This window comes from Mesoplodon densirostris, chromosome 1 (genome assembly GCF_025265405.1).
Source record: "Mesoplodon densirostris isolate mMesDen1 chromosome 1, mMesDen1 primary haplotype, whole genome shotgun sequence".
Lineage (NCBI taxonomy): Eukaryota > Metazoa > Chordata > Mammalia > Artiodactyla > Ziphiidae > Mesoplodon > Mesoplodon densirostris.
Window position 1 is genome coordinate 20,582,158 of NC_082661.1, and position 144,179 is coordinate 20,726,336.

Below are 144,179 nucleotides of genomic sequence, written 5' to 3' on the forward strand. Positions count from 1 at the left end.
TTATTTGAGAAATTTTTAAACAGCTGTAAAGTTTACTTTATATTCATGGAAGATCCTCCTGGCATTAGTTCTTAAAATACACAATTGAACTAAGAGTTGTCAAATACTACATTGTGTTTTTAATAGATTTCTACTATATTAAAGAAAAGTACATCCTCTCTGGTTTATCTTCCCTCTTAATTCTAGCTACACACTGCTGCCCTCTGCAGCATTTTCCATTCTTGTAAGCAGACTGCCACTCTTAATCATCACAAACCCACCTTAGAGGAGGGCTTTCTTAAGGGTCTAGCTACAGACCCCAATCCTCCAGGGAACGTTCTTTCCTGGCATTCACATAGCCTCTTCATGTCTCAGGCCTTTATCTTTTTTTTTTTTTTTCTGATTCAGGCACTTTCAAGATCATAGTTTATTTATTACTTCAGATAAAAAGATAGTATACATATTAGGGAATCCCTTAAAATTCAACTCTAGAGTTATACACCATCTAGTACTTCTGAATTGAACATTACCAAAAAAGTCTCTAAACACCTGAAAGCCCCACTAGTAACATGAACTATGGTAATAAAAAATTTGACATTTAATTTGTTCAATATATAGTATTTACATTATGAAACCAATGGTGATACGATAAACAATGATAAAGAAATAGTAAAAATAAACTCTAAAAAGCAAAGGTTTATATTCTTACAATGTGCTAATTATCATAATTGTATATAAAAATTTAAACATAGCAGAGCTTTCTGTTACAAAACTCTTAATCATCTGAGTTGTAGTCGTTACTTGCTAACGATTTACATGCAACATTTGCTAGTGCTGACACTTGATTTTTTCCCCCCAAGAAAGTGTGAGTAGATATTTATTTAAGAGCAGACATTAATTTACTTGTGGACAGAAAAAGATAAAACTGTACTCAAGATTAGTACTGGTCACAAGCCTCTTCTCTACAGAAATGATAAAAATAATAAGACTGAAAAAAATTCCAGAAAGGAGATGCATAGGCAAAGAGTACCATGAATGGCACAGCTCAAAAAATCTTGGGACCAATCAGACACACGTTTTCTCTCTCCTTCAATGATGAGAGGTCTATTTTGCCATCAAATTACAATGACTGTAGCAAGTAAGGGGCACCAGGTGTACAACTAATTAAACCCTGCAAAATACTAAGATGGGCAGTGGTGGCCAGAAGAAGGAACAACTTCTATATAATTCAAACTATATACAGCATAACTGGAATGCAGCTCATCCCAAACTGGCTGTGTGAAACAATTGGACCTTTATGATTTAATAGTTAAAATTATGACAAGTGTAATAATACAATAGATTTACATGGAAAGCAAGATCCAAGGGGCACTTTATATTATTTACTGTGTATTTCAATTTAAAAATAATTTTGCTAAGTATACATCTCAACTGAGGTCTATGTATAAAATGTCCTAATAGATAGATATTTACCTTTGGTGAGTTAAAGGCCTTTTTGTGACTTCTGTCTGAATTGCAGGCAGAATGCGAGATGTACATGCACATGTGGGAGAAACTCAACCTGAGGTAATCCAAAAGATGTGCGTGAGGAACCTGGAGGTACTCTGACGGTCAAGGCACACCAGAACCCAAACGGGCAACAGTGAGGATGGCAACGAGCAATGGAATGCCAGAATGGCGGTGAAACTTTTTTCACAACAGAAAGAGGAAGGCCTCTCGTACCAGCAGAATCCTGCATACATACACAAAAGAAAAAGCCATTTCATAGAACAAAAGCCAATTATATTGTGGGAAGTACAAACTGCAGAAAACCAGGAGTCCCTGGAAGAAAAACGACTGGTTCCCGCGAGAGAAAGGAGGACGCTCGGTTCTGCGCAGGGTCACTTGGTGAAGGCGGCCACCACCGCCCACAGCACCTCGTTGGTGCTGGCCTTCAGACACTCCACCTCAGGGTCTAAGTCCAGGAGCTGCCGCACCCGCTTGGTGGCTAGATCGTACTGCTCGTCCAGGAAGGGCGCGAACGCGTTCTCCAGGACGTCCGAGGCGTGGGCCAGGTAGATGAGGGCCAGCAGGCGCTTGTCCATGCGGTGAGGGTCGTTCACCCATTTGTCGAGAACGGCTTCCTGCACCTTCTTGATGAGGCGCTGCTTTATGTTGTTGTTGGTGAGGGGATGTGTCGTCATGTCAAAAAGAAGGAAGTTCTGTTTCTCGGTTGTCAACACGCCCTTTTCTACCAGGTTTTTAGCTAATCGTTCCCGCACGTTTCTTAACTGATAATGCAATTTTAACGGATTCCACGTCTCACCACTAAGTAATTCAATCCAGTTCTGGACCGTTTCTGGAGGCTGAGTCTCCTTAACGTGCTTTAGAGCTTCATCAAGAAGAACATCCCCTGTTGGAGCATCTGACTTACAAATCGACTTTCTTGTTAACAGACTTTTACGTCTCATTCCACAAGCCTCTAGCTGTAACCTTCCTCTCAACGCTAATTCAATTAACATACAGCCACGTAATCCAGATGATATACAGTCATTCCAAAAAGATGTGTAACCCTCTCGGTCCTTGAGGCCCAGAAGGAGCACCTCCTCCATCAGGGTCAGCCGCGTTTCCTTTGAGTCACCCTTGTCATCTTCGTCCTGCTTGTCGGCGGCGTTGCGGGAGGCCTCGGTGCGCCGCTGCATCAGCCCCGAGCTGCGCAGGGTCAGCGAGGTCATGGCTCCGGCCGAGGCACCGCGCCGGGCCGAGAGGGACGCGGGACTTGCCGGATTTCCCTCTTCCTCCCCCCGCGGCCCCCGACCGTGTTAAACCCGGGCGCTGGGGCGACGTCCGTCGGTAGCGGGGCCGGGTGCAGTCATGGGGAGACAGGCCGGGCGTCGGGGCGGGCGAGGGGCTCCTTCCTTCCTGCGGTCGCAGCCCAGGGGCTGCCGGAGCTCCGAGGCGGAGGCGGTGAAGGAGGAGGAAGCCTATCTTTTTTTTAACTAGTTTTTTTTTTAATTGTAAAAAATTATATACGTATGGTTAAAAGAAAGGATCAAAAGGATTATTAGTGAAAACATGTAGCTTCCACTCCAAATCTCCACATAGATTCGTGCATCCGTCCATAAATGGTATATATTATTACAAACATACACACAACACGCATTTCTTTTTAAACATAAGTGGACGTATTCACACCACTGCTTATCATTCAAGATTGTAACTTGGAGATTGTCCCCTTTCAGGAGGCAGTAACCTATATAACTTAATTAAAACCAGTAAGTGCTAACAAAATAGGTTTTTCTTTTTTTTTTTAACTGTACGCATGGCCTTTATTGTTTGCTACAGGAAGTGGAAGAGGCAGGGATGCGACAGCTCCGGCTCCTGGGGCGACTCCACAGATTGGGTCACCACCCTCGAAAAGTCCAATTAGGTTTTAAATAAACCAATCTACTCTCGAACAGGTTCTGCCACAATCTAATCAGCTTTTGGTTGCCACTAAGACTTTTATTATTCTGTGAAGCGGTGGTTCTCAAACTTGACCGACATTGGTATCACCTAGAAGGCTTGTTGCAACAGGTTGCTGAGGCCATCCTCAGAGTTTCTGACTCAAAGGTATGAGGTGGGTGTTGAGAAACCGTATTTATAGTAAATTATTTTTGCAATAAATTACAAATTACTGTAAAAAAAATAAATACCACGCAAGGCTGATGCTACTCAGAGAACCAACCGGTACTATGAATGCTGTATTAAACCCCGTTCCTCCCACCACCCAGCACCCTGGGAACCTCAAGAAGGGCCCAACAGCACACAGCCCTGAAGTAACTACCCAACTGACACCCACTCCGAGCCGGAACTAAGATAAAACGAACCTACCTTCGGCGCCTGGCGCATACCAGTACGTCATTTCCTTCCTACGAAACCCCGCCCACTTCACTTCCCTAACGTGATTAACGGCCGGCGGCCTAGAGGGAGCTGGGAATCACGTGAGTCGAGCGACGTCTTGCGAGGATTTTTTTAACCTCTCGCGAGACTTCACCCGCCTCCTCTATTCCTCCTTCCAGTGCCCGGCGTTAGTCCTCTCCCGCTCGCCGTTGAGTGAGGTATTCTTTTCCAGACCGAGTCGCCTAGTTGTCGCCGCGGAGCTTTTGCTTGCTGCTGCCGCTGTCGCAACCACCACTGGGCTGCTTTGCCGCGACCCCGTCCCGCCGCCACGCCCCCAGCCCCACACAAGGTAACAAACGCGATGAGGGAGAGAGTAAGGCCTCGCCGGGCTTCGGCCTCCCCCTAGTTGAAGCGGAGGCCTGAGGCCGAGGAGCGGGCCGCGCTGGAGAGGCCCGGGTGCCGGCCGAAGTGTCAGGAGCGCCGGCCTCCTCTTCCACCCAGAGTTGAGCCCTGAGCGGCCTCGGACGGGGTTGGGCTAGCCGCGGAAACCCAGCGGGTGGGGTTGGCATTTTAAGGACGCTCCGGGCCCTTCCGAGCCTGTTTGCGGGTGGGGCTCCGGGGGCCTCCGCTGGGTTCGTGTTTTCGGTTTCCTTGGAAGCTGAATTTCGAGGTCTGAAATGGTCGAGCAAGTTGTGGCGGGCTTTGAGGTGTTGGGTGACCGAGGGGGAGCAACCTGGCTTGCTCTAACCCTTTTGGAGTCCTTCCAGGCTGTGGTTGGACGGGGATGGTAAAACAGACGGGTCCTCGGAAACCCCGTATGTTTGCTAATAAAGCGAGAAAGAATTCTCTCCTGTCTTATTTTCTGGAGAAGAATGAGCCAGATTTGGTGAAAGCCACGTTCCTTAGATTGCCTAAATAGGGGAGTATCTGTGCTGTTTCTTTCATTGCCGAAAATGCATCGTCAGTATTTAAGTGACTGGGTTTTTGCTCTGGATAAGAGTTTCTAAACACATTCATACTAATTGAATAGCTCTTGTGGAGAGTTATTTGTGTAGTTAATCCAAAATCAGTTGGAATTGGTTTTGGAAGTATTTTTTAGTGCTTAAAAATCAGAAGCCTCAACTCTTTAAACAGTTTAGTGCCTTTTTGTGTGTGTGTGTGACAGTATAACAATCCTGTTAATTGAGCCTAACACAGTGCCTTCCCTGTTACAGGACTTTAAAGAAAATCAGAAGTTCTTCTTTTTTCTCTTACCTCTTGTTTTCTGTTCCTATATGGAAATTGTCTGACATGTTTATAATCATCAGAATACTTGAAGTTTGTGTTTGGCTCACAGCTTTTCTCTGAATTGAAAGTAAAGGTAGCAGTGATAAACTACGCTGCAGTGAATTATAATAATGAGTTGGGAGCAAAATTGGTTAGGGTTGATTCAGGCAGACAGGGAAAATTATTTTTTATGGTTTTTTTTTGTTGTTGTTGTTCCATTTTCATGGCCTTACTCTTTTTATTTTCTCCAGATGTCGGAGGATCTAGCAAAGCAACTGGCAAGCTACAAAGCTCAACTCCAGCAAGTTGAAGCTGCGCTGTCTGGAAATGGAGAAAACGAAGATTTGCTAAAATTAAAGAAAGATTTGCAAGTAAGTATGAGGGGACACTTACAGTTACATTGCTTGAAAAGAATGTTTCTGTGTTTTACAAATGATCTATTGTGAAGAATCTGTGGGTATCCAGAACACCGTTTGGAGGGAGTGTTTCATCCCTTTACACTCCTTGTGTGTACAAGTGTGTACGCACATAGGCATACATGGCTTCTAGGAGTAGGGTTGCTTCCTCAGTTTGTGTACATCAAAATGATTGAAGCATTGTTCTTTGTTAACATCAACCTTGTATGCTCATATAATTTTTAAAAATAAGAGTTAACGTTAGAAGTCATTGTCAAACTTTCTAGAGAAAGAGGTACATACAACTTTACAAGGAATCGCACTTCTGGGTTTTATATATATATATATATAAATATAAATTATTTATTTATTTATTTATTTATGGCTGTGTTGGGTCTTCGTTTCTGTGTGAGGGCTTTCTCTAGTTGCGGCAAGCGGGGGCCACTCTTCATCGCGGTGCGCGGGCCTTTCACTATCGCGGCCTCTCTTGTTGCGGAGCACAGGCTCCAGACGCGCAGGCTCAGTAGTTGTGGCTCACGGGCCCAGTTGCTCCGCAGCATGTGGGATCTTCCCAGACCAGGGCTCGAACCCGTATCCCCTGCATTGGCAGGCAGATGCTCAACCACTGCGCCATCAGGGAAGCCCCGCACTTCTGTTTTTAAAGACCTGGAAAAGGAATTTTAGTTCAAAGGGTAACTAAAATTAAAGGAGGAAAATATAACCTGATTAAGATTCTTTTTAATGCCAAAATATTCTTTGAAAATGAAATAGAGCGCGCATGCCAGAGATCCTGTGTGTAACAGAGCTAGCTCTAGTGCCTTGTGTTGAAAACACGTTATAAAAGTACCTAAAGAGATGCTTGTTTTCTGCATAAATGTTATATAATGTTTGAACTTAAGGCTAGGTTTTACATGTAGTTTTTGACACTTGTTAGCAACTTAAAATTAAACCAAATCTATGTGAGAAGGAGATCTTAATTTGTTCTTTTTGTTGTGGAAGGGCAGTAAGTATGAAACCTGCTTTTTAAAACTTGCTCTGGGGTTTCGAGACAAACATAAAAGCATGATAGTAAATATCTGTTATTTCTCAGAACAACAGGTTGATTAATAAAAATACCATATATAATACTTGTAAATATGTATGAGTTTTCATCTTAACAAATTTGTGAACTTAAAATTCTGAACCTGAGTTTTTGGAAAGTTTTAAAAGATGTTTTGATTAGATGGTCTATGTTCACTGATTCAAAACAAAATTTGAATCATCTTCATCCTATCTAAGTAATCCTTCCCCTCCCTTTATATCATTCTTTTGCCCATTAAAATTATTAAATTTTAGGGATATTAGAACTGCAAACAAATGAAACTTATGTGAAATGGGGTCCAGATTCAGGATTCTGAAAGCGCTTACCTGGGCATAATTAAGATGAGTTAAATATTTTGGGGTTCAAATTCTGGATTTAGGATAGACTTTCATGAAGTTGCAATAGTATGTTTTTTTTCTAAAAACACAGAAACCAGGGCCCCTCTTCAATACGTAGAAATCAGGCCAGTGGATTTCAAGGAGCCAGTCAATAAGAAAAAGATGTTTTGGGAGCAGTTTCTCCCACTCTCAGGCCAACTTTCTTCTTGCCTCAAGGAGAGAGCCTGGCATGCCCCATCTCTCTGTCTCTCTGTCTCTCTGTCTCTCTGTCTCTCTCTCTCTCTCTTTTTCTTAAACCCAACTTAAACGCAGTGCTTCATTTCTTTGAAGAAAATAAAACGTCATATGCTAATGTTGTATACATTGCTTCCTGGGGAGTAGGAGGGAGGGGTATATGTGGAACTGGTGGAGGGGGGAGTTGGGAGTGAAGACTGAGAACATTATTATGAGGTCTTTTTAGTACTTACAGAGTAAATTGTCAGAGCCTGGGCAGAATTGTCTTATTAGGACATGATCCATAGTGGAAATACTATTGGGAGACAGACCATTGTGGTAGGCATTGTAGTAACCAGGTAAGTGGCTTACTTAGGGTTCGGTTAATAATGACCTGGGGGCCATTTATCTGTAAAATGTCCTGTTTTCTGTAACCGTTGTTTTTTTTTTTTTTTTTTTTTTTTGCGGTACGCGGGCCTCTCACTGTTGTGGCCTCTCCCGTTGCGGAGCACAGGCTCCGGATGCGCAGGCTCAGCGGCCATGGCTCACGGGCCCAGCCGCTCCGTGGCATGTGGGATCTTCCTGGACCGGGGCACGAACCCGTGTCCCCTGCATCGGCAGGCGGACTCTCAACCACTGCGCCACCAGGGAAGCCCTCTGTAACCATTTTGAAAAGCATTGTCCAATAGAAGTTTCTGTGGTGATGGAGATGTTCTATATCTCCTGTGTAATAATATAGCCACTACCCACATGTGGCTGTCGAATATTTGGAATAAGACTAGGATGGCCGAAGAGCTGAATTTTTAATTTTTTTTAAGTAGCTATATGTGGCTACCATATCAGATGGCACAGATTTAGAAGCATAAGTTCTAACACTTGAGTTAGAAATAATAGAGAATGTTTTTCCTGACCAGTCTTGACTTTGGATTCTTTTCCTCTTATTCTGTCATGGAAAAAAAAATCATTTTGGTGACTAGAAATAGGTCTGTTCTGAATTGAAAACTACTCAAAGGTGGAAGGCATCATTTAGGATTACATAAAATTCTGGAAAGTTTTTTGCTATCTGCTTCCATCTAGTAATTGTTATCTCCATTGACTACAGCTACAGCTTCTATTTTGTCATAGGTTTTTTTGTGTGTGTTTGTTTGTTTTTTTTAATCCTTTTCCTTCTCTGCATTCTGGGATATACCTTGTGCCATTGATATTTAATCCTGCCTTTTATATTTGCTGAAGAATCTGTTCAGACTGATGACTTGAGTTTGTGGCCTCCTTTATTTTCTTGTGTTTCTTTTATGGAATATCCTTACTCTGGTTAAAACTTTGTTTGCCCTTTCATTTATGCAAAATGTTCTTTCAGCATGTTTTTCAGTGACCCTCATTTTGCTAGTAAGGCTTCTATGTTTATTTCTTTATGTACTATCTTTCATATAAAGTTACTCAACAGGCAGCAGATTAATTTACTAAAGTCCTAATTGCCTTTCTTTTTTCACTTAAAAGAAGTGGGTTTAGTAAAATCCAGGCTAGCTAGTTGGCTAGCTCCCCAGGCAGTCTCTGATAATCACAAAAAATAGTCAATTTATTAGGCTGTTTGCTGAATACACTGGTTCTAAAGGAGGCAGGGGTCAAGTCACTTGTCTCATATGTTACAGTGGCTCTGCATCCCCGAAACGCCTTCCTTCAGTAAGCAGAGTGCTTGAGTGCACACCCTTTGACCTGCTGATATGTAGATCACAACATCTGATGCTTCCTGGGATTGCCGATTACTGTAACTGCTGCCCATCTGTCAATGAAGGAGCAGTTTCAGAACTCAGACTTGGGGGAGGAAAAGTAATTAATGGTATGTACCTTTAAGAACTCCCTCATACATAAAATAGTTTCTCTAATACTTTGGTCCATATACACATGTGAAGAAAAAAAGAAGAAACATTTAGAAGGGTCTTCATAGTTGTTGGAAGGGGTATGTAAAACATGGCAAAGTAAAGAGACAACTAGAGATAAATGCTCCAGATTTTTTAAAGTGTCATTTCAGTGCAGGACTCTGGAAATTATAACATGCACAGCTTTTCAGGACCCTTTTCTTTGGTGAAAATGTATTTCCTTATGAAAATATAGTGGGGAGATGTTTTATCCCAAGACAAGTAGAGTTCTAAATCTTGAGACCTACAAACACAGACTTCATGTTTGTGCTTTAGTAGTTAAATGATCCCTAGTTAAATGGAATTATTTAATGATAGGGATTGTATGGGCTCTTGAGTCAGGCTTATTGGATTATATTCTTGGCCCTAAAAGTGGTTAATTAAAAACAAGACTGGATAATTTACTCTCCTTCTTTGTGTAGTACATGATCTATTTATTTAGAAGTTCTTTGTATTTGCAAAAGATTGTCTTATTAAAAAGTATTTGAGTGGATATTTGGCACCTAATAAAACTTTCATTAAAGATGTTAATCTACTGAATTTTTAACTTAAATCTGAGTCTTCTAGTTTTTTCATTCATAAAATTTTTTAATTAATAAAACTGATCTTTTTCCAAGGGCTTTAATAATCCTTTTTTTTTTCTAAGGCTCAAATATAAGTTTTTAAGAAATAGCCAGGAAGATTTAAAATCTTTAGGAGAGAAGTAACATTAAACTTTCTTGGCTATTGAACCAGAACTACTATTATAAAACCTCAATGGGAACCAGAAGAAACTCAATACAGAGTATTACTTTGCTCATTTTTCTCCCAGAACATACAATGTGATGTTTAAGGTATTTTATTTGCAACAGCAGAGGAACAGGTATGCAAGTTCTTAAAATAAATCAGATAAGGTGATGCATAATATGAGTCTTCATCAGAGTAAAAATATAGCAGATTGGTAGCAGAATCTATCAATTTGTACTATTTCTTAAGTTTTTTAACCAACCCTACTAAACACCTTTAAAGTCAGTAAGTGTAAGCCTGAGTTGGAAAATATATTTGCCACACAGAAAGGTTTTGCCTACCTGTGTGTGTTACATTTATTTTGTTTTTTTCTTTTAAACGGAGCTGTGCTAATGTGCTTAACATTAAGGTATTGGGATATTTTAAATCTGACTTGGTAATTTGCTTACCCAGATGGGATAGGTTTTATAATAAATGAATAGAGAAACTACTGTTTTTAAAAATATATCTACAGTACTTTGGTAGAAATATGTATGAGCAGGAACATTTTTATTACTAATAAGGCTGCTTCAGGTGTTTGGGGGTTTTTGAGGGGGAGCTCACCTGTTGGCAGGCAGTTAATACGACTGTCAAGCAGTGCCCTGTAAAAAGTGCAGTTGCGCGACGTACACGTGACAGTGATGTGAGAGAAAAGTGATCTTGAATCTAGGTCAGTGCCTTACAGTTGACTGTTTCTCATCTTTAGAGAGATCTATTCAGCTAAAATAGGTGCTTAAAAATAATGTACAGTGTAAATTCAAGTCTACCCTATTTCTGTTAGTATTTGAGGTTAATTAAATTGGAAGGCAACTGCCTGGGTTTAAATCCCAGCACCAGTGTATAAAATACTGTATCTCAGTTTCTACATGGGGATAATCACAGTATCTACATCATAGTATTGTTATGAACTGCAAATAAATATGTGTAGCGTACTTAATGAGTGCTATGTGGTATGAGAGCTGTTATCAAAAACAGAAAGAACTTGCTTGTTGAAAGTAGTTGACAATGTGAATTATAAAAATAATGTTAATGGTTTTTGTTTTTCCTTTTTAGGAAGTTATAGAACTAACCAAAGACCTTCTGTCAACTCAGCCTTCTGAAACGCTGGCAAGTTCAGACAATTTTGCTTCTACTCAGCCCACTCATTCATGGAAAGTAGGAGACAAGTGTATGGCAATCTGGAGTGAAGATGGACAGTAAGTGTAGAAAAAACTGTAACTATAACATGAAATAGTAAAGTACAATGGTAAGGTGATTTTATTCAGCTTGAACTACCCTATTTTAATCTTTGTATAATAGCCAGTATGACTTATAGAACGAATTTGATTCTTGGGTGGTTACCATTAATACAGTTGAATTTTTAGCTTTAGGTTAAGTTTTAGGGCAGAAGAATGGCTTGGATCCTAGAGGAAATAAACATGAAAGTAGAGGAAAATGAATGGATATTTTAAAAAAAATAGTCTAAATTCTTTTTTCCTTGAATTGAAAATTGAGTAATGGTTGGTTATCTTAGACTTTTGTGAAGCACAATACTGAAATTATTCCTATAAGAAGTATCTTTTCTCAAAAGAGATTGACTAAAGCACATATAGTAGACATGTAAGAGACTTCCTTGGCAATATTTTGGTTAGGACTTCCTTTTTTAAAAGCAGATGGCTAACTCGAGCCACTATTATCTTTGCCAAAGGGACATTTGATTACAGGAGTTTCATTTTAGACAAATTCAGTAGTTGAATCACTGCAGTATAAGTCTTGTAGGCTGAGTGCTAAACCTTTACTCACCTGCTTACAGCCATGATATCTTTACAGGTGTTATGAAGCGGAGATCGAGGAGATAGATGAAGAAAACGGCACCGCTGCAATCACTTTTGCTGGCTATGGCAATGCTGAAGTGACTCCACTGTTGAACCTCAAGCCTGTAGAAGAAGGAAGGAAGGCAAAGGAGGACAGTGGCAACAAACCCATGTCAAAGTAAGTGACTTAGCATTTTAAATGTAATCTTCCCCATTTGGGTACTTGAGGTGTCTGCAGAACCTATGCAGGCTAGACTAGAGTAAGAAACTTATAATACTGTTTACCATTTTTTTGAAGATTAGCAGTGTATGGTCAACATTGTCTGTATATGTATGCCTAGGTAAAGTGAAGACATTTTGGTTCCCACTTAGGCATTTAATGAATAATTATTAAGAGGATTCTATATATTGATACTTCTCACTAAACCAGGTTCTGGGTTCCATCACAGCAAAGAAGAACAAATTAGGCCTTGTCCTGACTGAGTTTATAGTCTAAAGAACAAACACATAATTAAAGAAGAACTTTAATAATAAAGTGTAAAAGTAATGGAGGGAACATAATGGGTACTTTTAGGGAACAAAGAAAAGGTACCTAAACTGCATTTTAGTCATCAGGGCAAACTTCTTTGAGGAAATGATGTGTAAACAGAGATTTGAAAAGAACAGGTGTTAGCCAGTTAATGAACTAGAAGGTACGATCTTGGGCAAGCTGCTGAACTTCTGTTTCCTCATCTGTGAAACAGGGACAATAGTATATCCGTTATGGGGTTGTAAGGATTAAATGACAGCATGAGTAAAACATGTAGCACAGTTCTTGACATGTAGTAAGATCTCACTCAGTAAATGTTTACATTTAAAGAAGAAAACAAGGTGGGAACATAGAGGTAACAGAAAGAAATTCCTTTGGTAAAAACTTGGGACTCAAGGGTGGGTGGTTTGACAAGAGGAGGTTAGAGAGGCAGAGGCCAGATCATAAAAAGCTTGAAAGCCATGAATGCATTTCAAGTAGAGAGGATCTGATGTGTTCAGATTGGAGCTTTTGAATGATTACTGGCAGCAGAGAGAAGGCAGCTACTGCTGTCATCCAGGTGTAAGATGATTGTGGACCTGAACCCAGGGAGTAGCAGTTAAGGATGGACCCGTGTATAGTTTGAGAGGTATTTAAGAGATAGAATGAACAATTTTCAGTTCTGCATATTTGCCAGAACTTGCTATCTTTTGGATTTGTCAGGAGTTTTCAAAACTTAAGTTGCTACATAAATATATTTGAAATTGGGAAAATTATATCATCTATTAAAATAAATTTGGTTTAAGCATCCCAATAAGAAAGATTGTAGAATAACATGACATTTCTATTTTTAGTCTTTGATATTTGTGTAAAAACCACACTTCATAGTAGTGATTATATGATACAGAGGAGTCTAGATCATATAGCCTTGTTTTTAAAGACCTTTCTTCGTCCTTCTTTTGGTGAGAAGTCAGTGTTAACAGACTGAGCAGAAATTATTGAGAGGGCTTTAGGCTCTGATTGGAAAACCCTAGTTGTTTTTGTTTTAAGAATTGTTAGCTATGATTTCCCTTTGTACTGCTGTGCTCTTCCAATCTACATGAAATAGTTTTATCTGCATTGAATCTCTTCATACAGTTTTTCCAAATGCAGCATGTCACACTTGCTAACTGCCCATTTAACAATTGATACAGGTTTAGATAGCTTTTAATATTGAAACTCATCCTATTCCTAAAACACAACTGGCAAAAGCCATGTAAACGGCAAATTAAAAGTCATAGTTGAAATGTTTGATTAAATGGGTAATAGATTACTACACTTGCGTTCAAAAGCTTCCAAGGATACTGTATATTTCAAATAACATTTATTTCTTAGTAGTCCTGAGTTATCGGTATTGATGTTAGCTTTTATTTGTGGGGTGAAGAATGTGTAAGTTCATTAGGTTTGGGGGTTTTTTTGGGGGGGTGGGGGCAGTGGTTGCACTGCTAAGTATCTCTAAGGAAGTCATCTTGTAAATCTTAAGAGTTGACAGTTACCTGTTCTGTCCACACAGAAAAGAAATGATTGCCCAGCAGCGTGAATATAAAAAGAAGAAAGCTTTGAAAAAAGCACAGAGAATAAAAGAACTTGAACAAGAAAGAGAGGACCAGAAGGTGAAATGGCAGCAGTTCAACAACAGAGCCTATTCTAAAAACAAAAAAGGCCAGGTTAGTAAATCCTTTCATCATACTTTGTGAATTTGCAAAGTGCAACTGTCATTAAAATAAAGCGAGCACAAAATAACTTGAAAATGAAAAAGGAGGTTCATAGATTTAACGAAATAGTAACGGGATCTTGAATTCAGAATCCTCTTTAATCTTCATTTTGACTTACTGAAAAATATCTCCATTAGCCACTGTCTCTGCAGTGGAAGCACTATGAATGAGTTTATACCAGGAATTATAAAAGATCTAGGTTATTTCCTTTTATTAAAGAAAATTTTTTTTTTAATAAATGTATTTATTTTATTTATTTTTGGATGTGTTGAGTCTTCATCGCTGCGCATGGGCTTTCTCTAGTTGCAGTGAATGGGAGCTACTCTTTGTTGTGGCAGGCAGGCTTCTCATTGCAGTGGCTTCTCTTCTTGCAGAGCACGGGCTCTAGGCGCATGGGCTTCAGTAGTTGTGGCACGTGGGCTCAGTAGTTGTGGCTCGCAGGCTCTAGAGCGTGGGCTCAGTAGTTGTGGCGCGTGGGCTTAGTTGCTCCGCGGCATGTGGGATCCTCCCGGACCAGGGCATGAACCCGTGTCCCCTGCATTGGCAGGCGGATTCCCAGCCACTGCGCCACCAGGGAAATCCCTGATTTCCTTTTATAAACTAAAATTTGAAAAATTATTTGCTATCTTACATACTGCTTAGAGTGTATTGAACCCTACCTGATTTGTTAACATGCCTTATGTTGGGTATCACTAGTGAGTTTTATGAGCACTCAGGTTCCCTTGAGGTACTTTTCCTTATAGGTGTGTTTTGGAATTTTAATTTTTTCCAAAACTAATTAAGAATTGTTTGTTTCATTTCTCCTAGGTAAAGAGGAGTATTTTTGCTTCACCTGAGAGTGTAACTGGCAAAGTTGGAGTAGGAACTTGTGGAATTGCTGATAAACCTATGACACAGTATCAAGATACCTCTAAATACAATGTTAGGCATTTGATGCCTCAATAATCAGAAAAACTGTTGGATTTCATCTCTGCAGGGCTTTACATTTACCTTTTTATCCTTATATTTTTCTAAAGGTAAATTATTTGTTAGAGGAGTAAGGAAGATACCATTGTCGTCATTGTTTGACTTCAGTAGAATGAAACTTGAAGAAATTGTATTTGATAACTGCTATTCATTTAAACTTTTTTCATTACTACTACCAGTTTCCTCAAAGTTTGTTGGATAAAGCAACTTTTCTAGATAGATGCTGAGTAAATACAGCGCTTAGATGAATCATTGATCTTCCTAGTATCAGGCCCCCACTTAATGGATGGCATATACGTTTTGTAAGGTTCTAACTGGGAAGTTTCAGATGCTTTGAACTTAACACATATTCTAGCAATTCACTGGAACATCAAGGCAAAATACCAACCTGCTAAAGAGCTTCTCTTCATTTTTTTTTTTATCTTCAGCTTAAACCTAGCTGTTGCCCAGTTAACCTAAAAGTAGGTTAATTTGTAAATGGCAGAGTTTTTTCTGAGGTTTTTCTCAACTCGTTTCCTAAGCCTATTAGGCCATCTCTAAAATTGATCCAGCTCTGTATTATTTTCATTGAATTTTAGTTTTATGTAAGAAACCATGTTTAGGACCAGCTACCTTTTCTAATGTTTTTTTTTTTTTTTGGTTTTTTGTACGTTTGCTTTCCTCCTGTGTTGATTTTCACTTATGGTAGTGGTACCATTTTTTGGATGTGTAATGTTTATATGAGAAAACAAAAAGCTGATGTATAGCCCTGTATACAATGTAGATACTATTTTTGTAAAAAACCAAGGCTAAATTAATGAACAAGAGTACCGAATGTTTCATCATTAAAAAGTTACTGTATTTCTTGTGCATTAATCTGACCATAATTTCCCTGTATATTATGTTCACGTAGCTGAGTTTGTAATTTTTGTTAACTAGATCAAGTTATCAGCATTTGTTGGTAAGTGAACATCACAGTTATCCTGAGTTGAGTTTAAGCCAAATGTATGCGTAGAAAAGGGTCTTCCTATTAATGGAAGATGGTGATTTTTAAGATGTGTAATAATTTCAGTTTTTGTATGTTTAACTTTTATTAAATAAAGTGTTTTTAAAATCTCCAGGGTGTGTTAACAGAAAGGTGAAGTTAGCTGCCAGCATTGATATAGTGATTAAGCATACATCATTTCCACAGGGAAGAATATTGAGTGTGTAATAAATGTTCTGATAAATCCTATGTGCTCCTTATATTGGACATAAGAAATTGGAAAGGACAGACTAGTTTTATTTTAAGGGTTGTGCTTGCATAGGGGTGTTTGTAAGTTTTTGGTAGAAAGGGAAAATAAAAATTTTTATTTCATTAAGAAAAAAAAATTTTTATTGCATGAATTTTAATTTTTTTGGTAAATTGAAGCTTTTTAAAGAAGTTTTTGGCCACGCAGCACAGCATGTGGGATCTTAGTTCCTGGACCAGGGATCAAACCCGTGCCCCCTGCAGTGGAAGCTCGGAGTCTTAACCACTGGACCGCCAGGGAAGTCTGGTAAATTGAAACTTTCAGGAGGACAGTGATGAGAGAGAATTCCTCATGTCTCCATCTCCCTCCCAACCCAGGAGATCACTGTTGTTTTGTTTTTTTGTTTCTCTCCCTGTAATTTATGGCCAAAGGGTAGAGCACATAGGACAGAATGAAAGGTGAAGTAGTTTTTCAATACAAGGCACAAAGTACAGTAGAAAAGGAGCTACTTAGCCCGAAGAACTTCTAAATATACTAATGGTCTTGTTACCAGTATAACAAACTTTAAATCAATGGTATCCTTAAAGTGTTGCAAGGGAACCCTAGTAATTAAAAAGCACTGGAAAGAAATTTGGTATAACTCTGTGGCCATACAAAGTGGTTTTTGGTGAGATTATCTTGGTATGTTTGCTGGAGTAATAGTTCACTTGGTGTTTGTGTAGGCAAGACTTGTGTTGAGACTTGTGCCTCCTTTGACTCTATGGGCCTTCCTTTCCGCACATTAATTTTCCTGGCGGGCTTTGCAGTAGGAGGAGAGAAAAAGGGGGAAAAAAAGTGACTGTGTTGTAGAAAACATTTTTTAACAAATAGGCATATAGCATGAAGAGCCTGTGTGTCAAAGACCTAGATGTGGTCCTTTGTAAAGTCCTGTTGTCAGGATGATGATAGTGTCTCTGGACTAAACTTAAAAATTAGGAATCCTGGGGGGACCTGTCTCGTAGTGGATGCTGAAGTTGAGAAATGCTTAATGACGAGCAAGATACCAATGGTATTTTACAAATGCAGGTGGTTAAGCTCTCAATATTCTAAAATCAGATATGATGCTTGGTCTGTGAAGGTTTGTTATAAAATTTAGAGGTTACCCTCTTGTCAAGAAAGGAGACGTGAAGCTCTGAAACGGGCAGACCCAACCATACTTGGCCCCCACGTGGCTGTGGTTGCATTTGTCTTTTCTCAAAACTTGACATTTGACTGTTATTGACTCTTTCAAGGAAAGTACAGTCCTAACACCCCCAAAACAAACAATTTTAAATTTTAATATTAATCACAGATAACAGTGTTTTAATTAACATGTAGAAGAGTCATATTGGAAGAGCGAGGACTCTGGAGCCAGACTGCTGTGTTTGAATCCTGGCTCCCTCATTTATTACTTGTATGCATAATTCTCTGCCTCAGTTTTCTCAGCTGTAGAATTAAATTAATACGTTTCATTAGGTTGTAAGGATGAGTGAGTTAATATGTGTGAAGAGTTTAGTAGAGTACCTGGTATGTTGTAAGCACTATAGATAGAAGTGTTTGCTACTACTGTGCAGAGCTAATGGTGACTATCTGATCTTTTTCCCTTAACTTGAATAACAATTCACATTATAATGGAAATAATACTATTGCTTATAAATGTGTTACTGAAATGTTACCAAATTACCAAAGTTCTAAGACATTAAGTAATCCTGGTAGAGGTTTAAATTTTTGTATTAGAATATTTTAGGGTTTGTTTCTTAGTGGGAAGGGGGTTACACTCCTAATAAAAAAATCACTTTTTTTTAAAATTTAATTTTTATTTTTGGCTGCGTTGGGCCTTGGTTGCTGCACGCGGGCTTTCTCTAGTTGCGGCAAGCGGGGGCTACTCTTCGTTGCGGTGCGCGGGCTTATTGCGGTGGCTTCTCTTGTGGAGCACGGGCTCTAGGCGTGTGGGCTTCAGTAGTTGTGACACGTGGGCTCAGTAGTTGTGGCTCGCGGGCTCTAGAGTGCAGGCTCAGTAGTCGTGGCGCATGGGCTTTGCTGCTCCGCGGCACGTGGGATCTGCCTGGACCAGGGATCGAACCCATGTCCCCTGCACTGGCAGGTGGATTCTCAACCACTGTGCCACCAGGGAAGCCCCACTCGTAATTCTTCATTAAAATTAACGAGGGATTCTTGGATCTGGGTCCTACCCCAGGCCCATCCAGGCCAAGGCATGTCTTGTTTTTTGACAGACACCACACAGGTGATTCTGATGTGCATCGCTGGCTGAGCACCATGTGTTGGGTTAAATGTGAAAACGGATATTTGAAATGAAGGCAAAAATTTATAAGTGGCAATTTTCTGAGCCCAATTATGAAGACTTAGGCATCAAACCAAAGTGAAAATGCATCCATTTAATGTAACAACTCATTTTTTTAAATACTTGTTTTTTCATAACAAAGGATGTGCATGTGCATGCACGTGTGTGTTTCCATTACAATGCAGTTTTAATGCTGTGTCTGCCTTTAAAATAGCAAGGGAAAACCATGAGGTGACAAAGGAAACTCAGTTTTGTAAGTTGTGTGGTGTCTGTAGATTGTGATTATATAAGGTGAAAAATACCACTTGCAAATTAAGCGAAATATTAGAGTTTTGATTTGGCTTTTTGCCTCAACTGGGTATTAACTGAGATATAAAAGAAGGAAGAAAATGTATTAAACCCAACAAGGTTTTGTATTGGTTAAAATATTTAGAGAGTTCAATAAACATGTGCTGAATTGTATTAAGTATTTGTATTAAACTATGAAACAGGCAGTTAGTATAAATGGTAATTTACAAGTTCAACAGTAAATGTAAACATTCTTTATATCTAGGATTTTTGAGTTGCAAGTTAAACTGAATTTTTACTGCAGTGGAGAGGAAAAGCACAGCAGGTAAAATAACAGGTAATGCCATAGTTTAAACAAAACCAAAGCTATTGATTCCCCTTATACTATGATTTTTTAAAAAAGCGTACCTGTATAGATGGGTATAGATGTATTCTTAGAAACATCTCAAGAGGTTCAGAAACCAATAATATTGACATTCTAAGAATTTGTTTTGGCCTAGCCAAAAGTAGTACAACAAAAACAGGTGGTATTATTCTGTGAGGGTCGTCACTTGCCTTTTCTGCCATTCAGCTTAAGTATATAAAGGTTCTTTTGTGGCCTTGAGTGGGGAAAAGCAGATCTGAGAATAATGCTGGGCTTGGGTTAGCTGACAGCTGAACTAACTAAAAATATCAAATTATGGCTACCTGTCATCTTCTAGTTCCCAGAAATAAAAACTGGCAATTTACTTCCACCAAGCACCTTACCAGTTCATTTTTACAAAACCAGTACGGACTTGTTACTGGAATTATTAAAATTGTAACTTGTTTCCCCAGTTAGTTTTTTTTAAGAGCACAGCTAAAGAAGCTATGGTTATTCTCATTGGGAGAAAAGGTTTGTTTTTTGTGTGAAGAGCTACTTCACACAAAAATCATGGTTATTATTTTGCTGGCTCATGATTTGCCTTTTTTGGTGAAACTGATGTGCTTTTGTTTTTTCTCCTTTCAAGCCCTGTACTCACTTTATTAGCAAGATGCAGTGAATTTCTGACCAGAGAAACAAAGAATTCAGGCTTGGAGGAAACACTTGACTCTACATCCTGGGAAAACTAGAGTTGAAGGCTGAGATCCGTAGCTAGGCTAGTCTTTAATAGATGGTAATTGTCCCAATTGTTAATTGCTCAGAAGTATGCAGGAAGGAGGAGTAAGTATCCCTTTGGTTCTTTTGCTCAGAATTCTTCCCTCCAAAAGCCCTGTCAGGTTTAGTTGACCTAGCTTTCAGAGTGAGTGTGATGAAGCTGCTAATTTAGAAACAACTGACTTCTTAAATTTGTATTTCTTACATACATTTTAGAGATATTTTATGGCTTTTATGTTTTTACAATGCTATTCTGTGCCCTGGTGTGAAAATCTAAAATATCCCAATTATTGTCCTACTAGTAAAGAGTTAAAAGCATTTTTCCATAGCTAAGAGCTTGAAAAAATAGAAAATATTCCAAAATTATAGGAAGTTGGCAGTACTTTAGAAGAGCTTCATTTAAGCCATTTCCCCTAATAATTACTATATAGAAAAGTAAAACAAACAACTGTCAGCTGTCAGCCAGTACATCTATTTTGACTACACTTATTATTTACAAGAATCAGATGTATTCCAAAAGAAAACTAGTTTCCTGTTGGATCTGGTACCTAGGCCAATAAGATTTTTCTTCATGGTGAGGCCAGCACTAAAATATTAACTAGGACACTCAATTTATTATGCAGTGGTTACTATCAGTGTATAACATACTCAAGCTCAGGTCCTTTCCTTTTTTTAGGAAGACCAGGTAATCACTAAAACCAATGATACATAAATCTTATAAAGCCTTTATTTAAAAATTTATATAGGATGTCAAAATTTACTTCTTACAATGTATAACCTGCCACAGAATTTTGTGAAAATGAACCATTTTATTAATAGTTTTATTCTGCAGGACCCAGAGTCAGAATAACTAAAATTCAAGATTAAGGATGAAGAGATTAAAAGGCTGCATTCATCAGAGGAAGTAGAGAAGTATAACACCTGTTAATTTCCTTCTGGCGCTACATGCTCCTGGGCTGTGGGGGTGGCATGGATCCACATGTGTCCACTTTTGTAATTTTTTTTTTCTTTTTTTATTCAAACAGAAAATCAAAAATTATAATCATCCTCATCAGTTCACTCAGTCTACATATATCAGTTTTAATCCTTAACAATCTTTCAAAATAGAGGTAATATTTCTATCAACTTTCCAGGAGAAAACAAGTCTCCATGAAATTTAGTATCTTGCCCAGGGTCCTTAGCGAATGTTAGAACTGCTGTTTAAATGTAACCGAAACCCTTGTTCTTCCCCTATTATGCTCTTTTTGGAAGGGAGTGTGGAATTTTTGAGGTGGAAGGATAATAAAAGAAAAAGGGCAGCTAGTTGCTTCTTCAAGTGGAAGAAAACAAACCCTCAAAAACCCTTCCCCGAAAGGGTAGACCATTTCCTTGTGAGAAATGACCCAGGATGCAGTGTGGCTTTAGGTTAGGAGCCTTGCCTGAACAATCCTCACTGTCTTTTAAAATCCCTTCATAATGCTAAAAACTCATTATTACGGCCCTAGAAAAGGCATTTCTGCTGGAGTTTCTCATACCTATTCTAATCAGAAACTAGAGTCTCAATGACTTCATCACAATCTTTGGTAATAATATTCACAGAAATAGGATTTACCTGTACCTATTAATATGTCACTCAGACATTTTACATAGCGGGCAGTGTTAACTCAGGTTAGTAAGGACTAAATGGGAACTTCCACATTGGTTTTCAATTTGAATAATAGTAGAGTCAAAGGGATTCCCTAAAAAGTTATTTGGAGAACAGATAATTAGAATGACAAATGGCTTTGTGTCCTACCTGAAGAAATTAAGATTGGGTACATTAAACCATCTGCAGTTAGGTTATGTGGAATTATCAGTCAAGAAGGCACCTGTTGTAAATTACTGAACAGGAAATGGCAATGATTTAAACTGCCATTAATTCAGACCACTGAAGTGGTATAAACATACACATTTAAGGAGATAGTTGCCTCTCAAGATATGGATGCTCATTCATATTTTTTCCTTCATAGAGAAGGGCGGTACAAAAAGCACTCGTGTGTTCTTCATTCACAATTTTTATTTCTTGCAGTTAACTTTTTGTATCTTCAAAGTCCATTTGTCTTAAAAAAAATTAATACTTATTCATCATACAATCCATCCCCCTCCCCCAAGGAAAACAAATTCAGGGAAGGAGTAATTTAGGGGGCAGTTGAAATAGGTACTATAGGTTCGTGACAAAGGCTTCCCAGCCCACCATCCTGTACATATACAACAAAATTGCAGCACCTCAAGTTCACCTAAATGAAGTCCGAAATTCCAGCCCTCTGGCAAGTGATGCAAGTGAATGCCATGGGAGTTAACAAAATGGAAGCTCTGTCACTGGCTTCCATTTATTTTCCATGGTAGTTGGCAGAGTCGCCAAACTGTCTCCCTTGGGAAAGTCAAAAATAAGCAAACATATAGAGCAACATTTTGACCTGGACAGGAGTAATTATGAATGAAACCAGAAATAATTTACCTGGGCCACAGAAATGAATTTCTTTTATCATGTTTTTCATTAAGTCCCCAGCACCTGAAGTAGCAAGTTCTAATAATGGGCTTCTAAAGGCATGCAGTTTTTCACACATCTACTTCAAAGAATTTCTTCCACTCAAACATACCACAGTCAAGGACAAAATATTTTTGGAGGCACGGGAAGAGCACAAGAACAAGTATATGATGAGGCCTTGTGTATGACCAAGATGGTTCACTTCATATATAGAAGCAGTGAGAGCTGTTAAAAGTGCTACTTACAAAGGATGGCCTAACATTACACACACAACTCAACTGCACTGCTAAATATGGTTGTCTTTATTTTCTTTTTCCTTGCCCAGCCCTATCTAAACAAAATAAAACTACAGGACTGAAATTAACCCATTAAAATCAGCAATAAGTTATGAAAATCATAAAGCTTTTTTTTTTCTTTTCTAAGTAATTAAGGGTAGTTAAATTATTTAAAGTATACAAAGTCCAAAGAGCCAGAGTAAGGTCTCCCAAGGCTTCCTGGGGTAAGGGAGAGGGCCAGGGGAGAACCTGGGAGTTTGAAAGACAAAAAGGGAACACATGACATCAAAGTGCAGGCTAGAATTTCACTTAAAATAACATTTCTGAAAATAGTGACAAGAGCAATAGCACCTGCACAATGGGATTGTGAGGGAGAGAGACTGCCTGTAGGAAAACAGAAGCAAATCCTTACGTTAAAATGAGACAAGTGCCGAACTTAACTATGTTAACTATGATAGTATGTCTACTATAGATATCAGATGGTTAAAAGATGGTAAAAGGTAATGATCTAAAAGAAAACAAAAACAGCACTGACCTTTTTTCTACTTAGCCCAGACCTCATTCATTTTGTGCACTATAAAGAGTGAGGTGTGAGGTGTTTTATCATTATCAAATGCTGCATCAAAATAGATGATTTTTTCCCATGTGTTTTTCACTATAAAAGACGTCTATGTTTTTTATGGACAAGCTTTAAAAAGATGTCATTTTGGTTTTCAACACATACAAACAGTTATCAAAATCTGAAATAAAAATGCTGCCATGGCTCAGACCTTGGCCTGCTAATCTGTGTGCACAACTCTTCTGGCCCCACACGCAGACACAGAGACGCATGGAGCTGTTTCCTTCTGGCCCCTCAATCCGAACTCAGGCCCTGTGTGGTAGAGGGTGTCATGCACACAGACCCAAGGGCCTAAGGGCAGCTGACTGTAGAGCTGGCGGTTGGGTGCCCTAGTGCTAACAATGCTGGATAAGGTTAGCTTGCTTAGCATGGAATCCAACAGAAAGCTGAGCTGCATGATGATCCCTTCCAAAAGGCTTCATGGGAGTCTCTCCTTTTGCAGAGCATGAAATGAGCTTTTTTTTTTTTTTTTTTTTTTTAAAGAATTGATCATCCACAGGCTTCGTGATAAGCTGTCCCAGGCTTGAGTTTTAATAGTTCTTTAGCTATCCAAGATTAATGCCTGATTATCTTGTCTTGTCATTACTATAGATTTGATTTTTGTTTTTAGGACCAAAAAGCTCAGGAAGGGTTCATAATCCCATCTTTAAATGTGTCTACTCAATCAATGGAGTATGAGCAAACTTGAAAAGAAAAAGAGGATGGAATCTCCAACGTCCTCTTTCAAATTAACTAAATCAAATCGAGAAAATTTCACACACGTTTTCTGCTGCCATTAGTAACTGATTTTCAGATATGAATATTAGAATATTTGTTCTGCTGAGGAGCCGCTGCTCCACTTTTTGCTAAGTATTTGCTTAAACAGAGGTCTCCTGACCCTTCCATTCAAGTATAGTTTTGTTTAGCTTTAAAGAGGAGACTGCATCATGAACCCAATTTAAGAGATTGTTTGGATTGAACTGGCCCAGTGAATATTTTGCCCTGCACTGTTATGTCATGCTGGGTTCTAGGAAGTGAATGAAAGTTTGACACTGGCACTGGAGTAACCCTCGTCACTCCCAATACTCTGCAGGCTGCTGTGGTCATCAATGTCACTGATGCTGGTGGTACTGATATTGTCCACTTCTCCATGGGAGAACTCTGTGCTTTCAACATCCACTTCAATCTCCTCTGCCAAAGGGAAAAAAGGAAGAATGTTAGTAATCTAGTATACGTGTGCCTTCAAGAACAGGGGGGCATGAGGAAAAGAAATTACTTTTTTGTAGTATAAACTGTTATACAAACTATTATCAGTGATCTCTGAAGAACAGAAGAACCCAAAGATTAAGAGACACAGGGATATATTTTGCAAGGGAAATGTCTGGTATACAGTGGTGGTCTCAATTTAAGCAGCAAGTTTACTAAAGCCTTTGACACCAGTCCGTCTAGACCTTCCACCAAAAGCACTTGACCTATTTGGGAATTAGTGCTTAATATTAAAAGATCCCAACCCCAAGTGGTTTAACAACATTTGTTTTGCATTAAACTAGAAACTAATTCTCAGTGATCTTTATTAAGCAGAGTTCCCTTAAAGGGGGAAAAAAAGCATAAACTGAATACAGGTGAACTAGAAAATGTATCCATCTGGGCCTTTAGTGGTATTATTTTACAGATAGTTCTATAGACTTCCAGGATTCATCATAAAGATCTCTGACTATTCAGTAACCAAATTAGCCAGTCATTATAAAGTGGACTCCGAGAGATTTGTCTTCAATTAAATTCTCTTCCATCAAATATAGCTTGAAATGAGGGCATGAGGCTTAAAAGTCTCTGGATTGTAGTGAGATCTATAGTAAAGATTACAGTAAAGGCATTTTATTTTAATACTGGTGGTATTTAACTTTACTTCAAAAGCCAAACATGATAAAAAAAATCTAAATACATATACGACCCAGCTATGTATAGATATTTTAATTGTTAAATACTACATATACAATCACCAATAATATATAAAAAGCAATACACATTTTTTTAAAGGCAGTTGAAAGACCATTTTCTCCCATAACAGGATGAACTCAATAATCTTCAATTCTCTTAAAACAAACTCAAAGCCTGATTTGGCACTGATTTTAGCTATTCACACTGATCATACAATCACTTTAGGAAATACAGATTCTAGCTGAGCGCAAGAAGACAGAGTAAGTTATTTTAAAGAGCATAATTTTCAAAAGGGCTTGTTGCTTCAAAAAGTTTTAGCAATCTGTTTTTAAAATGCAGGCAGTTGTCCAAACAAGCTGTACAAATAATCCTATGAATTCATTACTATTTGTTTCATATCCATAATGCTTCACAGGCTATTTAGTGTTTCCCAGTATCACAGAACACTCATCCAACCTACATTTGGGAAACAAAATCAAGACACCCTATCCAACAGAGCATGCTGAACTCAATTAAAACAAAATAAAATGACAGACTGTTCTAGCCAAATGGACTAGAGATGTTACTAAAAAAGTCCCTGTAACTCTGGGAAAGAGAGCTGCCAGAGAAGAACAAGAATGGTACTTGGTAAGGTACTTGAACTTTGGGAATACTAAAAAAATGAGAACTATAATAATGAAAACATACCCTCTCTCTGCAATTTGGAGGTGGGGTGGGTACAAGGAGGTACCCACTTTTTGGTTATTTGAAGGTAACCAAAAAAGTTGATGAGGAAATGTTCTTCTTTAAAGAATAAAAAGTTAATAAACACAACAAGAATGATAGAATTAGAAAATCACTATTTTGTAACACCTAATGAAATAGTGATTGAGCAACAATCATCAATGACTGTTAAAACTATTAAGTGAAAGGTTGATACATCTGCATAAAAGATGACATCACCTGAACCCACTGACCAATGTTATCACTATCATGGGACAATAAGAAATAACACTGATGCAACAGGAAGTACACAGCACCACCCATGAAGTATTCTTGCCTCAAAAAAGAACATGAATTTAATCATGCCCCTAGATCTACCAACCAGTTTACAAGAAATAATGAGGGACAGAACATGTTAAATGACACCATGAGGATTCATTCAGCCAAATCTAGAATGTGGGAAACTCTATAAGAAAAATGGCACAGTTTCCCAGGTTCTACAAGAAATAATCGGCATTGAAAAAAAAAAGTGGGAAAGGGAAAACTATTATAGATTAGAAGTACAGTTGACCCTTGAACAACTCAGGGGGTTAGGGATGCCAACTCTCCACACAGTCAAAAATCTGAGTCTAGCGTTACAGTCAGCCCTCCCTATCTGCAGATTCAACCAATCATGTATCATGTAAGTGCTATAGCACATATTTATTGAAATATATCCACACATAAGTGCACCTGTGTAGTTCAAACTTGTGTTGTTCAAGGGCCAACTGTACCTTAAAAGGTACAAACAAATGTAATGTAGACTTTGTTTGGGTTCTAATTCAAACATACCAGGGCTTCCCTGGTGGCGCAGTGGTTGAGAGTACGCCTGCCGATGCAGGGGACATGGGTTCGTGCCCCGGTCCGGGAAGATCCCACATGCCGTGGAGCGGCTGGGCCCGTGAGCCATGGCCACTGAGCCTGCATGTCTGGAGCCTGTGCTCCGCAACGGGAGAGGCCACAACAGTGAGAGGCCCGCGTACCGCAAAAAAAAAAAAAAAAAAAAAAAAAAACAATGCCATTTTTGAGAAAGGCTATCAGAGACTGGGCATTAGATGACACTAAATAGGATTATCTGATTTTATTAATTTTGTGGGATATTATAATAGTATTATATATATATTTAAAGTCCTATTGATTAAAGATACATATTGAAGTATTTAGGAACAAAATGATAATGTTCCCTGAAATTTGATTTTAAAAAACTCCAGAAAAAATGGTGAGGGAGTAAGGGTAGTAGAGAACAGGTGAAAGAAGAATGACAAAATGTTGACAGCTGTTCAAGCTGGATGACAGGTACATGAGAGTTCATGACTCGATTTACTTTTGTGTATGTTTAAAAATTTCCATAATACAAAGTCAAAAGAAATTTTACAAAAGTTTCTTTTTTTGTTTTGAATCCTCAAAATCTTGTGAGCTCTAGTTAAAGTTCACCTCTGGGACCTTTTATTGTGGTGTGAGGCCTGATGTAGTGGGAGCTACAGATGAGCAGATCAGTAAGATTCAAACAATTTCTTTTCTGGTTATTTTTTGTTCTTTAATTCTGCCAAAGACAAATGTTCTGGGGCAGATGTAAAGAGAAATGAAGGGCATGGTACTTTAAAATATAGATATAAAAATTAACATCACCAGTAATAAAACATATCAACATAATGTATCTTCCTGATACAATGAATTGAGAAGGGCACAACATCACTTCTGTGATATTTCTTCCCCCAAATGTATAATACCTCCATCTAATGAAAAAACATCCGACAAACCCAAATTGAGGAACACTGCATAAAATAACTGACCAATATTCTTCAAATGTGTCATGGTCATGAAAGGAAGACTGAAGAAATATCTAATGCAATGTAGGATACTGCACTGGATCCTGGATCAGACAAAGGACATTATTGGGGAAAGTGGTGAAATTTGAATAAGGTTTATAATTAATAGTATTGCATGAATGTTAATTTCCTGGTTTCAATAACTGTATTATGGTTACATAAGATATTAACATTAGGGGAACCTGGGTGAAGGGGCTATGAGAACTCAACAATTTTCTTCAGCAAACTTACAACTTTTAAGTCTAAAATTGTTTCAAAGTGGAAAATTTTCAATATACATATAATCAAGAAAAAAAAATCCTATAATTCATACAGGCATTGCTAGACAGTGTTGTGACTACATAAAATCTAGAATGCTACATTCAGTGTTGGCAAAAAAGGAAGCAAACACAACGCCCCCCAACCTCCCTCTCTAACTTCAGATACAGGGATGCTAGTGTTTCATTAGCGAAGAAGCTCACTGCCTACCTCGCTCTGAATCAGAACGATCTGAAGAAATAGTTGATCCAATGCTGTCCATTCGTATTCGTTCCATCTCTTGAGGACTCTGCAGCTGTTCCAGTCGCCGCTTTAAAAATCTCTGTTCTCGTTCCAAATTCTCTAGCTGGTGCTGGCTCTTCCTTTCAGCTTCTTCAAGTTTCTAAAATGATAAAGTGATATTTAAGTTTGTGTGAGGTACAGTACAAACAGTAAAACTGATTCCTACCTAACATCTCTAAAGATTTCTTCTTTGACAGAGAAAACATGAATGACTATACATGTGTGTATACATAAAAACATACATAAGTATATATTTTTTAAACATGAAAAATAGTTATTTCTTCACTTTGTGTGTGTGTGTGTGTGTGTGTAATGAATGCTACATTACTAGAACAGTATAGAATTCTCAGTCTGTCAAGTTACCACCACAAAAGAGAAACTTGCTCTGCAGTATAGTTTGATGGAAAATTACTGAGAGACACAGCCAAATGAAGTCATCTCCACCAGAGGGCACAACTGCCTTCCTTCAGGGTATCAGCAGAGTAATTGTTATTTTCCTAGTATTCTCAGCTCTTCAAATGACCACGCTGTCAAAACAATTTAATGTAATCAGGTTATGTTGCTCCCATCAGATTAGCTGATAAGTTTTCAGAAAATTTCTCTTGAGGTCAGTTATTAAAGGAGGGCACTGTGCTAGCTGATATATATGAATAGGAATCATTGCTAAAAAGAGAGCAGGACTGAGAATCATGTGAAAATATGACAAAAAACTCCTACCTTGATGTGTGCTTTGGCTTTGTTGAGCAAACCAAGTGTTGTGTGCCTGGTGCAATCTGGTCCTAGTGGAATCAGAACTTTTAAGCGTTCTAAACACAGGCGAAGATGAGCTCGTCTAAGAAAGACAAAAAAGTCCAATCAGTACAGCCTGAATATTCCACTAAAAACATCCTAAAGCCTATTTTAAGACAAATAAGAATTTGCACATTATTCAGTCTATAACCATGTTACGCCCCTAATTCTTCAGTTTCAACAAAGTATCTGCATGCAAGTGCAGGTGTGCCTACTGGTTTTCAGTTTCTGACATTTCTGTTGTACTCTGAAGACATTGGTCACTTCAGATTATTATCCCCAATGGTTATCTCTGTCAGAGGTGATTTAATTTTAACCTGCCCCATAAACTGTCTCAACTGTATTAATGTGGAAGTAGGAAAACATATTTGGGCAACTGTATTTGATTTTGAATGTGTAAAACCACAGGCTACAGTAGAGGTTTTCGGCTTCAGAGCACCCCAAAATGCTCACAAATTTCCATTTCTTCCCTTCCACCTTTCATTCACACACACACAACACACACCCCTCTCCACAACTGTAGCCATCCTAGTGTTTATGTTATTATGTATTAGGTTGAACTATACAAAATTTCTGATATTCAACCATTTCTCACTATAAAAATGGCAACTTCATATGATCCAACACAATAGAAACAGCAAAATTCTGTGGCCAGTGAGGATAGGGTTAGGCAAAATATATGGCCCTGAGATCAATTCTAGCCACTGAAACAACAACCCATAAAACAGTCCCCTGCTTCCTAATATCTAAGTGTACCAGCTATCATTAGCTTTTCATTTTTATTTCTGTCTCCCTCTTCCCTCTCTCTTACTACCCCTTACCCACCTCCAATTTTCTACACATGGAAAAAAGCCATGACAGAATTCTTCACTAAAAGTCACTGTATTCTTTAATACACCCATCCTGTGGGCAAGTTAGGGAAAATTTCTCCTGTAAATGCTAGTAGAGAGCCTCATGAATTTATATTCCCTATACCCTACAGGAACTATGATTACCATGATGAGAGTTCTGGGTACATATTTTCACCCTGAAACAATACTAGTTCCTATATCTGGTCCTGTGCTTCATAAAGTATAACATAATTCATCAGTTAATAATATATCTGAGAAGAAAATCCACACATGTGTTCATAGATTAGCTCTATTCCATAAATAGCCATAATTGAACATTTAGCAACTGTTTCAACTGCCCCACGAACAGAACACATCCTCCATTTTTTCCTCAAAGAGGGCCCAAACGGTCTACTGGCTCAGCCACCGAACTATGCTTTCTTTGCCTTAATACATAAGAAATAAGGTCAAGAGACATTCTCAAATGCTAGCAATTTCAAAGAGGGATAGGAGAAGGCAGCCAATTATGTCATTGACAAGTAAGGATGATTAAGGGTAGTGAGGTCAGAGATGTGGCAGATGAATTGTCAAGATTCTTCCAGTACCCACTAGCCCAGCTAGTCAAAGGTCTGCTAGCATTTCCATTCCAAATCTCTTTATTGAGTTCAACAACTAAAATCTAGTAATTGGCTCCAGGCTGAAACCTAACATACCTAATGTGGACAAGGAAAAATTTTTTTGAAACTTGCCCTAAATTAAAGGATTATCAATGGATTCCCCTTAATGAGATTTAACAATTTTAAAGTCACTCTCCTCCCCTGCTATGCTACCCAAAATCATAGAACCTTTAGTAGAATTTTCATTTTTAACTGGAAAATCTCTTAGGTGAGGACTCTCACATGATCACAGAGTGCTCTTGCTGAACAGGCTAAAACTAAACAAAATAAACTCCACATTAAAAAGTGCCTTTGAGATTGGTTCAAGATGGCAGAGCAGAAGGACGTGCTCTCACTCCCTCTTCCGAGAGCACTGGAATCACAACTAACTGCTGAACAATCATCGACAGGAAGACACTGGAACTCACCAAAAGAGATACCCCACATCCAAAGATGAAGGAGAAGCCACAATGAGATGGCAGGAGGGGCGCAATCTCAATAAAATCAAATCCCATAACTGCTGGGTGGGTGACTCACAAACTGGAGAACACTTACACCACAGAAGTCCACCCACTGGAGTGAAGGCTCTGAGCCCCACGTCAGGCTTTCCAGCCTGGGGGTCCGGCAATGGGAGGAGGAATTCCTAGAGAATCAGACTTTGAAGGCTAGTGGGATTCAATTGCAGGACTTTGACAGGACTGGGGGAAACAGAGACTCCACTCTTGGAGGGCACACACAAAGTAGCGTGTGCATCGGGACCCAGGGGAAGGAGCAGTGACCCCATAGGAGACTGAACCAGACCTACCTGCTAGTGTTGGAGGGTCTCCTGTAGAGGCACAGGGTGGCTGTGTCTCACCATGAGGACAAGAACACTGGCAGCAGAAGTTTGGGGAAGTACTCCTTGGCATGAGCCCTCCCAGAGTCTGCCATTAGCCCCACCAAAGAGCCCAGGTAGGCTCCAGTGTTGGCTCGCCTCAGGCCAAAGAACCAACAGGAAGGGAACCCAGCCCAACCCATCAGCAGAAAAGTGGATTAAAGTTTTACTGAGTTCTACCCACCAAAGCAACAGCCAGCTCTACCCACCACCAGTCCCTCCCATCAGGAAACTTGCTCAAGCCTCTTAGATGGCCTCATCCACCAGACGGCAGACAGCAGAAGCAAGAAAAACTAAAATCCTGCAGCCTGTGGAACAAAAACCACATTCACAGAAAGACAAGATGAAAAGGCAGAGGATTATGTACCAGATGAAGGAACAAGATAAAACCCCTGAAAAACAACTAAATGAAGTGGAGATAGGAATCCTCCAGAAAAAGAATTCAGAATAATGATAGTGAAGATGATACAGGACCTCAGAAAAAGAATGGAGGCAAAGATCGAGAAGATACAAGAAATGTTTAACAAAGACCTAGAAGAATTAAAGAACAAACAAACAGAGATGAACAATACAATAACTGAAATGAAAAATACACTAGAAGGAATCAATAGCAGAATAACTGAGGCAGAACAACGGATAAATGACCTGGAAGACAGAATAGTGGAATTCACTGCTGAGGAACAGAATAAAGAAAAAAGAATGAAAAGAAATGAAGACAGCCTAAGAGACCTCTGGGACAACATGAAGATAACAATATTCGCATTACAGTGGTCCCAGAAGGAGAAGAGAGAGAGAGAAAGGACCAGAGAAAATATTTGAAGAGATTATAGTCAAAAACATGCCTAACATGGGAAATAGCCACCCAAGTCCAGGAAGTGTAGAGAGTCCCATACAGGATAAACCCAAGGAGAAACATGCCAAGACACACAGTAATCAAACTGGCAAAAATTAAAGACAAAGAAAAATTATTGAAAGCAGCAAGGGAAAAATGACAAATAACATAAAAGGGAATTCCCATAAGGTTAACAGCTGATTTCTCAGCAGAAACTCTACGAGCCAGAAGGGAGTGGCATGACATATTTAAAGTGATGAAAGGAAAGAACTTACAACCAAGATTACTCTACCCTGCAAGGATCTCATTCAGATTTGATGGAGAAATCAAAAGCTTTACAGACAAGCAAAAGCTAAGAGAATTCAGCACCACCAAATCAGCTTTACAACAAATGCTAAAGGAACTTCTCTAAGTGGGACACAAAAGAGAAGAAAAGGACCTACAAAAACAAACCCAAAACAATTATGAAAATGGTAACAGGAACATACATATCAATAATTACCTTAAACGTGAATGGATTAAATGCTCCAACCAAAAGACACAGGCTCGAAGAATGGATACAAAAACAAGACCTGTATATATGCTGTCTACAAGAGACCCACTTCAGACCTAGGGATACATACAGACTGAAAGTGAGGGGATGGAAAGAGATATTCCATGCAAATGGAAATCAAAAGAAAGCTGGTGTAGCAGTACTCATATCAGATAAAATAGATTTTAAAATAAAGAACGTTACAAGAGACAAAGAAGGACACTACATAATGATCAAGGGATCAATCCAAGAGGAAGATATAACAACTATAAATATATGCTCCCAACATAGGAACACCTCAATACATAAGGCAACTGCTAACAGCTATAAAAGAGGAGATCGACAGAAACACAATAATAGTGGGGGACTTTAACACCTCACTTACACCAACGGACAGATCATCCAAACAGAAAATTACTAAGGAAACACAAGCTTTAAATGACACAACAGACCACATAGATTTAATTGATATTTATAGGACATTCCATCCAAAAACAGCAGATAACACTTTCTTCTCAAGTGTGCATGGAACATTCTCCAGGATAGATCACATCATGGGTCACAAATCAAGCCTCAGTAAATTTAAGAAAACTGAAATCATATCAGGAATCTTTTCTGACCATAATGCTATGAGATTAGAAATCAATTACATGGAAAAAATGGAAAAAAAACCCCAAAAAATACATGGAGGCTAAACAATACGTTACTAAATAACAAAGAGATCACTGAAGAAATCAAAGAGGAAATCAGAAAACACCTAGAAACAAATTAACAATGAAAACACAATGATCCAAAACCAATGGGATGCAGTAAAAGCAGTTCTAAGAGGGAAGTTTACACCAATACAAGCCAATGTCAAGAAACAAGAAAGATCTCAAATAAACAATCTAACCTCACACTTAAAGGAACTAGAGAAAGAAGAACAAACAAAACCCACAGTTAGTAGAAGGAAAGAAATCATAAAGATCAGAACAGAAATAAATGAAATAGAAACAAAGGAAATAACAGCAAAGATCAATAAAATTAAAAGCTGGTTCTTTGAGAAGATGAACAAACTTGATAAACCATTAGCCAGGCTCATCAAGAAAAGGAGGGAGAGGACTCAAATCAATAAAATTAGAAATGAAAAAGGAGAAGTTGCCACAGACACCACAGAAATACAAAGCATCCTAAGAGACTACTACAAGCAACTCTATGCCAATAAAATGGACGACCTGGAAGAAATGAACAAATTCTTAGAAAGGTATAAGCTTCCAAGACTGAACCGGGAAGAAATAGAAAATATGAACAGACCAATCACAAGTAATGAAATTAAAACTGTGATTAAAAATCTTCCAACACACAAAAGTCCAGAAGCAGATGGCTTCACAGGTGAATTCTATCAAACATTTAGAGAAGAGCTAACGCCCATGCTTCTCAAACTCTTCCAAAAAATTGCAGAGGAAGGAACACTCCCCAACTCATTCTATGAGGCCACCATCTCCCTGATACCAAACCTAGACAAAGATACTACAAAAAAAGAACATTACAGACCAATATTACTGATGAATATAGATGCAAAAATTGTCAACAAAATACTAGCAAACAGAATCCAACAACACATTAAAAGGATCATACACCATGATCAAGTGGGATTTATCCCAGGGATGCAAGGATTCTTCAATATACGCAAATCAATCAATGTGATACACCATATTAACAAATTGAAGAAGAAAAACCCTATGATCATCTCAATAGATGCAGAAAAAGCTTTTGTCAAAATTCAACACGATTTATGATAAAAACTCTCCAGAAAGGGGGCATAGAAGGAGCCTACCTCAACATAATAAAGGCCACATACGACAAACGCACAGCAAACATCATTCTCAGTGGTGAAAAACTGAAAGCATTTCCTCTAAGATCAGTAACAAGACAAGGATGTCCACTCTCACCACTATTATTCAACATAGTTTTGGAAGTCCTAGCCACGGCAATCAGAGAAGAAAAAGAAATAAAAGGAGGGCTTCCCTGGTGGCACAGTGGTTGAGAGTCCGCCTGCCAATGCAGGGGACATGGGTTCGTGCCCCAGTCCGCAAGGATCCCACATGCCGCGGAGCGGCTGGGCCCGTGGGCCATGGCCGCTGAGCCTGCGCATCCGGAGCCTGTGCTCCGCAACGGGAGAGGCCACAACAGTCAGAGGCCCGTGTACCGCAAAAAAAAGAAAAAAAAAGAAAGAAATAAAAGGAATACAAATCGGAAAAGAAGTAAAACTGTCACTGTTTGCAGATGACATGATACTATACAGAGAATCCTAAAGATGCCACCAGAAAACTACTAGAGCTAATCAATGACTTTTGTAAAGTTGTAGGATACAAAATTAATGCACAGAAATCTCTTGCATTCCTATACACTAATGATGAAAAATCTGAAAGAGAAATTAAAGAAACACTCTCATTTACCACTGCAACAAAAGGAATAAAATACCTAGGAATAAATCTACCTATGGAGACAAAAGACCTGTATGCAGAAAACGCTAAGACACTGATGAAAGAAATTAAAGATGATACAAATAGATGGAGAGATATACCATGTTCTTAGATTGGAAGAATCAATATTGTGAAAATGACTATACTACCCAAAGCAATCCACAGATTCAATGCAATCCCTATCAAATTACCAATGGCATTTTTTTACAGAACTAGAACAAAAAAAATCTTAAAATTTGTATGGAGACACAAAAGACCCCGAACAACCAAAGCAGTCTTGAGGGAAAAAAACGGAGCTGGAGGAATCAGACTTCCTGACTTCAGACTATACTACAAAGCTACAGTAATCAAGACAACATGGTACTGGCACAAAAACAGAGATATAGATAAATGGATCAGGCTAGAAAGCCCAGAGATAAACCCATGCACCTATGGTCAACTAATCTATGACAAAGGAGGCAAGGATATACAATGGAGAAAAAACAGTCTCTTCAATAAGTGGTGCTGGAAAAACTGGACAGCTACATCAAAGAATGAAATTAGAACACTCCCTAACACCGTACACAAAAATAAACTCAAAATGGATTAGAGACCTAAATGTAAGACTGGACACTATAAAACTCTTAGAGGAAAGCACAGGAAGAACACTCTTTGACATAAATCACAGCAAGATCTTTTCTGATCCACCTCCTAGAGTAATGGAAATAAAAACAAAAATAAACAAACGGCATCTAATGAAACTTAAAAGCTTTTGCAAAGCAAAGGAAACTACAAGCAAGACGAAAAGGCAACCCTCAGAACGGGAGAAAATATTTGCAAATGAATCAATGGACAAAGGGTTAATCTCCAAAATATATAAACAGCTCATGCATCTCAATATTAAAAAAACAAACAACCCAATCCAAAAATGGGCAGAAGACCTAAATAGACATTTCTCCAAGGAAGACATACAGATGGCCAAGAAGCACATGAAAACCTGCTCAACATCACTAATTATTAGAGAAATGCAAATCGAAACCACAATGAGGTATCACCTCACACAAGTTAGAATGGGCATCATCAGAAAATCTAAAACAACAAATGCTGGAGAGGGTGTGGAGAAAAGGGAACCCTCTTGCACTGTTGGTGGGAATGGAAATTGATACAGCCACTATGGAGAACAGTATGGAGGTTCCTTAAAAAACTAAAAATAGAATTACAATATGACCCAGCAATCCCACTACTGGGCATATACCCAGAGAAAACCATAATTCAAAAAGACACATTCACCCCAATGTTCACTGCAACAGTATTTACAGTAGGCAGGTCAAGGAAGCAACCTAAATGCCCATCGACAGACAAATGGATAAAGAACATGTGGTACATATATACAATGGAATATTACTCAGCCATAAGAAGGAACGAAATAGGGTCATTTGTAGAGACGTGGATGAATCTAGGGACTGTCATACCTAGTGAAGTAAGTCAGAAAGAGAAAAACAAATATCGTATATTAACGCATATATGTGGAACCTAGAAAAATGGCACAGATGAACCGGTTTTCAGGGCAGAAATTGAGACACAGATGTAAAGAACAAATGAATGGACACCAAGGGCGGTAAGTGGCGGGGGTGATGGTGGTGTGATGTATTGGGACTGACATATATACACTAATAGGTATAAAATGGATAACTAATAAGAACTTGCTGTATAAAAAAATAAATAAAATTCAAAAAATAAAAATAAAAATAAATAAAAAGTGCCTTTGAACTCTTCAATAGGATTATTATAGCATATGCCTAACAACTGAACTCATGTGAGATGACTGGAGGGTGGAGAGAGACTGGTGGTTCTCTTGCAATAATTAGAGGCTCCCAAGGGAGCTCTGAATTCAGTCATCTAAAAAAGTTAGCAAAGCAACTAACTAGTAAAGTTAACAAGTATTTTGCCACAGAAACAACTTGTCGATTTTGTTTAAATTATTTAACCCCAGAAATTCAGTGCATATATAGGAACTTTTACTTTTAGCTTAAGAAACTTCAAAGTGACTCCTTACTATAGTTTCATATCAAGAAAAAAATGGGTGGGTCAGTTTTATGTTTTGTGAGATCTAAGTTAAAGTCATATTAACATCTAAGCAGAATTTGCAGCAACATGGATGCAACTAGAGATTATCATACTAAGTGAAGTAAGTCAGACAGAGAAAGACAAATATCATATGATATCACTTATGTGTGGAATCTAAAATATGGCACAAATGAACATATCTACAAAACAGAAACAGACTCACAGACACAGAGGTCAGACTTGTGATTGCCAAGGGGGAGGTGGGAAGGAAGAGGGATGGACTGACAGTTTGGGGTTGGTAGATGCAAACTATTACATTTAGAATGGATAAACAAGGTCCTACTGTATAGCACAGGGAACTATATCCAATTTCCTGCGATAAACCATAATGGAAAAGAATATAAAAAAAGGAGTGTGTGTGTGTGTGTGTGTGTGTATGCACACACATACATATATATATGGATAACTGAGTCACTTTGCTGTACAGCAGAGACTGGCACAACATTGTAAATCAACTATACTCCAATAAAAAAAGATGAAAAAAATAAAACTATGCTTTAATGTGAAAAAAAATACAATCTAGGCAGAAATCAATTAACAAGAGACTTCCCTGATGGCGCAGTGGTTAAGGGTCCACCTGCCAATGCAGGGGACACGGGTTTGATCCCTGGTCCAGGAAGGTCCCACGTGCTGTGGAGCAACTAGGCCCTAGTGCCACAACTGCTGAGCCTGTGCTCTAGAGCCTGCAAGCCATGACTGCTGAGCCCACGTGCCACAACTACTGAAGCCCGTGCACTGCAACTGCTGAGCCTGCGTGCTGCAACTGCTGAGGTCTGTGTGCCGCAACTGCTGAAGCCTGCACGCCTAGAGTCTGTGCTCCGCAACAAGAAGCCACCGCAATGAGAATCCACTGCAATGAGAAGCCCATGCACTGCAAAAAATAGTAGTCCCCGCTTGCCTCAACTAGAGAGAGCCCGTGCACAGCAATGAAGACCACCCCCCTCCCAAAAAAAAGCAGCCAAAAAAAAAGGGAAGAAATCAACTAACAATATTAAAATGTCTGTTTTCTCTTTTTTAAAAATCATTCAGTTGTATATTACATGACTCTTGTGTACTCAGCAATGATGTTCCAGACACTTGTTTGAGTGGGAGAAGTAAAAAAACAAACGTATATTTTAAGAGTTTATAATCTAGACTACAAAATGAAATATTTTGTTTCATTTGGTTCACAATGAAATGAGTCATACAGGTATCAAGGGCAACAGAATCTGAATAAAAGGAGAGATTGTAATTGGAGAAGGCAGCCTTATAAAAGAGGTTGAAACTTGACTTTGAACTTGAGGGATGCTGAATTTGTTTATGAAAAAAGCAAGGATTTTCAAGGTAATTAAAAGAGTAAAGGATTCAAAGTTCACATATTGGGACCAAGTTTAAACCAAAAATTAAAAATAGTTTTTTTCATTCAAGAGAAAACAACTGAATTGGAATTCTATAAGGAAATAGCAGCCAAGTTCAGCAGTCTGGTGATCTACAACAGCACTGTCAAATCAGGAGCTACCCATGTGAAAGGAGTCAAGGTGTAAGTAATGCCTAAATGAACAGGGAAGGCAGACTGCTCCTCTACAATATTTTTTTTTATTAGCCACTATTGAACATTTCTTCAGTCAAGTCAATTTTTTTAACCATTTTTAAAAATTGAAGTATAGTTAATTTACAATGTTGTGTTAGTTTCAGGTGTACAACAAAGTGATTTGGTTATACATACATTTTTTTTCAGATTCTTTTCCATTACAGGCTATTACAAGATATTAACTATAATTCCCTGTGCTATACCATAGGTCCTTGTTGTTTATTTTATATATAGTAGTGTGTATATGTTAATCCCAAACTCCTAATTTATCTCCCCCACCCCTACCCTGCTATTCCCTTTGGTAAGCATAAGTTTGTTTTCTATGTCTCTGAGTCTACTTCCGTTTTCTAAATAAGTTCATTTGTATCATTTTTTTTTAGATCCCACATATAAGTGATATCATATGATAGCTGTCTTTCTCTGTCTGACTTAACTTCACTTAATATGATAATCTCTAGGTCCATCCATGTTGTTGCAAATGGCATTATTTCATTCTTTTTTTATGGCTGAGTAATATTCCATTGTGTATATATATACCACATCTTCTTTATCCATTCATCTGTTTTTTTTAACATATTTATTGGAGTATAATTGCTTTACAATGGTGTGTTAGTTTCTGCTTTTATAACAAAGTGAATCAGTTATACATATACATATGTTCCCATATCTCTTCCCTCTTGCATCTCCCTCCCTCCCACCCTCCCTATCCCACCCCTCTACGTGGTCACAAACCACCTAGCTGATCTCCCTGTGCTATGTGGCTGCTTCCCACTAGCTATCTATTTTATGTTTGGTAGTGTACATATGTCCATGCCACTCTCTCACTTTGTCACAGCTTACCCTTCCCCCTCCCCATATCCTCAAGTCCATGCTCTAGTAGGTCTGTGTCTTTATTCCCGTCTTACAGGAATAAGTTCTTCATGACATTTTTTTTCTTAGATTCCATATATATGTATTAGCATATGGTATTTATTTTTCTCCTTCTGACTTACTTCACTCTGTATGACAGACTCTAGGTCTATCCACCTCACTACAAATAACTCAATTTCGTTTTTTTCTATGGCTGAGTAATATTCCATTGTATATATGTGCCACATCTTCTTTATCAATTCATCTGTTGATGGACACTTAGGTTGCTTCCATGTCCTGGCTATTGTAAACAGAGCTGCAATGAACATTTTGGTACATGACTTTTTGAATTATGGTTTTCTCAAGGTATATGACCAGTAGTGGGACTGCTGGGTCATATGGTAGTTCTATTTGTAGTTTTTTAAGGAACGTCCATACTGTTCTCCATAGTGGCTGTATCAATTTACATTCCCACCAACAGTGCAAGAGGGTTCCCTTGTCTCCACACCCTCTCCAGCATTTATTGTTTGTAGATTTTTTGATGATGGCCATTCTGACTGGTGTGAGATGATATCTCATTGTAGTTTTGATTTGCATTTCTCTAATGATTAATGATGTTGAGCATTCTTTCATGTGTTTGTTGGCAATCTGTATATCTTCTTTGGAGAAATGTCTATTTAGGTCTTCTGCCTATTTTTGGATTGGGTTGTTTGTTTTTTTGTTATTGAGCTGCATGAGCTGCTTGTAAATTTTGGAGATGAATCCTTTGTCAGTTGCTTCATTTCCAAATATTTTCTCCCATTCTGCGGGTTGTCTTTTGGTCTTGTTTATGGTTTCCTGTGCAAAAGCTTTTAAATCTCATTAGGTCCCATTTGATTATTTTTGTTTTTATTTCCATTTTCCTAGGAGGTGGGTCAAAAAGGATCTTGCTGTGATTTATGTCATAGAGTGTTCTGCCTATGTTTTCCTCTAAGAGTTTGATAGTGTCTGGTCTTATATTTAGGTCTTTAATCCATTTTGAGTTTATTTTTGTGTATGGTGTTAGGGAGTGTTCTAATTTTATACTTTTACATGTCCCTGTCCAGTTTTCCTAGCACCACTTATTGAAGAGGCTGTCTTTTCTCCACTGTATATTCTTGCCTCCTTTATCAAAGATAAGGTGACCAAATGTGCGTTGGTTTATCTCTGGGCTTTCTATCTTGTTCCATTGATCTATATTTCTGTTTTTGTGCCAGTACCATACTGTCTTGATTACTGTAGCTTTGTAGTATAGTCTGAAGTCAGGGAGCCTGTTTCCTCCAGCTCCATTTTTCGTTCCCAAGATTGCTTTGGCTATTCGGGGTCTCTTGTGTTTCCATACAAATTGTGAAATTTTTTGTTCTAGTTCTGTGAAAAATGCCAGTGGTAGTTTGACAGGGATTGCATTGAATCTGTAGATTGCTTTGGGTAGTAGAGTCATTTGCACAGTTGATTCTTCCAATCCAAGAACATGGTATATCTCTCCATCTATTTGTGTCATCTTTAATTTCTTTCATCAGTGTCTTATAATTTTCTGCATACAGGTCTTTTGTCTCCTTAGGTAGGTTTATTCCTAGATATTTTATTCTTTTTGTTGCAATGGTAAATGGGAATGTTTTCTTAATTTCTCTTTCAGATTTTTCATCATTAGTGTATAGGAATGCAAGAGATTTCTGTGCATTAATTTTGTATCCTGCTACTTTACCAAATTCATTGATTAGCTGTAGTAGTTTTAGTGGCATCTTTAGGATTCTCTGTGTTGATGGACATTTAGGTTGCTTCCAGGTCTTGACTATTGTAAATAGTGCTGCAATGAACATTGGGGTGCATGTATTTTTTTGAATTTTAATTGAGTTATAATTTACATACTATATAATTCACTTGCTTTACTTGTACAATTCAATGATTTTTGGGTATATTTAGAGAGTTGTGTAACCATCACCACAGGCATGGAGTTTATTTATTTATTTTTTGGCCACACTGCCTATGGGATCGAACCTGCGCCCTCAGCATTGGAAGCATGAAGTCTTACCCGCTGGACCACCAGGTACATCCCGCTTGTATCTTTTTGAATTAGAGTTTTCTCTGGATATATGCCCAAGAGTGGGATTGCAGGATCATATGGTAACTCTGTTTTTAGTTTATTAAGGAACATCTATACTGTTCTCCATAATGCCTGCACCAATTTACATGCCCACCAACAGTGTAGGAGGGTTCCACTACTGAACATTTCTTCAGTCAAGTAATTTTAAATGTGCTCCAAGATGCAGTTTATACTAAGAAAACATACCCTGAGATAACATGTCTCACAAAGGCCAGTGATGCCATTTTCCATGTTTTGTAAATAGGGTCCTTGAAAACAGATTTTATGAAGGATGAGTGGTGAATGATGTCCTCTGCTCTTCTGTGGGGACAAGTGTATGTGTGGGAGCCAAATGTCATTTCCTCCAGTTTTTGTACTTGTAAGTGAATCAGGCATTTGGAGAATAGAATAACAAAGGGTTAATGGAAGTTGAACGGTAGTAGCTGACCAAGGCGGAGCCACACTTTTCAAAGTTGCCATTTAAATACTGCACACAGTTTTTCACATGTGCTTATATGCCACTTTTAAGTAAATGCAATGGACTCTCTGTGACTGTAAACTGGAAAGTTCAATCAGAAAATCCATTCTCTTCCATGTGTAAGTTTTTTCTCTCCAGCAAATTATGAAATGAACTGTATGGCAAAACTCTTCTTCCCTTACAATGGTGCTGTGCTGCTCTCCACCCTTTCCTCCATAGTCTCCCTGCTGGTAACCAGATTGCAAGCTTAACCACCAATGACCTAGAAAGGCACGTCTTTTGATGCCATCTGGTCCTTTCTTTTCTTGCCTTCATTCTCATGTGACTGGTGGCTCAGGAGTCTCCTGCACAGAGCTGCCAAATCATGAACTGTAAGACAATGGGGGAAAAAGAGGAAAAGAGACAGAGAAGAAAAAAAGCTTGGTTTGATTTGAAAATTATTATGTACTGAGAAAAAATTGGCAACTATCATGAGATGATGTTTTTCAAGTCTTCAAGGAGTGGAAGAACTGACATAAAGAAGGATTCATGAAAGGCATGGTTCTGTACCTTTAGTCAAAGTAGGGTAAGAAGGTTGGGGAAAGTTAAGGCTGCTGTTCTGAATATTCTGGGGAACATTAGACTAACAATCAATAGGAAAAGATCTCACATTGTAAAATTAACGTAATCAGACTTGATGGAAAAAAATGTAGCACCCTGGTTAGCAGTTACTTAACTTTTCACAACACATCAATAGCTCAATGAAAACTATACAACTAAAATCTTTCCTAATTTAGCGTGAGTGACTGTAAAGCAAAGATTAGACACTGCAGCAGGAGGTGCCTTGTGAGAAAACTGGAGTCTTGCAGAGAAGGAGGGGCAAGACAATGGAGAGATGGCAAAGTACTTTTATTTTCAAAGACACTTTGAGGTCTGTTTTAAAATGAGATTTAAAAGTGGGTTTTACCCAGGGGAAGAGGCAATTCCCAGTGACTAACCCTGTTAGAGAGAAGGTCCTATCAGAATTACCTACACCTTCAAAAAGGGCAAGCCCCTTGTGGGAGAAGGAACAATTAGAGTCTGTTTGGCTTTTATTTTGGTAGATTGGGATCATTTTTCCCTGAAAGAACCAGTGCTGCTTTTGATTTCAAACCTTGTAAACTCTACTGCCAAAGTGAAATATCACAGAACATGAGGGGAAATGATTTTGCCATAAAATGGCCCCTGCTAGTAGGTGTGATATTTTAATGCATAGGTATATCAACCAGGAGAAGCACACTGTTGAGGGAGGAGAGAGGAAAGAATTCCCTTTCAGAAAAAAATTGCAAGCATCTATCACACGATGATGTTTTTCAAGTCGTCTCTTGAAACTCTAATCCCTCTGCCCAACAACAATAAGAAATTTAACGCCTGCCCAGCCTCACAAACCATCCATTGGCTGATACCCTTGGAGGCACAGTCCTTCACTGGAACTTACTTGTCTTTCATTCCTCCACTACGGGATACCAAGACTTTGCCAAGTAACGAAATAAAAATGGAAAACAAGTCAAGCGATAGGGACAGTACTGTATTTTCCTCTGTTGAATGTTATGCAATGGGCTGTGAGTCCTCCCTTGAGCCACTTTCTTCAAAGCTGCAGTGGCTTGTGGCCAGGTTTCCCAACTCCCTACACAACACTTTTGCACATGACAGCAACTAGCTGTTTTTCCTACACATTTTATACTCCAGCATTTCTCTAAATGTAACATGCTGAGAATTTTCTGAAAATCTAGTTACCAAAAAAAACCCAAACAAACAAAAAACTGCCTGCCTCCTTTTCTTATAAAAAAAAATGACATTAAAGATGGATCCAGATATCAAGCACAATCATGCTACACATGAACTTTATTTACAAAAACAAATATGATCATATTCTGCTGCTGTTCAGCTTACTCTGTTTGTGAAATAAGCTTTAGACAAGCTATTCCCATAAAACGGCACATGATAATTATATGCTTCATTTACAACTTATATATTATCTACTTCATAAAAAATAGACTATTAACTCCCAGTGAGTAACTTAGTAAGTGGCATTTCCTTAGCGTCAGAATTGACTGTGGTGTCATGGGGCTTAAGGACAATAAAATTAAAACTTAGGAGAATAGCTAGGACCCTCTTCTCACTTTTCAGAAAAAAACTGCTTTCATTAATATTCCTCTTAATTCAACTGGTATCTTGTAAAATAACAGATAGGAATATTAACAAGTGTTACAATGAAGTTATAAATTATATAAAGTATATAATATTATGATAATATAAATTATTCTACAGTCACATTTATCCACCTCAGCACTTAAAGGGCTCATCTATATACAAGAAAATCAGTAAGGCTGAGATACATGTTACTCATTCTTTGAAAACTTTAAAAAATCACTTTCTCCCAGTAAAATCAAAGTAGTTCTTAGGGTAGGGAGCCAGAGAGGTTTTTTTTTTTTAAAGTTATTCTATTTTTAAAAAATAAATTTATTTATTTATTGATTTAAACATTTTTGGCTGCATTGTGTCTTCGCCGCTGTGCACGGGCTTTCTCCAGTTGCGGCGAGTGGGGGCTACTCTTCGTTGTGGTGTGCGGGCTTCTCATTGTGGTAGCTTCTCTTGTTGCGGAGCACAGGCTCTAGGCACATGGGCTTCAGCAGCTGTGGCACACGGGCTTCACTAGCTGTGCGTCGCAGGCTCTAGAGCGTAGGCTCAGTAGCTGTGGTGCACAGGCTTAGTTGCTCCGTGGCATGTGGGATCTTCCCGGACCAGGGCTCGAACCTGTATCTCCTGCATTGGCAGGCAGATTCTTAACCACTGCGCCACCAGGGAAGTCACCAGAGAGTATTTAAAGCCAGAAAGCTAAATATAGTATGCCTTCCAGAAGTCATAATTTTCCTCAAAGTTTTGGAAAAAGAACACTATTTTATATAAAAACAAGAACTGATAATATAAATAGTGTTTATATAAAATAGTGTTCTTCTTCATATGAAGAAGACTTCAAATAAATCTCAACATTATTTCACAGTACAACCCAGGACCTCCAGGAATCTATGTTAAACTATTAGAGCAAATTACTACAGATCACTATCAGAGCTCGGGACTTCAGAACATCAATTCTGAATTATTGTTGGGGTTATGTCTTTCAAAGGTTTAGAGAGAGAGAAAGAGTGGAGCGGGGGAAGTGAGCAGGGGAGAGGGGAGTACTCAATAAATTAATGACGACAGTGACATATTCTTTCTTAAACTACACAGATTCCATGCAGGCTGAAATTTTAGTCTTTATATCTCAGAGGTATGAAGAGGATGAAGTGCCACTCAGTCAATAACAATGACCATCAGTAAACAAAGAGCTACACTCTATTATGCCACTGAATTAGATGCTGTAAAAAAATTTTAAAGACGCCAGTAGTAATCTTTATCTGTTTGAAGATGCTATAATTTGGCCTACCACCTTTCCAGCTCCACCTACCATTATTCATTCCCTTTTGCAAACCTCTTCCACAAACCAAAGGTTTGTATTTACGGATTTCTCTACCTGGAATACCCTTTCCTCCACTGTCCTCTAGTGGGCATCTAACTCATTTGTCAGCCCACAGCCAAACTACTGTTGCTTCCATGAGGCCTTCCTTGCCATATCCCTTCCTCAGATAATTAATACTTGATTTTTACACTAATCACGTTATATTTTAATTATCTTCTGGATAAGAATGAATCCATACTTTTTAGTCATTTCAGTTCTTCCAATACCCAAACAGAATGACTAGCCCACAGTGGGGAGAAGGGATGTAACAATTTCTAGTGGGTATTTCTGGGCCTCTCTAACTCACCAAAGTTGAGGTAAAAATACAGGGGCCTCCAAACAGTATAATCAGATGGCAGGCCAACATTCATGAGAGATTTGCTTATGGATGCCAGAACTCTATACTTTGGTGTGCAGCTGCGGTCGCCATCCAAGATGACTACACGTAGAGTAACTGACAATCTCCAACCAACTCTTTAACGAGTCGACATGAAGCAGAGGGTTGGGAACTGCATCCATTACAAGAGAGTGACTTATCAAAGTATTTACAGTGATGGGGGACTAGGTCAACAATATCGAATAAAATTCACAGATAATTTTTTTAAATCCATTTTTTTGGTCACCAATATCAACTTTCTGACCTTACTGACAGGCCTCCTAGCAAGTAGAAAACCTGACTGATAAGTCTGGCCTCTGTTCCAGCTGTTGTTCAAGAAATGGTGATAGTAACAAGTATGATGACAGGAAGGCAATTATTAAGGAGAAAATAGAAAAAAAATAGCTAAGAAAACCCAGGTATGAGAGGGAAAAGTCTAAAAAGAAATACTCCACAATGCAAGGGGGGAAAATTAAATGAACAGTTTTTATCTCATTTGATAAGATGAGAAACTCATGTCTGCATAGTTTTACAAGCTCCCAGGACTGCTGATCCCTTGAAGCCTACAGTACAGAACACATAAATTATTTCTTTTTTATTGTCCTGCATTCATCTCTAAGGGAGACTTGACTTTTGACAGCCTCATTTGAAAAAAATAATTAAAATCTGGTTCCAGAGGCATATGTTCTCTACTGAAACTCCCACAAGGAACCTAATCTCCAAAGTGATTTAACAGAAACTGCTCACTTGATATCCACTCTGTGCTCAACTTAACTTCCACGCATATGTCTCATTCCCTCTCATATCTGTTTACAAGAATTTTGTTGAAAAAAAAAAAACTTGATCATTCATTCACCATATTTCTTCTTTGGTCACACAAGAACTTTCTGTATTCCAAGTTTCAAAGTCTGGGAAATAGGGCTACATCACTGGTGAAAACAGTGGCAATTTGTTCTAAATACAAAATAGCTTATTTTCCTTTGGCAACTCTCCAGGGTTTTGGGTGGAGGGAAAGGATACTCCTCTCTGGAGAGATCAGGCTCTGAACCTGGCCTACTGTCAAAACTTAGCTGTAGGTGGGAGAGAAATTTTTTAAAATTATTTATCTTTCACACCAATTTGGAAACTGATTAAAGATTTTTGCATTATTAACAGTTTTTCTATTCTTCAGTCTTTTGTTGGTGTTCATCCCTATTCTGGCAGCCCCCATTGACTGATTTAATGGTACCAAGGGGCTGAGAAGTGTTGCTGTCCAAAAGAAAAAGCATTCTCTCACAGGGACTGGGAAGGCAATCTGCAATCACAACAGTAGCTACTTGTTAATTTTCTATTTGAAACACAGTGATGTCAATAGTATTGTACCCTGCCAGCCACCATGGGGTAAAGTACATTTTGAAACCAAAACAAACTTCCTACGTGCTGGCAAGTCAGATTTGAGACACAGTGATAACTTTCTGTAAGACACTGCCCTAGTTTTATATACAAAATGCACACAAGCATCAGTCTATTATTCTATAAGAGTTTAAGTCTACCTCTCACAGCTCCATTCCTACCCACAGCCCAGTACAGTTTATCAAATCACAGTCCAGGGTGGAAGAGGGAAAGGAAGAACTATTGTTACTGACCTCTAATAAAATGGCGATCCTGCTTAGCACAAACAGCACGCTCCAAGAATGCTTTGTAATGTAGATGTTCATTTAGAAGCATAAAATGAAAACAGCATGAGACTTTTAAAAATAGCCCCACTATTAAGATGTGATTAGTGTAATAGTTCACTTTAAGGAGGTGTACGCACTTAGGAGGAAAGGCACCTTTCTTATATGAAACAGAAACACTCTGGCCTAAGAATTAATGCATCCCTGGAAGATGAATATTCACAATTTGTACTGAATATAAGTAACCTGAAATAGAGAGCTAAATGACTAAAACTGGTGACCATACTTACTACTGGCAGACGGCAAATGGTTTGGCATCGCTGGACATCTGCCAATTTAGTCAATCCAAGCCAGGGATTATGTTTAAAGCCCCATTTTAGCAAAATTTCCCCAAAATCAAAATGTGGGGTTTTCTGGTTTTGTTTTTGTTTTGGGGAGGTAAAATCTGGGGCAGGAAAAAGGGTGACAAAGGGCAATTGTTGGCCAGGTGTAATTTTTAAAAAATTAGTCCTGAGGTATTTGTAGGGCATTTGGAACCTTTTAAAAAATAAGATTCACAGAATTTTAAAATAAGATTCACAGAATTCACAGTCCTGACAATGACAGAGAATTAATGTTCTTATTTCAAAGTTACTTAACTCCTCTGATCTTTCTCTTTCATTATGTACTGTATCACATTTTTTTCTGACCACAAAGGGCCCAACTGAAGAGTAGTTTTTGAGAGTTACTTTTGGAGGCAGCCTCGCATAACAGCTGGCACCAATCCTAGGCATGCTCTGCTCTGATAAAGCAGAAATTTTTTCAGTGCTGTATTAGGGCACTGACAGAGAGCATTTTTAGGCAGGTAGAAAGTGAACATGCCTTAAGAACTACTTTACTTTTAAAAACGCTTCTGAAAAGGAAAGGTATTCAAAGGATTAAAAACAATTACAATAGTCTCCTAAAAGGTAAACTTTTATCAGTAAAAGACTGAGTTCAGATTAAGACTGGGTTGCAACACTACACTTTGTGGCTTGTTTCTATTTATATTTGTCTAAATCTTAGTTTGACTCTCCTCTGGATAAGCCCAGAAAAAAATTAAATGAGAAAAGAATCAGAGATATAATATTTATTTTGTATGATTCCAGCCTCAAGGCAATACCATTATAGTTTTCTGTTCAAGGCCTGCTACAAAAGTGCCATTACACTTTGATTCCAGGAGAACAGCCTTGAAAACTCTGTATTCTGTGGATCTGAGAAGAAGGAAAAGCCATGCTGAGGGAACATGTTCCATTTTGTTACCACTCAATCAAAATCCTGGCTGTTCATGGGGGAGGTTGTGTGGCTCTCTCAAGTATATTCCAACAACAACAACATAAAAACTGTTGCTTCAGCCAAAGAAGCGGGTAGAGTTAGGAGGTTAAGTTTGCCCAACTTGGCCACAGTTCCTTTCAGTTATTAGAAATACTTCAGGGTGAAAGTCTTGAAACATCTTCCAGGATCACCAACATCTCTAATCTCAGGGAACAAAAGATACATGAAGGATCTTTTGAAATAAAGGAAAATAAGACCCAAAATTTATTCAGTATTCTTCTAGACACACCAATATTTCCTGAATATTGCAAGCTAACAAATACATGTTTCTTCCTTCATCTGACCCAATACACGCAGCAGTAAACTCCAACTGCTTTCAAGGGAGTTCTAAGAGCCCAATATCACCAAACTGCTCTTTAGGAAAAGCCTCCTCCATTTCAAAAATAGCAGTCTTGCAAAGCCGTTCAGCTCTATCTAAACTGTGTTATGTTTACAAATGTTTTAACTGCGAAGACGGAATTTCCAATTGAAAAAGAACCTTATTTAGAAGACACTGAATTATTTTTACAGCTATGCCAAATACAAGCTGTTCTGTAAAGGAATAATTGTGAATCCAGCTGGATTAAAATGAATCAAGATAGAAAAACCATACAGACGTTACAACCCTAGAGAAAAATGCAATAATTGGTCACACCAATGATTCAAATGCCGAAGAGTAAGTTTTGTCAGTGACACCAGCAGGCTCAGGGAAACTATGACGATTGTCCTACATGACAATACATGTATATTACAGAGACATATCTCTAACATCTTCTTACTAAAGTGCAATAGCAATGTTTTTTCAAAGAACTGATCTAAATTGGTTTGACTTTATTTTCATTTTTTATTAGGGTAATAAGTCCCTATGTAGTTAGCACTCACTGTGTAGAGTAGGACTGTCCTTTTTTTTTAATCCGAAAATTCCTCCTTCAACCTTTCCAAGCTTCAAAGTAGTAAACTTCCTAACTCTAGTCCGTTATGATTTTGGTGAAAAAATCTTAGTTGTATTCTTTATTAATTTCCAGATTTCTCCCTTGTTCTAATTTAGCTATTGCATTTCCAGATTAGAAAGATATTTTTCTCATTTAATTTTAGATTATTTTAAAGGCTCAGCATTGCTCTAATTACTTTGGGATAAAAGTACTGGAAAATAAAGGATTCTATAAAAAAAATAGATTTTTTGGTAATGGCATAAAATCCTATATCAACCTCCCATATCAGGCAAACTTAAAAGTGACAGGTTGTATGTTGAAATTTTTAAAAGTCAACGATCTAAGGTTGATGTACTAGAGCAGGCACAGAGTTTACACAGGCACAGGATTTCTCACAGATATATCTTGTTCAGGGTTCTCTATTAAAGGATAAATTGAGACACACTCAGATGAAATAAAAGTTACAAGGGGAAACACATGATAGCAAAAGTTACTTGGCTCTTCATCATAAAGGGCTTACTGGAGTACAGTGAACATCTTCAACAGTACTCCAAAACAAAATGACATCCAAGAGATTCTGGACAGCTAAGAAAACTGGCCTTTGGTGTTATCCTTATTTACCTGAAGCTATAGCAGATGCACCTGCCCCAGCTGAAGCTTTTGGCTGTTTTCACAAGACACTTGGGCATTCATCTACACTGCCAGTACAAAAGAGGGAGAACCCTAGTAGACACCCCTTCACAGGGAAAACATAGCCATTACAAATGACACTGTATTTTAGCTGTCATTAAAGAAATACCAGGAAAGCAACTATAGATTAAGAGAATAAAAGGCTTTATGACATTCTCTAAATGTAGTCCCAGGCCCATATCTATCTTATCCATGCTGAATAGCTGAAAGTCCACTTTCACCCCAGAACAAGTGACAAATTATCCTTTAATGACTGAAAGAACAAAAAAGTTTCAGATGCAGCATTTCTCCTGAAAACCCTTTCAAACACACTGACAATGTTTTAAAACCAATTTTGGCAAACTCCTACAGAGAATCATGCAAGTCACAGGAATAATCACTTGTAACTAAGTTGTTCATACAAGCCTCAGCCCATGATAACCCCCTGCTTTGAGTTTACCACAATTCCCATCTGGAACACACACAACTTAGCAGTTAGTTACATACTGTTTGCCGGGGCTTTATAATTTTGTCTTATACCTAGTTAGACTAAATCCTCAAAAGCAGGGCCTGGGATTTCTCCTCCTTTTATCCTATCCCCAGTACCTAGCACACAGTCAATGCCTAATAAATGCTTGTCAGCTGATTTATAATTATCTTTAGGAGTCCTTTGTCAGTGCCAGGAATTAAGCCACTTCAAATGAACTCCCATTTCCACACCAAGATTTTAAATCAGAAAACATGATCTTGGGGTTAACAGTATGTAAGGCTGTTAAGAGACATTAGCATAGACATCTGACCATTACCAATAACTTATAAGTCATCCTAGATTGATATTCAAAGGAAGTTCAAAACAAATTCTAAATTTTCAAGATCAAGGAAACTTGAAACAAATCCTAAACCTAAATTTTCAACATATTTCTGAGTTAAAATAAAAGTGCAAAAGGTGGATGAGGGGAGAGAGTTACAGAGAGGTCAAATAGTACCTTAGCTGAAACACTAAAACTGCTGCTAAAAGACAAAAATTGTTTATTCCTAACCACTGTCTTTTGGACCTGTACTAGTATCCAACCAACCCTTCAAAGTACTCAAAGCTCTATCAAAAATGTTGAGAAACCTCCAATAAACCTTCACCTGCCGAGCAAAGGTAAGGCCATTTTGCAAATTGAAGCTAAGTTCAAACATATGTTTGAACTCCAGCTTTGCTAGGTCTAAACCAAGAAATCCTGGACAGAAGTAAAATACAGTTCTTTATATCATTTCCAAAAAAGCTTCTCTGTAGAGGACTACCATCTGAAAAAAAATTATTTTTAAATTAAAGCACTAACCAGAAAATACCCTGAAGCTCATGTTTAAAAATCCATTTTTTCCTACTCCATTCAAATGTTACTAAACTAAGCATGTTGACTACAATTTTAAAATAAAATGAATTTTATTGTAGCAAATTGTAAAGCCAATTAAAAGTTTAGAAAAATGACAGCAACTATCTATTAACTTTATCACAAGTAAATTAATCTATGTATCTTTGTCAGTATGAAAATAAAAAATCTAGGATCTCAAGAATAGGGGAAAACTAACCACTAGTATCTTTCCTTCTAAGCAGAGCTGATCAAAGAGTGTTAAACATGATTATTTTTTTAATTTCTAATAAAATGCTCAACAGAGCAAGAACAAGTTTTAATACACCATATCTGAAATTCACTGAAGTAGTTACAGATCACTTTCTATTTACTAAACTTGTTACCTTTACTTTAATTACTTCACAGCTTTCAAGTGAGCCAAACTCATAGCTACTTTTTAAACAAATACACACACACATACACACACACACACTTTTAAATTCAGGCATAAAAGAAACAGCTCTATATGAATACCTATGAGCACCAATTGGCCATTTCAATAACAACCTATTTGGCTAGAAGCATTTATGGAAATTCTCAGCATTCTATGATGTTTTCCTAAAGCTATTAATTCTAAACTAAGAGAGACATTAGCCTTCCAAAAAAGAATGTCTTATAAGCAACCTAAATGTCCATCGACAGAGGAATGGATAAAGAAGATATGGTACATACATACAATTAAATATTACTCAGTCATAAAAAAGAATGAAAGAATGCCATTTGCAGCAACATAGATGGACCTAAAGATTATCATACTAAGTAAATAAGTCAGACAGAGAAAGACAAATATCATATGATATCACTCATATGTGTATCTAATTTTTAAAAATGATACAAATTAACTTATTTACAAAACAGAAACAGGCTTACAGATATCGAAAACTTACGGTTACCAAAGGAGAAATGTGGGTGGGGAGGGAGGGATAAATCAGGAGAATCGGGAGCTTGGAATGAATATACCATACTACTATATATAAGACAGACAATCAACGAGGACCTACTGTATAGCACAAGGAACTCTACTCAATATTCTGTGAAAACCTGTAAGAGAAAAGAATCTAAAAAAGAATGAATATATGTATATGTATAACTGAACCACTTTGCTGTACACCTGAAACTAACACAACACTGTAAATCAACTATACTCTAATAAAATTGAAAAGAAAATAATGTCTTCCCAAGATGCCACCCAAGAACAATGTTCTAAGTGATCATGGAAACTTCCATGTAATAATCTATTTAGATAATTCTACAGGCTTTTAATGATGTCAAAATCAACAGCTATCAGAATAAATCAAGTTACCAAAAAATCAGAAGCAAAACAGGATTAACACAACTGCAGATAAAAATTACAGGGGAAAAAAATTACAGGGAAGAGTCTATATCTCGAAAAGCAAGCTAATATGTAATAAGATGTTAACATCTTAGAGCTATATAGACAGAAAAAGGTAACAACACATCAAGGGGAAGACACCTGTATAAATTCTAAACATTCTGAGGAAATGTCTTTATAACGACAACAAAAAGATCTGTCACCGCTTCTTGCTATTTATAGCAAAACTTTAAGTCACAATTGAGTTTCTCAGTCTGCTGTATTGAATTCAGATACAGAGAGACATGTACTTGCATCTGTAAACCCATCACACTCAAGAGGTATTTTCCCATGATACAACTTTAGGAGAGGTCCCATTATGAAGCACTATCATCACATACTTCCTAAGTGGGTCATATTACCTAGAATACCCTATGAGGACAAACTGTTCTCTCTGAAGCAGGAGTGGAGAACAAAAGTATTTTCCTTGGAAATGGAAGGTATCTTCAGGGTAGCAAATATCTCACTATGTGCCTTCCTAAAATATTTTCTATCTTGAAGTGGCAGGTTTCAAAAAAACCCAAAAAACAAAAGAACCCCAGCTACTTATTTGACTTGGCATTTAACTTTTTTCTCTTAATCTAACACAATGTGCATAGCCAGCTATAAAAATCAAATAAAAATGTAAATTACTAATTCACTGACCACCTGTTACATGCAAGACACTGGTCAGATATAAAGATGAGCAAGTTACAGTCCCTTTCCGCATGACCAAGAAAGGAAAGACATTACAGTATGAGGTAATATGGGTTAAAGTTCATATAAATGACACAAACAGTGAACAGATAGGAATTTAGAAGAGATATCATTTTGGATAAACAGAAAAGACTTCGTGAAAAACATATTTTAGCTACACCTTAAAGGCAGTGTGAAAAAGTTCTTCTTCGGGGATCAGAAAATCTAGATTCTCCTCCTGACTTTGTCATTAGCTTGGTGGAGTATAAAACTTGGAGGAACTTAGTTTTCCTTATCCATTAAATAAGAATACTAGACTAGATGATTTTCTAAGAATCCTTCTAGCTTTATTATCTATGGAAATGTATAGGTAGAAGTACATTTATTGCCTTTCAAAAAAATCTTTAGGTTCACAAGTAATACACTCTTACTACAGAAATTCTAACAAAATCAACATGATAGTTTCTCCTTGATTCTCACTCCCCTCCCCAGAGGCAACAAGTGTTTCAGTTTGACATGTATCTTTCCAAAACTTTTCCAATGTCTTTACACATTTGATTGTGTTATTTTTAACATAAATGAGATCAAACTGGTAATACCATTTTTCAATTTGCTTTTTTTCACTTAGTATGTCTTTGAAATCTTTCCACATATACACATAGAAATCTGTATCATTCTTTTCACCCGATACAAGGTACAGATGTATTATTATTTACTTAGCCATACCCCTTTTGATAGGAATTCATGTTACTTCTTCTTTTGTTTTTTTTTTAACATGGAAATAATTTATTGGATATACTTGGGCACTTATTTTCCCATATGACTCTTAGGAACATTTCATTCAAATCTTTTAAAAAGCTGGCAGTTTAGCAAAAAATATTATAGGACATCTATCAATATATATTAATTTTAGGAGAATTTATGCTATTACATTCATCAATTGTTTAAAAATTTTTAAACATCTTTATTGGAGTATAATTGTTTTACAATGGTGTGTTAGTTTCTGCTTTATAACAAAGTGAATTAGCTATCATATACATATATCCCCATATCCCCTCCCTCTTGAGTCTCCCTCCCACCCTCCCTATCCCACCCCTCTAGGTGGTCACAAAGCACCGAGCTGATCTCCCTGTGCTATGCAGCTGCTTCCCACTAGCTATCTATTTTACATTTGGTAGTATATATATGTCCATGCCACTCTCTCACTTCTTCCCAGCTTACCCTTCCGCCTCCCCATGTCCTCAAGTCCATTCTCTACGTCTGCGTCATTATTCCTGTCCTGTCCCTAGGTTCTTCATAACCTTTTTTTTTTTTTTAGATTCCATATATATGTGTTAGCATATGGTATTTGTTTTTCTCTTTCTGACTTACTTCACTCTGTATGACAGACTCTAGGTCTATCCACCTCACTACAAATAACTCAATTTTGTTTCTTTTTATGGCTGAGTAATATTCCATTGTATATATGTGCCACATCTTCTTTATCCATTCATCTGTTGATGGACACTTAGGTTGCTTCCATGTCCTGGCTATTCATTGCGGCTCTATTTAGTTCATTGCAGCTCTATTTACAATAGCCATGTTACTTCTAATTTGAGGTTATTATAAACATTTTTGTTATTCTTATTCATCCCTCTCTGTGCATTAGAAGTTTAAAAGGGGAGTGTGGGGTGGGGGTGGGAGGAAGGAATTTGAGCCAAAAGCATGAAGGTAGAAAATAAAGAGGAAGATGAAGAAGTTCAAACCAGGAGTTATTTTCAGCAAAGGAGGAAACGGGAGTCACAATAATATACCACAAGTAGCTTTAAGACTAGGAATTGGGAGATATAAGTCCTAGCCCTTAGTTCACAAACTAGATCTGACAGTAAAAAGTGGAATTGGGTATTTCAAATCTCATAATTTTTTTCAGACTAGATGGGATCTTAAAGATCATTCACTTATACTTCCAGATTTTAGAGAAACGAAAGTCTTATCTGTAATCTAGAATGTGATTTTGATGACCCCTAGCTTTGAGTTTTTACCCCACACTCTGCTGAAAGGATTTTTTTAGAAGGGTTTGAATAGTCACTGTGATAAATGCTATAGAGACACAATAAGAAGTGAGAATAACCGACCCATAATGTTACATTTAAAGACAGCATAAGTTTCTAGTGGACCCAGTCAGCACAGCTCTAATTTCCAGCAAACTTTACCAACTCTGAAGAGGAAAAAAAATAAACAGTGGAGATGTCCTAAAATTAGGGATGGGTTTGGCAGACTGTCAAAGCAGTGAGGACATTATTGAAAAGCTACTTTGTCCAAATGGTAAGGAAGAAAGATCCCAATATAACTACCTACTTCCTCTTCGGGTTGTTTACAGACAAATGTTTTAAATAAGCTAAGCTGCCCTTCCCTGGAGTTTCGTGTAACAGCAGTGTGCTTTTTCCTCCTGGTATGGCACCCCTCATCTAATGATCAGTGGGGCCTATTAAAATGACTGATTAGATATAGCAATACAATACAGTTACAACCACAAAACCAGATTTCTGGAGCCTGAGCAAATGTAAACTTAAACTTGTCAGAGAATACAAAAAAAAAAAAAAAAAAGTGACCAGGATTTAGCACAATAATGTTTACAGATTAACTCGTTACATTTCCTTAGTGAGTCAATGGTAAGTATTTTTCCAAAAGGGACAAGGTCCTAATATTCATTAGTATTTAAATCTCAGAACTCATATCTATATTTATGTGTGTATTCAGCTTTGAGGAATGTGTTTATATTAGTTATAAAAGACACATATGCTTCTTAGGACAAGTTCTAGTTTTACAGAAATATTTACTATTTATCATTATAAAATAAGTACTTGTTACAAAATAAGCTTTTATTGTAGCTATAGCACCATGTGTTACAATAATCTACAGATATTTTACAAAGCTCAAGTTTGAATGAGACGAGGTTCTAAGCTCATTTTTCCAGCTGCTCTTTAATCTTGTGTGTGTGTGGGGGGGTATTTACATACATACATACATACATACATACATATATGCTTTGGAGATAGCAGAATAATATTTAAGTTTTTAATATGCCTGTAATTATTACACTTAAAAAATTCACAAACTATAAAACTTTTCATGTAGGAAGGGAATCAGAGATCATCTAGGTGCCCTCATTTTTACAGCCAAGGAAAGCAAGACCCCAATAATTTAGTTAACTTATAATATCCACAACTTACCACTAGTATAGATGAAAAGAAAAATTGTTCTACCAGTAGTAGAGATGAAAAGAAAAATTATTATCTTCTAACTTCTGGTACAATTCTCACATCAATGCATTACATATCCCCAAAGAAGTCATCTGTGTTGGATTACAGGTATCCTTTTTGACAATTTAGCTCCTAAATCACATTTAGTATTAAAATCTACCTTTCTCTATTAGCTTTCCCCAAAATAACAACAAAAAAAAGGAAGTCATTCATACTTATTAGTTCACAAAGTTTCAACTTCTCTTGATTTAGAAGATATGAATATAAGCAATATGTCATGTGGTTGTCCCAGGGCTGAATCAATTATTTTCCAAGCAAATTTGTCTTCAAAAGCTGGTTAGTGGGCTTCCCTGGTGGTTCAGTGGTTAAGAACCCTCGCTTCTACTGCAGGAGGCATGGGTTCAATCCCTGGTCGGGGAACTAAGATCCTGCATGCTGCACAGTGAGGCAAAAAAAAAAAAAAAAAAAAAAAGGATAGCAAGTAACCATATTAGAAAATTCTATTCTTATTACTGAATTCTCCTTTAGAACTGTGGTTTTTCACTCTTAACACCCATGGGCCTTGCAACTGGCATTATTCACTAGAATGCACAGAAAAAGATAAGCATGTCCAAAATAACTATCCTCTGCAACAGCTAAAACATATCAAACAGTCTGAATCTCTTCATTTTTAAAAGTAAATATATTGAAGATACTAAAAAAGTATCTAATATAATAAAAAGATGTCTCACTGATGTACCTCTGGCATGCTTTTTTTTTTTTTTTTTTGCAGTACGCGGGCCTCTCACTGCTGTGGCCTTTCCCGTTGCGGAGCACAGGCTCCGGACACGCAGGCTCAGTGGCCACGGCTCATGGGTCCAGCCGCTCCGCGGCATGTGGGATCTTCCCGGACCAGGGCACGAACCCGTGTCCCCTGCATCGGCAGGCGGACTCTCAACCACTGTGCCACCAGGGAAGCCCTATTAAACCAATATTTATCAGAGCATTTACACTGCATTAATTACTGTATGCAACAAAAGAATTTAGCAAAACAGCACACTCCCTTAAAATCTAGTGAAATTCTGCTGCTGTATAACTATTATGAACATTGGTGTAAAAGGTATACCCAGTTTTATGGATCAAACACATTCCTTAAAGCTGACATAAAATAAATTCTTGTATACTGCATCATCTAAAATATATCAGGAAAATCTATTACTATTCCTTCTATTACTATTCCTCTTTAAATTACAAATTCATAGTTTGAGAGGAAGTGTTTTCCTAAACAAGTTACAGTTGCCCTGAGATACACACTCTACAATCACTTGGATAAAAAGCTACTACACCTTCACTATAGTACTCACCATGTCAATTATTTAAAGTCTGACTTATTTATTTTTAGACATAATTTTAGAATCTGAGTTTCAAGTTATAATATTTCTTGGTTATTTTTAAAACCTAATGATCTCATCTCTTCCCAGGTATCATCTGTAGAATTGATTTAAACTTTAGGAATTGGATAACTGAAGTTCTGAGAACACTTAGTTTCTAGAATGCAATCCTTGTCTGAGTCAGCCTCTGTCACCTTGCAGCCTGAGTCAGGGAATAGAAAGCTTAGCCTTAATGAGCTATTTCTAACAAAGGTCAATATAGAAACTGTGAATCTGTCTAGACACTGCTGCAATGACTTCACTGTATAGGCTGCATTTTAGATGTGTAATTTTATCCTGGCTATGCTTCCTCTATTAACCATAAATTTTAGCTCTAAAACCCACCCATTACTTCATCTCTATCTCATATAACATTCAACTATAATTGAATTGAACTCTAACAGGTGCCTATCTCTGCACTTGGACAGCTATTTTTAGTCTGTCTACAGTTTTCAGCATTCCTACCCCTATAAAACTACAGTTAAAATATTCATTTACTTGCATACAACAATAAATGCATCAATTACATGTCTCTGACAAATGATGATGTTACTCTGCATACTGTTTGATAATGTTAACATCTCTATATAGCTGGTTCTACAGTTTCATAAGTAGCCAAATTCTATTAAATATGTGTCCCCTACTTTCCAGTGCATAGCTACTATTTTAGGGTTCTGTAGTTACCCGCAATAGTTCAGTACTGTAACTGGACTCCTACTGTCTAAAAAAGTACAAAGAATAAAATTAACTTCTTCAGGGACTTTTACATGAATTTAAAAAATAAGGGCCAGTTTTCCATCTTTAGACTAAAAAGAGGAAACAGCCATCATTTTTACTTGCCTAATCAGAAAACTAGATCAGTAGCTATTTCCTGCTATCTGGACAATGACGTTTCTCCTTCCCTCCACAGCTATACTTTTTCTTCAAAAAATCCTCCAAAGAACTGTGTTTTTAAAAAAATTTATTTATTAATTTACTTATTTATGTTTGGCTGCGTTGGGTCTTTGTTACTGTGCGCGGGCTTTCTCTAATTGCGGTGACCAAGGGCTACTCTTCGTTGCAGTACGTGGGCTTCTCCTTGTTGTGGAGCACCGGCTCTAGGCATGTAGGCTTCAGCAGTTGTGGCACTTGGGCTCAGTAGTGTGGCTTGCGAGCTCTAGAGTGCAGGCTCAGTAGCTGTGGCGCACAGGCTTAGCTGCTGTGTGGCATGTGGGATCTTTCCGGACCAGGGCTTGAACCCGTGTCCCCTGCATTGGCAGGCGGATTCTTAACCATTGTGCCACCAGGGAAGCCCCCCACAGCTATACTTTTAAAATTTTGTTGTTCAAGGCCTGACAAATACAATCAAGTTACATTTTAGTATACCTTAAGCAAAACAGATACAATTACTATATTCTTTCAATATATGGTCTTAATTTTGTTAAATTTCATTGTTAAGTAGAGGCTCTGAAAAATCTTTAAATATTCCCTTTTTATATGTTATAGAACTCAATCTTTTCTCATTATCAAGTACTTGAACCACATTAGGTAGTAGCACCATATAATATATTGGAAATTTATCTGTGGTTAATTACACATCTTAAGCAGTTGTAAAGTGTTGAGTCATTTGTGCAATGCCATCAGACAATGATGAAATCAGCACTTTCTAAGTGCCAAACTATGAGGTCAAGTAGACTTTTTCAGACCTTTTCCCCAGCCAGTGGTGACTGGTATGATGAAAGGATGATCACAAAGTTGGTGAGCAATTAGCCATTTTAGTGAGTGGTGAAGTGGTATCTCAATAGTTTTGATTTGCATTTCCCTAATGATTATGATATTGAGTATCTTTTCATGTGCTTATTGACCCTTTGTATATCTGTTCAAATCCTTTGCCCATTTTTATATTGGGTTGTCTTGTTTAGTTGTAAGAGTTTTTCATATATTCTGGATACAAGCCTCTTAACAGATATATGTTTTGCAAGTATTTTCTCCCATTCTGTAATTTGTCTTTACTTTCTTGATGGTGTCTTTTGAAGCACAAATGTTTTAAATTTCGATAAAGTCCTATGTATCTATTTTTTCTTGTGTTGCTTGTGCTGCTGGTGTCTTATGTAAGAAACCATTGCCTAGGCCAAAGTCACAAATATTTACTCTCAGGTTTTCTTCTAAGAATTTTATAACAGTTTTATACCTTAAATTCAGGTCTGTGGTCCATTTTGAGTTTATCTGTGTATATGGTGTGAGATAGGGATCTAACTTCATTATTTTGCATATAGATATCCAGTTGTATCAGCACCATTTGTTGAAAAGACATTGAATTGTCTTGGCATCCCTGTCGAAAATTAATTTACCATAAATATGAGGGATTGTTTCTGGAATCTATTCCATTGATCTATAAGTCTGTAAGTATAAGAATACTTAGATCAATACCACACTGTCTTGGTTACATAGCTTTGTGGTAAGTTTTGAAATTGGGAAGTATGAATCTTCCAACTTTGTTCTTTTCAAGATTGTTTTGGCCACTCTGGGTATTATGCATTTCCATATGAACTTTAGGATTAGTTGTAAATCCCTGCTAAAAAAAGAAGCTGGGATTTTGACAGGGCTTGCATTGAATCTGCAGATCAATATGGGGAGTACTACAATATTAAGTCTTCCAATCCATAAACACAGGATCTCTCGCCAGCTAAGGTCTTCTTTAATTTCTTTAAACAGTGTTTTGTACTTTTCAGTGTACAAATCTTTCACCTCCCTTGTTAAGTTTATTCCTAAGTATTTGATTTTTTTGGATGCTATTGTTAATAGAATTGTTTTCTTAAACTCATTTTCAGACTGTTCACTGCTGATCTATAGAAACAGAACTGGTTTTTGTGTGTCAATCCTCAACCCTGCAACTTTGCTAAATTTTTTAATGAACTCTAGTTTTTTATGTGTATTCCTTAGGATTCTCTATACATAAGACTATGATATCTGCAAGTAGAAATGGTTTTACTTCTTCCTTTCCAATCTGAATGCCTTTTATTTCTTTCTCTCACCTAAATGTCTTGGCTAGAACCTCCAGTACAATGTTGAGTAGAAGGCATGAGAGCAGACATATTTCTCTTACTCCTGATCTTAGGGGAAAGAATTTAGTCTTTTACCATTAAGTACAATGTTAGCTGTGGGTTTTTCATAAATGACCTTTTTTATCAGGCTAAGGAAGTTACTATAAGGTATTTTCATAATGAAATTTATATCTTAGTAATAAACCAAGGCTAAGAAAAACTTTCAACTGAACTTTCCAGAATTACTGGACCCAATCTGAAACTACAGTCTTTTGATCCAGCTGCAGCTCTATATTTCAAACCTACAATAAAGGTATAGTTTCCTTAACTACATAACTTTTTTTAAAATTAATTAATTTATTTATTTTTGGCTGTGTTGGGCCTTCATTGCTGTGCATGGGCTTTCTCTAGAGCGGGGACTACTCTTTGTTGCGGTGCACAGGCTTCTCACTGCAGTGGCTTCTCTTGTGTTGTGGAGCATGGACTCTAGGCACGTGGTCTTCAGTAGTTGTGGCACGCGAGCTCAGTAGTTGTGGCTTGCGAGCTCTAGAGTGCAGGCTCAGTAGTTGTAGTGCATGGGCTTAGTTGCTCCATGGCATGTGGGATCTTCCCGGACCAGGGCTCGAACCCGTGTCCTGCGTGCATTGGCAGGCAGATTCTTAACCACTGTGCCACCAGGAAAGTCCCACATAACCTGTTTTTAATGCAAGCTAATATCCTTCAATGTTAGTTGAGATAAGAGTTTTAATGAAAGTTCTACCAAACCAATCTTGCAAGTTGTTTTTCCTCCTAACAAATGTACATTGTTTTCTAGAATGTGTACACTGTACATAAAAGCATATGTTCTTTTTAAACAAGTGTCATTAAAGCACCCAAAATACGCAGCTAAAACCATTTAAGATATGCTCTTCCTGCCAAGGAATCCTAAATAGTCAGGTGATACACTAAGAAACAACTGCCTAACCCACGGTCAAAGATTTGCTCTTATGTCTTGTTCTAAGATAATGTAGACCAAAACAATCACTCTGTCAAAATGTCCATGTCAAATGAGGGCATGTATATAGTCTAAAAAAAACTGTATTCATTATCATGTCCAAACCACTGAGATAAATGTAATACACCAAAAATTCGAACACAAAAATGTTGAAATTATTTATGATATTCTAGTCTCCAAGTATATATCTTTACCTCAAAAAATGCTTAACCATTTTCAAGTCATGGAATGAGAAAAGAGTAAAGACCTCACAAGTGCAGCATAAACTCCGTCAGGTAAACTGCTCCCCTTTACAAAATTACCTGTCTTTTTTTTAGTGTGCTATGTGATATCTTAATGAACTGAAAGAATCAATTAGCTTCTAAAAAAAAAGTTACCAATTCTCTTCTTATGAGCCGGATAAAGTTCTGCATCGTAAAAATCCTTTAGTATGTTGCCAGTTATCAAGTTTTTTCCATATAATTTATTTACATTTTAAGAATTCATTAAGTTTTCCATTTACCTCCTATGAAATTGTTTTATTATAATAATATGTCTTCTGAGCTCTCAAGAGTATTTTTCACTTGTCATTATAATTCAATTAATAACATATTGATTATAGATATGCTCAATAGTACATTTAATCATTTTTTCATTCAGTGAACATTTAATGAATGACTGCTATCTGCTAAGGGTAAATAAGACAAAGTCTCTGCCTTCCTGAAACTTATATTCTAGTAAAAGAAGTCAAATAACTCAAACAAATAAATAATTCATACAGAGATAAATGTTAAGGTGACAGAAAAGGCAATGGGATAGAAAGTGACTGGGGGGCAAATACTGTTCTCTAAGGAGATGACCTGAAAACTGAGAACTAAATAATAATGAAAGACTAGAGCAAGGGCTTTCCAAGCAGAAGAAACAGCAGGTACAAAAGCCCTAAGATGGAAATAAACATGGTGTGTTTGAGGAAAAGAAAGAAAACAGTGCCAGCTGGCCCACAGGAGATGAGGGATAGAGTGGTAGGACTTTGTCGGCCATAGATTTTATCTAGTTGCAATAGGAAGCCAGTGGAGGATTGTAAACAGAAATGGCATGACGTGATATATCCTTTAAGAAGATTACTCTTGCTGCTATGTAAAGAATGAAATGTAAGGAGGAATGAATAATAGCAGTTAACGGAAAATAATATTCTTTCTTTACACTGTTTCTTAGTCTGCTCTGTCCCTTTCTATTCCTAATTCCATCAACGGAATGCTGGTTCTTATATCCTTCTCCTACCTGGGCTACTTCAGAATATCCAAACCAGTCTCCCTGATTTCACAGCTAGAGTATGTGTGCGTATAGGCGCATGTCTGTGCATGCGTGTGTGCGTTTGTATGTGTATGTTTTGATCAACAGTCTCAAAAACTCACTACTACCAACAAAACAAGATCCAAATTCCTTGGCATTCAATAACACTGCAGTCTAGTAACAAACCACCTTTCTGGCCTCATTTCCCAACACCAATTTGATAGACTCTACTCTTCCACTATATATGGTCTACACACTCTTCCCTGGACAGAGCTTATGATGCCACTGCTTCCATGGCTCTGACCCCTTTCCTTATTCTTTCCTTAGATTCAAAGTCTCTCTCTTCCTCATGGCTCAGGATACATTCTCCTTGACTATCCGGGCAGTAGCTGTTTGACTATGACCACAGCATTTTTACATCACAAGCCAGTATACACAAGTTTCACAATTCTACATTTAACTTTACTTCAAGCAACGCACTTTGGTATCTTCTATTCTATGCTACTTCTTTTTCAAATGACTCACTAAAATGATTGAATAGACTACTTAATGGGTTTCAACCTTCAGTTTGAAAAACAATTTTAATGCATCCTTCTAGACATTAATTGTTAACATATCATACATATCCTGGTATTGAAAGAGGCAACTTATAACTACCAAACTACAATGGCCTTAACCTTAAGGATAGGACAGGGTATCTTATACTTCATTTTATGTACCATGATGCCAAACACAGTATTTATTAATCCTTACCGAAGAGAAAGACTGATATTACATATAGCTATCATATTTATGATCAGATACGATGATTGACTGTTTTGTGTTCCCATCAACTTGTTTCAAATTGTAGTTATGATGGTCAAAATGGCTAGTTTTTAATAACACTTTGATCTATACTTTCTGCCTTCCTACCTTACAGGATTAAACAATGGTTTTGCATAGTGGGAGAACACAGTAAGTACTCAATAAGTGCTCATTTCCACCATTCCTTCAGAGGTATAAGAAAATCTCTATATGGAGGACACCTATTACCATTCACACTGGGCATGCTTCTCTTTAATCACAAATACTCGGGGTACTTCTGCTCTGCCTAGGAAGGCATTGTAAGTCCAGTGTCCTCATGTGGTCCTTTCAGCTTTGCCAAAGTGGGGATAAGAGTAAGCCTTTTGTTTCAATGGAATGACAACTATTAAGGTTAAACGGCCTCTCCTGCTGTCAGCACTAAGGTTCTTGATCATTAAAGTCCTATTAAAGTTGTTGACTCTTTCAAAAACATCTTCAGTAATTTGAATTAAGAAAATGAAAAATCAATGAAGTGATCTAAAATCTGTACTGAATGGTTTCTTCTCTGGCAAAGGACCCAACTTATAAGATAAGCCAATGGGGCAATGTATATTCTTAATTTTCAAATCTCAAAGACTCAAAAGTAAAATTAACTTCACCATGAGATGATTCGCAGAGGCTCCTGAGGAATGTGGAACAGCTAAAGGTACTCTGCTTCCCATTACTTCTACCTCCTGAGCCTGTTACGACCTCTTGTAGGTCTAGAGGGACAGGGTGAATACACAGGTAACAAATGTTCTGTACCACCTAGACCAGGCTCAGTGTAACCATCAAGGTTTTAGGCAGAAAAAGAAACCCAGGACCTGTCCAAGAAAGAATCTGAATTTCTTTATCAGGTCTGAAACTACCTAAAAGCTCCCTAGTGGGCTATAGGCATCTTGGGGTAATTGTGGGCCAGAGCAAACTACTCTGTGCTCGCCAGACCCTCTGAAGTCTGGGAGTACGAACCTCAACATTTGTTGGCTATTGTCTCCTCAAGGCCAGACCCAGGGTTTCAACAATCTTAGGGCTCTGTTTAAGATAGCCATCTGGGGACTTCTCTGGTGGCACAGTGGTTAAGAATCTGCCTGCCAGTGCAGGGGACACGGGTTCGAGCCCTGGTCCAGGAAGATCCCACATGCTGCAGAGCAACTGGGCCTGTGTGCCACAACGACTGAGCCTGCGCTCTAGAGCCCACGAGCCACAACTACTGAGCCCGAGTGCCACAACTACTGAAGCCCGTGCACCTAGAGGCCGTGCTCCGCAACAAAAAGAAGCCACCACAATGAAAAGACTGTGCACCGCAATGAACAGTAGCCCCCGCTCGCTGCAACTAGAGAAAGCCTGCAAGCAGCAACAAAGACCCACCTCAGCCAAAAATAAATAAATAAATAGATAGATAAATTTTAAAAAAAAGATAGCCATCTGGAATTACTCTGTCATTCACTAACAATTTAAAATCATCTACTTTAATTCTCACTGCATTGCCCCAGTAAAAAACCCCACTAACTTGGAGTAGCTTTATATGCAAGATTTTAGAACTAAGCTTTTTAAAAAAACTTTTGATACGAACATATTGTATGTAGAGCGGCAAAATTTCAAAAATATGACTTGCTTCAGGGATATCTTTTCAGAATGAAAACAAAATCAAATCACTCTTTTGACAGTGAATTACTTTCCCCATATAAGCTCACACTCAAAAGCAAATGAAAGGTAAAGCCAAAATTCTATTTATTTTAAAGGGTGCCAAATCTACGTTAACTTTTTATTTAATATGTCAAATAAAAACACTGCCTTAGAAAAAAGGATCATTAAATAGAACTGGGTGGGGGCCTAAAAAGTGTAATAGCAATACAGGCTTAAAGATTAAAAATATTCTTGTGCTGCTTTCCTGCTCTTTGGCTAAAACATCCCCCCACCCCTCCCTTTAAATCATCCCGTGTCTACCAATATTTGTTTTCTTGTTAGATCCACTTTTCAGAAGTGAAGTATAGGTTATTCAATTGGATTCTTCCTTTAACACTCATCCTCTGACACATTCCACTAAATTAGAGATTTATTTATATTGATAAATATCCCTTTAAAAAACAAATATATCTTGGAAAGGTTAATTCTATATTACCTTTCAACCTCAAAGAAGAGAGGGAGGGAGGACGAAAGAACAGGAGGGAAGACAGGAGAGAGGAGAAGACATAATTTGAGAAATAAAGACACTAGGACTATCAGAAGAGGACAGAAAAGGATGAGTGAACCATGCCTTAAGAGAGGTAGGGTAGGAAACCAGCCAGAAAGTCTCAGACCTAAGTAAATAAAATGGGAACAAAAAGCCTTCACTGGAGAGAGCAGAGATCAGGTACAGTCCAGGTGATAAAAGCCACACATGCTACTCCAGTGCTATAGACAAATACTAGATTAAACAATTTACAGGGCATATCAAAGTGATACTATGGGTGATAAGCCTATCAATAAGTCAGAATTGATAGACAGAATGCATTGAATGAAGTTTACTCAAAGGTTTTAAAAGCTCAATTCCAAATACTTTACTAAATAGTCTCTTTACTCGCGTGTTAAACAAAGGTTTTTGCTAGATTTCCAATGAGCGTCTCCCAAGGGCCACATTCATGTGGGTGAAATAATTATAAAAGCCACATGTTTATCAGTATTGAAAACATATGGCCCAAAAATACACTCTGTGCTCTAAAGGTCAAGAGAAGGTTTTATTTTTAGTATCTTCAAAGCTGTTATTTCTTAGTCCTTTTGCCATGTTTAAACTAGCCAGATACTTCCTTTAATATACTAGAAATATAAGACAGAAAAGAAACTCTTTAAAATAAAACATTTCCTGCCAAACTGCTTTGCCTCAAACTAGCAAAACATTTTTGACTAGACCATTGAACTTTGCTCCAGTTTTATCCTTCATTCAGTATTAAAGCTACCATCTACTACACATGCATCAAATGCTAGACACCAAGAATACAAAACTGAACAAAACAGAATCCCTACCTTTGAGGTAGTCATAGTCATTTGGCAGAAAGAGACATATAAACAAATAATTATAAGACTACATGATTAAGTTTTACAATAGGAGATATGAACAGAGCATTGTGCAAATAAAGTGGTAAAAGCCACTAAGTCAGCCTGGAGGAAAATGCTAAGCCTCTTCAAGAGGATTTGACATTTAAATTCATCTGCAATGAGGCAATTGGGTTAGTCAATATGTAAGGGCCCTTCTATTTAAAAAAGGGCAGGACAAACAGTTGAAGGTCAAAGAGATCTTGTTTGTCAAAAATGGGTGGTTCACCCAGCTATTCTACTTCTGGGTATTTATCCAAAGAACAGGAAAACAGTGATTTGAAAAGATATATGCACCCCTATGCTCACTGCAGCATTATCTACAGTAGTAAAGATATAGAAATAACCTAAGTGTCCATCAATGGATTAATGGATGATGTGGCATGTGTATGTATGAGTGTATACACACACACACACACACATACATGCACACGAGGGAATACTACTCAGCCATAAAAAAGAATGAAATTCTGCCATTTGTGACGACACGAATGGACCTTGAAGGTATATGCTAAGTGAAATAAGCCGCATAGAGAAAGACAAATACCTATGATTTCACTTGTATGTGGAATCTAAAAAAACAAAACAAACAAAATAAAACAAAAACAAACCTATAAATACAGAGAACAGATTACTGGTTACCAAAGGGGAAGGAGGTTGTGGGGCAGGGTGCAATGGATGAAGGGGGTCAACTGTATGGTGATCACTTTTTAGTGCATACAGATGTCGAATTATAGTGCTGTACACCTGAAACTTATATAATTTTAAAAATGGCTAATATAAACAATTCCAGTTTGTTGCTTATTACTTTAACCTCTGTACTAAAAAGAGAATATTTAGTCATTCAATCCTCATCTTCTCCCCCAAACTTGTCCCCTTCCTATATTCCTTTTTCCAGTAAATGATAATACAATCTAAAACTTAACCTTCCACAGCCAACTAATCACCAATTTCTATTGATTTATATTCCATACTATTTCTTTATTCTGCCTATTTCTATCTCCAATGGCTACCATCATCTCTTACCTTGGAGACTTCCAATGGCCTCCAAAGAGTTTTCTTGTCTCTGAGATCCCTTCTGCCAATCAGCCAATTCTTTATACTGTAGCCAAAGTGATCTTTCCAAAACCCAAATCTGATCATATGACAACCCACCTTAAAATCATTCAACTGCTCCTTACTGCTCTCAGAAAAAGTCCAAACTCTTCAGCATAATTGTCAACATCTGGCCTGGCTTGCCTCATGTTACCATCTTTTATATTCATACTGAACCTCTTGCAGTTTCCTCAATAACCAGTGCTCACTATCCTCTGGAAAGCCTCCTAAGACTCCCTCAAGAGAGAATCAGGTGACCTTCAAAAATGATCTTTCAGCATCCTCTGCTTCTCCATCATCATACTTACCACACTATACAGTATTTTAATTACTTATCTTTCTCTCCCAGGAAGCTAAAAATTCCTTAAGGTCAGAAACTGCCTTACACATTCTTGTATTTACTATGTAAAGCATTATGCCTGCCTGGCACTAACATATAGATGGTACAAGATAAAGATTTGTTGAATGCATGAATGAATGAATGAATGAATGAACTGCAAAGAAAGAGAAATTCAATATCCTACAATTTGCCATAATAGTTATTAGCTACATTACAGAAACCTAATCCTTTAGCAAGACCATATTTAAGCCAGGAGCCTATCACAATTAACCCGTTGAGACAGAAATAAAGAACACTCAACATAAACTCAAAATTCAAATAAACTTAGAGTATATTTATGTCTTCCAGTTTAGATAGCGTAAGCGGACTATTTTTTGGAGAGAATACACATATATCAGAACCATGATATGTTACACATGTAAAAAAGTTATAACTACATATGCAATATATTTTCACAGGTAAAATGTTGAGTTTGCTTTTTAACATATATGAAAGCTGCACCTCATCACTGACTCACCGATTCTTTTCCAGCTCATTGTGTGTAGACCTAAAAGGCAGGAAAAAAGGGGGAAAAAAAGAGTATTAGCCATGTTTTGTTGCTGAGGCTATAGAAAGGGGGATTAGTTTAGGTACTGCTAAATAAATTCACCCAGTTAATTTATTTAACAATGCAATACATGGTCAGACTTCTATCTATCTCACTCATCAAGAAGAAATAGTCTATGTTCATTAAGACTGTTCATTGAGGTATACTGTTTTCAGTTAACAACTCTAAATATTTTGAAATTAGGATCTCATTATCATTTTTAATAAAATTGATACTAGCAAGTACCCTCTTGCCTACTTCTAGGGTCCTACGTTTTACTGATTTGTAGACATCATATTAGAAATTTTAATTCAAACATAATCCCATTTTTTTTGTTTTAAAAAAAAAGGTATATGTACTTCCGTGTCCTCTTCTATCTCCACTTACTTACTCCTAAACATAGGGAGAGAAAAAGTTTTGGCCACCACAGAAGCTGAAACAGGCTTGCCTTATTGCTAAGTGATACAGACAAATTCAAGCCTTCCTTCCTTGAATGTGAAACATAAATCAAAACGTTATACAAGGGAAAAAAATAACATGAACAGAAGAAAATATATTAATAAAATAAAAAACACATGTTTAAAAGACTGAGAGGATACACCTCAAAATGCTAACAAAGTCTTCTATTTGTGACTTTTTTACATTTTACTTATTAGTATTTGTTATAATAATACTTACCATCAATTGAACAAGCTGAGTGTCTGCTAAACAGTTAACATACATTACCTCATTTTATCCTCCAAACAACCCTCGTTTTATAAAAAAGAATACTGAGGTTCAGAGAGGTAAAGAGACATGCTCTTGTCCCAAGAATATAAGTCGCAGCCATGATTTAAGCCTACGTCTTTGTTACTCCAAACCCCAAGTTCTTAACCACTCAGTGACAAGCAATACTGAAGAGAGGTTAAAGGCACAGACTCTAAGGCCTGACTGACTGGGTTCAAATATTGTGTGGCCTTTTAAAAGTCCCTTCATTTCTCTGTGCTCAGTTTTCTCATCTACGAAATAGGAAAAATAACAGTACTTGCCTCATATGATTGTTATGAGGAATAAACAAGTTTATGTTGAACATCAAAATATAACAAACTCTACCTAAAGTTAGCTATTATTAGAATTATGTTATACTAAGTTCTCTTGAATAAACGTATTACTTTTACAATAGTTTAGCATTAACAATAACGGAATTTTATAAAGGAAAATTTAAGTTCCTGTCATCAGAACTGAAACTTTGAGCATTTAATATATTCTGGTTAATGTCAAAAGCCTTCAGATTATTACATTACTGATTACTTTAATCTGATTTATTATTTTAATGGATATTTAATAATCAAATTTCTAAATTTTAACAGTAAGAATATTTTTGTCAGTCTCATAATTTGTGGAAATTTTACCCACTGTCTTAGTTCAAGAGCCAAAAGGCTTCTTTGAATTACTGTCTACTGTCCACCTTTTGCTTTCTTAGCAGTTTAAGGTCCAAGTGACACAGGATGAAAAAGACTGATGTTCATTTTCTTTTTTTTTTTTAAACATCTTTAATGGAGTATAATTGCTTTACAATGGTGTGTTAGTTTCTGCTTTATAAAAAAGTGAATCAGCTATACATATATCCCCATATCTCCTCCCTCTTGCGTCTCCCTCCCACCCTCCCTATCCCACCCCTCTAGGTGGTCACAAAGCACCAAGCTGATCTCCCTGAGCTATGTGGCTGCTTCCCACTAGCTATCTATTTTACATTTGGTAGTGTATATATGTCCACGCCACTCTCTCACTTTGTCCCAGCTTACCCTTCCCCCTCCCCGTGTCCTCAAGTCCATTCTCTACGTCTGTGTCTTCATTCCTGTCCAGCCCCTAGGTTCTTCAGAACCATTTTTTTTTTAGATTCCTAATATATGTGTTAGCATACGGTATTTGTTTTTTTCTTTATGACTTACTTCACTCTATATGACAGACTCTAGTTCCACCCACCTCACTACAAATAACTCAATTTCGTTTCTTTTTATGGCTGAGTAATATTCCATTGTATATATATACCACATATTCTTTATCCATTCACCTGTCAATGGACACATAGGTTGCTTCCATGTCCTGGTTATTGTAAACAGAACTGCAATGAACATTGTGGTACATGACTCTTTTTGAATTATGGTTTTCTCAGGGTATATGCCCAGTAGTGGGATTGCAGGGTTGTATGGTAGTTCTATTTTTAGTTTTTTAAGGAGCCTCCATACTGTCCTCCACAGTGGCTGTATCAATTTACATTCCCACCAACAGTGCAAGAGGGTTCCCTTTTCTCCACACCCTCTCCAGCATTTACTGTTCGTAGATTTTTTTTTTTTTGCTGTACGCAGGCCTTTCACTGTCGTGGCCTCTCCCGTTGCGGAGCACAGGCTCCGGACGCGCAGGCCCAGCGGCCACGGCTCACGGGTCCAGCCACCCCACTGCATGTGGGATCCTCCCGGACCGGGGCACGAACCCATATCCCCTGAATCGGCAGGCGGACCCTCAACCACTGCGCCACCAGGGAAGCCCCTGTTTGTAGATTTTTTGATGATGGCCATTCTAACTGGTGTGAGGTGATACCTCATTGTAGTTTGATGTTCATTTTCAAGAGATTATCTTAATAAAAAAACACCTCTCTCTCTCTCTCTGGAGATGTAAAATAAAATCTCAAGATGCTTTAAGAGTTCAGACAAATTAATGGCAAGGATATGTATGACTCAGATGGGAGAAACAATAAAAACACAGCATTTTTAGTATAACACAGACTCAGACTTCAAAACTCAATAAATTACAACCAAATCTCTACCACATATAAGTATTTATAAAAAGGTTTAAGTTCTTTTTTGTTTGAATGAAATGTCAAAGTAAATCAATAAGTTAGAAGAGGGTAAAGGTGTATTTTAAAGAGATTTAAAGCAAAAAAATATTGTCCAAAATTTGAACGTGTAATCAATAATAAAATTTTCCACGCACCCCCTCTTAGTAAGTTTTGGTTTAATTGCCTTAATCTGAGAAGAAAACTCAGAACAAGTAAAACAAAAACAATGAAATACTATAGTAAGGGGACCTCTCTGGTGGCACAGTGGTTGAGAATCCGCCTACCAATGCATGGGACAAGGGTTCGAGCCCTGGTCCGGGAAGATCCCACATGCCTTGGAGTAACTAAGCCCATGCTCCATAACTACTGAGCCTGTGCTCTAGAGCCCACGAGCCATAACTACTGAGCCCGAGTGCCACAACTACTGAAGCCCGCGTGCCTAGAGCCCGTGCTCCACAAGAGAAGCCACTGCAATGAGAAGCCCGCACACCGCAACAAAGAGTAGTCCCTGCTCGCCGCAACTAGAGAAAGCCCAACGAAGACCCAACGCAGCCAAAAAATTTAAAAAATAATTAATTAATTTAAAAGAGCAAGAGAGAGAGAGAGAGAAGGAGGATAAAAAAAAAAAAGAAATACTACAGTAAGTAATAAATGGAAATAATCTATTTAGAGAGACGAAGACTATGTACCGTATACTTATTTCAAACAGTCTGGCATCCCACATATGGCATTAAATGCAAAGATATATATCCGGGCTTCCCTGGTGGCTCAGTGGTTGGGAGTCTGCCTGCCGATGCAGGGGACACGGGTTCGTGCCCTGGTCCAGGAGGATCCCACGTGCTGCGGAGCGGCTGGACCCGTGAGCCATGGCCGCTGAGCCTCTGCGTCCGGAGCCTGTGCTCCACAACGGGAGAGGCCACAACGGGAGAGGCCACAGCAGTGAGAGGCCCGCGTACCGTAAAAAAAAAAAAAAGATATATATCCAAAGATAACCAATTGCTGAGTTCCAGCATTATATTGAGCCTACTATCAAAGCTAGCACCAAAAGAACATAATCTGAACCACTGCTGTGAACAAAATTAAAACAGCAGGTTCTTCCCACCTCTCTCAGATTTTTCTTTATTATCTTCTTAAAAAATATAAAATGATAGCTAAGTATATGAACTTTTCCACCAAACCAGAAAATGTATGCCATATCTAGTTATACCACTAGTAAAATTGAACAAGATTTCCAAATACCAAGAAGCAAAAATGATCATGTATGTACTAATCTTTATCATATTGCCGTATTCTTCCAATTTTTAAAAAATGCATCAGTAGTGTTTACTCCTATTTTGATGACTTTTTTGCCTCTAATACCAAGTCAACAAATACTGAATATCTTCAATGTTCAAAATTGGCTTAAGCTGCAAGGAATCAGAGACAGTCTCTAGCTGGTAGATTAAGACGTTTACAGGAATAATTATAACTCAAGGCAAAACAAATATATTAAGAAATGTACAAAGTGTTGTGGGGGTTTAAAGGATGCAGAGTTTACATACAAATGGGGCTATCAGAAAATGGGGCTTTAGAAAAGGGGACATTTGGTCTGCGGCTTACATGATGAGTACATTTGCTACTACTAGAAACCAGACCTGGTAGGGAGAAGACATTCAAAGTGGAAAGGATATAGCAGAAGCAAACAAGCAGAGTTGAGAAGTCCAAAGCAAAACGAGAGAACAAAAATGGAAAAAAGCCCTGAGTTTAAATATTAGCCCTATCATTCACATTAGCTGTGGAACTTTGAACAAATTATTTAACCTCTCTAATAGTTTTCTCGTTTGTAAAACTGGAATAATACCACATGCCTTGGCTGGGTTACTGTGAGAATTAGAGAATAATGTAAAAGCATCAGCACCTAGTAAGTATTCAGTAAATGTTAGCCACTGCAAATATTCTTATTATTTTTAACAAGACTGAAAATATACTACCTAAAACAATGTTAAATATATTACATGGGGCAACAAATTGAGAGGTTCTTAGTAACACTTGGAATTAGCCTGGAAACAAACAACCAACCATAATGATTAAAAAAGAAACTGAAGGAAAAGATAGGTGTTTTGATCATTTAGTCAGCTGTGAGGGCAGTATAAGATTTAAGGTATGATGTCTAATTATACGTACAAGCAGAAAATAATGATCCAAACAGTGCTGACAGAGAAGTTGAACGCATCACATCCTAGCACACTCAGAAACAACCGCTTTGCTTCCCTGAGCCTATATGCCTGACCAAGCCCTTCCAATAATATGCCATTAAAATAACCCATTATGATAAATTCCCTATAAAGCTGAGATGTTCCAAATAATCCATCTGGTTAGCACACCTTTCTTCTCCAAACAAAAATACACCTCTGAGAACAAACACTATGAACTGTCTTCCTTTCAGACACCCTTACTCTGAATGCTTAACAACTTCCAAGGACAGGGATAAAGACATTTCTATCATTTTATCATCAAATCACAGGTAATCTTTTTCGCAAATACTATCCCTTTAAGAGACACGCTAACGCATGCTCTGTTTGAGTGGGAGTCATTATCTCAACCAAATCTGTGATTTCTCACTGACTACAACACTGCTCTAATATGTAAACTTTTAATTCTTTAGGGTGCAGTTTGGTGGCAGTCAATGAAATGAAGCATAGAACTGAAACTGCACAAAATGGTACCATTTGGCTCAAGAGTAGTACCACCATGGAAGGAAAATAAAAGCCTCCGTTCCCAGAATTAATATTCTCTTCCAACAAAAGAAAAGACTTCTATCTTTGTTGGATTAATGAGCCAACCCCTAATTTGTTAACATTTTCATTTCACTTATTTTCTAATCCTAAAGTGCCTAATGGATGTTGTCCTCTGCACAATGAAAAGAACACATTCTATGACGCTAAATGAATATTTTCTAACTGTATCCTAAAGCTTAAACTTCAGCTTTATTAGAGCAGGGGGTCTCTGAAGTATATACCTAAAGGGGGTTGAAAAATAATTGGCTGAATAGTGAAACTTCTATTTATGTTTCTTCTTCTTCTTAAACTTTATTCTGTATTTATAAAATATTAGTACAGTAATACATGTATACAATTATCAACACATACAAATATATTAGGTATACAGAATTTTTTTGCTGCTAGTGGTATATAATAAAGTGGTCAATAAAGTTTGAAGAACACTGTAATAAAAGAAAATCATGCCTATTTCAAGAAAGTAATTCTTTCAAAGAAGTAGTTTTGTACATTTATTTCTATCACAAGTACATATTTTTAAAAAAACATTAAAGACAGTAAAACTTGAATACTGCACACTTTTAGGGAAAATGCCTCATAAGAAACGTACTACTTCTTCCATAACAATAACAAAAAAACCCCACCACAATAACTAAGACCACAAAAAAGCAAGTGTCTAAACAGGATGCATAACAATAACTACAATTAATAAGTTCTTCTTAAAACTTACTATCAAAGCTGAATATATGCATACCTTATGACTCAGCATTTCCCCTCAGAGGCATACACCAAACTAATATACATAAATATGCTCATCAAAGGACATACAAGAGAATACACATTATTTTCATACTAGCCCAAAACTGGAAACTCAAATGTCCATCAATAGTAGAATGGATGAATAAATTATGGAACATTCATATTGATATAATGTAATACTATAGAGCACTGAGAATGAACTATTATGCAATAACATGGATGAATTTTCAAAATTTCAACATAGTGCTGAATGAAAAAAGGCAGACACAAAAATACACACTGCATAACCCCATTCATATAAAGTTAAAAACTGGCAAAACCAATGGTATCAAAAGAAGATTGTGCTTATCTCAGGTAGGGTTGACAGTAAGTCTATAATATTTTATTTCTTCACCTTTGTGAAAATTCATTGAGCTATACACTTAGGATTTATACACTTTTCTGTATGTAAATTTTCAATAAACAAAAAATGAAAAAATTACACATGAATCAAATTCAGTAAAAATCAATTCTTATTTCAAATACAGCAAACGCTCTAATTTGTCTCTGGTAAATCTTTTGATATATTACATAAATGTCCCTAAGTTATGCACTTTGTAAAGCATAATTTTCAATAAATTTAAGTACTAAAATCATACAGAGTAAGTTCTCTAAGCACAATGGAATTAGAAATCAGTAACAATAAGATAACTAGGAAAATAGCAATATTTGGAAAATAAGTGACAAATCAAAGAAGAAGTGACAGAGAAATTAGAAAATATTCTGAACTGAATGATAATGAAAACACAACATGTCAAAATTTGTTGGATGTATCTAAAGCAGTACTTAGAAATGTTTAGCTTTAAATTCTTCTATTAGTATAAAAAAGAAAGGTTAAAAAGTTATGGTCTAACTTTCACCTTGAGAAGCTACAAGAAGAAGAGCAAATTAAGCCCAATGAAATAGAAAAGGAAGTAAGAAGTCACAGGTTAAAGAATGAATCACAAAGAAAACAAAGTATCTTCAGCTGGATGATAAAGAAATACAACATTTCAAAATTTGTGGCATGCAGCTAAAGCAGTGTTTAGAGAAAAATGTTTCTAGCTTTAAATCCTTATGTTGGGGTGGGGGGCAGTGATGGAGTCCAAAATCAATGCCTTCCACCTTTAGAAGGTAGAAAAAAAAGCAAACAAAACCAAAAGAAGGTGAGCAATGGATCTCAACCGTGTGGGCTATTTTTCCCACCAGAAGATATTTGGCCACATCTGTAGACATTTTTGGTTATCACACCAGGGAGACGCTACTGGTATTTTGTGAGGAGAGGCCAGGGATGCTGCGAAACATCCAATAATGCTCAAAACAGAATTATCTGGCAGAAAATGTCAATAGTGCTGGGGTTGAGAAACTCTGAAGTAGAGGAAGAAATAATAAAGCCAAGAACAGGAATAAACAAAATAGAAGACAGGAAACAACAGAGAGTATCAGTAAAACCAAAAGTTGACTTAAGAAAAAAACAGTAGGGTTTCCCTGGTGGCGCAGTGGTTGAGAGTCCACCTGCTGATGCAGGGGACACGGGTTCGTGCCCCAGTCCGGGAAGAGCCCACATGCCGTGGAGCGGCTGGGCCCGTGAGCCATGGCCGCTGAGCCTGCGCGTCCAGAGCCTGTGCTCCGCAACGGGAGAGGCCACAACAGTGAGAGACCCGCATACCGCCAAAAAAAAAAAAACAAAACAAAAAACAGTAAAACTGATAAACTTTTCTAAAACTGATGAAGAAAAAAGGCAGAAATTACCAACACAAAAAAAGTAACTAATATCAGGGATAAAAGACAGCACATCACTACAGATACTACACACATTAAAAGGATGATAAGAGAATATTATGAACAGCTTTATGCCAATAAGTTCAACATGTAGATGAAATGGACAAATTTCTTGAAAGATACAAATGATCAAAACTAACTCAAGAAGAAATAGAGAGTTAGTGTCAGCCTTGCATCTATTATGGAAATTGAATTCATAATCAAAAACCTGCCCACAAACAGAAGACCTAAATAGACATTTCTCCAAAGAAGATATACAGATTGCCAACAAACACATGAAAGAATGCTCAACATCATTAATCATTAGAGAAATGCAAATCAAAACCACAATGAGATATCATCTCACACCAGTCAGAATGGCCATCATCAAAAAATCTAGAAACAATAAATGCTGGAGAGGGTGTGGAGAAAAGGGAACACTCCTGCACTGTTGGTGGGAATGTAAATTGATACAACCACTATGGAGAACAGTATGGACGTTCCTTAAAAAACTACAAATAGAACTACCATATGACCCAGCAATCCCACTACTGGTTATATACCCTGAGAAAACCATAATTCAAAAAGAGTCATGTACCAAAATGTTCATTGCAGCTCTATTTACAATAGCCTGGAGATGGAAACAACCTAAGTGTCCATCATCAGATGAATGGATAAAGAAGATGTGGCACATATATACAATGGAATATTACTCAGCCATAAAAAGAAACGAAATTGAGCTATTTGTAATGAGGTGGATTGACCTAGAGTCTGTCATACAGAGTAAAGTAAGTCAGAAAGAGAAAGACAAATACCATATGCTAACACATATATATGGAATTTAAGGGAAAAAAATGTCATGAAGAACCTAGGGGTAAGACAGGAATAAAGACACAGACCTACTAGAGCATGGACTTGAAGATATGGGGAGGGGGAGGTGTAGGCTGTGACGAGGTGAGAGAGTGGCATGGACATATATACACTACCAAACATAAAACAGATAGCTAGTGGGAAGCAGCCGCATAGCACAGGGAGATCAGCTAAGTGGTGTGTGACCGCCTAGAGGGGTGGGATAGGGAGGGTGGGAGGGAGGGAGACGCAGGAGGGAAGAGATAAGGGAACACATGTATATGTATAACTGATTCACTTTGTTATAAAGCAGAAACTAACACACCGTTGTAAAGCAATTATACTCCAATAAAGATGTTAAAAAAAAAAGTAATGGTACCATAAGAGCAAGGAAAAAATTAGCGAGAACAACAACAACAACAACAGAAAAACAACCTGCCCACAAAAAAAACTCCAGGCCCAGAAGTATTTATTGGCAAATTTTACCAAGCATTTAGGGAATAAATAATACTAATTCTACAGAACATATTTCAAAAGATAAAGGAAATGGGAATATTTCCCAATTCATTTTGAGGGCAGTATTACCCTGATACCAAAACCTGACAAAGAACTTACATTGAAAAACAAAACAAAACAAAACCACAGACTACCATTCCCTCAAGAACACAGACACAAAAATTCTTGAGAAAATATTAGCAAATGTATAGAAACTATCAGTTTACAATAAAAAACTTGTCTGGTCTTTGTCCCAATTTCCTGGGACAGAGCTTCAGAAACCTTGGAATTTCCTCAGTTATAGGAGTGTCTCTGTTATTCATGGTGGGCTCCTGGACCACTCTTGAGTTTATGCTAGGGAGATAACTTAAATTGGACTGGTCATGCCAGAAAGACCAGCCATGTAATTAGAGGATTCAGGCTTTGAGCAACTGATATCAGCCAACCTCTGGGGAGAGGAGGGTCACTAGAGAGTTCAATCACATGGTGAATGATTCAATCAACTGTGACTACATAATGATACAGAAATAAAAACTCTAGAATCCAAGGTTCAGGTGAGCTTCCTGGTTGGTGAACACATCAATCTGCCAGCAGGGTAATGCATCCTGATACTACATGTAGAGGACACAGAAGCTCCATGCCCAGGATTCTCCCGGACCTCACCCTATGCATCTCTTCATTTGGCTGGTCTTTATTTGTATTATTTATAATAAAACTTGTAATCATAAGTATAGCACTTTCCTGAGTTTCATGAGTAGTTCTAGTGAACTACTGAACCTGAGGGGATTGTGGGAACACCTAAATTTGTAGTCAGTTGGTCATAAATGTGGGTGGCCTGGGGACTCTTAAACTTGCATCTGGCAACTGTAGTGAGGGCAGTCATGTTGGGGACTGCACCCTTAAACTTGTGGAGTCTGTGCTAACTAAAGATGTTAGTGTGAGTATTGCAAAATACACCATGACCAACTAGGGTTTATTCCAGGAATGCAAGATTAGTTTAAGGTTCAAAAAAATGAATCAGTGCAATTAACCATATTAACATAATAAAAAATAAAAACCACAGTATAATCTCAATAGATGTAGAAAAAGCATTTGACAAAATTCATGCATCCATTCATGATAAAAACTTTCAGCAGATTAGGAAATAAAGGAATTTCCTCAACTTGTTAAAAGGCATCTACAAAAAAATCTACAGCTGTCATATCAGTGGTGAAAGAATATATGTTTTCCCAATATCAGAAGCAAGGCAAGGATGTTCACTCTCATCAGCTTCTATTCAGCCACTGTACTAGAGGTCCTAGACAATGAAACTAGGCAAGAAAAATAAATATCATACAGAAAGGCAAGGAAAAAGTAAAAATATCTTTAACGTAAACAACATCATTTAGTGTCTATTTAGAAAATCCTGAAGAATATACAAATTACTAGAGCTAATAAGTGAGTTTAGCGAAGTAGGTTTACAAGGTCAATATACCAAATTCAATTGCCATATACAATAGCATCAAAGAATATTAACTACTTTAACAAACATTAACTAATTTAAAAAAGTATGCACATTACCCACACTCTGAAAAACTACAAAATACTGCTGAATTTTAAAAACATCTAAATAATTGAATGAATGGGGAGATATACGATGTTCATGCATCAAAAGATTCAATGTTGTTCAGATGTGTCAAGTCTCCCCCAAATTAATCTACAGATTCAATGCAATCACAATCAAAGCTCTAGTAGGCTTTGTTGTGGAAAGTGACAAGCAGCTTCAATAACATATGTGAGAATGCAAAAGACCTAGAATAGTCAAAGGAACTTTTGAAAAAGATGAACCAATTTGGAAGGCTTACGCTACCTTATTTCATGACTTACTAGAAAAACTGCAGTAATTAAGACCGTGTGGTATTGTAGTAAAGATAAATATTTAGATCAATGGAGCAGAATAGAGAGTTCACAAATAGATTCATATATACATGGTCCTTTCATTTTTTACAAAGATGCCAAGGCAACTCAATGTAGAAATGTCTTTTCAATAAATGATACTGAAACAACTGGAGGTCCATTTGCCAAAAAGTGAACTTCAACCGTTACCTCACACCTTCTACAAAAATTAACTCTAAATGAATCTCAGATCTAAAAGAAAACTTAAGAGAAAATTTTGTGATCTTGGATTATGCAAATATTTCTTAGGACATAAGAAGCATGAACCAGAGAGATTGGTTTAAGATGGCGAGTAAAAGGACAGTGCGCTCACTCTCTCTTGCGAGAGCACCAGAATCACAACTAACTGCTGAACAATCATCAACAGGAAGACACTGGAACTCACCAAAAAAGATACCTCACATCAAAAAACAAAGGAGAAGCCACAATGAGACGGTAGGAGGGACACAATCACAATAAAATCAAATCCCATAACTGCTGGGTGGGTGACTCACAAACTGGAGAACACTTATACCACAGAAGTCCACCCACTGGAGTGAAGGTTCTGAGCCCCACATCAGGCTTTCCAGCCTGGGGGTCCGGCAATGGGAGCAGGAATTCCTAGAGAATCAGACTTCGAAGGTTAGCGGGATTTGATTGCAGGACTTTGACAGGACTGGGGGAAACAGAGACTCCACTCTTGGAGGACACACACAAAGTAGTGTGCGCATCAGGACCAAGGGGAAGGAGCAGTGACCCCGTAGGAGACTGAACCAGACCTACCTGCTAGTGTTGGAGGGTCTCCTGTAGAGGCATGGGGTGGCTGTGTCTCACCATGAGGACAAGAACACTGGCAGCAGAAGTTCGGGGAAGTACTCCTTGAGCCCTCCCAAAGTCCGCCATTAGCCCCACGAAAGTGCCAGGTAGGCTTCAATGTTGGGTAGCCTCAGGCCAAACAACCAACAGGGAGGGAACCCAGCACAACCCATCAGCAGAAAAGTGGATTAAAGTTTTATTGAGCTCTGCCCACTAGAGCAACAGCCAGCTCTACCCACCATCAGTCCCTCCCATCAAGAAACTTGCTCAAGCCTCTTAAATAACCTCATCCACCAGAGGGCAGACAGCAGAAGCAAGAAGAACTACAATCCTGCAGCCTGTGGAACAAAAACCACATTCACAGAAAGACAGACAAGATGAAAAGGCAGAGGATTATGTACCAATGAAGGAACAAGATAAAACCCCTGAAAAACAACTAAATGAAGCGGAGATAGGCAACCTTCCAGAAAAAGAATTCAGAATAATGATAGTGAAGATGATCCAGGACCTCAGAAAAAGAATGGAGGCAAAGATCAAGAAGATGCAGAAATGTTTAACAAACTCCTGCAAGAACTAAAGAACAAACAAACAGAGATGAATAATACAATAACTGAAATGAAAACTACACTAGAAGGAATCAATAGCAGAATAACTGAGGCAGACCAATGGATAAGTGACCTGGAAGACAGAATGGTGGAATTCACTGCTGTGGAACAGAATAAAGAAAAAAGAATGAAAAGAAATGAAGACAGCCTAAGAGACCTCTGGGACAACATGAAACATAACAACATTTGCATTATCGGGGTCCCAGAAGCAGAAGAGAGAGAGAGGAAGGACCAGAGAAAATATTTGAAGAGATTATAGTCAAAAACATGCCTAACATGGGAAAGGAAATAGCCACCCAAGTCCAGGAAGTGCAGAGAGTCCCATACAAGATAAACCCAAGGAGGAACACGCCGAGACACACAGTAATCAAACTGGCAAAAATTAAAGACAAAGAAAAATTATTGAAAGCAGCAAGGGAAAAATGACAAAAAACATACAAGAGAACTCCCATAAGGTTAACAGCTGATTTCTCAGCAGAAACTCTAGGAGCCAGAAGGGAGTGGAATGACATATTTAAAGTGATGAAGGGAAGAACCTACAACTAAGATTACTCTACCCTGCAAGGATCTCATTCAGATTTGATGGAGAAATCAAAAGCTTTACAGACAGGCAAAAGCTAAGAGAATTCAGCACCACCAAATCAGCTTTACAACAAATGCTAAAGGAACTTCTCTAAGTGGGACACACACGAGAAGAAAAGGACCTACAAAAACAAACCCAAAACAATTATGAAAATGGTAACAGGAACATACATATCGATAATTACTTTAAACGTGAATGGATTAAATGCTCCAACCAAAAGACACAGGCTCGATGAATGGATACAAAAACAAGACCCGTATATATGCTGTCTACAAGAGACCCACTTCAGACCTAGGGACACATACAGACTGAAAGTGAGGGGATGGAAAAAGATATTCCATGCAAATGGAAATCAAAAGAAAGCTGGTGTAGCAGTACTCATATCAGATAAAATAGATTTTAAAATAAAGAACATTACAAGAGACAAGGAAGGACACTACATAATGACCAAGGGATCAATCCAAGAGGAAGATATAACAATTATAAATATATATGCTCTCAACACAGGAGCACCTCAATACATAAGGCAACTGCTAAAAGCTATAAAAGAGGAAATAGACAGTAACACAATAATAGTGGGGGACTTTAACACCTCACTTACACCAATGGACAGATCATCCAAACAGAAAATTACTAAGGAAACACAAGCTTTAAATGATACAACAGACCACATAGATTTAATTGATATTTATAGGACATTCCATCCAAAAACAGCAGATAACACTTTCTTCTCAAGTGCGCATGGAACATTCTCCAGGATAGATCACATCGTGGGTCACAAATCAAGCCTCAGTAAATTTAAGAAAACTGAAATCATATCAAGCATCTTTTCTGACCATAATGCTATGAGATTAGAAATCAATTACATGGAAAAAAAATGGAAAAAAAACAAAAAATACATGGAGGCTAAACAAGATGTTACTAAATAACAAAGAGATCACTGAAGAAATCAAAGAGGAAATCAAAAAACACCTAGAAACAAATTAACAACGAAAACACAATGATCCAAAACCAATGGGATGCAGTAAAAGCAGTTCTAAGAGGGAAGTTTATAGCAATACAAGCCAATGTCAAGAGACAAGAAAGATCTCAAATAAACAATCTAACCTCACACTTAAAGGAACTAGAGAAAGAAGAACAAACAAAATCCACAGTTAGTAGAAGGAAAGAAATCATAAAGATCAGAACAGAAATAAATGAAATAGAAACAAAGAAAACAATAGCAAAGATCAATAAAATTAAAAGCTGGTTCTTTGAGAAGATAACAAAATTGATAAACCATTAGCCAGACTCATCAAGAAAAGGAGGGAGAGGACTCAAATCAATAAAATTAGAAATGAAAAAGGAGAAGTTGCCACAGACACCACAAAAATACAAAGCATCCTAAGAGACTACTACAAGCAACTCTATGCCAATAGAATGGACAACCTGGAAGAAATGAACAAATTCTTAGGAAGGTATAACCTTCCAAGACTGAACCAGGAAGAAACAGAAAATATGAACAGACCAATCACAAGTAATGAAATTGAAACTGTGATTAAAAATCTTCCAACAAACAAAGTCCAGGAGCAGATGGCTTCACAGGTGAATTCTATCAAACATTCAGAGAAGAGCTAACGCCCATGCTTCTCAAACTCTTCCAAAAAATTGCAGAGGAAGGAACATTCCCAACTCATTCTATGAGGCCACCATCACCCTGATACCAAAACCAGACAAAAATACTACAAAAAATGAAAATTACAGACCAATATCACTGATGAATATGGATGGAAAAATCCTCAACAAAATACTAGCAAACAGAATCCAACAACACATTAAAAGGATCATACACCATGATCAAGTGGGATTTATCCCAGGGATGCAAGGATTCTTCAATATACGCAAATCAATCAATGTGATACACCATATTAACAAATTGAAGAAGAAAAACCCTATGATCATCTCAATAGATGCAGAAAAAGGTTTTGACAAAATTCAACACCCATTCATGATAAAATACTCTCCAGAAAGTGGGCATAGAGGGAACCCACCTCAACATAATAAAGGCCATATATGATAAACTCACAGCAAACATCATTCTCAGTGGTGAAAAACTGAAAGCATTTCCTCTAAGATCAGTAACAAGACAAGGATGTCCACTCTCACCACTATTATTCAACATAGTTTTGGAAGTCCTAGCCACGGCAATCAGAGAAGAAAAAGAAATAAAAGGAATACAAATTGGAAAAGAAGTAAAACTGTCACTGTTTGCAGATGACATACTATACATAGAGAATCCCAAAGATGCCACCAGAAAACTATTAGAGCTAATCAATGACTTTGGTAAAGTTGCAGGATACAAAATTAATGCACAGAAATCTCTTGCATTCCTATACACTAATGATGAAAAGTCTGAAAGAGAAATTAAGGAAACACTCCCATTTACCACTGCAACAAAAAGAATAAAATACCTAGGAATAAATCTACCTATGGAGACAAAAGACCTGTATGCAGAAAACGCTAAGACACTGATGAAAGAAATTAAAGATGATACAAACAGATGGAGAGATATACCACGTTCTTGGATTGGAAGAATCAATATTGTGAAAATGACGATACTACCCAAAGCAATCGACAGATTCAATGCAATCCTTATCAAATTACCAATGGCATTTTTTACAGAACTAGAACAAAAAATCTTAAAATTTGTATGGAGACACAAAAGACCCCAAATAGTCAAAGCAGTCTTGAGGGAAAAAAACGGAGCTGGAGGAATCAGATTCCCTGACTTCAGACTATACTACAAAGGTACAGTTATCAAGAAAATACGGTACTTGAACAAAAACAGAAACATAGATCAATGGAACAGGATAGAAAGCCCAGAGATAAACCCACGTACTTATCGTCAACTAATCTATGACAAAGGAGGCAAGGATATACAGTGGAGAAAAGACAGTATCTTCAATAAGTGGTGCTGGGAAAACTGGACAGCTACATGTAAAAGAATGAAATTAGAACACTCCCTAACACCATACACAAAAATAAACTCAAAATGGATTAGACACCTACATGTAAGACTGGACACTATAAAACTCTTAGAGGAAAACATAGGAAGAACACTCTTTGACATAAATCGCAGCAAGATCTTTTTTGATCCACCTCCTAGAGTAATGGAAATAAAAACAAAAATAAACAAATGGGACCTAGTGAAACGTAAAAGCTTTTGCAAAGCAAAGGAAATTATAAACAAGATGAAAAGACAACCCTCAGAATGGGAGAAAATATTTTCAAACGAATCAACAGACAAAGGATTAATCTCCAAAATATACAAATGGCTCATGCAGCTCAATATTAAAAAAACAAACAACGCAATCCAAAAATAGGCAGAAGACCTAAATAGACATTTCTCCAAAGAAAACATACAGATGGCCAAGAAGCACATGAAAACCTGCTCAACATCGCTAATCATTAGAGAAATGCAAATCAAAACTACAATGAGGTATCACCTAACACCAGTTAGAATGGGCATCATCAGAAAATCTACAAACAACAAATGCTGGAGAGGGTGTGGAGAAAAGGGAACCCTCTTGCACTGTTGGTGGGAATGTAAATGGATACAGTCACTATGGAGAACTGTATGGAGTTTCCTTAAAAAACTAAAAATATAACTACCATATGACCCAGCAATCCCACTACTGGGCATATACCCAGAGAAAACCATAATTCAAAAAGACACATGCACTCCAATGTTCATTGCAGCTGTATTTACAACAGCCAGTCATGGAAGCAACCTAAATGCCCATCGACAGACGAATGGATAAAGAAGATGTGGTATATATATATACAATGGAATACTACGCAGCCATAAGAAGGAACGAAATTGGGTCATTTGTAGAGACATGGATGGATCTAGAGGCTGTCATACAGAGTGAAGTAAGGCAGAAAAAGAAAAACAAATATCGTATATTAACACATATATGTGGAACCTAGAAAAATGGTACAGATGAACCAGTTTTCAGGGCAGAAATAGAGACACAGATGTAGAGAACAAACATATGGACACAAAGCGGGGAAAGTGGCATGGGGGGTGGTGGTGGGATGAATTGGGAGATTGAGATTGACATGTATATACTAATATGTATAAAATGGATAACTGATAAGAACCTGCTGTATAAAAAATAAATAAAATTCAAAAATTCAAAAAGAAAAGAAGCATGAACCATGAAAGATAAACATGTAAACTGGACTTCCTCAAAATTTAAAACTTTTGTTTTTCAAAAGACACTGTTAAGAAGATGACAAAGGCATACCACTGAGGAGAAAACATTTGTAAACCACATATGTAACAAAGAACTTGTATCCAGAATTTACAAAGAACTCTTACAAGTCAATAAGAAAACAACTAAATAAAATAAAAAGCAAAAGACACAGACCCTTCACCAAAGAAGATATATCAATGGCAAACAAACACACAATAAGATATTCAAAATCACTAGGAAAATGCAAAATAAAACACAGTGAGATACTACGACACACCCACTAGAATGGCTAAAATTTAAAAGACTGACAATACTAAGTGCTATCCAGGATCTGGAGTTACTGGAAGTACCCTACACTGCTAGTCAGGATGTAAAATGGTACAGCCACTTTGGAGAATGGTTTCGTAGTTTCTTTATAAAGTTATATACACACTTACTATATGACCCAGAATTCTACTCCTACGTAGCTAAGAAAAATGAAAACATATGTCCACAGAAAGACCTGTTCATAAAAGTATGTAGCATCTTTACTTATAATAGCTAGAAACTATACACAACCTAATGTCTATCAACTGGTAAATGAATAAACAAACTGTGGCATATTCATACAATGGACTCAGCAATATAAAGGACTTAGCTACTGACTCATAGGAAAACATGAATGAATTTCAAACAACATTATGCTAAGTGAAAGAAGTCAGACACAGAATAGTATATACATGATTCCATTTATATGAAATTCCAGAAATGGCAAAACTGTAGTGACAAAACAGATCAGAAGGTGGAGATAAGAAACTGACTATAGAGGCATGAGGTAATAATATTTTGAGATAAAAAAAGTTCTGTATCATAATTGTGTTGGGGGTTGCATGACTGTATACACGTCTAGTCACTGACTCATACACTAAAAATTGAGGAATTTTATTGTATAGAAATTACACTGCATCAAAACTTTTTTTTTTAAGTTATAAACCTCATCCTACAATTGAGGCAATACTCTAATCTACCATAAAGTGCTCAGGAATGAGACTAAAACATCAATTCCTTATTCTAGAAGACTAATAATACAAATTACTAGAAAGTGCATAATTTAAGCGCTTTGGGGAATATCTGTTCTTTCATCTACTTAATTTTTTTTCATATCTGGCATATGATTAATCTGCTGCCAGTCAAGAGTATAGACAGTCAAATCTTCATCTTCATAACAGGAAGTCAACAGATAACAAGCAGGATAAATTCCTAATTTAGAAATATGAGAGCAAACAGTAGAAGAAACTGTTAAATTACTGCAAGTTGTAGCCTCTAGGAAGCAGAAATTGGATGGGGATAGATGAGGCAGAGGAATGTTATTTTAATTTGTAAGCCATTTAGTATTAACTAACTTTTATCTTAGTGCCAGAAATTAAGACGCATCTAAATACATACTAAAGTTTTACAATATTTGTGAATAATCACTTCTTAGGTAAAAGCAATATTGGGAACTACAGAGAATTTTCAAGATTAAAATGACTGCTCTTAAACAAATTTTCAAAAGTTAAAACAAGGCATTTAAAAAGACAAACCACTAATTACCTAGACTGCTTCATTATTTGATTCTATTACAGAGCAACATTCTAAAAATCTTTAAAAATGGAAAAAATATCAGTGATTTCCTAAATCACTGGACTTCCAAATTGTAATTCAGTATTTCAGGAAGGAGTCAGGCATGAAATAAACATTCAGTAGATATTTGTTGGAGGAAAAAAAACCCCAAATGGTACCATAATTAATAGCACTACTCATAATAGAAAGACCATAGATCCCAATTTTCATTGTTACTATACTCCATTCCTCACTATAGTACTAGAAGCAGACACAGATGTTATACATATATCTATTTCAAAGAATCCTCCTGTCTATGGGAAATATATCACATAGAAAAGTGATTCTCAAAGGGAGTAAGGGAGGAGAGGTTGGCAGGATAGCTGAATTTTCCTTGTTCTGGTTGCTGCAGGAGAGTGGAGGTGCCTTCTTCCAACTGACTACACTCACTACGCCTTATTGGTTTATTTCAAGTTTTAAAGGAATCATTGGGCCTCCCTGGTGGCGCAAGTGGTTGAGAGTCCGCCTGCCGATGCAGGGGATACGGGTTCGTGCCCCGGTCTGGGAGGATCCCATATGCCGTGGAGCGGCTGGGCCCGTGAGCCATGGCCGCTGAGCCTGCGTGTCCGGAGCCTGCGTGTCCGGAGCCTGTGCTCCGCAACGGGGGAGGCCACAGCAGTGAGAGGCCCGCATACCGCAAAAATAAATAAATAAATAAATAAAAATAAATAAAATAAAGGAATCATTGCTGTGGTGATCATTTTGTAATGAATAGAAATAACAAACCACTATGTTGTACACTGGGAACTAACATAGTGTTGTTGGTCAGTTATACTTCAAAAACAATCAAACTCATAGAAAAAGAGATCAGATTTGTGGTTATCAGAGGCCGGGGGTGACGGGAGGGGTAAGTGGATGAAGGCAGTCAAAGTGTTTAAATTTCCAGTTATCAGATACATAAGTACCAGGGATGTAATGTACAATATGATTAATATATTAACACTGCTGTTTGTAATATGTGAAAGTTGTTAAGACAGTAAATACTAAGAATTCTCATCACAAGGAAAAACATTTTTTTCTTTTTCTTTTATTTTGTATCTGTATGAGATGATGGATGTGCCCTAAACTTACTGTGATAATAACTTCATGATGTATGTAAGTCATTATGCTATACACCTTAAATTTATATAGTGCTGTATGTCAATTATATCTCAATAAAACTGGAAGAAAACAATAAAGGAAACATTGCTTAATATTCATTCATTCATTCTACCTTTAGTTCTTTTTAGCATTTGTCATATGTTCAAGACCCTTCATTATCTTACTGCAATAAGACAGGCAATCTTTTTTTTAAGTTTTATTGATACATACTATAAAATTCACCCATTTTAAGTGTACAATTCAATGAGCTTTTGTAAATTTACGTATTTGTGTAACCATTACCACATTCCACTTTTAGAACACTTCTATCACCCCAAAAGTCCCCTCATGTCCATTTGCAGTGAATCTGCACTCTGTCCCCTCACCCACCGCTGATCTGCTTTCTATCTCTACAGTTTTGCCTTATAAATATAAATTTCATATAATGGAATTATGCAATATGTACTCTTATGTATCTGACTTTGTTTACATAAGTTTTTTGTGGTTCATCCATTTTGTCATATGTATGAGTATTTTTTCTTTTTTATCGCTGGGTAGTATTCCATTGTACAATATACTATATTTTGTTTATCCATTCACTAGCTGATGGACATTTCAATTGCTTCCAGCTTTCGGTGATTACGAATAATGCCATGACCATGCATGTTCAAGTCTTCCTGTGGACTCCTGTAGAATAAGAGACCTTCATCTTACAGGACAGTGCCTCACACTTGTTACACTTTACCACTAACAGCCAAATGATTTTACACATTTGTGGCCAACAGTATGAAGCACATACTGATATTTAATAAATTAATATTAAATTCCTACTGATACTTAAAATGTTTGTTAAAAGAATAAAAGAAACATGTTACTCAGCTATTTCTGATAATATGGGTCTTAACTTCAAATGCTAAAAAAAACAAAACAAAAACAAAAACAACTTTGTCTCCAATGAGTTTACCTGCTACAAATAAACTGACGATGAGAATAAAGATATTAAACATCCCTAGATCAGTTTCATACAAAACAATCGATTAAGCCTAAGTTTCTCTAAAAGTCTTCTCAAAACTACACCAACATTTCATAAAAAGTACCTTCGGGTCTACATAATCATGCTCAAAGTATTCAGCCATTCATTTACTTAGTAAGGATTTATTGAGTGTCTACACTGGGAATATAAGTACTTAAAAATTTCAAAGTCTCTTCCCTCATGTAGCTCACATTCCATCATCCAATTTTTGCAAAAAGTAAAAATAACAAAAACAGCAAAAATAACGCAGGACTTACTAAGAAAATTACAACTATATGCCATACACTATGGCACTATATTCTTACAATGTTAGATAACCACCATGTAATTCTTTTAAACTAATTTCTACACGCTTAAGCATGTTTAAATTTTATACAAAAAAATCATTGTGTTTCTTTAAACAGTCAGTGGATTAAATATGGTGTTTGTGATAAATTCCATTAAAATATTAGACTCTGAGCTTTTGGTAACCCCCCCCACCCAGCAATAAACAATGATTCTATACAAAAATGAGATTCAAATATTTCTTTTTGACTAATAGTGCTATTTCCAGGAATGTAACCTGCCTTCCAAAGGACAAATGATTGGGTAACATGTTAGAATGATAAAATTAAGCACACCAAACCTTAAGAGCCAGGCCTAGAAATCTAAATTTTAAATTGTAACTTATGTGCATTTACTGTTACCAACAAAGACTACAAAAAACCATCCAACAGACTAAGTATTAATGACAATACATTATCCAGAGTTTTTGTGGAGACTAAAGATCACTTTTGTTCTGTTGTTCCTATAGAAGATATATACTATCACACAGGACTATGGTGATCGAAATTAAAAACCTGAAAATTTACTTCTTCTAATACCAAGGCAAACTTACCACATTTTACTCTCTAGTCTCTTTTATTACATGAGAGGAAAGGTTCTTTATAGTTCCTCAAAAAGAATCCTAAATTGCCCCGTCTAATTAATCAAAATAAGAGTAAAGGAGAATCAGTTGCTTTATCAAAATACATGACTGACTAAAGACTAAGATTATATTCTTCTATAATTTAAAAATGCTCATTTCAAATGGCTTCAAAGCTCTCATCATGTGGCCTCCACAAATGGTATTTACATAGTGTTCTCAAAAGACTAGCAAAAATATTTCCCATGATAAACAAAGACAAGGAAATAAATACCACATGGAAAACCCTTTTATCCAATGTCATAAAACTAAATAAAAAGAAAATCCATAACACTTTCCCCTGAAATGTATACAGTAACATTAATAACAAAATTATCTACTAAACCAAATATTTTCTAAGAAATTCATTACTTAGATAAAACATAAGGAATTTCTCTCTAATACTATGTTGTGGAATCCCTATGTCTCCTTGAATGCACATTAAATTTAATCAATGAACAAGTATGTATTGTGAATCTATAGCATTTCCATAATAACCTTTTTCTATAAATTTAAGCTATTTACTCTCTGTACCATCATCCAACATAAATAAAAATGGCCCTGTCTATAACATCTTGCTGATTTGTATTATTTATCATTTTTACTATATATACTATTTTTCCAAATATACCACAAGCTCCTCTATGGTAGGGAAGCATGTTCAGCAATAATATATAGTGTAAGTTCAATAAATTTGATTACAAATTATTTTAAGAGAGCAGTTCCAATAGCTAGCAAATAAGGAAGCAAATTGCAAAGGGTAAAAAAAAACCTCTGGTGATAAGGCATTAAAACAGCAGGTGCAGACCACACGTTTCAGGCATTTCCCAGAGCAGAAAAGGAGAACAGTAAAACACATAAATTTCAGGTTATTGTCACTGAGTCTTAGTTTTTAAATAAATTATTACTAAGGACTGTTTGCTGATTCCAGAGAAACAAATTGCAGGGAGTTCTCTCATCTTCTAGTTGTACTGTGCATACCAGTCCAGTTTCCTTATCAAAAAAATAGAGAAATAAATTCCACTTCACCTCACAGAAATGTTCTGAAATTCAAAAGAAATAATAATGTATGTTAAAGGGCTTTGCACACAAGTAGCATATTAAATGCAAGGTGTTACTGAAGATGGATTCTACCCTTTGATCCAACAATTCTAATTCTTCATGTTTATCCTAAGGATCTAGGTGGACAAATACACAAAAGTATCTGAACAAAGATGTTCATAGTAGCCCTGCATGGCATGAAAAAGTAATGTAAAATTAACATTTTAAATGTCATTAACAAGGACTTCCCTGATGGTCCAGTGGTTAAGAATCTGCCCTCCAGTGCAGGGAACAGGGGTTTGATCCCTAGTTGGGGAACTAAGATCCCACGTGCCACAGGGCAACCAAGCCTGCATGCCACAACAACTGAGCCCGCACGCTCTGGAGCCCATGGGCCACAACTAAAGAGAAGCCTGTGTGCCGCAACAAAGAGTGTGCCCACCACAACGAAAGAGCCCGCGTGCCGCAACTAAGACCCAGTGCAGCCAAATAAATAAATAAATAAATAAAATTAAAAAACGTCATTAACAGATGGTTGGCTTAACAAATTATGGTACACACATGAAGTAGAATATCATGCTGTAATTTAAAACGACTTAACAGATGTGTACAAACTTGAAAAAATGTTCAGGATAAGTGAAAGCAGGATTGCAAAGGTTCACAACCCTGAGATGCCTTCTTTCATCTTTCAAACTTGATCAGGTCCTCTATTATGGCCTTCACAGGATCCTCTATTTTTCTCTATTAAGCTCATCATAGTTTGAAATAATGTATTTATATGTTTACTTGGTAACATGTGTTAGATGATAATGAAGATGGTATACACATGTGTACACACACACACACACAGGGAAGAAAAGTCTGCCAGTGTTTTAAAATGTTAGAAGCCAAAATGAAAATAAAAACAATCTAAAAAAATATGCATACTTAAATTACATTAGCACTATTGAACAGAAATGAGATCTGGATACATATTTTGTCAAACCACACCACAAAACCTCTTTGATTAGGTTAGTATTGGGGAAACGGTCTTCACCTAAGAAATGATAAAGAATCATGCTACAATATATACAAAAGGAGGCAATGCTGTTTAATTTGTAAGAAAAAACTAGAAGAGAAAGTTTTCTTCAGGTTAACATTCCTGCCTGGTTAGAATTATGCATATACTGCTTAAAATCTGGCCTGATATTAAACTTAACCATCACTTATAGCTATAAGGCTTGGACAAAAATCCCTTAAGCATCTCTAGGCCACATGAGCTTTAACCATAAAATATATGATAATATCTTACCTTCATAAAGCAGAGAGCTGTACCAGATGAAATCCTCAATTCCCTTTCTATGATTGGTGACCTATATTACAGTATCACATAAATATTCTGGCGAAAGGCCTCTCATCAAATAGGAACAGAAGGAGTTGTCCTACCAACTTACAAGCCATGATCATGCAAGTCTCCTTCAAACGATACTTCCACAGGGGGATATATTCTTAAGAAATCCAACAACAGCAAACTTATGCTTCAATGAAGCATTTAATGGAAAATCTGAGTTTGTTGAGGTATATAAATAATTCTTGAGAATTTTTCATTTAAACTTGGTTTTAGTGAAAAACAGAATATCACAGAACACATCAGATCACATCACTCAACATTTGGAAAGTACTTGAAGAACAACACTAATATCATTAAGAGTTTAACTGCTACTAATTTCCACTTTTGTCCTGAAACTTTGGGAGTTCTATACTGGACAAAGACTCAGCAACTAGTTATTTAATATAGAAAAATTGAAAAATATAGACAAATAAGAAATTTCACAAAAATAAAAATAAGTCTTCATTCTATTATTCCGTGAACAAATAAGTACATGTTTAAGAATAAAAACCGAAGATGTATCTCAAATTACTTCCACTAGGGGGAAAATAAACCTCTACAACTGTACTAGAAAAAGAATTCACCCCGCTCCTGCAAAACAAAGCAAAAAAACCCCTAATAATCCATGAAGAAGACAGACAAAAGGATATAAAGCTGAAAATATAACATCATTCCCTCTAAAATAAGACTAAAATATTTCATCATTCTGTAGTTTAAGAAAAGTTAAACTAAAGCCTTACAAGCAAAAGGAAAGTTGTTTTGTTTTGTTTTTTATGTCATCAATCTTAGCACATAGTACTGAAATACTGCAGCTGAAAAATGTAAGACATTTTTCATCAACTTGAAATTCAACCGTAAATTGGTACAGGTATACCTCAGAGACATCATGGGTTTGGTTCCAGACCACTGCAATAAAGCGAATATCTCAATAAAGTGAGTCATACAAATTTTTTGGTTTCTCAGTGCACATAAAAGTTATGTTTACGTTATACTATAGTCTTTTTTTTTTTTTTGGCTGCATTGGGTCTTAGTTGCCGCACACCAGATATTTGTTGAGGCATGCGAGATCTTTCGTTTCAGCACGCGGGCTTCTCTCTAGTTGTGATGTGCTGGTTTTTTTTTCTCTCTCTCTCTAGTTGTGGCGCTCGGGCTCCAGGGTGCATGGGCTCTGTAGTTTGCAGCATGCGGGCTCTCTAGTGGAAGCACACGAGCTCAGTAGTTGTGGCACACGGGCTTAGTTGCCCCACGGCATGTGGGATCTTAGTTCCCCAACCAGGGATCAACCCCGTGTCCCCTGCATTGGAAGGCGGATTCTTTACCACTGGACCACCAGGGAAGTCCCTACTATAGTCTATTAAATGTGCAATAGTATTATGTCTAAAAAAAAAAAGTACATACCTCAATTCAAAAACATTTTATTGTTAAAAAATGCTTACCATCACTTGACAATGCAGGGTTGCCACAAACCTTCAATTTGTAAAAAACACAATGTCTGTGACGCACAATAGAGGGAAGTGCAAGAAAATGAGGTATGCCTGTACTTACTACTTTGTAGATCACCTTAAAATAATACAATTACTATATGCGTGGTACAAGCTCATACGAATATTTACTGCCAATATTTGACAGACTTTTGGTTCTTTGCATATGAGTTCTGATATCACTGAATTCTCATGACACAGGATGACAATAGTAGTCTTTAAAATTAATTGTAGCATTCTGTAGTCTACTATAACATACTTGTTTAAAAGAACTGGCAATCTGAAGATTTTTTTTTTTTTTTTTTTTGCGTTATGCGGGCCTCTCACTGTTGTGGCCTCTCCCGTTGCGGAGCACAGGCTCCGGACGCGCAGGCTCAGCGGCCATGGCTCACAGGCCCAGCCGCTCCGCGGCACGTGGGATCTTCCCAGACCGGGGCACGAACCCATGTCCCCTGCATCGGCAGGCGGACTCTCAACCAATGCGCCACCAGGGAAGCCCGATCTGAAGATTTTTATTCTTCAAATACTATATATTGTTTTCCTTTCCAGATGTATTATCATTAATATCCTTCAGAACACAAAGTAATCAGAGTTTGCCAAAGCAGGAGTTGCACATTCTTCCATTATTTCTACTTACAGAGTCTAATATGATACTTGGCACAAAAGAAAAACTCAGTTCCAGTTTAGGACAGTCTACCTGGAGTTTGAAAACCTTCCATTCTTCAGGAACATCTACTGTGTACAGAGCGCTGTGACGGGTACTGGGGATAAATCTTTAAGAAGAAGAGATTCAATCCTTGCCTTCATGGAGTTTTTAGTCCAATAAGTGACACATGAATTTATCAATCAGAGAACTGCATTTCTACAGACTGTGATAAACAGTGGAGGAAAAGTAGGGATGCCATGAGGTATGTGAATACCTGCTCTAGTTTGGCAGATGAGGAAAAGGCTTCCCTGAAGAAGTTATTATTGAGCTGAAGTAAGAGTGTAATTAGATAGAGATAACATGGCAAAAGGGGAAGAAAAATGATTCTCAGAAGAGAACAGATGTGCAAAGACCCTGAGGTAGGAAGAAACATGGTCTATTGAAGCAATTGAAGGAAGGCTAGCCAAGATAATTCATCAGAATTGTATTTGGGACAAGAGGGGTTGCAGGGATACCAGTTAGGAGGTCGCAACAGCTGTCCAGGTGAGGAGTGATAGTATCTTGGATTAGGAGGGTAAGAGAAAAGGCAGGTTCAAGAGATATTTAGGAGGAAATCAGTGTTAAGCTAAGAGAAAAGGCAGGTTCAAGAGATATTTAGGAGGAAATCAGTGTTAAGCTAAGAGAAAAGGCAGGTTCAAGAGATATTTAGGAGGAAATCAGTGTTACCCTGAAGCCATGTAGAGTAGTGTCAGTAGAGTTTTAAAGATGACAGATCTTAATATTTTTCAGCTGTGAGACCAAACAGTAAAGAAGCTGGGAATTTGAACTTATCCTATACTACTCAATAAGCCAGATAGCAATTGCAGCCAGTTCTCTAATAGCAGTAATATCTTAGCAGGGGTGATTTTTATAAGTGTGCCAGAAGGCCATGAACCAAGACTAAAGTCAACCATGAATTTAAAAAATAATTATGTATTACAGATCCCACCTCCTAATTGTTAAAAGGATCCCAAATGATAAAATTACTGGGATTTTCAAGGTACATGCTTTTAAACTCACATTACATCACTCATTTTCTCTCCTTTTTACTTCTATGAAAGTAAGGTTTCAACGCTTGGGAGAAAGGAGGAATAGGAATTTATAATATTATGAGCCAACTCTCAGCATAAATTTATAAAGTAACATTTATATCAGGAATATCATATTATATCTGAGAATATTAGGGGGGAAAAAGTCAACCAACATTATATCTTAAGGATGCTACAATGTCAGGGAACAAATGTCACTTTACGACATACAAGAGATCAATGTTCAAGACGCATAAGAACAGCAACTTCCACATAGGTAGCTTTTTGATCAGGAAAATAAGACGCATATACTCATCAACTCTATTCCTTTCCTTGTTTCAGATGACTAATAAATGAAAATTTTTACACGTTTTCTTTCTTTCTGCTTTATGCAACCAGTATAATAAAATCTTTATTAAATCCAGTAATAGGCTTAAAGTTAACAGGGAGTCTACAGTGCTCCCTTACAAATGAAACAACAATACTATCTCCCAAGTACCCCAGGATTAGAATTTGATCCCTGGTTCCCTACTCCATGAAGCAGAAATCTTAAATGGTAAGGAGAAATCATTTCTAGTGTTCCACTTTAACATACTAGTTTTCATCTAAAGGCCCCACCCTAAATCCCACACATGGGTGGACCTTGAGATAATATATCCTAAAATCTCTTTTTCTTTCTCTCTCTCTTTTTCTTTCTTTCTTACTATTTATATTCCCATGAAACATTACTTTACTTAGTCTTAGGTGGTCCAATGTACATGTAATTATTTTCCCTTGGGTACTAAGAACAACATGGCATACTTGTAGTGTTACAAATTATCTGACATGCTGTGCTAAAATACACAGTAATTAGCAATGTAGTCCCACACACAACAGTAGAATCCTGACAAGAACACTAGCATGAAAGAGAAACATCACTTAGTCAAAACCCCAAGCTAAGCAAAGTATAAGTCAACAGATGACAAAGACATTAATGACCTGTAACATAACTGGTAAAATCTAGAAATACACATCTTATTTATACCTCTATAATCCTTGAGTTGTTAGTAAAAATGTCACATTTGCAATGATGGGGTGGTGTACTGAATAACCAATATAGTAACTGATTTCTAAAACTGTCAATAAATCAGTGTCACAGAACTTCAGGGGAAGGCGGGACCTTGGTGAGTACGTAGTTCATCCCTCAATTTACTATGACGACAGTAAAGGACAGAGAAAAAATGTAATGAGATCATATACTTGATTTCTAGAAAGTAGGAAACAATAAATACTTGCAGCATGGCAGAATCCACGTTTGGTTTCCTACCTGGTATTTCTCCCATGTCTCAAAGTTAAAAATAAATTTTTTTTTAATCTACACGTGGATTGGAAAACTCATAAATTCCTCAATACAGGTTTTAATTGACGATACCTTAACCAGAGAAACTGTGAGGGGCAAGAAAACTTATGTATACTTTTTGTTTAATGCTGCATATCATACTACGTATTTTCATCCCAAACCTACCATACCACAACAAACGCTCTAGATCCACACATAAACATAAATACAGCATATTACACTTGTGGTTAATGATTGTTATAATTTTTAAAATTGTTTAAAATACACAGAGTAGTCTTAATGAAGAAAAGAAGCCATAAAGGAAACACAGCTTTGAAGATAAGTCAAAGAAAGAAGAGTGAATCCTAGTGATGTGCCTCAGTAATCCAGAGTGGGAAGATCCACCATTTTGAGCTCTGTTATATACGGGAACCTCAGGTTTGCTGCATCAATGAGTTAGAGCCCCTACTCCTGCTCCCTCCCCAATCCACCTCCCCAGGTGTTACCCAGTTTCCTGTCTGGAGCTCTCCAAAGTCTTCAGGCAAACTTAGTTACCCAGAGATTGCTCTGTGTCCCTCCAAAATGAATGCTTACGTTCTCTAGACCAAACTTTGGAAAAAAAGATCTCATTTAATTCCTTTTATCAATGGAAAAGGCAAGCATCTGTTGATTTTGACTTTCTTTCAAGACTGGACTTTTGAAAACTTCATATGAGATGAATCTTTAGAATTCACTGACCCTCTAGAACAAAAACACTGAAGAGACAGCCAGACACTACCAAAAATTTTCAAAAAAAATATAAGTCAACTATGTCTGAGTACAGCCAAGTAAGCATTTTCTAAGTTTCTGTTTTGATTGAAGAATAAGCACCTTCTTTCTTTTCCGTTTTTTTTTCCTTTAAAAGCTCCCAATTCAATCTTATCATCCTTAAACAAACAAAAAAATAGACTGTGCCCACTAACTTCCTACTCTACCTAAATATTTTTATTCCTTTGACAAAACCCTTGATTCTGTTTTATATCCTGCCTGAGCTATTTCTGATTTTTAAAAATTTTTGGATCATCCAAGTTTAAAGCTGGCCCAAGATTGCATTTAGCATGTGGCTGCAAGCATGGACACATGCTGCCAGTCTCTGAACTTACTATCGCTCTCAGTCACAGACATCTTCACTTAATAATCCCCAGCAAGAACTTCTTTGTCTTTCCAGATTCTATTTCTTCCCTTCTACACAAAGGTAGGTTATGATTCCGAAGCTTTATTATTTTAAAAGGGCCAAATCCCGAGGGATGGTGGGAAAGGCACCCATTTGGCCGTTCAGTGTTGCTCTAGACTCGGTACTAGAGAACTGAGGTCAGTTGGGCCAGCACTTCTGCCTGAGTATGTGCTCCCTCCCTCCAGCTGCCTTTTCTAAACCTCCCCAGCTTGCTACCTGTTGGCAGTGCTGGTGTTGCTGCTCCCGCTGCTGTGTTTCTGTGCCCGGCTCAACCTCCGTGGGGGCTTTGAATGCTGCAGCCGGGGGCTCGGCATGGAGGGGAATGCTGAGGCGTAGCCATGTTCACACTCTAAAGAAATGGCAAGAAAAAAAGATATGATAAGAGGAATATACCCGAATTCATGGATCTACAGATGTCAGGTCCTTGCAGTAACAGGTTGCTGAAAACAAGAGAAGAAAAAGAGGTAAATTTTTTCCACTCTTTCTGGTTGGAAGATAAAATTCCCAGTCCTTGCCTGGTCATCAATCCTGTGACATTATATACAGACCCAACTCGCCCCTGGAAGGTGTACCAACACCTCCTCTAAACCAAGGAACTTCTCCCTCCTCTCCAAAATCCTTTTCTCCAAGAATTCTTGACTCAAACACCTTCATTTCTGAGACCAATTAACATTCACCTAAATTATTTCACTTGCCTCAAAATCCCTTTTCCTTTAACTATCCCCCTTCTAGAAGGTGTCTCTCTAAGCCCCACGTTTTTGTGTACTTCAAATAATTCAATCACCTAGTCTTAGGAGGACATTTTCTCTCAACACCATTTCCAGGGGCTGTACTCTTCATACCCCAATCTCTTTACATCTCCCTTAGTCTCCATTCCTAAGGGGATTCCATCGCATCGCACTTCAGATTCGAAGAGGTCCCTTGGCCACAAGTGTCTGTCCTCCTCCGCCCTGCTCTTCAGCAGGCATTCCCTTTCTTTGCACTCAGCCTTGTCTCGCCCACCCCTACCTGCACTGCTCCCAGCCCTTTCCTCCAGTTCTTTGCATCCTCTTTCCTCCCAGGTCCTCAGATCACCTCCACTCTCAACACCCTCCTTCCCTCTCCTCTGGTCCACCTCCACTCAGGGCAGCTCCCAGGTCCAGCCTGACCCCTCTCTCCATCTCCCCCAGGTGACAGTCTCCTCCCCTTCATTAACATACACACACCCACATGTGCCCCCTCACGCACGCACCAGTGGTACTCCTCCCGTCACATACCTGCTGCCTCATGCACCCCTCCACTCACATGCCCACCCTCTCTCACACGCACCCCCCCACACGCACCCCCCTTCATACACCCACCCCTCCTCACACTCTCACCCCTCCCCACACACGCACCCCCCTCACACGCAGCCCCCTCCTCACACGCAGCCCCCTCCTCACACACGCACCCCCTCACACACGCACCCCCTCACACACGCAACACCCTTCACACACGCACCCCCTCACACACGCAGCCCCCTCCTCACACACGCACCCCCTCCTCACACACGCACCCCCCTCACACACGCAACCCCCTCCTCACACTCGCACCCCTCCTCACACACGCACCCCCTCACACACGCACCCCCCTCCTCACACACGCACCCTCCTCACAACGCACCCCCTCTTCACACACGCACCCTCCTCACACACGCACCCCTCACCCGCCGCACCGCACTCCCTGCGCGGAGCTGGAGTGCGCGGGCTCAGGCGGTGGAGGAGGCGGCGGCGTCCAGCCGTTACCTCGGTCGCGGCGCTCCAAAAACTCGGCCGCCTCCAGCAGGCGCTGCACGTTGATCATCCGCACCTGCTCCATGGGCACCGCGGGCGGCGACAGGGGGCTCTCCGCGCTCCCTTCCCCGGCCGACAGGAGGCGCCTCAGGCGGCTACAATCCGGCACCGCCCCGGGACATGTGCGGCGGCGGGCGGGCCAGCCCCGCCGCGGCTCGGCACGCTCCCCGCCGCCCCGCCGCCCCGCCGCCCCCGCGGCTCAGCAGACAGCCGGCGCGGGGTTTGTTTACCTCTCCGCGCGAGCACGGGGGAGGGGCGGGAGCAGCGCCGCGGCCCGCCCCCTCCCGCCCCTTCCTCTGCCTCCTGGGAAATGTAGTCCCGCCCCGCCCACTGCACGCCGGGAGTCGTAGTGCGCACGCCGCTTCAGTGCGCCTGCGCCTTGCCAAATTCCGCAATGGCCGCCGGGAGATGTAGTCCCGCTCAACTTGTACCTCCCAGATGCAAAGACTAAGAAGCTCTCTGGGCTTTGCTTCGCGGAGGGAAGGATTTGAGCGAACTGTGAGTCTACCCCCTAGGAGCCCTTTTCTCAGTGACTCCTGGCGGGCGCCTAGGAGCTGGAGCATGCTTGATCCGCAGTGCCACGCTCCAATTTTCTATCTACTACTACTTTCTCCTGTAACTTGTGTGCCTTGGTTGCCCCATGTGCAGAATAAATACTTGAAAAGCCAAAAATCCCTGTTCAGGAACAAGGGTTGATCCTATCAGAGCCAGAGAGGGCTCCCATCAGGCCCTTCTTCCACCTCAATTTTCACAGAGAGGTAGTGTTTTTTTTTTTTTTTTCTTTTAATCTTATTTTTTAAAACTCCTTTCCCCTCCCTCAGGACGGGAAAAGGCTAGAAAACCTCGAGATTTTAGAAGCTAGAAAACCTCTTTGGTGCTGCAAGTGAGGGATATAATTCAGTGGTTTGGTGCTGGAGTCACATGAGGCTCAGTTCAAGTTCTGACTCTGCTACTTAACACTAGTTGTGTGGACTCTTTAGGCCTCATTTTCCTCACATCTATATCAGATATAATTACTCCATTTATCCAAACATTGAGGGCCTGCCATGTGTCAGGCACTGTACTAGACATAATGTGTACAGTAATGAGATAAACAGAGATGGGCCTTGCTCTCAAGGAGTGTGTAGTCAGTAGGGCTAATTGTGAAGATTAAATAATTCCAGCACTTAGTACATGTCACTCAATAAATGGAAGCTATGATGATCATTTCCTCTCACGCTCTCCTCCACAGAGCAGGAACTGAAAGCAGAGGCTAAAGACAGCAGGACCACATTAAAAGACTGCCAATGGCTGCCCTCACCATCACCGTCTTTCCAAGTCCTCAAAGTCTAGACCAGAGTTTCTCAACCTCAGCATTATTGATATTTTCGGCGAATAATTCCTAACTGGGGGTGGGGTTGGAGACCTGTGCATTGTAGGATTTTCAGCAGTATCCCTGGCCTCTACCCACTAGATGCCAGTAGCACACCACCAACTCAGGTGTGACTACCAAAAATGTCTCCAGACATTGCCAAATGTCTCTTGGGGCAGAAAATCACCCCTGAATGAGAAGCTCTGGTCTAGGGCGAAGAACGGCAAGAGGGTCATAACTGTTGAAAGCTCTAGGAGCAAGCTGGGAATTGCATAAACATCCATAACTTTTCCCCACCCTGATTATTTTAACCTGCTGGTGGACATCCAGAATAACAGGAAGCTCTTGGTGAGGGGAGAACTTCCTGTGGTCATTCCAGTGGCTACTGCAGAAAATAACCATCTCAGAATGAAAATGTTACTCTCAAAAATGTCATGGGCTTAATGCTGCATTTTAATATGCTCTCCCTCCTTTTTTTTTCCAAAGTGAACAAGATTTCCAATGAGGTCAAAATCTGCAAAATTCTACCAGCCTTATTAAATATTACACTTGGCACCACATTTAAGAACCAGATAGATGTTCCATCAAATGCAGGGAGACCCAAATGAGAGATGTTCACAAGCCACAGGAGACTTTTTTTTTTTTTTTTTTTTTGCGGTACGCGGGCCTCTCACTGTTGTGGCCTCTCCCGCTGAGGAGCACAGGCCCCGGACGCACAGGCTCAGCGGCCATGGCTCACGGGCCCAGCCGCTCCACGGCATGTGGGATCTTCCCGGACCGGGGCACGAACCCGCGTCCCCTGCATCAGCAGGTGGGCTCTCAACCACTGTGCCACCAGGGAAGCCCGAGATTTTTTTTTTTTTTGTAAAAGCTTTGAAACAGGAACTGTGCTTTTTCACCTGTTGGCTAGGTCACTCCAGATCTGGGCTTTCCCATTGGGTGTTGGTAACAAGCACCCTCCACATTCAACAAGGGACATGTTGGATAGGGGAAGAATGGAATTATTTAAAAGAAAATACCTGTTCACTCAGAACATCTGTAAGTTGAGGGTAGAAATAAAAATAAGGTTGAAAGTTTCTAATAAAGTTGAAAATTTCTAACACTTCAGATCACAAATTGCCAAGGGCTACCCCAGGAACTTAAAAGAGGTAGCTTTATAACAAATAAAATTCTACCCAATGGGAGGTAAATCATGTGACATGCAGTCAAGGAAAAAAGTACAAACTGAAAATACACATGTGTTCAAGATGGGTTTAAATCCATACATCATAAGCCCTAGCAGGCTATTTAGAGAAAGCAGGATGCTTGGAGCACATGCCTGGCCTTTCACAGTTGACCTCCAGATGAATTAACCAACCCTTCTCTTAAAGCCATGGCCAAGAGGGAGATGAGATGGAAAGTAGTGCGAGAATCACCAAAAGGCCACCTGCATATGCTAAAGAAGAGAAAAGGTGATGGTGATGGTGGGCAGTGTTAAGAACTGGTTTCTGTACAGAAATATCCAGCCTCTTCTAACAGCAAATGACCTGCTCCGGCTGACTCCCAGAGTTCTTGCATGGACGTTGGCCACAAGGGCCTCCTACAGCACAAAGCCTGGGGCTCTAGCCTTGGGAGAGTGATGCTACCCACAAACCATCCCTCAGCACCAGCCCAGCCTGCGGAAGCCCAGAGGCAGCCATGGCCTTTCACTGGCAGATGAATCCAATCCGCACTACAAATAGGGAAACTGAGGAAGAGCAAGGCTCCCGAAGTCTACTGACAAAAGAACCTGGAATCTTACCCATAGTTTCTGGTTCTTCTGTCCTCCCCCTAAAGTATCTCACTCAGGGGAGTCTCTTTTGAAGACGGAAAAAGTCCTCCAGAGTCCCCCAGCCCTGTAACAAACAGCCTGGATGGGGACAGTCTGCCTTCTGGAAGAACACGGCAAAGCTCTCCATTCCTAGGGGGCCTCTCCCTGCACTGTTTACTCAACGTAAATTTTCAAATGATGTACTGCAGATCCATGAACAATGCAGGAGGCTGGTCTGTGTTATATCGTTTCTGCAGACAGGAAAGATGAATAGAGGGGAAGGGGCCACGAGGTTAAGGTGCAAGTCCGAAGTCACTGTCTTAGTGACACCTGGTGCTTAAGAGAACTTCCCTGAAACTGCAAAGTGTATACTGTGCAGGGCACTGTTTTCCGCAATTATCTTTAAGGGTGGGAACCGGGGAGGGTAAGTCCTGAGCTCCTAAGTAAGAACTGTTAACAGTTATACATCTTTCCATCCCCCACCCCAAAATGACAACCGCAGCCTCCTCCTCGCCTCTCCCCTCGGAGCCCAGAAACGTGAAGAGCAGCAGAAAACCTTTTCTTCTGCCCAGTGAGTCAGCCTTGCCTAACTTCATGCGTAAGCTCTCCTCGAGTCAGCAGCAGCTCAGAGCTGCGGGTCTGTGTGCAGCCGAGATAAATTTGGGTCTAGAAGGGATGACGTAATGCTAAACCCGAGAGGTAGCTGCCGCCTCCCAGGGCTCCAGTCTCCAGGGCTGCCGGCTGACATCCCAACCACACGGAAAAGCACCGCGACCCAGGTGCCTGAGCTGGGGATAAAGGGAAAGAAAGGACATGAGGGTGGAGGAAACAGCAGGGGGAGGCAGTGTTAATCTGAGATCGCTGAATCTGGAAGTTTGTTGTTTTTTAACTTTGGTTTTCTGGTGAGATCAGGCCACTGGCAGAGGCTCAAACAGCTGCACTTGACTTCCATCCTGGCCTATCTCTTCCCTCTTAGAAAAGGGCTTCTTACATTTTATTAAATGGCCCTTATAACAGCAGCCTATTTCGGTGATTATAAGGGATGTGTTAATCTCTCGAATGTCCTCTTCCTTCTTTTTTGCATTAACTTGGATCCAAGAAGAAATCTGCATTGCAGGACTCAATTAATATGCACATGTAAGACTCTTGCTTACCCCAGAGCACCCCACTTGGGGGTGCAACTGATAAAGTATGCAGGAGGATCTTGCTAGGGCCATGCCAAGTGAATGTTCCCCCAAATAACATTTCATGGTTTGTTTCATAGAAGTTTGTATCGTTAAGCTTATTCCTCAATCCAGCCTCCATTTTTCAGATGAAAATACTGAGGCTCAGAGAGGTATGGTAACTTACCAAGGTCACACAGTTATCTATCAAACTGATGGAGCAAGGGTTAGGACTCAGTCTTACAGACTCTCATCCTGTGCTCTCTACCCATCTCCATAATTCTTTTTCTAGTTGATTTGTGGTTTTAAAAATAAATAGGTAAATATGGGGTTTCCCTGGTGGTGCAGTGGTTAAGAATCTGCCTGCCAATGCAGGGAACACGGGTTCGATCCCTGGCCCGGGAAGATCCCACATGCCATGGAGCAACTAAGCCCATGTGCCACAACTACTGAGCCCACGTGCCACAACTACTGAAGCCCGCACACCTAGAGCCCATGGTCTACAACAAGAGAAGCCACAACAATGAGAATCCCGCACACTGCAACAAAGAGTATCCCGGCTAGCCGCAACTAGGGAAAGCCTGCACACAGCAACGAACACCCAACACAACCAAAAAATAAAAAACAAAAACAAACAAATAAATAAATAAATTTATAAAAAATAAAAATAAATAAATAGATAAATAAAGTGGAATACATGTTCTGGTCTTTTAAATTTATGGAGACCCTCTCCTTTAAATATCTAGATCAAGTTACATTCCAAAGGGATCCAAAGCCTGTTCTGTTTCATCTTCTGTTCAAGGTTCATTCTTCCCTAAGGAAAGGGAAGAATCAACTCCTCTGCTGGTGATGACCACAAGCCATGGGCCCAACCTCGCTACATCACTTTAATTAAAAGACCAGCACAGGTAAATGATCTCTGTTGTATGGGAGTAGCTTCCTTCATTAGGAATGCCTCCCGAATACTTTTTCTCAAATGACATTTCATCCTGTGTTGCTGTAGTCATGTATTATTCTCCTTTAACTTGTGGTTATAATCATTTATACTGATAGATTTTGTGACTTTCAGCCATCTCTGGCATATATCCTGGTCAGCCATTGTATGTTGTTCTTTAAAACCGCTCATTCCATGGGTTAATATTTCGTTTAGAATGTTTGCCATCTATATTCAAAAGCAAGAATGTACTGTCATTTTTTGTTGCACTTATCAGGTTTTGGATGCAATGACCTATTCTTTCAAAGTTAAATGCAACTTGATTTTAAAGCCTTAACAAAATATATTACCAGAGGCCTTCCCCTGCTGCTAAGAGGATGCCCCACATTCTTGACACAACCCTGGGTGACCCTCCCTCCCCTGCCAGGAGCCTGCCTACAGTTGCCCTGCCTCACCACCCCTTGGCATCACCACTCCCTTCCAGGCGGCAGACACTTGTGGAGGTCACTCTTAGGGCCAGCCAGGCCCCGGACACTAAATCACACACCCAGCCTTGCTGCCTCGTGGCTGAGTTCTCAGCTTCAGGTACACTATTTAGAATAAACCACCAGGCCTTTGCCTGGCCAAAGATGTCTGTGATCTCACCATCACTTCTATTTCCAGCATTCTGATTCTAGGATTCTGGGATTCTCCAGAGATCCTAGAACAACATGCCTCCACTTGCCTCCTAGCTGCTACATCATGAGAGCCAACTATGTGCGTGGTGCCCCTTGTATAGTCAGTTCATTTAATCCTCGACACACCTCTGAGATTCCTGTTTCCCAGATGAGGCCCCAAAAGGTTAAGTGATTTGCCCAAGGTCACATAGGTAGCAAACGGATTCAAACCTAGATCTCCCGACTCTTGGACCCCACGGCATACGTCAGGGTATGTTCCGTCGGACAAGGTCAGACAAAATTGGTTAGGGCAATGGTCTCACCCAGGCGTAATACCATCCACCTAGAAGACTTCAGAAATGTGTAGGAGTGTCTTTCTTTCTTGCTTTTTTTTTTTTTTGCGGTACGCAGGCCTCTCACTGTTGTGGCCTCTCCCGTTGTGGAGCACAGGCTCCGGATGCGCAGGCTCAGCGGCCATGGCTCACGGGCCCAGCCGCTCCGTGGCATGTGGGATCTTCCTGGACCGGGGCACGAACCCGTGTCCCCTGCATCGGCAGGCGGACTCTCAACCACTGCACCACCAGGGAAGCCCAGGAGTGTCTTTCTTGAGTGTCACCATGACTGGGGAGTTCTACTGGCATTTAGTGAGTATGAACCAAGGATGTTAAATCCTGCAGTATTCCAGATGAATCTGCTCCAGAAGAACTGTCTCATCAATAGCTCCCTTGTTGATAAACACTAGGTCAGAAGGTTAAAGGCAGAGAACTCATCATTCGTTCAATGAATATTCCTTAATCCTCCATTACATGCTGGGCACTAACTTAGATGCTAAAGAGAACAATGAACAAAACTGCTTGTGGTCTTTGTCCTCACGGTGCTTGTATTCTAGCCTGATAGACAGATGATAAGCAAGTAAAATCATTGCAAACCGTGATAAGTAGGATAAGGGATAAAAAATAAATGAGATGGGGGGGTAGCTTTAGGTGGGTAGAGGGATTGGGGCAATCACAAGGGCTGTCTAGGCCAGCTTCTCAAACTTCAATGAGCGCACAGATCACCTGCAAATCGTGCTAAAATGGAGATTTGGATTCAGCAGCTCTGGGGTGGGACCTGGGAGTCCCATTTCTGACAAGGTCCCAGGAGACACCAGGGCTACCCATCTTCAGACCACACTCAGGTTAAACAGTAAGGGTGACAGCCATGCAGGGAATATGGATTTTATTCTAAGTGAGATAGGAAGGAAACCATTGAAGGGCTTTAACCAAATAAATGACATGAACCCAGTTATATTTAAGATCACTCTTGTTTCCTAGATCTCGATGGAGGAGAGGAAGAGGTTGGACTTACGCCGTTTGACCAGAACCAGCTGGCCCACACTGGCAAGGTGGCAGCCAGGGCCTCAAGCTCATCTGTGCGGCTCACACTTGCCAAGCACGGGCCAGACCAGTTGCCCTACAAGCTCAAGTGCCTTCTGGAAACCTAGTAGAGCCTGACAGGGTGTGGATTCACACCCTTGACATTGTAGCATCCAGAGTATCAGGAGCCCTACTGGTTGGGTGAGTTCCCCAGGGGGTGCTGGGCAAGGTGGCACTGCAAGGGCAAGTGGCAACACCCTAGACCATTGCCTTCCAGAAAAAAGGGCCCTATCTGGCTTCAGTGTCAATGCCTAAAGAGTCCCAGAAGGTTTTGGCTGCCCTCTCTCTGCCCTAGGATGAGTGGGAAGTAAAGGAAGTCGCTCCAGGGAGGCATTCCCAAGGGGACCCTCAGCCTGAACCTCGAACATTCCAGATTCCATTTCTTGCCTCTTGCTCTCTGACACTTCTCTCAGAGTCCTGAAGTCTCCCAGGAAGAAAGAAAAACCTGGTTTTGAGTCTCAGCTCCACTCTTTGTTAGCAGGTGGCCTTGGGAAAGTTAGTTAGCCTTGCTAAGGCGAGGGCTTTGGCTTTCCTCATCTATAAAATGAGGATAATGACAGCACCCTCCTGTTGGATGATTGTTAGGATTTAATATAAAGCACTTAGCATTGTGCTGGCACATAGTAACTGCTCAGTAAAAGGGCACCATTATCACTATGCCTTTGGAAAACAGAGACAACATTGTATTTGTCAGCAGCCTCCTTGGGGACAGGCTATCAGACTCGCAGGACACAGGCAAGTATTATTTACTGTTCTCTATTTGTCTGTCACTTGCACTGGAATATAGAACTGGAACTGGAGACCATAACATACTGCACTTTGGAAGCAACAAGCACAGTGCGTGGCTCCTCACAGGTGTTAGAAATTTTACAGCTGGTGGAAAAAAGGAAAGAAAGTTGCATGCAAGGTACTCAGCATCTTGGGAGTCAAGAAATATGGTAGAGATGGTCAGGTGTGGTGGAGGTAAGAGAGAGATAACACAGGGACATCATTAGGAAGTTCTGGGCCCCTGTAGAAATAAAAACAAAGGCCACATGCGCTTACACTTGCCACCCATGGCCAAAAACAGAGCAGCCCTGGGCACGCCCTCCATTTTAATACAACATAGTCCCGAATCATCTTTATTCAAGTATCCTTGCTAATGGCAATACAGACATGGAGTAAAATATCTCCAATAGCAGGTAATCCAAATCCCCTTTTATTAGCTTTAAACTTCCCAATCTTTCTCTCCCTCAGGACACTGTGTTTATCTTTCTAATTTTGCTGTGTTTAAATTTCCTTGGCAGACACTGGAGTTGGATATTAGAGGTATGAGGCCAAGGGCATGTTGTATGGGAGAGCAGGCTTGGTAGGAGCACTGCTATGGACAATCCTCCAAGTGCAGAGTGCCCCCGTCTGTAAAGAACTAGGAGTGGAATGTACTTATTTACAAGGTTGCTTACACAGTACTTGATTTCCTAAGCTCAGGCAGCTTTAAAAAAAAAAAAAGAGTCAGACCTGTAAATATTACAAGGATAAACACAAAACACAAAGGATTTTAAACACCAGGCTGGGGGGTGGCAGGGTGCATGCAGGGAGGGGAGGGACTATTCCTTTTTTTTGGAAGCCCGGCATACATTTTTGTTCTATCTGTAATGATGGCTAGAACCAAAGACACAAAGCCCAAGTCAGATGCAGTCCCACATTGTTGGGGTTTACTTTAAGACAACTGAATTTCTAAAATCTGGCACTGCAATAGAGTATAACTCCATGATGGCAGGAAACTGTACTTCCAGGTCCTAGCACAGAGCCTGACATAAAGCAGTGTGTACCCCTTAAATACCAGTTTGATGGATAGATGAATGAACAAACTCACAGAACACATTTAGGGAGAATTCCTGGCTTGCAATATAATTCCACATTTGATAAAATTATTTGCCACAGGGGCCTTTTAAAGAAAGGTTCTCTAACCTAAATTTTTTAAAAAGAGATCCTATTTACATATATTTCCTGGAGATGTATTGCTCAAAACAAGGGTCACCTGAAGTTTCAAAATATTTCACAAGCAAGGGGCCCTGTACAGCATTCTGCCAAGATGAGGAAGCAAAGAAGGAACCTCCAGCTGGGGAGGATGGTGGCAAATGCCCACTGGTTTTGGCCGGAGAGATCAAGTCAGCTGCTGACAGTTTTAACACCTCCAGCCAGGCCACTCAGGGACAACAGTATCGAGAAAATTACTTCCCTTTAGTTTAGCAGAAGAGCCAGAGAGCAGGTGTCTCTCCCTGCGGAATTGAAGCTTCTCTCCAGTGTGAGCCAGAGCTCCACCCTCCACCCCCAGAAGGAGGCCCCTCTGGGAAGACTTGAATTCTTCCTCCTCAGTTAAGGCTGGGTAGCCATCCTCTCACTGTCATCGCCTTCGGGCTCCACCCACTCCCCCCACCCTAAATGTAAAAGAAAATATTTCTTCTAAATGGTGAATTCAAATTAGCTCAATTTTGAGAGACTATTGAGAATGTTGCAATGACCTTTGCAATAACCGGACACACCCTGTGATCACTAAACCAGGGTTGAGAATTGCTGACTTTATGAGCACCTGACTTGTAAAACAAAAGCCCGGTTTGGGGCTCTGCCTGGGACCCATTCTCAGGCGTCAGGGAACACAGCCCAGAAGGACCTGGTTCTGCCTCTCCTGTGTCATCTTGGGTAAGCCACTGTCCCTCTCTGGGCCTCGGCCTCCCCGTCTATATAGTGAGGATGATGGCTGCTCTGTGACCTCTGGGGCTCCTTCTGGCCCTGATGCTCCGTCTTACTACCTGCCTCCTTTAGAACAAAACCCAAAAGGGAGTGGAAGGCAGAATGGAAAAGGGAAGAGAACTGGTTCAGAAGGCCAGGCTACCATAAACCTTCCCCCATTTCTTCCTGCTGAATATGCCTTTGTTCATTCTGCAGGAGGATTCCCATTTTTTGCTGGGTTATTGCTTTTTATACTTCATTTTCTTTCTCTCTCTTTTTTAACTCAAAAACCCCAAGTCACCTCCCCTAAACGGGTCATTTGGAAGCCAGCGCTATCAGGGGTTAGGTGTGTCAGGCCTGGTGGTATCTAAGTGAAGACCAGGGCAGGGCAACCATGGGCTTCTCCTCCAGAAACCCAGTGTAAATCAATATTTATCCAACTGTATTTATAGAAAGTGGTGGTGGTAGGGAAGAGGGGGTGGGGTAGGGAGGCAGGGGGATCTAAAACAGAACAAGCCACAATGACTGATGCAAATCTTTGTGGCCAATTCATTGCTGCAGGGCCAGGCTTTTTTAAAAAAGGCAAAAGACCCAGGTTTTGGTGAACCTGCTGTTGGCCCTAGTACCATAGCAACAGCCCCAAGTCCTCTAATATGTCCAGAGGACAGACTTGGGAAAGGCAGTAGGAGGGGGGCAGTGTTTCCTAGGAGCCTAAACTTGAGTTAGGGCCAGCAGAGTTGAACAACTCTGAAAAACAAAAACAAAATCTCTCTGGTTGGCTCTTCTGTCTCCAGCTTCACTTCTAAACCTTTTCTAAGCAGAGTGTGTGCAGAAAGACCCTGGACAATCAACAGGGTGTTACAAACACCCGCTCTGCTTCAGATTATTGGGTGACCTTGAGCAAGTCATTTCACCTCTCTGGACTTCACTCCTTGGCTGGAAAATGCATACACCTATATATGGTTAAAACTGTAGGCTCGGTCGAATCAGAGGCCTAGGTTCAAAACTCAGCTCTGCCATTATTAACCCTTGTGACCTTTGGGCAAGTTACCCAGCTCCCTGTTCCTCGGTTACCCCCTCTGTAAAATGGGGGTAATAGAAGTGCATATGCCATGGGGTTGTTGTGAAGATTGGAGGAGATAACGCATGTTTAGCCCCATTCTTTACCAAGTATAGTCAGTGCTCGATAAATAGTTGCCAGTGTTGACATTATACAATGCAATTAGTTGCTGCTGCCGCCGCATGCTGGCACCCTCTTCATTTCTTTCAGCTCTACCCCCAGACTTCTGCCAGCCATCCTCAGATGAAAACCCCCATTTCTAGGTCCATCAGTGGGACAGTGTTTTGGTCAGAGAGGGCAGGTAGGTGAGCAGCTGTTGTTCTGCCTTGGATCTGATAGAGCTCCCCCCCACCCCCACCTCCCAAACCAGGAATGGCTCAATTCAGCTTCTCTAACTTCCCAAGGTCCAGATGCTTTTCCTGGGTTCCCTCCACAGGTTGCCCAGCCCCTGGGAGATATGGGACTCTGAAAGCCACAACAGTATCCTCAAAAGTCTATTTCTGGCATTTACCTATGGGCAGAGATAATATTTAAAACTGGGAAAAAAGTTGACTCTGAGGAACATAATTTAGGATGCAGAGGAAACAGAAGCCTGATTTAATAATGCTCTTTACATAACTCCACCAAAAACAAGTACATCACTCCACTCCCATCATAAATCAACCCATGGAGTTTTCAGAAAAAAAAGCAATTGCACATAGTACATGCTCAATACATATTTGTGGAATGAATGAATGAATGAATCATAAGATGCCTGCTGTACAGAAATGTGACCTAGGTGAACATTAGTTGCCACCAAAGCCCTCAATTTTAGCATAAGTTGCGCTGGTTTCCTGCTCTCTAAACCAATAACTGATCCATCTGTAGGGTCACAGCTGATGTAGTTTCATCTCTCTAGGCCTGACCTACCATCTCCTTATAAGCCCTGGTCTTTACAGCCCAAGGGCATTCTGCATTGATAATGGGAGACATCCTCCTTCCTTGGAAGAGATCAGTATTTCCAACTCTTCTCCAAGTCTTCAGAAAGTCTGTCATGTGTCCCCTGGCCTTCAAACCTGATCACTGTGCCATAGCCAGTAAATGACAAATCCAACAAATCAAAGGATGTATATTGTCTACCGTATGCCCAGTGTTACGCAACAGTGACATATACTGAAATACTGTAAGTGATCTTTTCCCTTAAGATGCTAATCTTCTCCCGGTGAGGATAAAGCTAATGCACAGCAAGCAAGTAGAGACTTGCTGATTATCAAGGCTCAAAGAAGTGACTATTTATTGAGCACCTACTATATTCCAGGTACTTTAAATGGAGCACCTCAGTTAGTTGTTCAGCAATGGCAGGAGGCCGATGCTATTGTTATCCTTGTTTTACAAAAAAGAAATGAAACCTCAGAAAGGTTAGGTAACTTGTGCCCAAGGTCACACAGCCAGTAAGCAGTGAAGGGGGAATTTGGGCCCTGCTCTGGGTGACTGTAAAGCTTTCATTCTCTCAACTACCCTGACTTAAGAAATATTCAGGGGAGGTTTCCTGGAGGAGGTGGGAACTGACCTAGGCTTTGAAGGGTAGGTAAGACACAGATAACCCCAGGGGAGTAAGAGAATGAGGGCATTTTAGACAGAGGGAAGAGTCTAAGTCAAGCATAGAGGCATGACTGTAAAGCCTGCTTGCTGGTGGACCTGCTGGACGGGAGCAGAGGAGATTAAGTCAGGAAGGCAGGGTAGGGCCAAATGACACCACACAGCAGCAGCTTATCTATCAGGAGGAAGAGGCTGCTCTTTGGCCTGTCCATGCCCTTAGGAAAGCACCTCACCCTCAAACCCAGGTAATGCACTCCAGAGAGCCACCCATGGCTTCTACTCCCATTTAATCTTTCTTTTCTATCTTAAGCATTGCCCCAAAGCCACCTTCCCTACAGACTGGGAAGCCCTTTTCTGTCCTGTAGACCTTACCGGTTATAGTAACTTCCACTTGCCTGCTGAACAACTTTTATGCACAGAACACCCTTTTGTGAATTTCTTTCTTATTCCCTTTCATTTTTAACCTTTTCCAAAACAGGAAGTACATATTTTTTCTACTAATCAGTCAGTCCTAAATTGCTATCCCTCCACTGGACCCCAAATGGATATGGGTGATATGTCAGAGGTTATTTATGTATAATTTCTGAATTTGTGATAACAGGGTCACAGTATCCATGATTAATATTTCTGGAGGCCTTTAATTTGAGATTCTCAGGGATTCACATCAGTTGGAACTTTGGGAGAATGTACCAGCATATCCTAAGCAATCCTTGCCTTGCACAGAGCAGTCAATACTGAGTGACTTAATTTGAACACCCCAAGAAAACTCATTATATATACTGAGAATAATTCAGTACTGTGTACACTCAGTGAGCTCTCCTAGTACGGAAACCTCAAAGATGCCATGAAAAGCAGCTCTGGTGACAATGGAAAATAAGGCAAGCTCCTGCCAAGTAAATACTTTGCAAACGGTAAAAGCGGAACGTGTAAACTCGTGACCAGGGCCTATCGGTGCATTTCGAGAATGTCTCACAGAACCCGAAATGGAGAATTGAGGCTCAACACCCGGGTGAAGAGCGTCCCTTTAAGAAGGGACCGTACCAGCTGGCCACACTAGAGCTCCCCGTGATTTTCTGGCTTGCCTCCTGGCTCCACCCCCCAGTCTCTGCCCTCAGCAACGCGTGACGTCAGGGGAAGCTGAAGCTGCCGATTGGCTGAGCGACGCTGCTAGGTCAAGTCCAGTCAGAGGAAAGAAGTTTGTCTCCATGTGGAAACCATGTGTCTCTAGCTGGGAGGGGGAAGAGGAGGAGGCGGAGAAACTGAGATCAAGTGATTACAGGAGAACTGGCTGAAATGAAAGCGGGGAGATTGTGCACCTGAGCCGGCCAGTAATGCCCTTTGCAGTAGTGACCTAAGAAAACAAACAAACAAAAAAACCTTGCTCAACTAACAAAACTTGAGGCGCCCTCCAATCATAAAAATAATTAAAAAGCTAGGGTCCTTGCTTCCTTCCAAAAACCAGGGACCTGAGAAACGCTGTAATCCTATCGGAACGCCTAGATTCCCCTCCCTCCCCCAACGACTGAATGATGTAAGCGTTTCGGAAAGCGGGGCTCTGAAGCAAAACAAGTCCTGCGCGCGCGGAGGGACCCTCAGTGCCCGAACCCGACGCACGCACGACCCGCCCCCCGACTCGCGTTATTGCTGTGCACACGCGGACCGCCGTGACGCGCAGGCATTGTGTGCAGCGAGCAGAAAACAACGGCGAGCGCCGCCAGCGCGAAGAAGCACCCCTAATAAAATGAGGCAGATGTAGGGCCCGCTGTTTTCCGTACTAGGAGACCGAGACTGGGCGGGAGGCGGGGCGAGAGTGGGGAAAATAAAGTGGCCTCCGTGGGCCGCTCCAATTTTAAGGGGAGATAATAGAGGGCCCTGCGGATGGTCGCCCTATAGTTTGCTGGAGGTCACCCTCGCCTGAGTGAGCTGTTGGGGAGGGGGCAAGGGCCTCGAGCGGAGTTCCCGCTCTCGGGGAAATCTGGGGGCCGCTGGCATCACGTCATGCTGAGCCAAACAGCGGCTGCGAAAAGAGGCAAGAGAGCTAAAAATACTCCCGCGGGGAGCCGGCCGAAGGAGGGGGGCAGCGGGGCCGAGGGGCTGATTACGCACACGAAGTTGACTTCGATTGGGGTGCCCAGGTTCCCGAGCCCCTCTCGGGGTCTTGCAGCGCGGACGCCTCGGGAAAGGGACCAGGAGGAAGCCCCTTGGCTTCCACGGTCTCGGGAGCCTGGCTCCGCTGCCGCTGGCCCGCCCGGTACGGGGCAGCCCGGCCCAGCGCGCCCAGCCCTCTGCTTACGTGACTGGTGGCCACGCCAGAGCCCCGGCACCGGTAAACAAGGAGGTTGAGGCGGCCGAGGCGGCCGGGGGAGCGAGGGTGGGGGCGGCGAGGTGGGGAGCAGAGGTCTCCGATTGTCTGCGAGTGCGAGGGGCGGGGGGCGAGGGATGCGGTGGAAGCTCCGGCAGCCTGTTTAGTACACCCTTCTGTAGAGGGGGGCGGAGGGGGCCAACCAGGTTTGCCACACACAGCCAAGGTGCCCTCTTTGGGTGCACCCCCGGCCAGAGCCGGCGCCACGGGACAGACTCAGGGGAACAGGGCACCCGGGCCGAGGATAGCGTAAGAAATCACGCCCCTCCCCCCTCCAACAAAAGCGAACACACCAAACAAAACCACGTCTTCCCCCACCTCCCCACCAGCTCTGGCTTTTCAGAAACTACCCTACTGACGAATGCACACTGCCCCCCCCAAAAAAACCCGTGAATAATCGCAAACATTCAGCTACACGGCCGACGATGCGCCTTTCTCGCAACCCAGGCACTCCGAGAAAACAGGAGAGAAGAAAAGAACGCACCACCGACCACGCTACACAAATCCTTGTTTTTGTCTTAAGCTACTGCACGATTTCGCTGCCATCACACGGTTACTTTAACCCCGAAGGCCTGGGGTGTCGGTCAGCTAAGGTGTTTTTGTGTTTGAGGGTTGTTGTTGTGTTTGGGGGAGGGGGGAGTAGGTTGCAAGATCTGACACGTTGCAATCGGACCCTTTCTTTCTTTCTTTCTCTCTCTCTCTCTCTCTCTCTCTCTCATCTCATTGATCTTCCTACTTGTTCGGACAGATTAAACAGCCTGCTTTTCTCTACTCTGTCGGTCTATATTCCTCGGCCCCTTCGCCCTTCTCGCAGCTATTATTTGTGAGGACCGTGCTGGAAACGCCGCACACGCGTGCCCCCGTTAACGGCGCTGAGCGACTGCCTGGGGAGGATGGGGGGACCCAGTTGGCAGAGGCAAAAATGAAACAAACAAATACAAAAAGGAGGCCAGGCCGGGGTGGGGCTCCCAGCACCCCCCACTAAGCATCGCTCTCCACCTGAATCTGGGGTGGGGGGGGGAACAGTAGAAATCCACGAGGAAGGCATTTGCCTTGCTCGCCCAGCGCGCTCACTCGGGAGCCGTATCCCGGAAAATAAAAAAAACCGAACATAACAGCCTACACCTTCTTCCATAACTATTGTTTCCTGCGAGATCCCAAAGTTTCCTACTGGCTGCGTCCCCCTCGCCAAGTTTCCCGGGCGCAGGACGGCGGGTCCGGGGCGAGCTGCTGGCGGTGCTTGGCTTTGCCGGCCTGTTTCTTTCGGTGGCGGGGGGGGGGGGTGCGGTGAGGAAACCACAGGGCACCAGAGGCGCAGGAGGACTGTATCCGTGGACGCGATGGCCTGAGCCCAGCCTTGCTGCGAGAGGAGAGGAAAAAGCAAAGTGGACAGGAGGGAGAAGCAGAGCCGAGCCAGCCCGAGCCCACGCCGTGGAGGGCTGTTTGGTTGTTGGTGTTATCGTTGTCGTGTGTGTCTGTGTGTTTTCTTTCTGGAACCGCTAAGCTCTGCCTACAGTTTCCAACTTTCGGCTTCTAATCCCCACCCCACCCAGGAACGAGCGACAGAAAAACAACACTTGTCTGCCCGAGAAGGCTCCGGAAAAAAAAAAAAAAAAAAAGGAAGAAAGGCGACCTCGAAGAGATGAGCTCTCGGCTCAGTTGTCAGCAAACAACAACACTCCCCCGCTCCTCGGCCCAGCGGTCCTGCCAGCCTCTGGGAGACTGACAGACGGACGCACCGACAGGACCCCCCCTTCCCCCCGCTCGTCTTTGTTACATCTTTAGCAGCTTTGTGCGTGCGTGTCCTTTCTCCGGTGTCATCGGCTTTACTGCCGAGGGCTGGATGTGTGTGTGTTGGGGGAGGGGGGTCAAGCAGGCGACAGGGGTCGCCCAAATGGGCGAGGAAGAAAGAGCCGGGCGCCGAGGAGGAGCCAGCGCCCCCAAACTTACTTTTGTTTTCTTTCTCGATCTGCTCCAGGTAGCTGGCGGCCTCGAGCAGAATCTGCACGTTCTGCAGAAAAGTGTTGATGTGCTTCTCCATCGAGTTCTCGCTGGTGTTGAAAATGTCCGAGAAGGGGCACCTGAGCTTGGCCCCCGCGAGCTCCTCTGGCTGGGCCGGGGGCAGGGGCGCGGTCACGGCCGGGGGCGCGGCGGGGGCCAGCCCCGCACCCTCGCAGCGCGCCTCCTTGCGTGGCCGCCCGCGTTTGCCCATGGAGGAACCGGGGTCCGCCGAGCTCGTCCTGTTTTGGGGCTGCGCGGCCCGGCCGAGCTCCGGGCTCCAGGGGAGAACCGGCTGGCTGGAGCGAAGAAGGCGCCGAGGCGAGGAGGCGACCTGACTTCCCGAGCCTCGCTGCGTGCAGTTGTGTGTCTGAGTGTGAGTGTGTGTCCGTCTCGCAGTGGGTCTGTGTGTATGGGAGATTGAATGAACCTACAGGACAGACGGAGGCGCTCTGGCGCCTGGGTCCTAGTGCGAGCCGGTCGCCATCGGACCGGTCAAAATAAAAGGTGGAGGCAAGCGAGGCAGGGACCGCCCCCTGCCAGTCCCCGCGCACTCCCCGACTCTACCCAAATCTTACCACATTGTAGAGCGTAGGATTTAAACACGAATGGGAAAAAAATACTCGAAGGCTGTGAGCGCACCGGCATAAAAACAAACTACTAAGCTATTTTTTTCTTCACGTAAGAGTAATACCAATGCCTGGCACATAGTAGGTTTCCAACAAATGGGAGCTGCTATGACTTAAAAAATAAAAGCCCAATCCAAAATATCGTCACATGTGACCTCAAGTTCTCTTCCCCCAATGCACGCACACTCAATCACTCACTCACAGACGCACGGGCATCTACCTTCACGGGGCCAAATGAAATCCCCAGGCCACCAAATCCCAGTTACAGATTTACTCACTCTTTCTTTCTCCCTTCGAATGCAAAGTTATTTTCCAGGAAGAGGGAGGAGGTGTAAGCATCTCTCCCCACACTCCTCTTCCCAGCCATAGTCCAGCTGTGCAAAGCTCACAGTAGGGTGCCTCCACACCTGGCTCTCTTTTATTTGACAGAAAGGCAGAAGTGGCAGCCAAGGAACCTCCCACCCCTACCCCAGCTGAATTCCACCTTTTGGTTCTGAAGACCCCTGCCCCAGTTGACATTGTTTTGCTGCTACTGCAGACCCAGTGAGAGTCTGCAGGAACCATGGATGCTCTCCAGGCCCGGGAAGGATGGTGGGAGTCAGGGCCCTTTGGGAGTGCCATAGAGAAGGGTTCAAGTCCCAGCTCTGCTGCATACAGACTGCGTGTGTGCCTGGGTGAGTCCTATAACTGCCCTTGGCCTAAGTTTCCCCATCCACGAAACCTCTGATAAGATTCGTGTGCTGATTAAATTATATCTGCACTTAGTACACTGCCTGGCCCATAGTAAGATCTTTTGCTTCCAGTATAGACCCAGACAAGAGCCTGAGTCCCCTACCTGCAGCTAAGGGGGGAAATAAGTTGCAAGAAACAAAACTCTTCTGCAATTTGTTGGAAAACATATCTGCAATAAGCCCACCTAAATATTGTCAACTTGCGAGGTCACCTGGAGTTTTCCTCCAGGGAAACCGTTTACTTAGAAGACACAGTGAATGCTGCCCCCTGGAGTTGTGCAACCCAGCCACCCTGCTTAGAATCAGCTTCACACACGTTTGTCAGGAAGACTTTTCCTGGAAATGGAAACTTTTTGAAAAAAATGAAAGTACATTTCTTTGTAAAAACACTCACTGTGTAAAACAGAATACACACACCCTCACCAAAGTCCTGTGTATTTGTAGTCTATAATAACTTGCTGCTGATATGACAGGAACAATCAGTATTTGGCATTTTAAAGCCAATATATTCACAGTTTGGATCATAATATAATCATACTACACATACTCTGTTCATTTTCCATCTTGATTGATCTCTGCATCCTTTGGCTAGGGTAGAGGAGAAGATCCTAAAAGCTGTGGGATAAATTACTTCCATCATCAGAACAATTACTTACTATTTGTTCTATTGGAACCACAATCTGAGTTACTCATGCTTAAAAGTCTATAAACGTCTAAGGATTTTAGGAAGTATAGTTTCAAACAAGTTTTAACCAATGCCATTTTGCAAAAACTGATCACCCTTGTCCTAGATGAAAGATGATAGTGAGATGACGAACCACCTAAGCCCGGAGAAAACCTTGGTCCCTCTTTAATTCCCCGGTGGAGGCATGGGCCAAATGTGCACATATACAGTACTGTGACCTGCATGTATGTATATACACACGCACCAAGATAGGCACACCCCACACATGAGTGCCAGGGTGGGGGTAGGGTGTTTTGTCATTATTAATTTATCCCTGTTTCATCTGTCATAGATCTGCAAGCTTCAGAAAGACCAGTGGGAATCTTCAAGCTGGGCCACAGATCTGACCAAAGCCAAAACAAACAATGGCTTGAAGAAAATCTCCAAAAATTGCTGATTTGCACTATTCCCACAGTCAGCCACAGCCCCCGCCATCATTCCCATGGAAAACACCACTGCTGATGCCAAATCAAGTCTTCCCCCCAATCATAGGGGCATTGTTTTTTGTTATTATGTGAGTTCTTAGCACCAGACAATGGCACCACAAGAGACACATTGGAAGCAGGAGAAATGCCTTTTTGTTTCACAAAGTCTATGCTATTGTGCCCCAGAGTGTCACATACAGTATAGTTGCATATTTTTATTTTGGTAACGTGTCTGTGGAACGATGAATGTGCTAAAGCTCAAAGGTCCTTCCTTATTTTTTTCAGAGTCCATCAAGTGTTAAATCATGTTAGCATCCCTCCTCCCTCACCAACCCCCAATTAACAGATTTCTCTAATAAAGTTGGCCCCAACAGAAAGGGTGGTGTTTCAGAAGTTATATCCTGGGATAGGCATCCAAGATGCTGGGCTACAAGCTCAGCTCCATTCTTGATTACCTTTGCTTCCCAGGAGGAGCCATCAAACCCTCTGCACCTCTTTCTCTGGGGCTTTGACTCCATAAATAAACAGGTCTCTTTGGAACCTTGCTGAGAATTTCTACAGAGAACAGGTAGGGGATGAGAAGGTGACCAGCCTGATAAGAACATGTGAACTCTTTGAAAGGAAAGCAGTGAATTTTTGCAGTGCCTGGCCAGGCCAGCCATGATGCTCCCAAGGGCCCTAGGTGTCTTGGGTGCCCACTCAGTCTGGTCTCGTTTTCTCAACCTTCTGTTTCTTTGTTTGGCCTGTTTGCCTGTTTGGTAATATTTTTCCATTAATCTTGTTTCCATATTAAAGCAAAATCACTCCTTCTTTTTTTTTGCCCCTCTTTTCCCCCAGACTACACTACACTCTTACATCAAAGGAGTTGTTTTGCCTGTTATTATGTCTTCAGGTACACAAGCTGGTTAATTACTGAGGCTGTGATATGAGTTGCCCCCAGACCTCCCCATCCTGCATTTGTATGGGATGCCCTTCCCCTTCCTGGACCACTTTGGCTCTCCTGGGCTCCTTAGCCTTGCCTTTCCTCCTTACCTGTGCTCCCCTCACTAGCCCTTTCTGCCTAAGTCTACCCTCCAACATCTCACTTTTCCTCGGACCTTGTCAGCACAAACCCGTCAGGTTCTCCTCTGCTCTTTGACCTGTGGTCTTTGCACTCAGGCTTGGTAAACACCATCAAGAGATCTTCGGTCCCCTGCATTTCACTTGAGTCCTAATCCTCAGAGTTTTCCTAGACAGATTTTTCCTGGGCATCTTTCCCTGTGGAAAGGCATTGTCCAGCAATGATCTGAGGAGCTGGCTTGGGGCTCCTTCTCTCCTTGGGAGCCATTATCTTGCCTTCATGTTTTAGAAGAAAGAAGTGGCTTCAAGGAAAGCCCGGGAGATGGGGGTTAGAGACTGATGAGGCACAAGCAGAACGGCAGGAACTAGGAGAACTGTGGGACTCTGCCTCTCCCACTGGCTCCTGCACAGGCTTAAAAGTGCTGACCAGGTCTCCTTCAACCACTCCCCATGTCCCCACCCCCAACCCCACACTCACCAGTGGGTGTAGTAGACATGGGCAGAGGATTAAAAGCCTCTGCCCTACACGGGAGCTCACCCAGACGTCACCTGCTCCTGGGCATTATCTCTGCTCTTCTGGACTCTGCCCTTCTCCTGGACCTCTGAGGTTGGCAGGCCCTTCCTGTCTCAGCCAGCTCCTGGGCTTCCCCTAGGCAACGCCCAGTACTTACAGGGTTCATTAGACTATGAGCTCATCGAGGGCAGGGAGCACGCCTCGCTTCCCCAGCATCCCCAGCCCCTGGCACCTAGCATGGCACAAGCGTGACAAAGAAGAGAGGCTTAGGCCAGGAGGGTCAAAGGGATGAATGACCTTCCCTTGCCTGGCCAGAACTTGGTGCTGGCCCTTCATGGTTTCCTTGCTCCAGCATGGCAAAAAGAGGCATCTGACACTGTCTTCAAAACTATTCCTGAGTCACTCACTTTAAAGCTTAAATATCAAAATGCTGCCTCTGTAGAGAAGCCAGAAACCCATTGAGCCAGATGGTTGAAGTTCCCTTCCCCAAAAGTGCAGAGACCAAGCCACCTTCTCCCATGTTCTTATTGTTCTACATACCTGGTGACAAGATGGGTCTCCAAGGTAATAGATTGCCTCTAATGGAGAATCTTCCAAAATCACCAGGCCATGAAGGCAGTGGCCTGAGACCAAAGTGGGAATCAAACAGAGTTTACTTTTTCATGTCTTCTTATTCTAAGGTATAACCTGGGGCGAGGGGTTGGGGGAGTCCTTCAGGCCTCTATTTTCTTTAACATCTCCAGATTTTTTAAATGAATTCAACAAAGATTCTAAATTCAGGTACATTAAGGTACCAGTGTCTGACACTAGCTCAAATATGATCATTTCCAGGGGCATTTGGAAATAAAAGATGGCCCATGCCTTAAGCTAAAGGAATACAGTTCTCATGGTGAAATGTTAGGCATCAGGAGATGGAAGGGAAAGGCAGCGCACAGGTGGCAAAGGATCTTCTTCCTGATGATGAGCTGATTGTGTGAGTCACTCAGAGCCTCAGTAGTGAAGAACAATGTTTGCCTTGCTGAAAGGGTATATATAAAGGAACTCTGGAAACGGTGTTGTACACATGTCAGGATAGTATTGGGCTAAGAGGTCTTGGAAGAGTTTCAGGGAAAACTAAAAGAATCGCAAAAGGATGGGAGCAAGAGTTAGGACCCCAGAGTTTGGAGCCAGCCGTTCGACTGCACTGTTGTGTAATTTTGGAGAAATAATCTCACCATCTGTAGTGTCAGTGTCCCTACCCAAGATGGGAGAGTTCCACTGGCACACAGTCTACCTCTTTCCCCCTTTCTGAAAAGCATCATTAATTCGTCTTCCCCATGTTCATTAATCACAGATAGGGATGTCACTACCTATGGGGGTTTTGGGTCAGCATGGGAGAACCAGGTGACCGCACTGAGCTGGTAAAATTCTAGCCCAAAGTGAGGAAACTGGCATTTTAGGTCACCCTATCTGCCTTATCTCTGGGAAAAAAAACCCTGCTTCCCTTTGATATTCTTTTTGGAAAACAAACAAAAAAACAGGTGGAGGAGACCCATCTCTATCTTCAAAGAGGTCTGGGGGACCAGGACCCCTGTCTGTGAACCATTAGACTCAATAATCTGGGAATCAGCGCCCACATTGGGAGCTACACAAAATCGACAGGGAAGAAGCAGCCCAGAATGGTGCTGCTTCTAGTTCCTGACCTTCTGCCTGGACACCTGTCCACCACCCAGGCTCTCCTCCCCTCTGAAGGTTTTTTTCTCTCTCTTCTTTTTCCACCTCTCCTGACTGAGGCCTGCAGGTTGCCCTCTCCCTTTCCTGACACAGAGCTCAGTTCTCCTGGGTGAAAAGGTTGATGAGCACTGAAGTGGGTATATTTATCAGGGATAATAGATGCATGAGCACATACTCAACATATGGATTAATTCATTCCATCAGAAGACATAGTCTCCCACGTGTCAGGCTTCTTCTAGGTGTAGGGACACAGCAGTGAGCAAAGAGCCAAAACTCCCACCCTCACGGGACTTATTTCTTACCCAGGTACACATGTGACATAGGACCAGTGGGATGCATGCAGGTATACACATAGGCACATACATGCACACAAAACCCTTTACTCCCATATCTTTCAGAAAATGAAATGTAGACTCCAAGTTGGAGCCAGAGTAATAGGGATTCATACAGAGGGGCTGTTACATCCTTTTACGTATCACAGAAACAGTCATAAAGGAGAGTAAAGAAGGGTTTGCCCTCACTGGAAACCTTTTCTCTCTTCTTGCTTACCTTGGAAATTGACTTTTGTTTGCATACACTGACCTTGTGCGTGTTTTCACTTAGTAAGGCATACTACACTATGTATCAGAATTCTTAAATTTTTTAAAATTTTCATATGTTATTCTAATTCACAGAGTTCTGAAAATCTCACAGATATGTGTGGCCTGCCAAAGAGTCACGTCAAAACAACTGTCTAAAATTATGACTTACCTGGAAAAGTCAGAAATGTAATCAGAGGCTATTTCCATATAACTACACCCTAAAAACACCCATCCCAGACAGGCAGGCACATGAGAATAACATGTTGGCATATAGTTGCAAGAATCTGCTTTAGACTTTTGATTCTTAATTGCATCATTGTTAAAGTAGAATTGAGTAGAAAGTACCAACACGGAGGCTAGAATTGGGAAATTCTTCTCCATTTCCTGGTTCACTTTTCAGAGTCTTGGAAGAACTGGACTCTGTCAAATCTTAGGCTGAACTGATGCTAAGGAAATGTCTTCTCATCTTGTTAGTTTAATTTTTCGCCCTTTGGACATGAGCACTTTTGAGTATACTATACTTATGTGTAATGAGGTCCCATATTGAGACACTGTAAGTATAAGAGCTAGTATTCATGGGATGCTTATAATATTCCAGGCCCCGTTCTCCAAGCACATTCTATTTCATCCTCATAATCACTCCATGAGCTATTATCATCACCCCCATTTTACAGATGAAGAAAGGGAAACTGAGGGAAAATAAGTGCCTTGTCCCAGATGGCACGGCAAGCAAGTGGCAGTGCTGGGGTGCTCCCTGGTCTCCAGTTGAGCACAGCAGGATGTTCCTTCTTCCTGTTTATAACCAACTTACCTTCATCCAGTTCTGTCCAGCCCATGTGGGCTGGGGGTAAGTTTATGCAGTCTCGCACCTATGTACATAACAAGGTGCTTGTTGCAAATCCTCATTAGATTGTAGACCGAAAATTTCTCCAGTAAAGGAAACTTGGATTCTCCCTTCCCAGGCTGTGAGTTCTTCCACAGCTTCCACAGCAAACCCTGCAGTGCCTAACAAGTGCCCTGCGTAAAATAACTGCAATACACGTTGTTCAATTACTAGGAACTCTGCAGAGAACCAACTCAGGGTGTAGGCAGCACCTTCAGTGTTATTTATCAGACACTGCCAATCTCCCCTTGGCACCCAAGCTAACTTCTCATGAGCTATCTGCCCTTTTACACAATTAGTCTCACTGCTGAGCCAGAGGACAGATACCGTGCCACAGAAGGCCCTAAAAACACACACACACATATTTGCTGCCTGTGCCAGAGGTTGTGAAGCTGAGTGCAACACATAAGTGCACTTAGAAGGATTGTTGACCACATAGGGAAGAGGTTCTCAGCCTGGGCCTGTGCATTAGAATGACTTGGAGATAGGATTACCAGATTTATCAAATGAAAATACAGGATGCCCACTTTAATTTGAATTTCAGATAAACAACAAATAATATTTTAGTATAAGTACGGCCCATGCAATTTGGGGGACATACTTATGCTAAAAATTATTCATTGTTCACCTGAAATTCAGATTTAACCAAGTGTCTTGTATTTTATCTGGCAACTTAATTGGGGAGGTTAACCTAGTCAATTAAATTAGAATCTCTGGGGAATTCCCTGGAGGTACAGTGGTTAGGACTCCGTGCTTCCACTTTAGGGGATGCGGGTTGGATCCCTGGCTGGGAAACAAAGATCTCGCATGCCATGTGGCGCAGCCAAAAACAAACAAACAAACAAATCAAAATTAGAATCTCTGGAAATGGGGTTCAGATACCAATACTTTTAAAAGGTTCCCTAGGTGTTTCTCATGTGCAGCTGGGCTTGAGAATCACTGATAGAAGGGACCTAATATTGTGGAGGGTAAAGGAGGGGAAATGGGGTTTGGCCCAGGGTAGGTAACCCCCAATTAGAAAGTGGTGGAGAGGGACTTCCCTGGTGGCGCAGTGGTTAAGAATCCGTCTGCCAATGCAGGGGACATGGGTTCAACCTCTGGTTCAGGAAGATCCCACATACCGTGGAGCAACTAAGCCCGTTGTGCCACAACTACCGAGCCTGTGCTCTGGAGCCCGCCAGCCATAACTACTGAAGCCCACGCATCTACAGCCCATGCTCTGCAACAAGAGAAGCCACCTCAATGAGAAGCCTGCACACTAGAGAAAGGCCACGCAGCAACGAAGACCCAATCAATGCAGCCAAAAATAAATAAAATAAAAAAATTTTTTTCATTAAAAAAAATTTTTTTAATGAAAAATATTTTAAATAAATACGTAAATAAAAAGCCTGGAGTTTAAAGCCAAGTAGAGATAGGTTCAAATTCTGTTTCTGTCATTTACTCAGGTATATACGCTTGGGCAAGTTACATAACTTCTCTGACCTTGGTTTTTCATCTGCAAAATGGAAGTGATAATTATACTTACCTCACAAAGTTCTTGTGAGGATCAAATGATATAATGCCTGTAAAGTGCTTAGCACGGTGCCTAGCGCAGAGGAAGCATTCAATATGTACCTGTCATTATTATTGCATTGCTGCTGCCTTTCCCAGATGCCCCTGCAGATCTTCCTCTCCCAAGGCTTGGCAGCAAAAGAGGCTCATACAGGTGACTACAGTACTGTCCAACCCAGAGCTCCCCAAGGAGTCCAGAACATGAGCTCAGACCCTCTTGTTCTCACCCTTCTGGCTTTGAGCCCTTGACCAAGCCTTGTAAAATAGGATTACTCATAGCAAAAGGGAAAGGGCAGATTACACAAAAGGGACCTGACTCCCTGAATTCCACTTGTGACTTTGTCACTAACTGGTCATGATCTTGGGCAGGTCACTGCACTTCTCAAGGCTTAGTTTCTTTCTCTATAAAATGGATATAGGCCAGATGGTCACATCTAGGCATAATTCTCTGTGATCAGCTCACCTGTAGAAATTCTGGCCCTGACTCCCTAGCCACTATCCTCAGAGAATTAAGGTTCTTTTTCTACTTATTCCCAGGGTTCTGAAATGGAGCTTCAGGGTTCATGCAGGGCAGAGAGCTCTGAGAGTTGTGGGTTTCTTGCCTTCTCTTCAGGTACATATATACTCTGCTACAAAGTTCAACATACCCTCCCCTTTATGTTTTCCCTTCGAAGAATGGAGGGAAACTTCAGTGTTTATTCTGTCTTTTGCCCTTCTTAAAGATGATACCACAATCATCACCACTGGCCACTGCCAAAGTCCACGGGTGCAAATGGACCTGAAATGTGAAGGGGCGACTTTGAGGGTGTCATTCAAAAGCTAAAGTGCCCCCTCCAGCTGGAGCACCCTGGATACACCTGTTCTTTTTCTCTTAGGTAATCCCTTACTAATCCTTTTTCAAAGTTCACCTGCCACTGAGAGTCCACTGCTGTTGCCATTTTGGAAGGACAAACCTGTTTCTCAAGTGATAATTGCACTGGCCATCTGTCTCTCTTAGCCATCCCCCACACATCATCTTTCTCCAAACCCCTAAATGACTGAAATAATAGTGCAATAGAAGAATCTGGTTGCAACAGACGGCATTTTGTCCATGTGTGTTCAATATCGGGATGGACCTACAAATAAATCAAGTAACAACAGAAAAGTCCTCTTTGGTTTCCCCAAGTTTTCCTGCCACAGGGCTCAGAGCTGAAGAAACAGCTGACTCTCACCTCTGATGAAGAAGATCATTTTATTAGTGTGGATCCCAAGGAGGGGTTGTGTTACTGTTTTACAAGGGGATGTAATTGGCTAACATCCACTCTGATGGATAGTCTGAGAACACGCCTGTCTCCATGAGCACTGGAGATAAAGTCCTAATCAAAGTGGTCATGAACTCCTTTTGAAGCTGCACAGGAAATCTCTGGGAAACACAGTTTAAAAGACTCTAGTTCAAAGGAAACTCCTCCTTTATTAATAATATTCAGAGATTTGTTCCTGATTTGTTTTTGGTAAGTTGCTGTGCTGAAAGAAACAAAATAGGAATTTGGGCAATATCTGTGGGAAATCAAACCCAAAAGGTTGGAAGGGGTTGCAGATAATTAATTTTGGGGAAACTTGTCAGCAACCATTTGGAGTTTTGGCATGGTGAAGGAAGACCAAATTGTTGGTCATGTTGGTGTTTTTAAGGCAGCCATTCTGGTATAAAACTATCTCCACCTCCCCCCTTTGAACTATCAAAATATTAACATCCTTAGATGGGCTTATTTTTATTCTAATAACAGATTTACCCAGAGAGGATCCTTGCATAATTCAAGACTGATCATCTCTTTGGAAAGATGGGCCCAAAATATCTCATGGAGATAGTCTATTAGCAAAGGACTTTGATCATTTAAATTGTTGGTAAGTTATGCTAAAAGTTAGCATGATACTGAAATTTCAGTGGGTTTTTGCTTTTGTTAAGAGGTGTAAGTAAACACAGGGAGGAAAGAACTTCCACTTCTAGGAAGATGAGGTAGACATAATCTTTTCTATTCTTCCTACTAAGCACAACTAAAAACCTTGGACATTATGTATATAACAAACATAAGAAGACTCTTAGAGACAGAGAGAGAAAAACAGACCTGCTAGGGATCTCAGGACCCAAGGAACAACACAGTGGTGAATTCTCTGGGTTTTATTTTTGCCTCATTTATCCCAGACTTGGAATTGAAGAAGCCAGCAAACTGGAAATGCCAAGTGCAGACAAAAAAAAAAAAAAAAGACGAACAAAAATCTGTCCTCTCTAGCCAAATGATCAGGAAAGGGGCAGCCTAGGAAGACAAAAAACTTTTAGATGATAACCACTCTGCTTCAGCCAAACACCGCAGAAAAATTGTGACCCCACCCACACCCACACCAGTAAAGGCCAAGTGGGAGATTAGACTTCCACCCTAGCCAGGCTGTAACAAGGCTCCCCAACATCCCCTGCCAGAATGGTCCCAGAGAAGGCAGAACAGGGAGCCAGGACTTTCACAGCTACCAGCTGGTAAAGAGGGCCCTTTCTCACAGTGTTAGTGCAGATCGCATGGGGAACTCCTGTCTCTGCACAGATTAACAGAAGGTCATCGTTGTCAGGTGTCAATTGGGATGAGAGGGGAACCTGGACTCTTATCTCCATGGAGCAGTAACGAGGCAGCGCCCCCCCCCCCCCTTCTCCTGCTATAGCGGTGTCAGAGGAAGCCACATGAAACAGAAGGTTTAAATAAGATGCAGAGTCTTATAATATGAAAATGTCCAGGTTTCAATAGAAAAATCATTCGTCATTCCAAGAACCAGGAAGATCTCAAACCAACTGGAAAAAGACAATCAAAGGATGCCAACACCTAGATAACAGAGAAATAGCTATGATGAAAGTATTTCAAGGAACAATTACAAACATGATTGGAACAAATTTAAAAATGGAAACCCTCAGCACAGAAATCAAAGATCTAAAAAAGAACCAAGTGGAAGTTTTGGAACTAAAAAGTACAGTAACCAAAATAAAAAGCTCAGTGGATGGGCTCAACAGCAAAATGGAGGGGACAGGAGAAATAATCAGTGATCTAGAAGATAGACTAGAGACCATCCAGTCTGAACAACTGAGAGAAAGCAGAATTAAAAAAAAAAATGAACAGAGCCTCAGAACATGAGACTATAGCAAATCATCTAAGATTAAAGTCATTGAAATCCCAGGAGGGGAGAAAGATGGCAAGGCTGAAAAAATACTTGAAGAAACAATGTTTGAGAACTTCCCAAATTTGTCAAGACATAAACTACTGATTCAAGAAGCTGAGTGAATCCAAGACAATAAATCCAAAGAAATCTTTGACAAGACACACCGTTATTAAACTTCTGACAACTAAAAACAAAGAAAAAGTCTTGAAAGCAGTCAGAGAAAAGTGTAGATATAAACAAGATTATTCTAGAATTTATATGGAAAGGCAAGTGAATTAGAATAGCTAAAACAATTTTGACTCCATCTGCTTGATATCAACACTTAGCATGAACTCTATCTTATACTACTCACAAAAATTAACTTGAAATGGATTAAGGACTTACATGTAAGAGCCAAAAACATAAAAATCCTAGAAGAAAATGTAGGGGAAATTGTTCCTTGACTTTGGTCTTGGCAATGATTTTTTTGAATATGACACTGAAAGTGCAAGCAACAAAAGCAAAAATAAACAAGTAGAACTATATCAAACTAAAAAACTTCTGCATAACAAAGGAAACAATTAACAAAATGAAAATGCAACCTACAGAATAGGAGAATATATTTACAAATTGTATATCTGTAAGGGATTAATATCCAAAAAATATAAAGAACTCATATATCTCAATAGTAAAAAAAAAAAAAAAGAATTAATCTAATTTTAAAATGGGCAAATGTCATGAATAAACATTTTTCCAAAGAAGATAACCAACAGGTACTTAAAAAGTACTCAACATCACTAATCATCAGGGAAATGCAAATCAAATCTGCAATGAGATATCATCTCACACCTTTTAGAATAGCTATTATCAAAAAGATAAGAAGTGCTGGTGAGGATGTGAAAAAAAGAGAATCCATGTGCACTGTTGATGGAAATGTAAATTGGTACAGCCACTATAGAAAATGGTATGGAAGTTCCTTAAGAAATTAAAAATAGAACTACCATAGAATCTAACAATTCTATTCCTTGGTACATATCTGAAGGAAATGAAATCACTATCTCAAAGAGATATCTGCACCCCATGTTCATTTCAGTATTATTTACAATAGCCAAGACTTGAAAACAACCTAAGTGTTCATCAACAGATGAATGGATCAAGAAATGTGATATATATGCATATATAATGGAATATTACTCAGTCATAAAAGGAAGGGAATCCTGTTATCTGCAACAACATGGGTGAACCTTGAGAGCTTTACACTAAGTGAAATAAGTCAGTCAGAGAAAGACAAATACTGTATGATCTCACTACATGTTGAATCTAAAAAAACAGCAAAAACAACCACCTGAACCCATAGAAACAGAGAGTAGATTGGTTGTTGCCAGAGGCAAGGTTGGAGAAAATGGGTGAAGGTGGTCAAAGAGTGCAAACTTCCAGTTATAAAATGAATAAGTTCTGGGGATCTAATGTACAACATGGTGGCCATAGTTAATAATACTGTATTACATACTTTAAAGTTGCTGAGAGTAGATCTTAGAGGTACTTACCAAACATACATACAAAAAGATAACTATGTGAGGTGATGATGTGTTAATTAACCTGATTGTGGCAACCATTTCACAATACACATGTATATCAAATCATCACACTATATGACTTAAATTTACAGTGTTATATGTTAAATATATCTCAATAAAGCTGGGAAAAAATAACTATAAACATATACACACCCGCAAGTTTCTTGTAAGATGGTATCATTGGGAGAAACCAGGTAAAGGGTAGACAGGATCTATAATTATATTAAAATAAAATATTTACTTAAAAAATAGGTCAGGGGGAAAAAAAGGAATCAGAGCTACCCTTGGAAGACACAACTATGTTCCCCTTTCATAACTGCAGAATATATGTATTTCAAATGAGGAGGCCACTTGGCAGTATGGCTGAGGTGACGGTGTCTGCCCAGAAACAGAATCTAGCACATGTCTACACGATTGCCCTAAGGAAACATGATTACAGAAAAGAGGGCCCAGCAACTGGTAGCATGTGTCCCAGGGGCCCAGTTAAGGTCATAGGCATTGTCCTTGGGAGACCAGACTGCAGATAAGGTTCGGAAGCAACTAGAGTTTGCCTGTGGCTCTCTCAACACCCCTCTCCTCCCTCCCAGCTCTCTCAAAGAGATATCTGCACCCCATGTTTATTTCAGCATTATTTACAATAGCCAAGACTTGAAAACAACCTAAGTGTTCATCAACAGATGAATGGATCAAGAAATGTGATATATACGCATATATAATGGAATATTACTCAGCCATAAAAGGAAGGGAATCCTGTTATCTGCAACAACATGGGTATTGGTCCTCCAGCCATCTAGCTTGGATTTCTTTTATTCCTTTTTTCCCCCCAATAACTTAAAAAAGTTTAAATAAGTAAATAATTAACACAAAATACAGAGGAGGGCTTGCCTGGTGGCACAGTGGTTGAGAGTCTGCCTGCCGATGCAGGGGACACAGGTTTGTGCCCCGGTCCGGGAAGATCCCACATGCTGCGGAGCAGCTGGGCCTGTGAGCCATGGCTGCTGAGTCTGCGCGTCCGGAGCCTGTGCTCCGCAATGGGAGAGGCCACGAAAGTGAGAGGCCCGGGTACCACAAAAAACAAACAAATAAAACAAAACAAAACAAAAATACAGAGGAGAAAAAAAATAATAAAAACCATCCAAATCCCAGCTGCTACTTATAATACCTTGGTTGATATATACATGCAAATACACCTACTCTACCCACTTCAGGCCCTTAATTTGTACCACTCTCCCCTCTAGGGTAAAGTCAAAGCATGTCAAGTGAAAAAGTATATTATCATAATGCAGAAACCTCCTGCATAAAGTCCTATATTACATGTGCCTCTAGCAAAGAATATTCTCCCCAGCTACATCTTATATATATATATATATATATATATATATATACTTTTTTTTAATAAAAAATGAGATCATACTGTACAGGCTGTTTTGTAACCTCTTTTTCACTCAATAGTGAATCATGAACATCTTTCCAGGTCAATAAATATGCTTTTACAATATTTTAATGGTTACACAATATTCCACTGTACCATAATTTATTTAACCAGTGTCCCAAAGGTATGCATTCAAATTGTTTCCAAATATTTTTTGCTGCTGTAAACAATGTTACAATAAACATCCTGGAGCAAAATCTTAGCACATCCTTAATTATTTCCTTAGGATACCTTCCTGGAAGGGAATAGCTGGGTATATGTCTGCACGTTTTTAAGGTTATAAAAAGGTTTTGTCACATTGTCCTGCAGTTAATTTGCTCCCTTTTTCTGTATATGAAAATGTCCCACCCCCTCTCCCCAACACACATGTAGCAGCAGAGTCCCCAACACTTGGGTGCCATTCTAATTTTCAAGGAGCTGCCAACTAATTCCTGACTGGTTCTTAACTGATGCTAAAGGTTTAGGCTAATGACAAAGTTTGGATCTTTCCATGACAATTTGCATTTTAGATGTGGGTGTCTAGGAGGGTGGTGTGTCCCTTTTAATGGACCCTGCCTCTGTAACATCTGCTGCTGGCACTCAGAGATTAGAGAAGGTACTTTTGGGGTGTCCCCAACTATTACCCACCACGCTGGAGGGCAGTTTGCTGAGAGCACCCCTGTCTCCACCCCTTTTGGGAAGGAGTGATTCCATTAAAAAACAGCAGAGGGCTTCCCTGGTGGTACAGTGGTTAAGAATCTGACTGCCAGTGCAGGGGACACGGGTTCAAGCCCTGGTCCGGGAAGATCCCTCATGCCATGGAGCAACTAAGCCCGCGTGCCACAACTAATGAGCCCGCACGCCACAACTACTGAAGCCCGCATGCCTAGAGCCTGTGCTCCGCAACAAGAGAAACCACCACAATGAGAAGCCCATGCACCGCAACCAAGAATAGCCCCCGCTCACCACACCTAGAGAAAGCCCATGTGCAGCAACGAAGACCCAATGGAGCCAAAAATAAATAAACTTAAATAAATAAATAAATAAATAAATAAAAAACAGCAGAGCCTAAGTCTCTCAAGGTGCCCGCCCACCAGGACAGACACATACCACCTCTACTTCCAGGATCACCAACTTCAGTGGTGGCAACACCCCCTTCTAGGCAATCTCTAGAAGGCACAGTATCTGTTCAAATTCCACACAGGATCTGCACCTTGCCATCCTTCCTCCAAGTAGACATGTGGTCCAGGTCCCTGATTGGCCAGGCTGCCTTTGAGCCACATGTAGAGAAAAGAGCACTGGTTCTGAAACCAAGGAAGTAGGGGTCTTGGATCTCAACTGTCCAGCAGGGCAGCCAGGGATGTGGAGTAAAACCTCTTTCTTCTGTGTCATCCATCCTGGCAACAGGGAGAAGGGAGGTCCTGTTCCATGTCTCTTGCAACCTAGCAGGACTGGACAATGGGAAAATGTCTGGTGAGAGAGCAGACTTTGAGCCCTCAGGACATGCTTGCCTTGTGTTTATTATCATTGTTCTTGTTAATAGTCCCTAACACGTACCAAGTGCGGACCACCATGGGCCAGTCACGTATTGCTTAACAGGTATTAGCTCACTTAATCTTAACAAACTCTATGAGGTAAGTGCTAGCATTATCCCTATTTTACTGGTAAGCAAACTAAGGTCCGTAGAGGTCAAGAGATTGCCCAAGTCCCACAGCTGGTAAGTGAGGGAGCTGGAAGTCTGACCCAGGTGGTCTGACCCAAGAGCCCACATTCTTAGCCACTATGCAAAACTGTCTGTATAGTAATCACAGTGCCATCACCCACCAGCCACTGAACAGAGATAAACTGGGTGTCTGGCATGGTGCTGAGAACTTGAAATGCAGAGTCTCACTTAATCTCCTCCACCCCTGATGAACTGGGGATTACAGTCACTGGTTTACAGATGAATAAACTGAGGTCTGGATAGATCTGATGGCTTGTCCCAGGGCCAGGAGAGCCCTGATCACAATCGTTCACACACCACTTCTCCAGTGGCCCGCAAAGCCCTGATAAGCAGTGACCATGGGACGCCAGGACAGCATCTGTGTACTCGCTCCCTAGGACCCCTGGCAAACAACACCCCTCCCACTGCTCCCTGGCTTATCTCCTAATTAAGCATTTTGTCAGGGCAAGTGGCTTTTTGTCCTCAAACAGAACTCCTCTTTCCTACAGAAGAAAGCAATTTCCTCCATGTCAAAGTTGCCACTTCCTGGAGTGGGGGCCTGGGTGACACCATCAACAATGTGACTGTGGCAGGGCCCGTGGCCCTCCTACCCCTTCAGCCTTCCTGAGGGCTCCCGTCTTATCTGCAGGTAGAGTGCTATCAGTTTCCAAAGCCAGCAGGCTTTCTCTATTTCCAGAGAAGAGAAAGGAGAGCTTTCGGGCCCTGGCTCCATTTGGGATGCTAGTCCAAACTTGCAGCTGGATCAGCCTTCAAGGGCTGATGGACTCTCCCTTCCACTGGGATCTGTGTTCTGAGACCAACTATGGCCTCAGGGTCTCAGGGTCCTTTTTTAATCTAAAAAGTTCTATATTTTTACACATAAACACATTTGAGGGCTTCGCTGGTGGCGCAGTGGTTGAGAGTCCGCCTGCCGATGCAGGGGACACGGGTTCGTGCCCCGGTCCGGGAAGATCCCACATGCCGCGGAGCGGCTGGGCCCGTGAGCCATGGCCGCTGGGCCTGCGCGTCCGGAGCCTGTGCTCCGCAACGGGAGAGGCCACAACGGTGAGAGGCCCGCGTACAGCAAAAAAAAAAAAAAAAGACTATATTTGAGGAGTTACCAGGTACCGGGCATTGTACTAGATGCTTGAGATACAAAGAAGGAAAAGTTCAGGTGCCAGGATCCGCTGTTCTATCAGGGAAGAAAGAGGTAGCCATTAACCTGTATTTCTTGAGAGCCTACTCCAGGTATAAAGCATATGGCAGTGAACAAAATGGACAAAAATGCATAGAACCTACCTCAGAGGCTCAGACAAATGCAGATAGATACACAGTGGGTGGGAGAGGGTGCAGCTAGCCCAGCCTGATGGAGCAGGGAACAGTTGCACATAGAGACAACACTTGAGATCAGTCTTGAAGGACAAGGGGAAATTCACAAGCAGCCAAAAGGGGAAGAGCATTTGAGTCAGAGGGAACAGCCTTTGCAAAGGCACAGAGGTGTGAAAGAGAACAGCATGTTTGAGGGAAGTCTGAGTGACTGGAGAGCTGAGAGGCTGGGCAGGTGTGGGAAGGGGGCGTCACCAGGAGATGAGGTTGGCAAAGTAGGTCAGGAAAAACTATGAAGGCCCCTGTTTTAGTTTCCTATTGCACTTAGCACTTAGTGGCTTAAAACAATACAAATTTATTATCTTACAGATCTCGAGGTCAGAAATCTAAAATGATCTTACTGGGCTAAAATCAAGGTGCCCACAGGACTATGTTTCTTCTGGGAGCTCTAGGGGACAATCCATTTCCTTGACTCTTCCAGCTTCTAGAGGCTGCCTGCATTTCTTGGCCTATAGCCCCTTTCTCCATCTTCAAAGCCAGAAGTGTAGTGTCTTCAAGTCATTTTCTCTTTGACTCTCTCTCTTGCCTCCCTTTTTCATATATAGGAACCCCTGTGGTTATACTGCGTCCAGCTGGATAATCCAGGATACTCTCCCATCTCAGGATCCCCAGCTTCATCACATCTGCAAAGTCCCTTTTGCCATATAAGGTAATTATTCACAGGTCCCAGGAATTAGGAGGTAGACATTTTAGGATGCATCCTGTATTCTGCCCACCACAGGCCTTTGAATTAAACCATGTCAGAGATGTGGACCTGGCTGAGTTGTGGACGGAGCCTTGTTTGCAACGTGGGTTTTGGAGAGCTCATCTTGGTGGGCAGTGGGGAGGATGGGCCTAAGTCCCGAGATGCTAAATAAGGGAAACCTGTCAGGAGGCTGACTTGATGGTCCAGGAGAAAGAAAGGGACCAAATGAAGTGAGTGGAGGGGATAGTGGACTTGAGAGGAGATGTGAAGAACTTGAGAAAGATCTTTCTAGAAGTCAAGACAGAAAGGAAAGGTAGAGCTGAAGGAAGGTGTTTCTTGTATTTGCTTGTTGGTTGCTACTGTTTTATCTTTTAAGATAAAATAAAGTGCCTAAGTGTGATTTTTGGCTGAGGGCACAAGACAATGAATGAGAAGGGAGATTTTGAGAAATTAAAGATTGAAATAAGCATTATGTAATTTTTTTAACTCGAAAACTTGTGTTTGCCGGGTCTCTCAGCTGGGGAACCACCTTCATTTTCTTTCATTCTGCCCAAAACGTCTGGCTCTAAGATAAAAATTCACTAGAGGATATTTCTAAAAAACATTCACCCAGTATCAGTTTCAGAAGAGGCAAGCTCTTCCTGTATATATTATTTTAAATGTTTTTGCATTGGCTTCTTCAAAAATTTTGAGGTAGGGGTAACTTAAGCCCTCTAATTCCAGTGCTTTGATGATATCAGAGCCTTATGACAAGTTTACTTTATGAAACCACCTCTGACACTTTCCATATCAGTGAGAAGAGTTCTGGAATCGGAATTGAAGACCCGGGTTTGAGTCTCAGCTACACGCACCTATGTGACCTTGGACAGGTCACTTATTCTTGCTTCCTCTCTGTGAAACGAGAATAATTATGATACCTGCCCACTTCACGGTGTTGTTATGAGAGAATCAATTGCAACAGTCCACAAACAGCACTGTAATTGATAAAACACCATATAATTTGGGGGCACTATTGTTATTTTCTTCATGCCCAGACTTCTTCTGTTATTTTTCCTGAAGATTACATTCTATTCCATCTAAAAGTAGGGATGGGCTTCCCTGGTGGTGCAGTGGTTGAGAGTCCGCCTACCGATGCAGGGGACAGGGGTTCGTGCCCCGGTCCGGGAAGATCCCACATGCCGCGGAGTGGCTGGGCCTGTGAGCCGTGGCCACTGGGACTGCGTGTCTGGAGCCTGTGCTCCGCAACGGGAGAGGCCACAACAGTGAGAGGCCCGCATACCACAAATAAATAAGTAAATAAATAAAAGTAGGGAAAGGAGCTTTGGGCAAAGCCAGGTAAGTCTCACCTGGCCATAGGGGAGATGGAGACGGATGAGCCGTTTGCTCTGGCTCCCCTTTCACAGAAGGGGCTCCTGCTCACCTCACAGGGCTCTCTGCCCTCGGGGGGCTTACAGTCCAGTGGGGGAGTGGAGAAGCGAAGTGACAATTACCACCTGCTGTGGTAAGTGTTGCAGATATCATCTGAATCTTTGGAGAGCAGATTCTCCCAGAATAGGAAATCTGATGCTGGGGACTGGTGGTCAGGGGTGGCTTATAGGGAGGTGATCATATACTGAGTTCAGACAAACAAACAGGTAGGCAAAGGAAGGGGAAAGGGCCTTCCAAGTAGAAGAAACAGCATGTGCAAAGGCATGGAGGTTTTCAGCAATGTAATAGGTTCAGGAGCCTTTGATGGGACAGCCAAATTCACAAGGTTGTTGCCAGCTCATACTTTTATCTTACAGGCTTCCCAAAGCCCAGAGTCCATCTCATTTTGTTCTGATCTGGCCTGACCATCCTGTAGGCTGCATCTCTGCCCTGGAACAACTCCACACAGTTATGGAACTCAAGGAGCACTCAGCTGGTCAATCAACCTTGACTCCTTTACCGTAGAAGTCTTAGGTTGCAGCTTCATCTCCTGGAATACATTCGCCTTGTAAAGAGCCAGTTGGCGGCCATGAGTTTCTCACTGAAAGCAATTTTGCTATTAGGAAGAAAAAAAGCCTCTGACCCTGCCCCTGTCCGTCCTCCCCCAACTCCCTGACATGAGCCCGCGTCGTTAGTTACTCGCTTTGGCAGTTTTATTATGGAAATGACATATTGAAATACAAATTGGGACGTGTACAGTATAATTACTAATACTGCATATTCATTTCCTCCCTTTGTTACTGTTGAGTCCCCATAAAGCCCTCTTACTAGCCTTATCCTGATCCTGTGTGCAGTTGGTTCTTGTCTCTTTTTTTCTGAGGGCCAGTCACGGCTGAGAGGGGAAACGCAGCCAGAGGAAGTACCTGCCTTCCCTGAGAAGGGCTATTTTTGTGACAATGCTGAGCTGACACGGCAGTCGGGGCCTTCGAGGTCCAAGGGCTTCCCAGCTCTTCCCAGACAAACAGCTTGCAGACCAAGCCAGACATGGGAAGTCCCAGACAGGGAACATTTCAAAAAAATTGAATGCAACAAAACAAACATTTTCAGTGACATGGGGGCCGATGGTCCAGGCTGGACTCTGCCACCCTCCAGGCCCCCTGACCTCTCTTCCCTCAGGAGCTTCTCAGGAAAAGGACGTCACATAAGTTGGTTAAATGACCACCTGCTAGAGCTGCACAGTCGGGCATTCAGTGCTGTGTAGCCTGTGCCATCTCTCTCCATGGCCTTGGTGTCTGCCCCTCCCCAGAGGAGCACTGTGCTGCAAATACGCCTCACTGTGACACACAGTCACTTAGCAGATGCACCACTTTGGACAAATTTGCTTAATCCATCTGTACCTCAGTGTCTCCATCTGTAAAGTGGGGCTACTAGTAGTGTCCATCTCACAGAGGTGTTATGAGAATGAAATGCCTTAATACAGATGAAGCATGTAGAACAGAACTATCGTACTGTAGATTTATTGCACAGATGACCTCAATTAAACCCTTTGCAAAGTGGCTTTGAGAAATAACAGTGGGCCAGTTCTAGGCCCCAAGAGGTCTTACCCACTTCTGTTCTGTTGGAACCCTGCCTCTGCCATGAGAACAAGCTCAGTCCAGCCTGCTGGACGATGAGACTCAGAGCTGAGTTAACCTTCTTTTCCCAGCCGAGGCCCCAGGCATGGGAGAAAGCCCAGCCATGAGCAGCCCACAGGTGACCCACGGCTGACCACAGGAGCATAAGTGTGGCCCTCTTAGACTAGAAGAACCACCTAGTCAAGACATAGACTCGTGTGCTGTTTATTTGTTTCTTATATTAAGCCACTGAAGTTGGAGGTGTTTAGTTAAGCAGCCATAGCTAACTAATGCAAATAATAAGCTATTAGTGTACTTTCCCCCTCCTCTCATACTCACTGTCTGTATACCTTGATCTATTGCCCATTTAGACTAGAGTCCCCAGGGGCAGAAAGATAGTAAGGTACCAGGGCAAGAACATGGGTCCTAGAGTTGGACAGAGTTCAAATTCCAGCTGTGGCATGGAGAGAGTTTGGAGTTGTAGCAAGTAAATTTTGCTCTATCACATGGGAGTAATAACATCTATCATATGAGGTTGTAGTAGAGATTGAATCAAGTACTGGACAGGGAAGAATCTGGCACCCGGACTCTCCTTCTCTTTCCACAGGAAGCTCAGTGTCTTGCGCATAAAATAACATTCAATACATGATGACTGAAGGCATAACTTTCTTGACTAGGTTGAGCTGTTAAGCTCAGCTACCTGATGCTCTAAGAGAAGGCACAGGTCATAGCCCCATTCAAAAGCGTAACGGGGGTCTTCTCCAATTAGCCAATGATGATAATCCAAATACCAAAAATAACAGAAATCCATGGCATTTGCTTAGTGCTTTCAAAGCACTTTCACATATATTACATTGTTGAATTTCACATTCACTTTGTGGAGCCTCTGAGGATCAGCATTGCCCCCATTGTACAGACTCCAAGAATGTCACTGGGGGTCAGTGCTTTGCCCTTTGATACATAGCTCTGAAGTGGCAGGACCGGGACTCCAAGGGCCCACACTGCCCCTAGTAAACCAGCTGTTGCGGCACTGAGGGCCCATGAAGAGTCCCGCTAATGGTACATTAACCTCTGCTTTTCTGTTTATTGAATACAGATAGCTTAAAATGAAATGTTCCTCATCTCCTGGAAACACAACTCAGATCTCACCTTGGCTCAGCACCAAGGTCTTGGGCTTTTTCAGTCCAGGAGCCTTTTATTCTGGGGCGAAGAATCTCTCATTGTCCTCATCACTCACTGCCAGGAAAAAAAAAGGACCCACAACAGTTCGCAAGGAGAACTATCCAAGTCAAACTCTACAGCTAACATGCAGGCAGCCAGCCGATTGCACTGAGGGCCCTTCCTCCACCATCACTGGGAGCATCCCTTCTAGCCACATTGCTGGACAATGTGTCCCAGCAGCTGAACTCTCCAAGGATTAGGGTATTTCTTGAATAACGATGAACTCCTTTCTAGAAGGACAGTAGGAAAGACAGGACTACCCTCCGCAATGTCAGTCAGTGCACGTACAGAGCCCTCCCCATGAGTAGATTTCTGTCCTTGGAGAGATCAGGGGTTGAGAGGTAGGGATAGGGGATATGAAATGTCAGCGAAACAGTAAGGTCGGTTTCTGCTTTCCAGGAGCTCAAAATCCAAATGGGTCCTGAGAAATGCCCTTCTGGGGAAGCCATCTCCAGGAAATTAGTCAAAAGTTAAAAGGCTATTTGGACAAAGATATTTATAGCAGTGCTTCAGAGTGGTGAAAATCTACAAATTGCCCAAATGCCCAATAAAAGAGAGCTGGTTAAGCAAACTTTGCATTATCAAATTGATGAAATATTACTTTATCATTAAAAAGGATAATAATGAAGTTTAACTAGATCCATGGAAAAGTGCATATAAAATAATATTGCTTAGAAGAAAAGTGCAAAACAGTTTCTAAGCAGTCACACTTGTATAAGATCATCTATGCACAGTGACAATGATTGTAGGAAGATGTCATAAAATAAAAATAGCAGTTATTTTAAGGTAAATGGGACTGATTGTAATTTTTTGGTTATGTAAGTTTAATATGCAGTGAGAAATCTAGAAAGTAACAAGAGAGAGACACATGCTGCCTGGCTTTTAGAACACTGTGCAAAACACCAATAGTGCAAATGAGAAGGAAACAAGCAGACAGTAGTGGGGGGATTATTGTGGACTTTGAGTGGCTTAATGATAGATCACTGCTGAGTTGGTATTCCCAGGGATATTTCTGGGGACCCCCTGAAATACAAAGCCATACCCACTGAACATACAGCAGTATCTATGATGGGATATCAGATACAAGGCCAGCATATTAGGAAAGAGTTTTGGAGCTCAGGGAGGTCAATTTAGTGCCCTTCAAATCACATCAGTAACATATTTCTCATCCATCACTTGGAAGACTGGCCTCAACCTGCATTCAAGTTTTTTTTGTTTTGTTTTTTTTAATATAAATAGCAAGCATTGCATAAAGATGAGAAAGAACAAAGATGAGCAGTGAGAAGGTGAGCTGTGCATCCAATTTCCTTTGAAGAAGCCAGGTTTTATTATCAGGATGCTCAATGTAGGATGTTTCTGGGGGTCAAAAGGAGGTCAGTGCATATATCCCCTCTAAATAGCTTCTCTAACTCAATGGTTAGTGCCCCAAATTGCACAGCTTGAGACTCAACCCATCTGTTCTCAAACTTTAGTCTGAGATGGACTTCAGATGCTTGATAAATAAGCAGATTCAGGGCCCCACCTCCTGATTCAGACTACAAACTATTTGTCAACAAGCCTGTCAGGTGACACTAATGCATGTGGTCCTAGGACTATACTCTGAGAAGTATGGAGCTTAAAGATGTGTTTTATTTATTTGTTTTTTTATAAATTTATTTATTTTATTTTCTGGCTGCGTTGGGTCTTCGTTGGGCTTTCTCTAGTTGCGGCGAGCAGGGGCTACTCTTCGTTGCGGTGCCCCAGCTTCTCATTGTGGTGGCTTCTCTTGTTGCGGAGCATGGGCTCTAGGCGCACGGGCTTCATTAGTTGTGGCACCTGGGCTCAGTAGTTGTGGATCATGGGCTCCAGAGCACAGGCTCAGTAGCTGTGACGTACAGG

General features: G+C 40.2%; 3 protein-coding genes across 4 annotated transcripts; 1 reads left to right on the top strand and 2 right to left on the bottom strand.

Annotated features, from left to right (window-relative positions):
• Positions 1-831: 831 nt before the first annotated feature.
• Positions 832-3,844, bottom strand: LOC132492807 (Golgi phosphoprotein 3-like). Its single transcript, XM_060102710.1, has 2 exons — positions 3,832-3,844; positions 832-2,957 (listed from the first exon to the last, which is right to left on the bottom strand). The coding sequence occupies exon 2, from the start codon at positions 2,691-2,693 to the stop codon at positions 1,860-1,862; it is 834 nt and encodes a 277-aa protein (XP_059958693.1). The 5' UTR covers positions 2,694-2,957; positions 3,832-3,844; the 3' UTR covers positions 832-1,859.
• Positions 3,845-4,005: 161 nt separating this feature from the next.
• Positions 4,006-15,932, top strand: SMNDC1 (survival motor neuron domain containing 1). The gene is made up of 6 exons (XM_060099761.1): positions 4,006-4,189; positions 5,358-5,477; positions 10,868-11,010; positions 11,624-11,785; positions 13,668-13,821; positions 14,677-15,932. The coding sequence occupies exons 2-6, from the start codon at positions 5,358-5,360 to the stop codon at positions 14,812-14,814; spliced, it is 717 nt and encodes a 238-aa protein (XP_059955744.1). The 5' UTR covers positions 4,006-4,189; the 3' UTR covers positions 14,815-15,932.
• A 4,590-nt stretch (positions 15,933-20,522) lies between these two features.
• MXI1 (MAX interactor 1, dimerization protein) lies at positions 20,523-119,742 on the bottom strand. Of its 2 annotated transcripts, none has more exons than XM_060099771.1 (6): positions 119,289-119,742; positions 100,724-100,856; positions 69,995-70,024; positions 28,916-29,030; positions 28,127-28,298; positions 20,523-24,341 (listed from the first exon to the last, which is right to left on the bottom strand). In XM_060099771.1, exons 1-6 carry the CDS (start codon positions 119,548-119,550, stop codon positions 24,178-24,180), a joined length of 876 nt encoding a protein of 291 aa, XP_059955754.1. In that variant the 5' UTR covers positions 119,551-119,742; the 3' UTR covers positions 20,523-24,177. The 2 variants fall into 2 exon arrangements, with proteins under 2 accessions (XP_059955754.1, XP_059955763.1); XM_060099780.1 differs by lacking the exon at positions 119,289-119,742 and adding an exon at positions 102,271-102,392.
• Positions 119,743-144,179: the final 24,437 nt, after the last annotated feature.

Coding starts and splice junctions, on each gene's coding strand:
- LOC132492807 (XM_060102710.1), bottom strand. CDS start 2,693: ATGACCTCGCTGACCCTGCGCAGCTCGGGGCTGATGCAGCGGCGCACC.
- SMNDC1 (XM_060099761.1), top strand. CDS start 5,358: ATGTCGGAGGATCTAGCAAAGCAACTGGCAAGCTACAAAGCTCAACTC. Junction 5,478..10,867: donor AATTAAAGAAAGATTTGCAA/GTAAGTATGAGG, acceptor TTTCCTTTTTAG/GAAGTTATAGAACTAACCAA. Junction 11,786..13,667: donor GGCAACAAACCCATGTCAAA/GTAAGTGACTTA, acceptor CTGTCCACACAG/AAAAGAAATGATTGCCCAGC.
- MXI1 (XM_060099771.1), bottom strand. CDS start 119,550: ATGGGCAAACGCGGGCGGCCACGCAAGGAGGCGCGCTGCGAGGGTGCG. Junction 28,299..28,915: donor AAGCCAAAGCACACATCAAG/GTAGGAGTTTTT, acceptor TTATCATTTTAG/AAACTTGAAGAAGCTGAAAG. Junction 24,342..28,126: donor TCGTTCTGATTCAGAGCGAG/GTAGGCAGTGAG, acceptor TCCCTTTGGCAG/AGGAGATTGAAGTGGATGTT.